At 40.3% G+C, this 144179-nt stretch overlaps 2 long non-coding RNA genes across 4 annotated transcripts; both read right to left on the bottom strand.

The window, feature by feature from the left end:
* Window positions 1-42681: 42681 nt before the first annotated feature.
* Window positions 42682-132777, bottom strand: LOC107967768 (uncharacterized). 3 transcript variants are annotated; one of them, XR_010148336.1, is made up of 7 exons: window positions 132681-132777; window positions 131996-132085; window positions 129705-129923; window positions 100362-100416; window positions 56247-56317; window positions 44713-44789; window positions 42682-42968 (listed from the first exon to the last, which is right to left on the bottom strand). It is a non-coding gene; the product is annotated as an uncharacterized LOC107967768 (long non-coding RNA). The 3 variants fall into 3 exon arrangements; XR_010148335.1 differs by having other exon boundaries at window positions 44713-44797; window positions 131996-132777; XR_010148334.1 differs by having other exon boundaries at window positions 131996-132777.
* LOC134807435 (uncharacterized) lies at window positions 98403-99587 on the bottom strand. The gene is made up of 2 exons (XR_010147901.1): window positions 99428-99587; window positions 98403-98577 (listed from the first exon to the last, which is right to left on the bottom strand). It is a non-coding gene; the product is annotated as an uncharacterized LOC134807435 (long non-coding RNA).
* Window positions 132778-144179: the final 11402 nt, after the last annotated feature.

Genomic DNA, 144179 nt, shown 5'->3' with positions numbered 1-144179 from the left:
GGCTAATGGTAGATCCATTTTCAGTTTGGGCTCTAAGCAGAAGGAAAAATTTTTCCCTAAAGAGATTTCTAAACACCTCTGATTTTCATAGTTTTGGAAGAACATATTGTAACATGAAATATATGAATATACTGCATAAATAACGTTGTTATGATGCCAAAGGAAATTATTCTAAAATAAAGACCAATTTACCCGCAATTATTCTTCGACAAATCAAGCTTTTCTTTTTCCTTTTTCTTTCAGTTTGTGTCCAAATGCATATTTTTACATGTTAACATGATAGCCATATATAATTTTATATCCAGCTTTCATTATACTAAGCTTTTTAAAAGAAATCATTTTAATGGGGGAAAGAAGGATACTTCCAGTGATCATGTCAAAGGAAACTGCATGGCAAAGATGAAAAAGTTGATGAGGCTTGCCTGGAATATGAATGCTTTCTGTACCTAGCAACAAACAAACACAAAGAAAAGAAAACCAACATCATCTAATGTATTATTTCCTTTTACTTAAGCCACAAAATTAGAACCATATCGATACTGAGAGTGAGTGAAGGCCAGCAAGTAAAGCCCAGCAAGCAATCCCTGCTTTTCCTGCCATAAGACCTTTGGCTTATCCAAAGTTAAATGCTAGCCATCTGTGTTAGATTCCCAGCCATCCAAACCCACTAATATTCATAAAATATCCCCAGAGCTGGTCAAGACAGTAGACCAAAATCAAAAGCTTCTGCCAAGTAAAAAAGGTATATCTGTAGACAAGTGTGATGCTGGAAGGACATAAACTTCACTGTTCTTTGATAAACAAAAGTGAATGAGTCCATCAGCCTGCACCGTGTACTTGGAGGAGGCTGGTTTTTCGTTTTTGTGTAGGTTGTGCCTATACAACGTGTAGCCATCTGTCCCTTCCAAGCAAAATAGGAGCTACTTGGGTAAACATTAATATCTACAACACCAAAAAGTGTTTAAAAGTGAGATAACAAAATGTGTGTTAAAACTGGCTGGTGATAATGAAGGAATTCGAAGGGGAGTGAAAAATACCTAGTGTGGGAGCTGCCAGGGCAGCCTGCAACAAGCCATGGGAATTGGTATGAGGTCCAGTCAGAATTTTGACATCTTCACTAACAATCTTGAAAAGCAAGTGAATGGCTCATTAATAAAATGCACAGATGAAGTGCAATGATGGATTGGATACAAAAAAGCAGAGACATTAGTGATGTTAGCAAAATGAGATGCATCTTCGGGAAATGCTCACTCATCTATTTAGACTCAAAATCACCATCTGAAACTCATTTAATGGAAGCAGTCAGTCCAGGGAGCACCACTACCAGTAGAGGCCTGGAGGGAACGCTGGGAAGAAAGTTAGATAGAGATGGGAGGCTGAGCCAGCACAATCAGAGCTTCTGTCCGGAAAAACATCATGACGTTTGGCCAGTGTTCATGAGCTTCCCACAGCTCTGGACACCCAGCCAGAGCTTCCAAAATCCACTCTGCTTCTGCCTGGTGGCCAGCCTGTCCTCCGACTTCTAGCTCTGGTTGGGAAGATGGACCCAGATGGGCTTCCCATCAATGCTCTGCACAAGGAGAAGTTGGTGATATTTAATACTTCACTGCTTTGAGACCAATAACTCAGCCAAGGCTAAAAGTGTGAGTCCAGACCAGGATTGAAGTCCAGACAAGGATTGAAGGCTAGGAGTATTCCTGAATAGCCCAAGGAAATGTGCCATATCTCTGGCTTTTAGCTGATTACAAGTTTTCTGGGGTAAAGTTGGATGTAACCAAGACTCAAATCATTTTTTTCTCCAGTATTTACAGGAAGTAGATCATGGATACTCTGCTGTTCACTACGGTGTATCACTTCCATCAGTTGATAGGCAACTCCTAATGATTCTAAACAAAATTTGCATTTAGATTCACACTTGCCTTACAACCTTAGGCTGACCTTGCTCCCTTAGCTCCCTTCTTAGTGGTCACTCCTGCCAGGATCCTACAATGATGGTTGCTCATTAGTTAAGAAACAGCCATTTTAGTTATGGACTGAGGAAGTTGGGAACAAAACTGCTGGTTCCTCATTACTTTGTATAAATGTTCTCCTCAAAATATCAGTGCACAAAACTCATTATATTTCTTAATTTTTCTAAATCAGGTTAAATCTGCATGCATTAAGAAGAAAGTTGATGTCTTAATTTACAAGAAGCTTGGAGGGCATATTCAATTCAGAAAAATTGAAAGAGGGCTCTTGGTTTGAGTGTATCATGATGGCCACCCAAAGGACCACTTCTATAAGCTCATGTCCTGCCTCAAAGGTGGGTGTCATTGCTGTTCACAGTCCTGCTGCTCATGGTACCCACTGCTTCTACAAACGTGTGGGTTGACCACTGGTCCTGCCGAGGTTTTCAAGGTTGCAGTGCTGTGGATTCATGCACCTAGGTAGTAAGCATAGAACCTAACAGTTTTTCAACCCTTGCCTCCCCTCCATCCCCTTCTAGTAGCCCCCAGTGTCTATTGTTGCCATCTTTATGTCCATGAGTACCCAATATTTAGCTCCCACTTACAAGTGAGAATATGGGGTAGTTGGTTTTCTGTTCCTGCATTAATTTGCTTAGGATAATGGCCTCCAGCTGCATCTATGTTGCTGCAAAGGACATTATTTCATTCCTTTTTATGGCTGCTGAGTATACCATAGTGTATATGCACCACATTTTCTTTATCTAATCCACCATTGATGGGCACCTAGGTTAATTCCATGTCTCTACTGTTATGAATAGTGCCATGATGAACATATAAGTACATGTGTCTTTTTTGTAGAACAAATTATTTTCTTTTGGATATATACCCAGTAATGTAAATGCTGGATTAAATGATAGAATAGTAGTTCTATTTTATTTTATTTTTTTTTTTTTGAGACAGAGTCTTACTCTATTACCCAGGCTGGAGTGCAGTGGCAAGACCTGGCTCACTGCAACCTCCATCTCCCGAGCTGAAGCAGTCCTCCTTGCCTCAGCCTCCCGAGTAACTGAGATTATAGGTGCCTGCCACCACACCCAGCTAATTTTTATATTTTTTGTAGAGATGGGGTTTCATTATGTTGGTCAGGCTGGTCTCAAACTCTTGGCCTCAAGTGATCCGCCCCACTTGGCCTCCCAAAGTGCTCGGATTATAGGCATGAGCCACCATGCCCAGCCCTGTTTTAAATTCTTTAAGAAATCTCCAAACTGCTTTCCACAGTGGCTGAACTAGTTTACATTGCCACCAATGGTGTATAAGCATTCTGTTTTCTCCACAGCATTGCTAGCATCTGTCGTATTTTGACTTTTTAATAATAAGGCTCATGATTTTCAAATCCTGAAAAAAATAGGCCATTTGGGAGCAGGATCCAGTCTATTATTTAAAACCAAATTTCCACTAAAATAAATTACTTCCTCACTATTTTTAAATGTAAGTCAGATAGCTTATTTTAAGTTTATGGCTATTTAACACTTGGAAGAGGTAAGGATTACTGCATGAGCATAAATATAAAATACTACATGCCAAAGTTGAGTTTTCCAGAGAAGAAATGGCAACAGTAGGCAGAATTGACAGTTCTGTGTGTTTTAAATTAGAAGTATCTGATGGGCTGTGGATTTGGATGGGGCAACCTGAATCTGTGCTTCTTCAAGGTTAGGGTTAATTGATTACTGTTCCAAATCTGTCTTGGAGAACCAAGATCACACTGGTCACATTACTTTAGTCCAGATCTCTTTACCCCATAGTTCTCTTTAGGGCACAGAGTCTACCCCTTCCTTCCCTGTGACATAAAAAGACCAGCTTCAAGGTGCAGCCCTCTGAGAATGGAGGGTTGTGGACTACATCCAACATGAATTTTAGACAGTCTGGCCCACCTCTGATGGACCAAGCTTGTTTCATAGCCCATGATGAAGCCAGAAACATCGCTTGTCAAATGTCAACTGGATACCACCATGAAGCATGCAAGAGCAAATATCTGACATTTTCTAACCCCTGCAGCCTTTGCTTCTGTTGTTCCCAACATGAATCCTCCATCTGCTCCACGGGTTTTTTCCCTCTCAGCCATTACAGGGACTGATGCTGAGATTTCATTTAATGTCACCCTTAATTAACCTGAGAGGACAGGATAAAGTCTTTAGTCCCCTCCTGGGACTAAGAGAAAGGAAGAGACTTAGGGTGGGAAACTGAAAAGGCTTTTATGTTCCTGGCTCTTCTGCAGGTAAATCTCTCAGAAAATTGCTGTTTTATTGTTTCCAGGCATTGAGCTCACATTACACCAGCCCAAGCCAGGAAGGCTCTGTCAGCCCATCCATCAGCTTTTATAGGGTGAGGACCTCTGGGAACTCGGAAACCACTCAACAAATTGGAAATGTTAATGACATGGTCCAAGTAAACACCAAATCTTCATGGCTGGACATTTCCTTCCTGTACCTTTCCCCAGCTAAAAATGACATGGCACACTATTGTGAGGGGACCTTTTAAAAAGCGTGGGTGAGTACATGCATGCATAGGTGCATTTGCGTGCTTGAAAGGGAGGACTGACCCAAAGCCATGGGGGATTTCCAAAGGAAATTAACCTTTCTTAGAGAATCAGTCTTTCCTCTCTGGAAATTGGACTATATACAACCCCAAACTATTACAACTTCACTGCAGTAATGAGCTGTCGGATATTTCCCATTGTATAAACGAATCTTATTATTTAATCAGTTAATAGTTTGTGTCTGTTTGTTTGGTTTTGCTTTTGTTTTGAGACGGAGTCTCACTCTGCCACCCAGGCTGGAGTGCAATGACATGATCTCGGCTCACTGCAGCCTCTGACTCCCGGGTTCCAGGGATTTCCCCGCCTCAGCCTCCCAGGTAGCTGGGATTACAGGCATGCGTCACCATGCCTGGGTAATTTTTGTATTTTTAGTAGAGACGGGGTTTCACCATGTTGGCCAGGCTGGTCCCGAACTCCTAATCTCAGGTGATCTGCCTGCCTCGGCCTCCCAAAGTGCTAGGATTACAGGCATGAGCCACCACGCCTGGTCTCAGTTAATAGGTTTTAACCAACATCAGAATAATGTAAGTTGTCTAGAAAACAATGTTGACAATTCAGCTGAAAGATAAATAGGAGCCCTCTACAGTGTTAGACTAACATCTATAGTACTAGTCTAACATCTGTCTAATGTTGGAATATGTTGAGCATTTTTACAAATATTTAATGAGTAATGGACTATTATTTTTCTGAATGACCTTAAACATTACAAGGTAGAGACCAAATTCACCTGCAATGCTCAGGTGTATGTTGCACTGCAGCAGTCCTAAATGCCCTGGCTCACCATGGAGAAATCAAACTGCTCCTTGACAAGTGATCCAATACCTTGCATTGCGTCAAATAATGTAACAGGAAAAAATGTAAAAAGACTGAAAGTGACTATGTTGTCACTGTTCTTCCAGGTTGTCATAGTCAAATCGCTTTTGCTGCTTTTATTCAATAAATACATACTTTATCCTAATTCTGTAATGATGTCCCTAAATATGTTTTGTTCCTCTCTATCCACAACAGAGACAGTGAGCACATGGCAGAACAATATGAGAAGCAAGAATTTCATGCTGACATTTGGAATTGACTCCAGCCATTGTAATTGTGACTAACCACTGGTTATTGGTTTTTAAAAATAACTTGTCTAAATTAAACACTACTGTTTCAGACATTGTTAAGAATGGTAAGTTGTATTTGATTTGATGTGTATATTCACACTTTTCTTGAGAAGTTTTGAGCAGCTTGTCCCTAGACCAAAAAAAATTGTATTTTATTTCCACTCAGAAAGAAAAACATATTTTTGATATTTAAAATTATTATTATTAAAGTCAGATTCTAAGAAGTTTCTCAGAATACTTTATTTGTTGTGGAACATAAGTTCTACCAGATTATGGAACTCTAAATGCTTCTATAGAAATAGTATTCAAAGATATTTCTTTCCAGTTCCAATGATCTCTCAGTAATTTTTAAGGGCAGGGTGGCAGGGCAGAGAGGGACTATAGGAAAGTGAATATATTTGTTGTTTTAAAATGTTCTTCCCATTAAGTTACAAATTTTACTGAAGATACTGACAAAGAACTTCTTTCAAAGAAGAATTCAGGTAATTATAGATAATATCTTCATTTGTTCACTATTAGGTTAAACCTTATGATACTGCCATTTTCTTACATGAAAATTGGTCAAATATAGGAAATTTTTCATATGTTCAACCTAATATTCTATTCTTTCATTTATCATTATGTATTTCCTTGCTGCACGTCAGTATATGATGTGGATTTATAATAAAAGACAGACATAATAAATCCATTAGCACAAAGAGCAAAAGAACAAGGGCTGTGTAACAACAGAGGAGGGAAAATTGTTTTTGGAAAACCAGGCTAAGGATCACTATCATAATTGATCAGAAAATCTAATATAGAATTTCCTAGAATCCATGACAAAACTGGAACAAATGTTACACTGCTTTTACGTAATAATGAGATATATAGATACTTATAGAAGAATGTCAAACTTTTTCTGGCTATTAAGAGAAATATATCAAATAAGCATTCATATTAGAGGGATTTCTAAAATTAACACCTAGTATTTATGGAATGTTGTATAGTTTATCACTTTTCTCTTATGAATGATTCGATTTAAATTAATGTATCAGTTGGAAAAGAGGAACTTAGAATGTTGAAAAGAGGACTTCAGAGAGAATCTGGAAGTAGAGTACATGAAGAAAGGGGTATTTTTCCTAAGGAAGGCTTTTCCCTCTGAGGACCTTCTGATTCACATACTCATCATGCTAATTAGGGCTGTAAGGTATGCTACTTACTGGAAAGTTATTTTACATTGCAAACTATTATATTGATTTTCAGATAAAAAATTAAACTAATGTGTATTAAGCCATTTAAGCTGTTTTTTGTTGTTATTCCCCAAGAACTGGACAAACTGACATCAACTTTCTGGATTTGTTTAGTTGGGAGAACAAACTTGAGAATATAGGAAGATAAAAGGAACCTTGGGAACTTTTGGGGTCGATTTCCTTCTCTAGATATCCTCCCACTCCATTACAATTTCAATATGGATTAAAGAGAATGCTTTCTGAAGTTAATGAAAGACTTCTATAAATCAACACATTTCTCAGTGTGCTTAGACAAATCATTATGCCTCTACGAATCTTTAGGTAGAAAAATAAAAAAACAGTCGTAGTTCTTGTATTATAATCCCTTTAGTTTATGCACTCACCACTGGGCTATATGGTGTTTAAATAGGAAGTGTTGAAAGAATAACCAACCACTGAATGAAACGTGTGGGTGACTCATTAGATAGCTAACTTCCCTTTGGGTTAATAAGAGAAGTTCTAACATACATGATCTAACATGATGAAAGGTCTAACATGTCCAAAGTAGCAGAAGTCTTTAAGCACTAGAACCAATTCTTTCTAATCACTGTCAACAATATTTGCAAAGTATTCTTCCTAAGAGTAACTGATAGAAACCAATCCAAACCTGTTTCTCCCTAGCCAATCAAAATGTTCAAGGGAAAATCTGAAGATAGACACATTTATAAGCAACCATAAATGGTGAAATGCATTTGCAAATATATTTAACACAAACGTAAAACTGGTCAATATCCCCAGGGTAATAATCATTTGCATCTTCATCTAACAAAATTTATTTGTATCTTTATCAATGAGAATTGTTGTATTACTGTAAGTAATCTACAAATTAGAGAATTGTAAAATATCTAAAAGATAACAAAAAACATAAGCCCATAAAGAATCAAATAACCCCAGTAGGAACCCCTAGACAGTGCCCAGCATTCCACTGACAGGACATCCAGTAATTCTTTGCCTGTTTCAAAATCGTTCACCTTTCTTTCTCAGCATTTTAATTCTCAAATTAAAAGACTTCGAAAGCACACATCTGTGGAATATTTTTCAACAAAAACAGGTAACAAGAAACATATTTCTATCTCCATAATGCCCTTTTCTCTTCTCGTCACCACTACTACATTAGGCTAAGTTTGCAGAGTTCTGTTATTTAAATTTTAAATTTAACACAATAACAACCAGGATTATCAGTTTTTAAAAGGATCATGTTTGAATTTTGCATCACCAGAAAGCAATGTATAATTATCCTATTGATAGCCTATGATCTTGAACCAATCTGTACCTCCTTCCAGTGGGTTTTCAACAAAGAAAGTAGAAGTATTACAAGAACCAGTGAAGGACAAATGAGTCTTTTCCTACTAATTCTTCTATTACAGTCCTTATTCTTTCTTTTTTTCCTGGTATCAAAAGGTATTTTGCAATGTTGGCTAAGGCTCAACCCCAATAATCCTAACAATATTGGTAGGTTTTTTTCTCCCATAGGGAATCTGGTACCTCACAGAGTTCTTCAAACTGTGTCTGCTTTAAGCATAAGACACAGGTGCGTCTGTGACCTAATTAGCTCAAATCTGATTATGAACAAAAGAGTCCCCAAGGATTTCAAAGATCATTTAATTTGACAAGTGCATTATAAAATATATATACCTCCTGATTAATTTGATTGGTGTAGCATCACAGAGGAAGAAATCATGTTTCTGAGTCAAAGGACCAAGGGTGACAGTAGTTGGCTGGGTGACAGGGAATATCTGAGGGCTGTAGGGAACACCTACCAAGTGGGTTTGTTGATTTTCAGGGAGAAGGATAAGTATAGCCATAGCTTACTATCAAAAAGTAGCATCTCTATCTGTAAGAAAATTGTAATGTTGGCTCTTAGAAGTTAATGACAATTCTTAAAGAAAGAAAAGTTCGTTTAAAGAAAGAAGAGTTTAGCATTACATTTATTTTTGTTTGTTTAGGTCACAAAATCTTACCTTATTTAGGATCTTTGTTCTAAGAAATCTCTCAAAATTTTGGTGAAATGCTACATATCTGTTAGGGAAGCTATTTCCTAGTTTAGTGTCTATTATTTAATAAATTCCTCTATTTATCAGTTAAGGACTTTCACCAAAAAAAGATAAAAAAAAGATAGAGTGAAGCAAATGTGTCTGCCTGTGGATGTACTCCAGAATGTGACTTTACTTTTTACTGTCTTAGTAGCTGCTTTTGATGAGCACAACTTCTTGATTTTAATGAATCCCAATTTACAATCATTTAAAATTACTGTTTCTGAGTATTTTAAAGCAATATATGCCTATCTAAGGTCATGAAAATAACATTTTACCTTTCAGATGTAAGTCTAAGATCCATCTAAATTGATTTTTCTGTAAGGTGTGAGGTGGGGGTCAAGATTCCTTCCCACTCCTCAACATTCATATCTAATAGACCCAGCATAATTTACTTAAAGGTCTAATCCTTTCCCCATTGCCCATACTGCTGTGGCACCTTTGTAATTAAAGAAAAAAATAAAGAAGAAGAAGAAGAAAGAAAGATAAAACTGTTACAGGAGTAGGTCTGTTTCTGGACCCTTATTTGTTTTATTGTTCTCTTTGTCTATCCATGCACCAACACCACATTGCCTCAATTATTATTCAGGGATGACAAAAAACCGATAACATGGAAATAGAGCTAAGAAGAAGATATATTGCTGTCTTGAATCTCAGGGACTTACACGTTGGACAAACATCATAAATGAGGATGAGTAAGACATGGTAGAGTTTGTAACTTCCTGGTATTAGAGTAGGTAGATAGTCAGAAATAAGCAGGCAAGGGAGCCCCTCAGAAAAGAAGTCCTGGAGATGCCACCCATTTACAGTCAGCAAAAAAACAATGGCTACACTGGCTACTTCTGGCCTTGTGACTGGGCTTCTCCCATCCAGAAGGGGACTTATCAGGCCCTGGCCACTGATAACCATGGTAGGGACTTTCCCTGCTGAGGAGCATGCACACTCCTCCAATAACCCACCCTAGAGTAGCCTTTTCCTCATCGTAATAGTAAAAAACACAGCCCTGCATGGATATTTTAAATGCTAATGAGACATGCAATGTGTGTATTAGCTGTATGACCACAGGGCATGCACACTCAAGGGGACTGCCTAAAACATGATTGTAAGTGACACCCCCTCACATGCCTTCATGAATAATCATGTAAGATTAGAGTTCCCCAGCACTAGCTGCTGCTGGCTGATTCTCTTTTGAGTAGCCCGCTGACTCATCTTTCAGAGTGTACTGTCTATTTAAATAAACTCTGCTATTGTTATTTTTCCAGCCAGACCAGCCTGGAGCTGTTTTCCAGCAGGGTCAACCCATTCCTCTCTTGGAGTATACTCTTATCTCGTTATAAACCTTTGCCTTACATTACTAATTGTCTCTTGGCTAAATCCTTTCTCCCAAGTTAGACAACAACCAAAGATTCCCTGCACCCTTCCTTTTAACACTGGTAACCATTGAAACTCTGCCATCAAACTTTGGTGGGTACAGGTGAAACAGAGATTATGACACACTGAGTCTTGCTCAGGATTAGGACGGATTTGGCCTGGTCAGCAGTTGATCCATGTGGAGTAGTTATAAAACTCAAGATTGAAACTGAAGATTGTAGTGGGCTCTTGGGCAATAATTTCTAAAGAACTATTCATACCAGACAAATCTTTATCAAAATATATGATAAATGTATACTATAACTGTGAGAGTAATTTAATTTCTTGGGATTGATATTTGACTTTTTTTTATATCGCAAAGGAAAATGAAAGGCAACCTAGTCAAGAAAAATGTGACTGGTTGGTTTAATTATGGTTCATCTACATGATGTAGTACTCTACAGCTGGTAGATATCTTGTTATAGCACAATATTTAATTGCATGGAAAACTTATTAAGTTTTAAAGAGCCTTTTATAGAATAGTAGATATAGTGTAATTCAAATTTACATTAAAGATGTATTTATATACATAGATAAAAGAGTAGAATAAACATATCTATGTACTTACAGTGGTAATTTCTGGGTGATATGTCAGGGATATTTTTATTTTCTTTTCACATTCTCCCGAATTTCTTCAAGAACTAGTAATATTTTAATAATAATAATAAAAATAATTCTTTTCTTACACTGTAGATTCTATATTCAGGCTTTCTGCTTTCGTGACACTGGGATAACATATTTACTAGTGATATCGGACATTCCTGAACTATACATATAATTATGCACAAGAAGCACAAAAGGCGGTAATTTAATAAAGTGTTACTAAAACAAATTTCAAATTTTATAAAAACTTGTTCTCATTTTTTTCTCCATTCTAGTTTCTTTCAAGAATTTGGTCCATCCTCATTTGCTTAAGTGACTTAATCTGGATAAGCCTTAAAGAAGCACTTCTGTAGCAATTATGTTTTAAATTGATGTCAGTAGACAAAAGTTGTCTCAGACAGTTATAAAATAGTATTATAATAACAAATGCTTTAAATGTAAACATAGACTAAATAAAAAGGCTTTCGTCTAATTCCTTTGTGGTCTGTTTTTTAGGCACACTAAGTGTCCCTACTTTAAGAGAGGAGAAGACAGCTTGATGGGCTGGCACATTAGTAGATACCTTCTGTAGATACTTTCAGACATCAATATTTTTACACTGTTTTTCTGTAATACAGAAAAGTATTGAATCAGGGAATGATTAAGATTCAAAAAAAGTTTCATATTTCAATATTTGTTGTTTCATCTCTGAGAGGATGTAAGGTATCTTAATATCATAAATTAAGTCAATCCCAAATGCATCACCTGGACCAGACGGAACATAGAGGCCAATGAACCTAGAGGAAAGCTTAATCAAGCACCAAGTGCTCAGAAACCTTGAATCAAGTTGAGTTTCTTTTATGTCTGTCCCTTTTAGCCATTTCTGTGGAGTCCAAGCTCTCTGCCTTGAAGCATTCTTCTCCACTTCTCTCCATTGGCAGGCAAAGCCATGTTGGTTTCCTCTGAAAAAGTAGACAACTCAGGTAAGAAAGGGGTGAAAGGGATGGCTTTGGGGGTGATTTAAGGAAGAAGAAAAGGCCTGCACCCTAGAAAAATATGATGAGGGCCACTCTTTGTGGTTAAGACATTGTCTCCACAAAACTTCTGCAAAAATGTAAGCATGTTTCTTGGAAAGATTAACACACTGACCTGTAACATCTACTAAAATAACAATGTCAGTATTTTAGTTAGCATTTTACACACACACACACACACACACACACCCACACACACACACCAACTTTGAGCATGACTGGTCATCCAGCCCACTCCATTGTGCACTGCATGGCAGATTATTCCCCTAGTACAAGTCTATTAATCTGATGTGCAGAGAAGAGGAGTTACTGCAGTGTTGGTTTCCTGCAAGGAGACAGTGTCCTGTGTGTGGAGACAGACCCAACATCCAAGGAAGAGGTAACGCTGTCACAGGGTAAAATAACTTCGATGAAAAGAGGAAAACATGACAACATGAAATTCATGCTCCACATTTTCAGTTTCATTCTTCAGTCACTAATTTTCAGGTCACCAAAAATGCACCGCACCTGGATGACAATGAAGCTTGTCTTAGACCACCTTTGTTCCAGACGAATGTGTCACTCCACTCATTTAGTATTCCACGACTCAAATATTTTGCCTCTGATTTTTTTGTATGGAATAAATTTGAGTAGTAAAAGGCCAAACGAATGGTGAATTCCACATTAAACATTTTTCTGATTGGATATGTAAAATGTCCCAGGTAACAAATACTATAGCATACAGCAATGGTAATTTACAAGGGGCCTGAAAGAGTTCACAGATTTTCAAACCTCAAAACAAATCAGGTGATTTCCGCACTTTGGGATATCTAATTAGGAGCCAAAGCCAGAAGAAGCCTTACACACTTCTCTGCCTATTGTTAGCAGGAGTATTCAGACTTGTGCAAAAAACAGAAACTAATCATCAGACCCAGTGACCCACTTGGATGAGAAGAAAGAGTAATTTGCTTGGCATCTCCCGGACTGTCTCAATAATTTAAATTAAAAAAAAATTAACTAGTAAGAAATTTTTCAGGAAACAACTTAGCCCCCAGACCCAAACCAAAACTCGAACCTGGGACTTTTTGTAAGTGCTGACCAAGAAATGAGCTGTGAAGTTAAATAGCCGGTGTCGCCTCTGAACACACCCGGGCAGGGCGAGCAGGATGTCCTTGTCCAGGGAGACCCCTTCTCCTGGCTTTGGGGAAGGTGCTCCCTATCCCCGCAGGAGGCTGGGTCTGCAGGACGCAGCACTGGGCGGGTGAGAGAAAGCCTGGGCAGAAGAGCACGGAGCCGGCGACTGGACGCGAGCAAGGGGCGAATGGAGAGCGTCTCCCCTGCGCCAATGCTGTTGTTCCGGGTGCTGAAAAGCCGGGAACTTCCCGGAAAGCAGCGGCACTTTTCTCCCTGGAAGGTGGGTGTGGGGGTTCCAGGCTTCGCACCTGCTAAACCTGCCTCGTCACCTGGGAGGGGTCCGCCAGATGTGCCCCTCCTCAGCCCCATTTTGGGGAGAACGATGGGGGCGGGGGCGTGGGGGTGAGCACAGCCGGGCACCGCAGGCGGGACCCCGGGGTGCCCTTGCCCTCCTCTCCTGGGCAGCCGCGCGCCGGGATCCCTACTCCACCTGCGCGCGAACTTTCGCCATCTGGGACTCAAGCGCCCGCGGCTTGAGCGCTGCGGTAAACAGAAGGCACCCGCGTGGGTTCCCAAGGGTGTTTGTGTGTCGGGTCTGGGGGAGCATGATCGGGGCATTCGCAGTGGGGAGGAAGAGGTGCTGCTGGCCGGGGCGAGCTGCCTGTGCTAAGGCCGCTCTCTGCAGGGCGAGTTCGTGCACGACGACGTGTGGGCGACCGTGAACAACCCCAACGTGCGGCCCGGCGCCCCGCTCCGCTGAGGCATCTTCACCAACGACTTCTTGGGCCAGGGCATGGCCGAGAACACCAGCCACAAGTCCTAGCGTCCCCACCTTCAAGTGCACTCCTGTCTAGGGCTTCCCTTTGACCCAGGGCCGGGTGTAGTTGCGGGACTGGCTTGAAGGGAATTACTATTTCTCATCACGCCTTGGCCTCTCTGCCTCCCTGCCTCTCCCACTCCAGCTGTTCACGCCACCAGGCTCCCAGGCCCTCTCCAGGCTAATCTGAGTTCCTGGGACCAGGCGGGAGGCGCGCGCTGGGGAGTTCCCTTCGAGTTTCCAGAGTTTCCCGAGGTGTCTGCGTTCTAGGCTGTTTGTTTTCTCTGGACAGACCTGGGAACGGGCGGCTGGAGCGGCCACCTCACTCCCCTTCCGCCATCCCCTCTGGGTGAGCAAGAAAACCAGTCCTACAGTTAGCCCCGGAGGTGTGGTGTGTGTGGAAGGGGCGGGGGAAATGCTGTTTTCAGGGCCGTAATTTCTCAGTCTTGTGGGAAGCTTTGCAGGTGGGGAGACTGTGTGAGCCCCCTTGAATGTAGCTAGGATCTGCCAACGCTGGGTGGATTAGTGGGGGAAGCAGAAAAGGTATCAAAAAAGGAAGGATCTGAGATTTCACTCTTCTTACAGCAAACGGTTACCTTGCCAACATTTTATAGATGCTGTCAGAAGACAGGAGAAGCCTGGGCCAGAGACAAAGTACTTGGTTACTTTATTACTCAGGACAGAACAGGCAGCATGGGCTTCAGGTTCAGTTGGTTCTTCTTGCACCCCAAAGTCCTATAGGTGATACAGCAGTGGACACAGATGGATATTTCATCCACACTAGTCTATGTCACAGCAGGTGATCCTCAATCTTTTAAAGGGGTTCTTAGCAAGCAACTGCCCCCAACCCCCACTCCCACCAAACACAAACACACCAAACTGCCTTTCCCCAGAGGATACATTATTATCCTAGTCAGGAAACAAATCTGGCTTCTGCTCCAAGGGGAGACATTATCTCGATCTTCAAAGACCGTTTGCTACACAAACATTCTTGAAAAGTCATCCAGGACAAAAGCTGTAAGAAAAGGTATGGAAATGACATGGAAAATTTCTCCCCAACAGGAGGGAAGTTTGGAGAATTTCTCCCCAACCTCCACCCTTGGCTGCCCCAGGTGCCTCTAACCTGACAAAGCCACCAGCAATCAAAACCCTCCTGGCATCGTGGCTAAGTGGTTTTCCTTGTGTATCCTTGAGATGTTTCTTATGTGAATAGTTTAAAGTGTAAGGGGGAGCCAAAAAGTATTTTAGGATGGAGCGTTCAATTTAAATGATGCCGAGCCTCAGACCTTTTATTTTACAAAGAACATAAAGCGCTGGTCTTTGAAAATTATTTGCAAACCATGTTTTATCTTAGTTACACAGAGAAGAGAAGGAAGGCTACGAATGAAGGAAGGCTGATAACTTAAGCTTTACACTGGATTGTGAAAGTGTAGGGGAATAACAAAGGGTCATAGTCCTGGGCCATGAGAGTTTTGTACATATCATGTAGATGAATCCATGGCTGAAGTCTGGAGACTTCTTATGAAGAAGTTTATTTTAATCAATAAATGTTTTTCTATCTTCTTTTGGAGCTACTTGTATATTTTTCCAACCTTTGAGGATCCTATCATACCAATTTTAAAACGGGGAATGCCTGATCATGTCAAAGTAATGAAATTGTGTGCCTACTGACAGCAGAGGTTTTCTAGCTATTTTTTCAACTTCATCTCCACCTTACTCACTTACTCACTCCAAACCAGCACTTGTTTTTCTTGGTGCACACATTACCCACTGCCACCTTAGGACCTTTGACTTGCTATTCCTCTTTCTGGAAAGCACTTCTTTTTTTTTTTTTTCTGAGATGGAGTCTTGGTCTGTCACCCAGGCTGGAGTGCAATGGCACCATCTCCACTCACTGCAACCTCCGCCTCCAGGGTTCAAGTGATTCTCCTGCCTCAGCCTCCTGAGTAGCTGGGATTACAGGCATGTGCCACCATGCCCAGCTAATTTTTGTATTTTTAGTAGAGACGGGGTTTCACCATGTTGGTCAGGCTGGTCTTGAACTCCTGACCTCGTGATCCACCCGCCTTGGCCTCCCAAAGTGCTGGGATTACAGGCGTGAGCCATCACGCCTGGCCCTGGAAAGCACTTCTTTAAGATGAATATGGCTTGCTCAGGCTTTGCAGAAAGTCACTCCTCAGAGAATCCTTCCCTGTTATCCTAGCTCAAGCAGCAAGCACACCTCCCTGACCTCAACAAAACTCTCTTATTTTGCTTTTTCTTTAATAACACTCATCACTTTCCGGCATTAGCTATTTATTTTTTTATTCTTCCCCAGCCACGGCACAAGCTCCTACCATCTAAAATACCTGCTACACAAAGTAGGTACTCAGGAAATGAATACATTAGGGGAATGGTAAGCAACTTTTCACATAATTTTTAAGATGACGCTTTTAATATGAGAATTACCTCTCTTTGTTCTCATTTCTTGATATCTTACCTTTTTCTGTCTTGCTACAAGAGAAAGCAGAGGCAGCCTGAGTTCCCTGCACTCACGCAGAGAGTGTGGGTGGGTCCTGATTACTGGCAGACTCTGATATTGAGAGCAGCTCTGCTTCTGAGGGTATAGGGAAAAGCAATGTTTTTCCTTTTGTACTCTTACCACTGTTACAGGTGACTTCTGACACCAGAGCTACAGGAAAAACAAACTGTTTTTCTCTATGCACTCTTACAACACTTCTGGTCACCAAAATGTGTAGAGGTTTCTCACACACTAAACAATTCTCCACCTTTTGACAGACACTAACTGGGTGTCCTGCAATTCAATTCTGACAGTAACCCAAGTTTGCATGGACCCCCCGCATACAGGTTAATGGTACAGGGCCACGAGATTGCTCCCGACTTCAGATGCCAATCACAAGCAGTAGGTTCCTGGATTACCTATGACTTCTGTCTGACTTGGCTACAAATCAGACATTCTTGTGACTCCCTGCTCAAATTCAAAATTTACTAAGAGCTGCTCATAGAACTCAGGAAAGCACTTTATTTACTACTACTCATTTATTATAAAAGGAACTCAGGAACATCCAGATGGAATCGATTCATAGGGCAAGATACGGGGAAGGGGCAATAAGTTTCTATGCCTTCTCGGGTTGTGCCACCCTCCATGTACTCAGCAAGCTGGAAACTCTCCAAACCCTGTTACTTAGGGGTTTTTTAATGAAGATTGTATTACATAGTCATGATTGATTAAATCATTGGCCATTCCTGATTAATTCAACCCTTAGTTTCTTTCTCCTTCTCAGAGGTTGAGGTGTAGGGCTGAAGGTTCAAACCCTCTAATCACATGGTTGATTCCTCTGGCAACCAGCCATATCTAGAGGCTATGCAGGAGCCCCCAACCATCACTCACATCATTGATGCAAAAAGACACTTAGCACTTTTGGAGATTCCAACGGTTTTAGGAACTGTGTGCAGAAGACTAGTGATAGACCAAATACATGTATTTCTTATTATTTCACAGTCCACCCTCTGGTCTCTGGCCATGCACTTCTTACGGCAAAACAAAATAGAACTCAATAGATACGGGCACATTACTAGAGTCCCATTGAGTCATTAACAGTTACTCCAAGGCATCATCACATCACATTGCATAAGCATGTCTCCCAGGGCCAGGCCGCTCAGGTTTGCAGGTTTCCGTTCAATCTCCTCAGGGTCCAAAACCAGGATTGGTCTCAGCAAATATGTATATTCACTCCTTCAGGAATCTGGTATTGAGCTAAGAGACAATGTTATCTCTTGCACTCAACCTCTTTCAAGGTATTAATGTAACATTATGTTTCATTTATTGCATAACTCATTTATTTATTCCTTTACCGTAAGCGACAATTCCTCCTTGTCTTTATTTGTAATCAAGCTTTTTCACCTTTGTGAGGGATATTAGGCTTGGCGACTATGCTGGTCTAGATTACAAGGCATAATACCAGTCTAGCAAGAACCTCTCTCTCAGTTCACTCCATTCATATAGGGTAGGGTTACAGAGATACAGAACTAATAAGATATTTTTCACCATCAGACAATACAGTTACATTCACAGCACCAATTTGCCAGATAAGGGGGGGGCGAAACCTGCCCTGTCAGGATTTTAGGGAATTCAAGTATAAAGGTTTTAAAGCATAGTTAGAGTTTCTTGATTGGAGTCACCCTTGCTTCCAGCACTTGCAGTTGCAGCCTTGGTTCTGTATTGAATCACTGACCATTGAATCAGATAGGGAAAAACGATCAAGTCGGGGTGATGTGGGGAAGACAGAAAAAAGTATAGTCATCATTACCAGCATCTTCCCCATCCCCTCTTGACGATAATCTCATATTCATCCCAGCACCCTTCCCCATCCCCTCTTCCTCACATCCACCAGAAAAAGAATCTATCTAATGGGGACACTCCTTTAGTCCCACTCATATTGAGTGTGACCCATACACTGTAAAGGCATGTACGCCAGCCCTTTGTGGCTTTATCTCCCCTTGCTTTAAACAACCAATGTTTCATTTGCCTGTTACACTTCTCTGGCACACTATTATTCTGAGGAGGATGTCTCTGCCCATTGTTAGACATTACGGGCTGTAAAGTCTGTTCCTTGGTCTGAATAAACATGGTTTGTCAGTCCATACTGGTGTAACATCCTCTGTTTGGGTTCTTTAAAGCATTCTGAGCATTTGCACCTATCACGGGGTAAGCAAAGCCAACTCCAGAGTCAGTGTCTAATCCTTTCAAGACCCAGTTGTAGCTCCCCCAGGGCTATCAGCATCAGTTTCACTTGCCAGCTATATTCAGGGCCTTCCCTCCATGGAAATCTCCCCCTTAGCCACTTGCAATCTCTGTCAGTTTTGCTGGCAGACAGATCATTCTTTTTGACATTCTGTGCTTCGGAAGATGCAAGAGGACCATGCCTCGTTTCTGCCATCTCTCTACTGCTGCAGTATTCTCATGTCAACTCATTTCATGGACCCAGTTCCTCTTCCTCTTTTCCCATGCCTTCTCCTTGGAGTTTTCTTTAAAGCTAGGTGATAATGTGCTGCATTAAGCTCAGATCAGAACCATGAACTCTGCTTTCACCTCCAAGTGCACCATCGTGTTTGCATTGGTTCCTGGAATTACATCCTTCGGTACTTCAGATACACTGTGATAATGATTAGCTCATTTGCTCCTGGTATTGGTGAAAATGTGCTAAAGGAGTAACTAAAATGATTAAGACTGAAGGGATTCACCTTAGAGGAAAAACAAGAAGAAGCAGATGTTGTTATTTATTGGCTAAATAATCTAGGAAGACTATAGAAACCACTTACCAGCATTTGAGAGCTGTAATTATGGCAAGAGAGGGGGAAGAAGAAAGACAACTGGCTAGAGAGGAAGGCAGGGGAATGTGCTGTGTATTGGGCTGTGGAAACTCACCAGGAAAGTGTTACAGAACCCAACAGTGGAGACACCAGAAACAGATGATAAAGGAGTATATTTAATTCTTTTTCTCCCTTGGATTTTATCTTAAACTGTTAAGTGAATGTATATTGACTTACCAGAGAGAGCTAGGTTTGGCTGGAAGATGTAGCAGTTGGCCCTCTGCACTCTGCCCTAAAATTTTCCAATCTCTGGGCTCCCTCCGGCTCTAGTAAATTACAATTTCTGGGGAGTAGGTCAGGAAATCTGCACTGGTAACAAGCACACTAGGCAATTCTTTGATACACAAAAGTTGGGAATCACCAGGTGTGGTAATAACTAACATTTATGTAGCATTTACTGTTTTATACATGTAATCATTTTAATCCTCATAACAACCCTAAGAATTAGGTGTTATTATTGCCACTGTTTTGCAAAAAAGAAAACTGCGACAAAGAGAGGTTAAGTGATTGCCCAACCGACACAACTAAGAAGCACCAGTGCCAGGATTTGTCCCTCACCTGACAGTCTGCTCCTAAATCCACATTCTTAAGGCCCACAGGAGGCTGCCTCTTTGCGAAAAGTTAACTTTGAAGTCCTGTTGGCCTCATGGGCTAGAACTACTAGGAGGAAGGGTTCCACCCCTCTTTTATCTAAAATGAAATGATCCCTTATTTTTGTTTTTAAACAGAGGTGAATGAACGATTTAAGGCCCTCTGTGTACATGTGTGAGCGTGTAGTGATTTGAACACCTTAGATTTGTCCTAGATTTGTGCTAACTTGGCCATGGGGCTTATGTCTTTTTGTACTGAGAATAAAAGGCTGGGATATTTAAGTATGAAAGGAGCTTCTGCATTTGAAATAGGGAGATGCTTTCATGAGGAATATTTATTGCTCTTCAAAAATTGAAACTGCCTACCTGAAAAAGGAGTTCAACCCAGGCTTAGCAGACTGGACGCCAAGAAAGCATTTCATAGAAGTCTTTCCAAGTTGGTATTTATTTAATAGTAATTTTTTTTTTTTTGAGACGGAGTCTTGCTCTGTCACCCAGGCTGGAGTGCAGTGGTGCCATCTCAGCTCACTGCAACCTCCACCTCCTGGGTTCACACCATTCTCCTGCCTCAGCCTCCCAAGTAGCTGGGACCACAGGCACCTGCCACCACGCCTGGCTAATTTTTTGTATTTTCAGTACAGACGAGGTTTCACCGTGTCAGCCAGGGTGGTCTCGATCTCCTGACCTCGTGATCCGCCCGCCTCGGCCTCCCAAAGTGCTGGGATTACAGGTGTGAGCCACCGCACCCGGCCTTAATAGTGAATCTTATACCGTAAGTTTTCTGGGTTGGTTTTGGTTTGCTTTGTAGTCTGTTATCCAGGATTCTTCTTTCAGTCTTTGTGTCCATATTTTTCAACTCATATTATATACTATAGAAAACTAATATTCACAATGATGCACTGAGACACTTCTAAAATATCAAAAATAAAGACTTACCCATGGGGAGGTTGTATTCTAGTAGCAAGTGGAGATAAAGAATAAACAAATATAAAAATAAGTTAAACAAGATAAATAAATGGTAATGATAAGCACTATGTAGAGAATTAAAATAGGCTGATATGATGCAACGTCTATTAACATAAGGTGGTCAAGCAAGGCCTCTGTGCAGAGGAGGTGACATTTAAATGAGATCTGAGTGACAAGTGGGAAAGAACATTCCAGGCAAGAAAAGCACCCTGTGTAAGGGCCGTAATATGGTTTGGATTTGTGTCCATGCCCAATGTCTATTAACATAAGGTGGCCAAGCAAGGCCTCTGTGCAGAGGAGGTGACATTTAAATCAGATCTGAGTGACAAGTGGGAAAGAACATTCCAGGCAAGAAAAGCACCCGGTGTAAGGGCCGTGATATGGTTTGGATTTGTGTCCATGCCCAAATCTCATGTTGAACTGGAGGAGGGGGCTGGTGGGAGGTGATTGGATCATGGGGGTGGATTTCACCCTGCTATTCTTGCGATTGTGAGTTCTCACAAGATCTGATGGTTTAAAAGCGTGTGGCACTTCCCCCTTCACTCGCTCTCTCTCCTGACCTTCTGACGCCATGTGAAGAAGGTGCTTGCTTCCCCTTCACTTTCCAACGTGACTTTAAGTTTCTTGAGGCCTCACAGTCACGCTTCCTGGTAAGCCTGTGGAACTGTGAGTCAGTTAAACTTCTTTTCTTGATAAATTACCCAGTCTCAGGTAGTTCTTTATAGTGGTGTGAGAATGGACATTAGACCACAGGCCACAAGGTGAGATCAAGTATGATAGGTTTGGAAATGGAAAGACCAGTGTGGCTGGAGTGCAAACAGGGAGAAAGAGAGTGCTGCAGATGAGGGGGAGAGGTGGGCTGCAGCCAGAAGCAGAGCTCTGTACACCAGGGCAGGGCAGTTTGATTTGCAATGGGAAGCAGATGGAGTGCTTTTAAGCAGAAGAATGGAGTCCTCTAAGTTTTAAATGCTCTCTTTCTGCAAAGTGGACAATGGATTGTAGGTGGCAAAGAAACAGGTGGCTCACGCCTGTAATCCCAGCACTTTGGGAGACCGAGGTGGGCAGATTACCTGAGGCCAGGAGTTCGAGACCAGCCTGGCCAGTATGATGAAACCCCGTCTCTACTAAAAATACAAAAATTAGCCGGGCATGGTGGCGGGCACCTGTAATCCCAGCTACTCAGGGGGCTGAGACAGGAGAATTGCTTGAACTCAGGAGGCAGAGGTTGTAGTGAGCCGAGATCGCGCCATTGCACTCCAGCCTGGGCAACAAGAGCAAAACTCCATTTCAAAAAGAAAAAAAAAAATTACGGGAGGCCATGTTTTTGACTGAACTCCTGCACTAGGCACCAAGAGACCAGACCAAACCACAATGGAGTCACTGATACTAAGTGCCACATAATCAAACTGAAGCATTCAGAAAGCAGATAGATCCCCAAACAGACCAATTTTTCTGACAACAGGAGATTCCGGTCTACCTGCGTCAGCATAATAAATAAGTTTCCTCTGCTTTAACCCTTCCAAAACAAAAAAAGAGAAAGAAATCTGAAGTAACCTGATGTTAACCAATCAGCTTTTTTTTTTTTTCTATTGCTCTGTTTCCTTGTTCCCACCTTATAAAGCCCCCTGTCCTGCCATGCCCTGTGGGAGCTCTTATTCTATTTTATAGAATGGAGGCTGCCCCATTCATGAATGGTGAATAAAAGTCAATTAGGTCGGGTGCCATGGTTCATGCCTATAATCTGAGTACTTTGAGAGGCCAAGGCAGGAGGATTACTTGAGCCCAGGTGTTCAAGACTAGCCTGTGCAACATGGTGAGACCCACCCACCTATACCAGAAAAAAACTTAAAAATTAGCCAGGCATGGGTATTGTGTTGGTCTGGGGTCCCAGCTACTCAGGAGGCTGAGAAGAGGGGATGGCTTGAACCTAGGAGGTCAAGGCTGCTGTGAGCCATGCTCACGCCACTGCCACTGCACTCCAGCCTGGGTGACAGAGTGAGTGAGACCCTGTCTCAAAAATTAAAAACAAATACCATTTAGATCTATAACTAAATTTGTTGTAATTTTGTCTTTGGCAGTCCTTTTTCATCTTAGGATATTACAATATGTTGCACAATGATTGTGATAGTATGTGAAAGTTGTTTTGTTTTACTGTCTTTATTAGGAAAAAAAAATTAAAGGCAACTCATTGTCTTTACCCCAAGTTTTGTTTTTGAAATTGTGCTGATTTGGACTGGAGTCTATTGGCCTACTCTTCTAGACCATGGAGAGAATATACAATATCCTAGAAAACACGGAAAGAAAGAGTGTGCATAGCATGTTTCTTTCTTTCTTTTTTTTTTTTTTTTTTTTGAGACGGAGTCTCACTCTGTCACCCAGGCTGGAGTGCAGTGGTGCCATCTCGGCTCACTGCAAGCTCCGCCTCCCAGGTGCATGCCATTCTCCTGCCTCAGCCTCCCGAGTAGCTGGGACTACAGGCGCCCGCCACCACGCCTGGTTAATTTTTTAGTATTTTTAGTAGAGACGGGGTTTCGCTGTGTTAGCCAGGATGGTCTCGATCTCCTGACCTTGTGATCCGCCCGCCTCAGCCTCCCAAAGTGCTGGGATTACAGGCATGAGCCACCGCATAGCATGTTTCTTGAAATGAATGACTAAACAATGCAACACAGGACAACATAACAACACAGTATAACCTCAGGATGCATTGAATCATTTGGCCCTCACTTGGGAATGCCCTTGGCTTCTTTCTTGGTGTCTTTTATTGAAGCTTCCCAGGAACACACCTGTTCTGCCTCTGATTTGAGCCTTCTTGATTCCCACCCTCAGCAGTGTTCTCTCCCACAACTTGGACAGAGATTCTCTAATCATCCACAAAGGCATTAAAGCTCCACTCAGTTTATATTTATGTCCTTTTCCCTGGAATGGAAAGAAACCTCTGTGTTGATTGGGATCATTAGAAATTCCCCAGAGAGACATGGACTCATTATGTTCTTCCCGTGTGTTAATATGGATTTCCCAGAAGCCCCTGGAGAGCCGTGTGTTTATACGCACAGTTCCTGTTCAAGAAGGGTAACTACCTGCAGTGTTTACAGTGCACAGGCCCTTTGGAAATGGTCTCCAAGTGACTTTAAATAAATTTAAGTGAGTTAGAGGCACTGTTCCTGACACATGCTATTTCTTTTGAGCAGGCTCCCTGGGGAAGGATGAGTTGATGCTGTGTTGAACTCTCCCTGCACAAAGAAGAAAGTTTTCTGAGGAGGAGGAGCCCTGGTGAAGAGTAGGGGAGAGGGTGAGGAGGGAGGCAGAGAGGAAGTCCTCCTTGGCCACTGAATGTGTGGTACTGTGGGGCTTTTACAAACTGTCCTTTTTAAAACCTAAAATTTCAGGCCTGAAATTAAAATTTAAGTACATCAGGATGGTGCAGAACATTAACGTGGAGGGACATTCAGAGTATTTTTATCAGGGCTTCTTAACTCAGTGTAACCACAGAACCAATTCAGTCTGGTTCAGTGTTGTCCATAACAATATGTAACAAAATGATGAGTTGTTTTTCAATTGCAACAGACCCCCCGGGTTGCAAGTCAAGTAATCAGAGCATGCCCAGATGAACCAAGCATGTCAGATTTGAGACTGTGGAGCCAATCTGAAGGAAAAAAAGTCATCCATAAGCAGAACCTAAGTAATCAGATCAAGGGACCAGGCCCAGTTAAGTGAGAGGTACTCTGTTTTGTTGCAGTACGAAATTAAAAGCCAAGGACCCAACACCACGTCTTTGTATCACCCAATCAGATCACGCTTCATTGCATCTTCCTATCTTCCTCATAGCTACTCTCTGCCTAGAAAACCTGCCCCCAGCTCTGGGAGACAAACTTGAGCACTGCTCCCTGTCTCCTGGCCAATTAACTTGCAATAAAGCTTTTTTTCCCCCTTAAAAGCCAGTACCATACTATTTTTTTCTATATGTGTTGAGCAGTGAGCCCAATGCTTGGTAACTCTGGGGTGTGGGGTCTGGTGGTGGTGCTTCAGGGAACCAGAGGTGCAGCGTAGTCTTGAATTCCTTGAAAATACAGGCAAAATGTAGTTAATATAAGTACATATGCATTTTTCCGAGGAGCATATTCTTAGCTGTTATCACACAAAAGAGCCTATAAAAAAACATATTGCTGTTCTCTCATCCCCATAGGAGTGGCTGTTTTTATATTCCCTGGTATAGGTCTGTCTTCCAGGACCACAGTTTTTTTTCTCTACTTAAATGCAAGCTATTTTTCAAAGAGCACTAAAAGAGAAAGATGTGCCATATCCAAAGTGCCTGGCTTCTGAGCGTGTGAAAAGGGCAGTCCATGTCTCCTTTCCCTTGCCTGACTACAGCCTTCCCATGACTTTCTTGCTTTCCCAATTGTGTGCCCCTGAGGCCTCTCCTGGGAAGGGTGCCCTCTCTCAGGGATGGTGATCTCTAGCCCCTGTGACCTCATTACTCCTCCCTTCTCCTGGTCTGTTTTCAAAGGAGCCAAAGGGAGTTTCACCTGGAGCAAAGGTTATTTGCATTCATATTTGCCACAGTCTGGAAGGTTCTCAGCTTAGAAGAGATCATTATTAGGATTATTTCAGAAAAAAATATTGTTTTCTTTTCTTATCACCTGCTTTATTTTTAATGAGAAATGAAGACTAAACCAAATAGAATTAGAGACTCATAGAGCTGACATCATTTTCAACTTCCAACTCAATACAATAAGTATTGATTCATTCAGTGAACTTTCCTTTAAAGCCAACTCTGTGCTGAATGTGGAGGATACAATGATAAGCAAGACAGAGTAAGGAAAAATTGTTCGTGATCTATTAAAAGACAGTTAGGAAGTTTTAAAAATTGGTTAGGTGCTATAATGGAAATATGTTCAGCCTATGAGACCTAAAATTTGTTTTTATTTTTAATTTTTTAAATTTGCATACATTTAAGGAGTACAAGTGCAGTTCTGTTATATCATGGATACGTTACTGGCACCCTGGGTTCTTGTAATCTCCCAGGATAGGAATCAAGAGAGATCACAAGACATACCAGCAAAGAGGACATTTATTTAGCTTGTGCACAAGGAAGCCAGCACTGTGGAAGGAAAACATGGGGGAGGGGTGGGTATTTTCCTGGAGGATAGTATACTTTTATAGGATTTTTCTATAGGGAAGGGTTTTGTCAGGGCACACATAGGAGGGGTTTCTCTAGCATTTGCGCAGTGGCTTGATGTGCTTCTTTAGACATTGAACATAACATTAGCATTTTAAATCTCTACCCCTGGGTGACATTTTTTGCAATAAAATGAGGAAGGGGTAACTATAAGTTGAAGTTTAACTGCTCATATGGGGTCTTGGGGAACTCCTTAGCCCCATAAAGCAGGAACTTGTGGTTAATAGCTTCTTGGGTCTTTTGTAGCTGATTGGTTGGAAGTTAGGTAAGCTGTAGCTTGAGTAAGGGGCTTTTGTGCTTTTTCTCTAGACCACATCAAAACAAAAAGCCAGCCAGCCTGCTTGTCTCAGATATGTTGTGTGGTGGTGAATCTGGGCTTTTAGGGCAACCATTACATGAATAATGTACATGTACCCATTAAATAATTTCTCATCCCTCACCTCCCCACCACCCTTCTGAGTTTCCAAAGTCTGTTATTCCATATGCTATGTCCATGTGTACAGATTATTTAGCTTCCACTTACAAGTGAGAACATGCAGCATTTGACTCTCTGTTTCTGAGTGTTTCACTTAAGATATGGCCTCCGGTTCCATTGGATGGTGTTCCGGATGGACTATTATCAAGCTTTTGCCTGAACATTTCTGACTATTCAGTTCTAAAATACCAGTTCTTTCTTTCACTGAGCTGAAATTGTCTCTTAGTTACTAATATTATATATTAAGTATATATGCCCAAAGGGTCAGGCAAGCTTACTAATTGAGTGAAGTGAGTTGGGTATAAGGTTATATCCATTTGATTCAGGGGCACTTTGCATATTAAACACATGAAAATGCTTTCCTCTTTCAGAGGAGATTTGCTTTCTTCCATTTTTCTTCTTAAAGTGTGCATTTCAGCCTGTGTTTAATATCCCATGTTTAATAGTGATATAGACAAAAAAATCCATTCTTCTCTTTACCATAAGATACACAATAATGCATATATAATGATAAATGACAGCTTCAGTTTGGGAACACAGTGAGGATTGTCAGGGACTATGGCAAATTGTGAACACCTGCCTCATCTAAATGGATGCCTAAATTATCCATGCAGGCTGACCCAGTGTGGCTGATTCCTCTGATATTTCCAGAAAAGCCAACACAAAACTTTCATGTTTGCATATTAAACATGTAACAGCTAATCAAGTAAGTTCACAGACCAATCCTGGCCCACAGCAGTCTATTTACTACATTTGAATAGACAATGGTCTTTGTAACTCCAAAGAGGAAATTTCTTTGGATGTTACTCAGAACAAATGTACTCCTTCAGTATTTCATTCATTCATTCATTCTTTCATCCACCTATCCCTTCTAATATATATTGAGTGCATTTGAGCCAACCATTATGCACTGGGTATAAGCTAAAAATATGATAAAGATCCTGACCTTGAGGAATTTGCCTTCTTTCCATCTCTCATCTTGTCTATGCTGAATCTTTTACGACAAACTTGAGCCTTTGAGATTGGCTGTTTCCTCTTCTCATCACCTAATTTTAAATGAATGACTTGGTCAGGAAGGCTTAGTCTGAAGAAGTGTGAAACTGTGTAAATTTGGCCATCCTGTGGACACTGAGCCTAGATTCTCTTCTCCAAGGACAGAAGCCTTCATGCCCTTCTCTCCAGGTTCTGTCTGATTTTTGATGGATCCTCGGATCAGGAATGCGGAGATTTTAGTTGCTCCTCCCATTAGTCTAATCCAGTCGTCCCCAACCTTTCTGGCACCAGGGACCAGTTTCATGGAAGAAAATTTTCCCATATACCAGGGTGGCAGGGGATGGTTTCGGGATGATTCAAGTGCATTACGTTTATTGTGCACTTTATTTCTATTATTATTACATTGTAATATATAATGAAATAATTATACAACTCACCATAATGTAGAATCAGTGGGAGCCCTGAGCTTGTTTTCCCGCAACTAGACAGTCCCAATTGGGTGGTGATGGGAGATAGTGACAGAGCATCAGGCATTAGATTCTCATAAGGAGCACACAACCTAGATCCCTCGCGTGTGCAGTTCACAATAGGATTCAAGTTCCTATGAGAATCTAATGCTGCTGCTGATCTGACAGGAGATGGAGCTCAGGCAGTAATGTGAGCAATGGGGAGTAGCTGTGAATACAGACGAAGCTTCGCTTGCTCACCCATTGCTTACCTCCTGCTGTGCAGCCTGGTTCCAAACAGGCCACGAACTGGTATTGACCTGTGGCCTGGCGACTGGGGACCTTTGGTCTAGTCCACTGACCTCTCCCCATTTCCTCTGGGTGGGGCATATAGCAATTGGACTATTTCACAAGGTCAAGTCTCACCTCAGAGCACTGGAGTCAGATCCACCCAACATTTCATTTTTCTGCTCTTTGGTGGGAAAAAGATTACTTCAATTTTTTTTTCCAGCAGGAATGTAAATGAAGTGAACAACATCTCTTTCCTGTTCCAATTTGATTTGTCATACTATAGTCTGAGATATTCAGAATTCCATAGGTTCTAAGTTGTGTATATATCAGGTATTTAGAATTAGCCTGTCATCACCAACTTAGAAATCTGCCATAATTATTTCTGAATATTCCAGTGGGAACAAAAAAAAGGAATGATCAGCAAGGTCTGCTTTCTGTTCCTTAGATTGATCTGTCAGAATATAGCTAGAACTGTTTAAAATTCTGTGGTTTATAAATTCTGCATGTAATCAGGTATTGGGAATTCCGTAACATCTATACCAAAATGGTGGCTAATAAGCACATGTGATTTTTTGAGCACTTTAAATGTGGCTAGTCCACACTGAAATATGTAGTAAGTGTAATTTATAAATAAAAAATTTAAAAACAAAAGCAAAAGAATATAAAATCTCTCTGATGATTTTTGAATATTGATTACCAATTGAGAAGATAATATTTTGGATATATTGGCATAATTAAAATATATTATTAAAAATAGTTTCACCTTTTTTTAAAACATGGCTACAAAAATATCTAAAATTACATATGTGGCATGCATTATCTTTCTGTTGTATAGTGCTGGTCTAGACCTTAATTTTCTCAACTGACTTACCAAAGAGGAAGCGTTTGCATAACAAAAGCAAGTTAAGGCACAGGATAAAGACTGGACAAGTGTTTTGGTAAAATACTTTAGTTGTGTAGACATCTGCAGGCAATATCTGTTAGGATGTATGCCCCCCCAACCATGCTCTCTACTCTGTTTTTCCCTATAACAATATTAACTCAATTGGGATTGTTATAACTTCTTAGTCATTTTAAGATAAAGTTTAGAAGGCTGTTTTTTTCTGCATTTCTATCTCAGGAAATATTTAAAGAGATTGAGCAGTATGTTTCTTTTCTTTCTTTTTGGGGGGATTTTTTTTAGTTTAACTATAATAGTCTTATAACACAGAGTATTGGTTGAATGGGAATTTCTGTAAGAGGGCTTTTAGTAAACATTCTAAAAGTTATGCTTTTCCTCATTCTATTTATTTCAGCAGCAGCTGTGAATAAGCTCTCTGATGCCCTGAAGAGTCCCTTGTGAGGTGGTAACCAATGGTGCTTCCAGATGCCCAGTTTGGGAGGTTGGTTCGTGGTGGCACCATGGTGGAGAAAAAACATTCATTCCTGGTTTTTCCCAACTGTGGATATGATCATAAGGGAGATCATCTCTAGCGGCGGGGACTCTTGCCTCCAGCCCTCTGGGACTTGCCTCTGGATCACCATTTGTTCAGGAAAGAGCCCAGCAGCCAGAATGATGTATTTTGGGCTCGGATTGCCTTCTATGTGGAGTGAGGAGACAGATGGGCTTAGCACCTATCTTCTTGTCTTATCCATGACACCAAAATTTTTAAAAATATAATTTTACTATATTTATGGTTATTTAATCATAATTCTGGAAGAAAGAAAAATGATGCAGACTCAAATTTATAGAATAACTGCATGTTGGGACACATTTTTAACTAAGTAATCAAATAGCTTGTCTTTATAAATGACAGATTTTTCTCTTCTTTTCCTCATGCTATTTTAATGGTATCTGTAATCTCTTTGCAACTAATGCAGACACATTACTTTGGGTTTTTTTCCTCCTGGCGGACCATATTTTTGACAGGCATGAACTCGTTCTGTTTCCATTCAGTAAATATAACTGTATACTGACAAGTGACTCTTAAGCTGACGTACACCTGTGACAAAGCTGTCTTTGGGAATCACAGACTTGCTTTTGTTATGAGCTACTTTTTGCTGTGCATCCTGTTCATGCTGAGGACCTAGATGAAGTAATGGACTGAAAATTAAGTACAGTCATGTACTGTATAACTGCATATACACGGGTAGATTTGTAAGATTATATTGGAGATGAAAAATTTATAATGCCTAGTACGTCATAGTTGTTTTAACGTTATCAAGGCGCAATGCATTATGCATGGGTTTGTGGTGATGCTGGTGTAAACAAACCTACTACACTGCCAGTCTTGCAAAATAGAGCACATGTAATAATATATGGTACATGAGACTTGATAATGATAATAAATGACTATGTTAGTGTTTACGTACTTACTATACTTTTTATTGTTATTTTACAGTGTACTCCTTCTAGTTATTAAAAAAAAGTAAAGCTAAGTATAAAACAGCTGCAGGTAGATCTTTCAGGAGATGTCCTAGAAGAAGGCATTGTTACAGGAGGAGACAGCTCCATACATGTTATTGCCCCTGAAGACCTTCCAGCGGGAAAAGATGTGAAGGTGAAAGACATGGATATTAATGATCCTCACCCCACGTAGGCCTAGGCTAATGTGTGGGTTTGTGTCTTGGTTTTTAACAAAAATGTTTGGAATGTAAAAAATTAAAAATTATTTTCAAAATAAAAAATCATTATAGAATGATTATAAGGAGTGAAAATGTTTTTGTACAGTTGTACAGTGTGTTTATGTTTTAAGTAGTTATTACAAAAAAGTAAAAGGTTTGTTAAAAATTTTAAAGTCTATGAAATAAGTAAATTATAATAGATAACGTTAATTTAAAGTCTACAGTAGTGCATAGTAATGTCTTAGGCCTTCACATTCACTCACCACCCACTCACTGACTCACCCAGAGCAACTTCTCATACTGCAAGCTCCATTCATATACTTACCATTGTGTTACAATTGCCTATGGTATTCAGTATAGTAACACACTGTGTAGGTGCCTATGAGCAATAGGCTATTCCCTGTAGGCTAGGTGTGTAATAGCCTATACAATCTAGGTGTGTGTAAGTATACTCTATGATGTTAGCACAACATAACTAAATCACCTAATGACACATTCCTCAGAACACATCCTTGTTATTAAGCGATGCATGACTGTATAAGCTAAATTTTCTTCTCTCTACTTGAATTCAAATAATAGCTGGTGAGCAGGACTTAAAAAGCCATTAACATATTGTCTTCATTTTTATAAAGTGTATACCAACTATCTGCATGACAATTTCCCTTTGTGCATAATCACAACGGACTTTATTGAGCATCCCAGTGAACAGTTTTTTTTTTAATTATTAAACATCATTATCACTATAAATGCAAATAAAGGCCCACAGTCTTTTATTGCAGTAAATTGATACCTAAGGTTTTTCAAGCAGCAAGCATCATGAGGTGTCTATTATCATGCTGACTCTTTATTCTTACTCTAAATGTATAGTTTACCGTTTCCACATCTTGCTTTTTGTGCATATTATTTATGATACAGAACTATGAATGCTTTGAAAGGACTGTATGAAAGTTAGTGTAACATTCTTCAAGTTAGAATGACAGGCTATGTGAAAAATATATATATTTATATATTTACATATGGATATTTATAGATATTTATATATATATACACACACATATATATGTATAAATTATATTCCAAGTTATTTCATAAGAGTCTAGTATCTCCATGGGAACAAAATTAAAGTTATTAATTTATAAGGCAGAGATATCCAGGCTTTGCAGTCCTCTTTTCATGATGCACAGAGTTGGAATTATCCAGTCCCCTGTGCCCCATCACAGTTAACCACAAGCAGTCTACCTGGAGTAGGCACCTGTTTCTCTCAGGCCAGACAAAGGCCTTCAAGGGACACATGGGCACAACATTTTCTTAAAAGCCCAGTTCCCAGAGGCTTAACTTCCATCTGTTTACTTTCCTAAAACAGGTGTGCTTGAGAATGTGCTGTGGCCATGGAACCATGATGATTCTCCTCGCCTCTCTTTCCTGTTCACAGTGAACTTGTCTTTACAAGTCATGATTCTCACTGCTCCAGAATCTTACTAATGCCTTCCTTACACCTCTGTTGTAGAAACCTGAGGTAGTGCAAATGGACGATTGAAGTGCTGGGGTCAAGAAAAATCTCCTTTAATTAAGGCTCCATAAAGCCAAAGTCCACTTCCTAATTTCCCCCAGTCTCTTTCTCTAAAGAGTAAAGCATGGCATTAGAAATAGCATATTTAGATCTCTGTTGAAATGTTCTGAATTCAGAAGGGTTCCCATCAAAATAGGTGCCATCAGTTTATTTGATTTAAAAACATGAAACGATAGTTTCTGATAGAAAGTTAGTCTGATTTGCAGTTGGTTTGATAATGAAAACCAATTTTGCCAATTAAGCTAAATGGTAGACATCTTTCATAAATGGAATGAGTTAAATCTCCCCATTTTAATGAAAATATTTAAAACATATTGTATACAAATATATAATACATGTATTCTATTTTTAAAATTTGATATATTTAAAAATTTTTTTTGCAAATGTGTATTAAAATTAACAGAGTGTTCACTTCATAACCCAGTTCTAACTTTATTGGATTAAGCAAGGTGCCTCTAGCTGAAAGAGTAACAAATATAAATAAAAACTCCTTTAATAAAGGGCCAGCCTTTTGGTGCATTTTTCAGAAAGTAGAGGAGTGAATAAACGACTCTAATGACAGAATTACAAATCACTTTGCATCAGGAGGGTTCCAGTTATTTGCTTTCACAAAGGAATTGAGTTTTCAGTTGCTATGACATTAAAGATAATTTTTGATGATAAATCACTATGTGAATTTTGGCATTCTGAAAGGAATTTATAGAACTGAATCATTCCTATGAGACAACTCTTCCTATTATCATATGAACTATCCATAAAGAAAAAGCTGGGAATACTATTGATGTTGCTCAATGCTTTGTTCTAGCAATAGGTAATATTCAGATACAAGAACAGTAGCCCCCAAAAATGCATTTTTACATTTAACATTTAATTGTCAAAATGTGTTATATATATGTGTGCATATAAATGTATGTATGTATATCTATATATACATATTTGTGTGGTTTGACCAAGTCTGAATTAATAATAAAGGTAATAATGCAAATTTAATTTTTGGCATGTAAAACCATATGATTACAATACATTTAAAAATTTAAATTTGCCCTGACACGGTGGCTCAAGCCTGTAATCCCAACACTTTGGGAGGCTGAGGCAGGCAGATCACAAGGTCAGGAGATTGAGACCATCCTGGCTAACACGGTGAAACCCCATCTCTACTAAAAATACAAAAAATTAGCTGGGCATGGTGGCAGGTGCCTATAGTCCCAGCTACTCAGGAGGCTGAGGCAGGAGAATCACTTGAACCCGGGAGGTGGAGCTTGCAGTGAGCCGAGATCTGGCCACTGTACTCCAACCTGGGTGACAGAGCAAGACTCCATCTCAAAAAACAAAAAAATTTAAATTTATACACATATTTGTGATGTTGAAGGATCAAGCAATTAACAAGAGATTTTGAAGCATAAATATACATTACAGTAAGTTAAAACACTGTGGGTAAAATAGAACAGAAATATTTCTTTCAGGAAGAAAGGAAGGGATGTTGTGGGAAGTCAGGGACCCCAAACGGAGGGACCGGCTGAAGCCATGGCAGAAGAACATGGATTGTGAAGATTTCACGGCCATTTATTAGTTCCCCAAATTAATACTTTTATAATTTCTTATGCCTGCCTTTACTGCAATCTCTAAACATAAATTGTGAAGATTTCATGGACAATTACCACTTCCCCAATCAATACCCTTGTGATTTCCTATGCCTGTCTTTACTTGAATCTCTTAATCCTGTCATCTCATAAACTGAGGAGGATGTATGTCGCCTCAGGACCCTGTGATGATTACATTAACTGCACAAATTGTAGAGCATGTGTGTTTGAACAGTATGAAATCTGGGCACCTTGAAAAAAGAACAAGATAACAGCAATATTCAGGGAAGAAGAGAGATAACCTTAAACTCTGACCGCCAGTGAGCCGGGTGGAACAGAGCCATATTTCTCTTCTTTCAAAAGCAAATGGGAGAAATATTGCTGAATTCTTTTTCTCAGCAAGGAACATCACTGAGACAGAGAATGCGCCCCTGAGGGTGAGCCTCTAAAATGGCCCCCTTGGGTGTGGCTGTCTTCTATGGTTGAGCTGTAGGGATGAAATAAGCCCCAGTCTCCCATAGCACTCCCAGGCTTATTAGGACATGGAAATCCCCACCTAATAAATTTTGGTCAGACTGATTGCTCTCAAACCCTGTCTACTGATAAGATGTTATCCATGACAATGGTGCCCAAAACTTCATTAGCAATTTTAATTTCGCCCCAGTCCTGTGGTCCTGTGATCTCGCCCTGCCTCCATTTGCCTTGTGATATTCTATTACCTTGTGAAGTACATGATCTCTGTGACCCACACCCTATTGGTACACTCCCTCCCCTTTTGAAAATCCCTAATAAAAACTTGCTGGTTTTGTGGCTTGTGGGGCATCACAGAACCTACCGACATGTGATGTCTCCCCCGGATGCCCAGCTTTAAAATTTCTCTCTTTTGTACTCTGTCCCTTTATTTCTCAAACCAGCCAACTCTTAGGGAAAATAGAAAAGAACCTACATGACTATCAGGGGCAGGTTCCCCGATAAAGGATGTAAAATATCTTAGCTTTTAAGGAAGAGTTTCTTCATGTTTTTTATAAATGAAAAATGATGGAGTTTCACATTGCTATGGCATTTAGACTCTACTGGGCACTTTTAAAGCAGTGATATTAAGGTTTTATTTTAAAATGTCAGTATATACAATGAACTGAAAATCTTTTTATTTAAAATTATGATGCAAATTTAAATATTAACCTAAAAGATGAGAGAGGACACAATTTTTAAAAATTCTTTTATGAGGCAAAACGGTAAAATGCCTCTACTGTGAACTCTATAGAATTCTGACAATAGGTCACTGGCAGTGTGTTACATTGCTTTAAATGTCAGCATTATAGTTCTGGTAAGTGATTTTTCTGAGTCTAGTTGAAAATCTGTACTTAAAGTACCTTGGAGACAATGATCAGAAGAAGGAACAAATAAGAAAGGCAGGTAACCATCTTAATTCAATGCTTGCAGAGAGGGAGTACATGAAACTGCAGGTGACCTTGGGCACAGGGATCACAAGCTGATAAAGTTTAGGTTGAATTCTAAGGAAAAAGGAAAGTTCTATTAGTAAAATGACTTTTAAAAAAGTTTCAGCAGGCTTTGATACTAAATGCAAAAAAGCCATGGAAACAAGATTAAAGGGGCAAAGGAGTTTGAAAGCAGATATTCTTTGAGGGAAGGATGTTAAAAAGGGCCATTTGCATTCACAGGATGCTAGGAGATGTATAGGAAGAAGTCGAGAAAATTATTTGGTAAAGCAAATTACCATAGAAAATGAAAAACGAAAAGATTAATTTTAAAAAGAAGACCCCAGTTCAGCTTTCTACAAAGTAAGAGAGAGAAAAAGAAATAGATGTGCTTTGTGCAAAACATAAAGATAAATTATATTTTAAAAAATTAAGATTATGCAGTGACATGGTTTTGCTGCATACCCACAGAAATCTCATCTTGAATTGTAGCTCCCATAATTACCACATGTTGTGGGAGGGGACCTGGTGGGAGATAATTGAATTATGGGGGGAGTTTCCCCCATACTGTTCTTGTGGTAGTGAATAAGTCTCACGAGATCCGATAGTTTTGTAAGGGGTTTCTCCTTTCATTGGGCTCTCATTCCCTCTTGCCTGCCGCCATATAAGACAAGCCTTTTGTCTTCCACCATGATTGTGAGACCTCCCCAGCCACATGGAACTGTGAATCCATTAAACCCCTTTTACTTTATAAATTACCCAGTCCCTGGTATGCCTTTATCAGCAATGTGAGAACAGACTAATACATGCAGACAAAAGGGTAATGAGAATTAGCACACGTTCATTGAATTAGGAACAAAATATAGACCATAACTGATCAAAGAAAGCAAGAAAAACATTTTGAAACTACTTTTTTTTGGCATTAATTGACTTAGAGTATTTCATCTACCATATTGATTACACAATAAATATTTAATAAGCATCTACTGGGCCTAAGGCACTCTGTTGGTACACACAGACACACCTTGGTCCCTGCCCATGAGTTGTTTAGATCTCATGGGAAGTAAAAGAACATAAAAATAAGTACAAGAACTAGTGGTGTGTTGAGATCCAAACAAGAAACTTAGCCAGGAGGAAAATTAATTTTAACTTGGGTAGGCAGAAAATAATTTGTGCGTTTACTCATTCTTTCTACAAATATTCACGTGCATATTTTGTGACAGCATAGAATGCTTGGTGATGTTTCCAGGGAACTCCTGAAAGTGTTGATGGTATCTGAAGTTCCAGCTCCATTCACCTTCCTGGCATGGCAGCCTTCAGTTTGAAGCCAAAATATATGTTGCCTATTTGCATGCACGTTTCATTGACTATGAGTTGACCAAGTCCTTTTTGAATTTCTCAGTATCTCACAGTTTTGCATTTCATTATAACAGAAATAAGTCTGCCCGCCTTAGTGTGATGGTCAAGGCTTTTCATATTCTCATCCCAATTTAACCTCCAGCTTCGTCTTGCCATCGCCCTCCCCAGCCCTTCCATACTTTTATGTGTTCTCCGCTCTTGTGATTTTATGCCTCCTCTGAAAACATTCCATATTGTTTTAGACACCTGTTCTTTCACTCTTTTTGGTTCCCCTGCCTCAAATACACTTTTTCTCTCTGGCTTTGAATGCATTTTTCCTTCACTTTTGCTTCCTGAAATCCTCCTCATCTGTCCTAAAATCTTCATTCACAGGCTGGCTCTTCTGTGCAGCCTTCCCGGACCCTACAATCAAAATCATTCCCTTTCTCTGACTTCTCATGGCAATCATTACTCCTTAGATTAAAAAGATCTCTAATTTGTTTTTCAGGAGCCTGGATCAGGGCTGTGTTGAGGAATGTTTTTCTCCCAGGGTTTCTCTCTTCTTATTGCTGCTCAATTTGTTTCTGGGGACCTGTGTGATGCTGGTGAAACAGACAGGCATCACGGTGTTTGGAGTGTGCTTGGTTTATGGCCTCTTTTACCTTTTCCACAAGCAAGATAAGTCAAAGTCATAGTCATTTTTAAAGTTTCAATATCAAATAGCAGAAAGACTATTCAGAGAAATTTTCTTAAAACACTGGTCTTCAAACTGTCACTTAAAAAAGTAGTAATAGGACTTTTTCTAAGGTGATCTCATATGGCACTCCATCATAATAAATAACATTTACTTTATTAGTATAAATTTATTTTATAAACTAAAACTTTTAACATTTACTTATTATAAAATCAACAAAAAATGTGGAACTGGAAAACACCTGTTGGCTGCAAATTTATATCTACATCCAGTTTATTTCAGTTTTTTGTTTCAGTTGTACAGTTTTGAGAAAATTCTTGATCTGCACAGAAAAGTACTTGCCAAATAATAATAGTGTTTTTATAGCTTATGAATTTCTGAACATTTTTCAATTAAATAGATTCAAAGTTTGTAAAAGTATTAAATAAAAAATTTTTGGTTCAGAGTTGTGTACTTAAAAATAAACAACAACTGTAAACATAAGTAAACATAAATACTACAAGTATTTATAACAGAATACTATTGAAGTGCATCATGCCAATTATTTTGGTTATTGAAAAACTAAATAGGGTTCCTGCAATGCAAACACTCGTGGAGTAGATGTGTCTAGTTTTTGCCTGTTATCCATTGGCATCCAGCACGTGTATGCTGTAGTAATACACTTGCCTGAAAAATTTTATACATACTGACATGGATAGGCTTGAGCTATGAAAAAAAGAAAAACACAGCCAGACTTCCAGCTCTCTCACCAATGACACATTTTCATTTACAGTTTGCATGAGGACACTGAGAGTCTTTGAGGTTAAGTCACTTAAGTTAGACAGTGGCCGTGTATGAGTGAATGTCTGTCATTGGACTTTGAGTCCTAGGTTAATTTTGCCTCTCCATGGTTTCCTCATGTTAATCCTGCTGCTTGTTGATTGGTTGTTTTTCGTGACAGACTCAGTGACTGTTTGACCCTCTTTATGAGCTCCCCCTAAAACTGTTAGCTCTAAAGAAATAGTCATCAGAGTAAACAGACAACCCACAGATTGGTAGAAAATATTTGCAAATGAGATATCCAACAAAGGAGTAATATCCAGAATCTACAAGGAACTCAAACAAATCAGCAAGAAAAAAACAAATAATCCCATCAAAAACTGGGCAAATGACATGAACAGACATTTCTCAAAAGAAGATACACAAATGACCAACAAACATGAAAAAATGCACATTACTAATCATGAGGGAAATGCAAATTAAAACCACAATGAGATACCACCTTACTCCTGCAAGAATGGCCATAATTAAAAAGTCACAAAAACAATAGATGTTGGCATGGACATGGTGAAAAAGGAACACTTATACACTCCTGGTGGGAATGGAAGGAAATTAATGCAACCTCTATGAAAAAAGAGATCTCTTAAAGAACTAAAAGTAGATCTACCATTTAATCCAGAAATCCCACTACTGGGTATCTACCCAAAGGAAAATAAGTAATTATATCAAAAAGATACCTGCACATGTATAATTATTGCAGCACAATTCACAATTGCCAAGATATAAAACCAATCTAAGTCCCCATCAACCTATAAGTAGATAAAGAAAATATGGTATATATACACCATGGAATATATACTACTATGTATACACTAGTCAGTACATATACACTACTCAGCCATAAAAAAGAATGAAACAATGTCCTTTGCAGCAACTTGGATGGAGCTGTAGGCTATGATTCTAAGTGAAGTAACTCAGGAATGGAAAACCAAATACCATGTTCTCACTTACAAGTGGGAGATAAGTTGTGGGTACACAAAGGGATACAGAGTGTTATAACCGACTATGGTAACTCAAAAGGGGGAGGCGGGAGGGAGAAAAAGAAAAAAAAACTACATACTGAGTGCAATGTACACTATTTGAGTGACGAGAGCATTAAAATCTCAGACTTCACCACTATAAAATTCACCCACATAATCAAAAACTACTTGTACCCACAAAGTTCTTGAAATTAAAAAATATATTTTAAAAAAACCTGTTAGCTCTAGAGTGTACAATCTCCTCCGTGTGGTTGCCAGGGAGCCTTGTCTGGGTCTACAGATGTTGGTAAAAGCTGGGTCACACACAGACTAAGGAGAGAGAAGAAAGAGCGAAGCAGTGGAAAAGAGCATTTAGAGCTGGTCCCATTGACAGGAGCAGTGATCTGAGATCATGTGAGGTGGGTAACGACGATACCCCAAGACTACCCAGACTCAGACTGGTGATGCTGGCTCCCAACAGGTGGATATTGTCCCAAGGTCTGTTTTGGTGGTAATTAATCATAAAGATTAAGTGTAATCATATCTTTCAGAGACCCATCTTGTATCCTGTGTGATTTGGTTTTAGGCAAATGACCACAGAACGAAAACTCTTGTGTTCGTCACATGCCATAATCGCATCCATAAATTTTATAGCTGGAGATATAGCAATGAAAAGATATCACACAACCCTTACCCTAGGCTGTTTTTCCCCACTCCTAGGCCTTTGGATTTTCCCATAAACTTACCTACATTTTCTTTTTTTAATTAAATTAAATTGTATCTTTTTATTTATTTTATAAAGTTATATTTTAGTTGACAAATAATAATTGTATATATTTCTGGAAAACAGTGTGGTGTTTTGATAGACGTATACATTTAGGAATGATCAAATCAGGTTAATTAGCATACATATCACCTCAAATGCTTATCATTTTCTTGGGGCAAGAACATTAAAAATCCTCTCTTTTAGCTATTTTGAAATATACAATATACTATTATTAACAGTAGTCATCATGCTGTGCAATAGAACACCAGAACATATTTCTCCTATCTAACTGAAACTTTGGACCCTGATATGGTTTGGCTCTGTGTTCCCACCCAAGTCTCATCTTGTAGCTCCCATAATTCCCATGTGTTATGAGAAGGACACAGGGGAGATGATTTAACCCTGGGGGTCAGTCTTTCCTGTGCTGTTTTCATGATAGTGAATGGGTGTTATGATATACGATGGTTTTAAAAATGGGAGTTTTCCTGCACAAACTATCTTTCCTTGTCTGCCGCCATGTGGGACATGCTTTTTGCCTTCTGCCATGATTGTGAGGCCTCTCCAGCCATATGGAACTGTAAGTCCAATAAGTCTCTTTCTTTTGTAAATTGCCCAGTCTGAGGTATGTCTTTATCAGCAGTGTGAAAATAAACTAATACAGACCCATTCATCAACACCTCCCCTTTCCCATCCACAACCCCCCTCCAGTAGCCTCTGGTAACCACCATTCTACTCTCTGCTTCTATGAGTTTGAAATTTTTAGATTCTGGATATAAATGAGATCATAGCTATTTCCCCAAAGAAAGCAACAGATACATGAAAAAAAATGCTCAAAATCTCTAAGAGAAATGCAAATTTAAACCACAATGAGATATCATCTCACATCTGTTAGGATGGCTATTATCAAAAAGATGAACGGTGGTGTTGGTGAGGATGTGCAGAAAAGGAAACACTTGTACACTGTAGATGATATCATAAATTAGTACAGCCATTTTAAAAAACAGCATGGAGTTTCCTTAAAAAACTAAAAATAAAATTGCTATATAATCCAGCAATGACCTATATTTTCTTTACAGCCTTCTCAAACCCTCCTAGTTCCTCCCAGTGTGGAGCCCCTTGGCAGGTACTTCTGGTCTGACTGCGAAGCAATGAGGCACTTTGTTGTTAATGTTACAGACACCAGTCATTAAGCCTATCAGAATTAATGACACCAGTAATTAAGTCTATTAGAATTCCACAAACCACACAGGAAGATCAGTTGATGATGATCAGTCACATGTTATATTCAAAGAGCTACTTTAGTCACCTATTTTCATGAAATAAGTTGAGCATATGCATTTTTGCCTATAGATTATTAATGGTAAGAATAACTGAAGCATATTAGAAATTCAAGCACATACTGAAATTTTCTTCCTCTATTAAATCCATAAATAGCAGCCGTTTGACATGCAGACTCTTAAGCTTTTAATGGCAGTAATTACAAGGCCCTATCTCTTTTGAACTTTACTTGTCTGTGATTGATTTATTCTCTGCCTTGTCAGATGAAAAAACTTTAACATAAAAAACATGAGGGTTTTTTTTTGTATTTTAAAAAATTCCCTATGCCTTTTTTTTCCTTGATGTGAAGATGATGGGTAGACTATTGAGTGGTAACAAGCTGGGACAAGTCATGACATCCTGATCACCTTCCTGTCTGGGTGTGTGATCCTTGCAGTTTGTCTAATAGCCTGGTGCTCAACTGGCTCTTTGTAAATCCCAGTGTGTGAAACAAAGACAAGGAGTTCACCATCACTTTCACCCAAGCTCAAGTCAGACACATGTTTTACCACAAAGAAACAATAGTGCCCTAAAACCCATGAGCCAGAGGACCTACTCTTGGCTTACATGACGATGAGGATGTCTCTCCTCTCCTTCTTCTCAACCAATTGGAATAACTGCATTTCCCATTTTACTTTCTAGAAACCCATCTATAAATCCCTCTTGCTTCCCACTTTCTTCTTGCATCCTCTTTGCACGTGCCTCCTAACTTATGGTGCTTTACCTTATTGACAACAGAAGGATGTGACAACTGACTGCGGACTCTTCCCTTTGGTTCAATCCAAAAATATTCTTATGTCATCATTGTAGTCATGTCTCCTCTGGCCTCATGACTTTCCAACCCACAGATGCCTACATTCATTTCTTTCCACTTTATCCTGTCACTGTTGAGCCAGGCTTTTCTCAAAGAGGGTAATTGTTTCTTTTATTATCTGAATAATTCTACTTAACCTTCTTCAACAGAAGTTCTATAGGAGGACTGATGCTGCTGACATGTAGCATAGAAACCCCATAATTAATAGTTTCAAATTCTGTGCTTTTAAAAACATTTAGCTCTTACACCCAGAAAATCTCCATACATGAAAGCATTCATTCATTTATTTATTCAATATGTATCCTGTGTGTGGCATTCTACTGGGCCTTAGATATAAAGCCAAGAACGAGATAGATATGATTCCTGCCCTCAAAGTGCTTACAGTCTGATGAAGGAGGCAGATACCACACAGTGGTTAGAGTATAATTGGTTACAATTGTGATAATGCTACAAATGGCAAGTTCAGAATGCCATGAAAATATATAACAGGGAGACTTGCCTGATACAGGACAAACAGGTTTGTATGCCCACTGCACAATAACAGACTCATTACACTGAGACAGCAGGGATGCAGCAGAGAAAGTTTAATGACCACAGGGCACTGAGTGAGGAGTTGGAAGGAGACCCTCAAATCCATCTTCCTGAGGAATTCTGGGCTAGGGTTTTTAAGAGGATCATGGAGGGCAAGGGACTGGAGAATTAGGGTTGTTGATTGGTCAGGGGAAGGGGGGTGAACTCATCAGGATTTAGAAACTGCATTCTTTGATGAGTAGGCTTCTCATGGGGTCCCTCAGATCAGTTGAGTTAGTGGAGTCCTTTGGACCTGCTGATGTAGTAGTTTCATAGTATGCAGAACCTGAAGGAGTATCTCAAGGAAAAAACTTCTTAATGTTTCATAATGTTCAAGTTGTTCTCTACAGAGCAGTTAAGGGGAAGTGTAATCTTATAACATGGTCTACATGATTCTGGGACAACAGATAACAAGCAACGATGAGGAAACAGGTCAGAGAGTGAGCTAACTTCATGATTAATGCTGAATGTGCTACAGGCTGGGTTTATGTTGGTTTCTCCCTCTCCCTGTTTCCTGATTAATTTTGATTAATTTTTTAAAGTTTATATGGGGAGTTTCAGGCCAATGACAATTAATGTTTCTTAAGCACTAACTATGCACCTGCCAAGCCTCACAACAACCCTATGAGAAAGGGGCCATTACTATTTTCATTTTATACAAGAAACTGAGGTCTAAAGAATAACCAGCCCAAACTGAAACAGTTAATAAGGGATGAAGTTGGAATTTGGACCCAAGTTTTTATGATTCCAGAGACTATATCATTAACCTGTGTGCACCCCCACCTACAACAGAGGAACAAAGAACAAGTGCTAGGAGAACTCCTAGCACATCTGCTGCCAAGGCCTGGCTCCCCTTTGTACCATGAACCAGTTGTATTATGTGAAATTAAATAAAGGTGTTGGAACTTAAAGCTATTTTGAGCCTTGAGAGGAATGTGGCTATGTGGCCCAAGTCATGTAGCATGCAGCTGAAGCTTTGTTTTTTCACATAATAATGAGAACAGACTGAAAGATGTTGCCAGAGATAGGACCCCTTGAGATCATTATCCCTCCTGATAAAATGTTAAAGCAATCTTCCTTGGACTATAGCAAGCACTAACCCATCAATTCACTGTAATGTATGTATTAACCTTATATGGCAAATGTTGTAACCCTGCTAAACTTATCTGTCTCTACCATATAAAATCTTAACTTCGGCTGGGCATGGTGGCTCACATGTGTAATCCCAGCACTTTGGGAAGCCAAGGCACATGGATCACTTGAGGTCAGGAGTTCGAGACCATCCTGGCCAAAATGGTGAAACCTCGTCTCTGCTAATAATACAAAAATTAGCCAGGCATGGTGGCACATGTCTGTAATCCCAGCTACTTGGGAGACTGAAGAGGGAGGATTGCTTGAACCTGGGAGGCAGAGGTTGCAGTGAGCCAAGATTGCACCACTGCTCTCCAGCCTGGGTGGCAGAGTGAGACTCTGTCTCAAAAAAAAAAAAAAAGAAAAAGAAGAAAAAAAAAAAAAACACTTAACTTCTCCACTTTGGATCACTGACTCCATTCCTTTGGAGTCTGTGTTTTCCAGGTGGCTGTCCTCAAGCTTTGCCCTCAGATAAACTCTATACTTAATCATGTTTTCTAAATCTCATTATTTAGGGTTGACATTTGTTAGATCAAGGGTTCTTAATGTCTGAAGGGTCATGGGCCCGGTGGCAGATACCCTGTGGCCACAAACACTTAGATATTCCCCTTAGATAGACCCCACAAACACTTAGATAGACCCCATAGAGAGGTGGGGTCTATGTTTCCATCCGTTGAATTCAGACAGCCTCTGTGACTGCTTTGACCAACAGAACCTGACAGGAGTTTCATTGGATTAGTTTCTAGACCCATGCCTTAAGGAACTTGCAACTCCGGTCACTTAGAACACTCATTCTGAGGGAAGCCAACCACTGTGTAAGAAGTCCAACCACCCTGAGACTGCCATACTGTGAGGAAGCTCAAGCTAGCCACGTGGAGAGGCTATGTTGAGATAGATACCTGGCATCTTTAGCTGCTGTGGCCATCATAGTCCAGGTCCCAAGAATGGGTGGAAAAATCATCTTGGTCATTCCAACCTAACAGACTCAACAAGGAGAAAAGTTGAAGAAACAAGTCAACAGCCAAAATCAAGGCCCCAGGCATATGCAGCTATTTGAGCCACACAAGCTGAGATCCCAATCATCATTGGGAAGACACAAGTCATTCCCTCTGTGCCCTGCTTGAATTCCAGACTCAGTGTTGTGAACCTAATTAAATGCTTGTTGTTTTATTCTACTAGATTTTGGATTACTTTGTTCCACAGCAGATCCTTTGAAAATTGGATGGGAGCAATGGATCCTCTTCTCAGAGCAATGCACACAGACACACATACACACATACACATACGTGTGCGTGCACACACACACAAGTTTATACCAAATCTTAGTGTTCACCACTCCCCTTAAATTAATCTGCTGATTCTAGACAAAGCATCTGGCCACCGAACAATTTTAGGCCTTTAGTTTTATAATTCAGGCCAAAGAAAAATAACAACAAAACAAATGCTAGATGCACGTCCACAAGTGAAGATAACTTTATTCCTATGTTAAATTCAGGCTGCAAGATTGGAATGGAATTTCCTTACCAGACTCCTCTCAAGACAAAACATTTGTAATGGAAGCTTTTCTTTTTTTTACTTTAAAATTTTTTTATACATATAACCCATAACATAAAGTGTAGAGAAACCATAATGAATGCCTGTTTTCACCACCCAGCTCTATCAAACCTTGACACTGTACCATATTCACCCCCTTAAAACAAATTATAGGCCAGGAGTGGTGGCTCACACCTGTAATCCCAGCACTTTGGGAGGCTGAGGCGGGCAGATCACCTAAGGTCAGGAGTTTGAGACCAGCCTGGCCAACATGGGGAAACCCCATCTCTACTTAAAAAAAAAATTACAAAAGAGCCAGACATGGTTATGCACACCTGTAATCCCAGCTATTCGAGTGACTGAGGCAGGAGAATCACTTGAATTCAGGAGATGGAGCTTGCAGTGAGCCAAGATTGCACCACTGCACTCCAGCCTGGGCAACAGAGTGAGACTCCATCTCAAAAAAAAAAAAAAAAACACAAATTACAGGCACATTTGAATTCTTTTACCACTTTCTATTTCTCCTCCCTCCTTAGAAGTAACCATGATCCTGAATTTGGAGTTTATCATTCCTATCCTATGTATATTATATACTTATTACTTTGAAAGTATAATGCTATAAATAATAAATGATATTATTTGACTTATTTTCAAACTTTGAATAAATATTATCATTCCATTTATTATTGTGTAGCTTTCTTTCCTAGTCAACATTAGGTTTTTGAGATTTACCTATGTTGATATATGTAGCTAAAGTTCATTAAGCTTAAGTCCTGTGCAAGGTTTCATCTCCTGAATTTGTTCATCCATTCTCCTATGAGTCATTTTGGTTATTTCCACATTTTTGCTGTCACAAACTATGCTACATGAGTGTATAGTGTCTATGTGCATGGAGATGAGAATTTCTCTAAGGTGCATACCTATAATTGGAGTTGCTGAGGTACCATGTGCAGAGAAACTGCTCTTCAGAATGGGTGTGGCAATTCATAGTCATACCAGCAATTAGGCCCCACTATTCTACATCCTCACCAAAATTCAATAGCATCAGATTGTTTAACTGTTGCTAGTCTGATGTGGATAAAGTTGATTCTCAGATGGGTTCAAGAAAGAAAATGTACTCACAGTTCAGTGTGTGGCTCGCCTGTAACCCGTAGTTACCAGGTCATAATAATTGAATACTAAATACTGATTTAACCAAAAATTGTAAGAGAACTCAAAGTATGGAAAGAGTAGCTGTGTGCATTTATGTGTGTGCATAGGGTAACAGTAGTTGTATGGTGATGGGGATAATACTCACTTAAAAAAGATTAAGTCTTATGCTTTTTAGTAAGAAGTTAATAATGTCTATAATTGAAAAATCAGGAAATTTTAATATAATCACATTATCTAGAAACACGGAGGCCAATATCTGAAGGAAAAAAAAGAGCTAAAATATAACAATGGTTGCTTCCTGGGATCAGGACCAGTGGTGGGGCAGGGTACGGCTATTCTTTTTTGGAATCCTTATGTTCTACTTAACTTTGTTTTCTCTCAATTTCATGTGTATTAGGAGCCAGTGAGGCCCTCCATCAGCATAGTCCATAGAAGCCTAGGAGCTCCTGGACCTTCTCACTGCCAGCCACCCTCACTGAGAAAATCAGAAGTAGCAGTTGCTGCACAAACACTTGAAACATCTTCCACTCCTTATTGCCATGGGAACCATGGTCACAGATTCCCGGGTACCCATGAGTCGTGTGTGTGTGTGTGTGTGTGTGTGTGTCCTTGTCCCTGTGTGTTTTCAATGTCTAGCATCACCTAGTGCAGCCTGTGATGCCTGGAGAAGTGAGCTCAGCTTCTTATGACCTCCCTCTCTCTCCCTCTCTTCATCTCTCCTTCCTTTTTTTCTTCCTTCCCTCTATTTCTGCCTTATGTTAGAATAGACAAGAAAAGAGTAGCTAGGAACCAAGCTGAAACCCTGCTGGATGCCATCACTTGGAAGGAAGGTGATGAGCTGTGGGTCTGAGAAGCCTTAAGAAGAACAAACACGTTCCCCTTCCCTGGGGGAAGAGTCCTGTGCACAGAGAAGAGGCACCTTAGGTTTGCTGAGGAGGAGAGTGTTCTCCCCACCTTCTCCCTCCTTAATCTTTGTGTTTGATATAAATACATAACAGGTACGGAAGGGAGCTCAGGGGACACTTTTATCTGAAATGTTTAGAAAGAGGCAAGACAATGCTTTTAAAGCAAGAGATTTTCCAATGCCTTTATAATTTTGCTTTTGTCTTCTTTGACTCAGCTATGAAGCTTAACCTAGATTTACCAGCACAGGGGTTTTGTTCCTAATCACTTCCTCCTGCTCTTCATCTGCGTCTTTCTTTCATTCACTGACTCATTCATTCATCAGCAAATATCTATTGAACATCTACCATTTTCCAGCCACTGTTCCAGGCACCAGGGCTCTCCTGGTGAGTACGAAAGACAAGGCCTTCGCTCCTTGGTAGCTTCCCTTCCAATGAGGAAGACAGATGATGAACCATCAACAACTGAGTGAATGACGTGAGTGCTGTGAAGAGAGTGGGGGACAGCCTCCCTGTGCCAGGGATGTCTGAGCTGAGACCTGATTGATGGTGGGAGCCCTTGCTGCGAGGATCTGGCAGAGGGTTCCAGGTTTGAAGGTGATGAACAAGTGGAGAGAGACAGGGTGAGGGCAGAAAGCAGGCGGGATACAGATAATGAAGGGCAGTGTTGGCTGGGAAGCCAGTATGGATCTTATTCTGAGTGCAATGGAAAGACACTGGAGTCTTCTGGTTTGTTAATTTGTTTTGTTTTATTGTGGTGTGGGAGTGATATGATCAGATTTGCTTTTTTAAAAGTTCAAGCTGGTGGCTGTGTGAAGAAAAGAGCCCTGTTAGGAGGCTGTACAGTGTTCTGTGGGAGGTGGATGGCTCTTGAGGCAAAGCAGTAACCACGGCAATGAAGGGACATGGGCAGTTTGGGGATATATTTTAGAGGTAGAGTCAACAGGACCTGCTGGTAGATGAGATGAAAGAGGAGAGAGGGAATCAAGAGTCTCTGGGTTTTTAGCTTGAACAAGCTCTTTGTTGAGAGAGAAAGATTAGAGAAGAATTGGCTTGGGATAGGGGGTTAGGGAAGGATAAAGACTCAGGAAGGTTTGATGTCCCAAGGGAGAGAGAAAAGAGATTTATGTGTTTCTGTAGAAGGGCAGTAAAGAGAAAAACGTGGAGTTAGGTGAGCCGTGGTGACTTTCGAAGGAAAGATATCAGTAGAACGATGAGTCAGAAGTCACATTTTCAAGAAGATGGTGAACACCAGGAAGGAGGGACAGAGTCAGTTTTCACTCACAGTGTGTCCCCAGTTCCAGTCACTGTGTGTGGCAAACAGCAGGTGCTCCTTAATCATTTGTGAAGTGAACAATGACAGAGCGGAAGGCAAAGAGGTATTGGAACTCAGTGAGGAACACTTTTAGTAAATTTGGGAATGAAAGCATTAAGAGAAAAAGAATGCTAAATGGCAGACATGTCAGATTTTATTTTGTGTGTGTGTGTTAAATTTAATGGATATGAGAGACTTGAATATTTGTAGTCACAGAAGAGATAACTCTAGAGAGGAGAGCTGAAGAAGCTGGCCCAAGAAGGAATAATTGATGACAAAGGTTCTTCGACAGGAGGAGGGAGACTAACATCTGTTATCTATCTATTATGTACCAAGAAGTGGGCTAGGCTTTATAGTTGTTATCTCAACATCACAATAGCCCTTGAGGTAGAGACAAAACACAGGATACTCAATTAAATTTTAATTTTAGATAACAAAATATTTATTTTAACATTATGGCCTCATGTAGTAATTTTGGTGTAAGTATTCCCCATGCAGTATTTGGGACTTACTTATATTTTTAAAAATATTTAATGTTTATACAAAATTCAAATTTAATTGGATCCCCTATATTTTCATCTGGCAACTCCACTTTGGGGTAAATAATATAATTGCTGTTTTACCTGAAGGAAACTGAGCATCTGAGATATTCAATAACATTGCCCTAATTCATGAAGTTAAAAGTGAGAACATCAAGATTGAAACCCAGTCTTTTTGACTTCTGAACCCCACTTTTCTCACTTATGATGTCATGGGAGATTGCAGTCCAGAGTCTCTGGCAGGGGCTAAGCTCAGTGAGAAGGCTCTTGTCCCAATTGTATGCATGCCTGGTCTCCCTGTTAAACTCCCAGGGGTGAGGAACTTCTTGAGATCATTTTTGTGTCCATTAAAAGAGCCATTTACTACATGATTCTTGATGTACTTCGAGGTGGGACATTTTTGCTAACACATTAAGATGAATGACAAACTTTTGAAAGTCACTTTCTGTTTAAATCTCCAACCACTGGGCTAATTTAAAGAGGGAGCCTGGCCAGACAGCACACACCGCACTGCTGAAATCAACCAGATATTTACCAAATTAATGCTTGTGAATGAAGAGGACAGCTTTATTTCTTTTGAGAAGGAATCTATTTTTTTATATAAAAATGAACTCAATATTAAAATTATCTGTGTGAACTATGCTTGTCCCTTTGGCAGGACGTGGGTGAGGTAAGCTTACCCTAACTCCTAAGAGGCGGTATAGTCTATGATGCAAGAGCTCTGACTCTGCAGCCAGAGGGGCAGAACCTTGAGTTTCCTGTTCTCAAAAATTGGGTTGATGATGATAATAATAATAATATAATCCCTACAGAGTAGGTTGGAGGACTAAATGAGATTGCACATGTAATAAACCCTTAACAGGATGGTAGCTACCATCTTCATCAACATTAGTGGTGCATAGGGGTAAATAATGGTAATACGGTAATAATGGTAAACAATGGTGGATCCACATTTTACAAGTTTGGAAGAAGATTGTGTGAGGATTTTGTTACTGTTCAACTTTGAGAGCTGTTTGTAACAAGAACCTCATGTGAATTTTTATGGGGGCATTTGTACCAGGCTGAAATAAATCTGGCTTAAATTCTGACCAGGTAAAATGTTCCTTACATATGTCACCAAACATAAGAAAAAACTAGTTTCCTCTGAATACCATTTCTTTAGTTGCCCAGATTTATATGCCACTTAGTCATTTCTTTAAAGGAAAAAAGTCTACTACATGATGGAAACATTGGATTGAGGATATGCAGTTCTGTCCTGCAATCAGATAAAATTTAAGTTGATTTTGCCTTTCTCATGGCATTATTCCATGTTATATACTCTTACTCATCTAACCCAAAACATTGTTTATACCCGAAGCTTTTCTCTTTCATATTAGAAAGCTCAGTGAATGCTATATGAAATATTATCATATATATGGTCTCAACTGATTTCACTTTCATCAGATAGTGACCAAATACGTACTAAGAAAAATTTTTGATCTAAGGAATTCATGGACATTTTCTCTTTTTTCTGTGGCAGCACCCCCTTCAGGGCCTCTCATGTTCAGACATTTATTCAATAAATATTTACTGAGCACTTTCTACATGCTGAGCACTACCTTAGGTGCTGGGGGACTCAGCAGACTACAAAATAAAGCCCTACGCTCATGGAACTTAGCTGGTGATCACGTTTTTGCTTACTTGTTCTATGTTTTGTGGATGAGACACAAGTTAGACTTTCACTCACTCCCTGGATCTTAGAAGTCTTTGTTCTAATTGCTTCTACACAGCCAAGTAAATCAAGAAGTTAAGGCAGGTTTGGGAGTAGAGAACAGTTTCATATTGCTCCCTGAATTAAAACCACAGAGTATTTAAAATTCAGGGGACTTAAGGAAGCATATCAATACTATGACCTTTGCTGCTGGAATGGATAGCTACTTTTTTTCAGTGTCGTTTTAATGTTTCATTTTCTCAGATCCTTGCACTGCACTGTAATCTTGCAAAGAATCACTGCAACATCTTTCCAGGCTTATTTAAACTCCTAAGATGGACTTTTCTGGGTTTGTGTTGCCCACACATAGAGCCATGAATGGGCAACAGTTATGTCTATGTCAACAACAATGGATTGGGTTTGAGAGAAACTTGCTGAGCCTTTACACATCTTCCCTGTTGACTGGCCCTTAAGCCCTTCTGAGCCTCATTTAACTGCTGCCTTTGATGAAGTGATCAAATGAACTGAGTGTAGAAAAAATGGAACGATGAGTTACAAGAGGAGTTTGTGGGTTCATATTTGTTTAATAGACACCCACCCATCCATTCATCTCCACCATTTCAGTCACCTATTGCTAACCAACAAACCATCCCAGAACTTAGTGGTGTAAAGCAACAATCATTTTGTTATACTCATGGTTTCTGTGGGCAAAGAACTCAGAAAGGGCCAAAGAAGAAAGTTCACTGGGGCACCACTGTGTGACTGAGCCTAGCTAGTGTGACTTGTATGGCCAGGACCAACCAGAGAAGCTGAGACTGTAGGATTCACTTCCAAGATGGCTTCTTCGCTCCCTCCCATGTTCAGTGGGCTAGGATGCTAAAGGACTGGCCCAGATGGACTGCCAAGCAGAATGTCTATATGTGGCTCAAAGCTTCAAGAACAAATGCTCCCAGAGAACAAGGTGGATGCTGCAGCCTCAGAGGTCACACAGCCTCATCTCAGCTATACTGCACTGAAGCAGCCACAAGCTCACTGAGATTCCAGGTAAGGAGACAGAGACTCTGCCTCTCAAGGGAAGGTGCATCAAATAATTCACAGCTTTGTTAAAGCCCCCACAAACCATCATTTTAAATATCCTCATGTAATCTCAAGAATGAATAGATGTCAAAGGACAGGTTGACCAATTATTTGCTACTTTTAACTCCATACTACACTTCATGAAAGTTCATGTAATTTAGTATTTTATTTTCAAGTTTACTTCCAACCTTTGTAAGAGCTCCTCTTCCTGTCTCCACACTTCCTTTAATTCTTTCTCATATGAATTTTCTTTGTCTAATGATGTGGTAGGCCACATATTTGTCATAGAATTCTTCCTCTTCTTGGGTGACAGAAATACTTTGGTCTTTTGTTGCACACCTCACTGTGGCTACAAGACCATTGCAACTTGACTCTTTGGAGCCAAGAAGGTGATGATGTCAGGAATTGAGGAATAGTAACTTTTAAGCAGCATTTAATATCAAACAGACTATGGTATTTATTGTAAAACCACTTATTATTAAAACAATGTTATGTCAGTTTACACCAATGATCCCATCATCTGAATACAATTCAGATTACTTTATGCCCATTTCTGATCTTTAATTCCATATGCATTTAAAGCTATATATCATTTATGTATGTTTAATATAGTAAATTGCATTTTTGTATGTATTTTTTAATACAGTAAAATGACAATGGCCTCTGCCAATGCTTAGTGTTCTTTGGTATTACTGGAATTCAGACATACTTAGTACATGTTAAGGTACTGAAAAATAAGGTGGCAATATTTTACTAGGAAGCAAGGCCAAATGGCCTTATTTTGTGATAGGAGAGACAGAAATGATAGGACTCTTGTAAAACTTTTAAAAAACTGTTTTAGTCTGGTGTTGCTAGTTTCTTTATGATCTGCATTCCTTGGGGGAGCTTCTTTAGAGAACAGGGTTTTGTCCTACAGAGCTCTTCTGACTTTAATGTTAAAAAGTTAATTAATTTGTCCAAGATGGATCCTCAGTTTCCTTTTTTTGCGGATTCCTAGAAATACAAAGATTGCCAGAAATTTATTATTTACTGAATCTAAAAAGAAATACTGTTGGCTTTTTTGTTTTCAAATCATTATTAATATTTCCCAGCTATTAGGAATGTTGGGATCCCTTCTAAGCCAGACTCCAGCATATGTGGTAAATGAGAAATTATCTTGATGCATTTTCTAAACCCTTATTGAAAACTGCTTTGGTGTTGGAACTGAGCTCAACATTAAAATAGATTGTTATAATAAAATGCTTCTTGGCTTCTTTCAGAACTTTGCACTAAAAGCTTTTTCCAGATGAATCACATGCCGAGGAAGAAAATTCCTTTTAATTTATGAATGGCAGTGGGTGGAGTCCCTAGCTGCTGATGTCCTTGGAGTTTGTCTAGTGTGGATTGGAAACTGGCATTGGCAATATTCGGTCCTCTGTGTGAATTTCAGTTAGTGAATGAGTTTTTTTCTTTCTCAAAATAGAGCATCGGTTCTCAAAGTGTAGTCCATCGGAATCCTGGAGGTCTCCAAGATCCTTTCAATGGGTCCATAGGGTCAAAACTATTTTTATTGTAATATTAAGATGTTATTTTTTCACCGTGTTAACATTTGCAGTGGTTGTGCAGAAGCAATGGTGGGTAAAACTGCCTTTTGCCCAAATCAAGGCACTGGCACTATTGTATTTCTTCAGAGTCAGGTACTTGAAGTCTTGATGAAGCAGTAATAAGTATTGATTTTATTGAAACTTCACTTTTTGAGTAAATTCCTTCTTAGAATTTTATGTAGTGAAGTGAGATGTGCACATAAACCACTTATGCTGCATACTAAAGCAAGATGGTTGTTGCAAACAAAAGCACTTGTTTGATGGCTTGGGTTGCAAACTACCTGCTTTCTTCAGCGAATACCCTTTTTACTTGAAAGAATGACTGGAAAACAAACTATGTTTGTTTTAGATATGGGGATTTCAGAGACTTCTCTTGAAAATGAATAAAGTTAGCCAGCACTTTAAGGAAAACAACTAATGGTATTTACTATCAGAGGTAAAAAAATGTGCTTTTGAGTTGTGATGGTTAATATAGGTGTCAATTTGACTGGATTGAGGGATGCCTAGATGAAGCATCATGATTGGGCATTTGAGAGTGTGTATGCAGAGGAGATTGGCATGTGAGTCAGTGAACTGAGAGGAAGACCTGTCATCAGTGCCGACTGGCACCTCCAAAGGGCTAGGAGCAGAAAAAGTAGGCAGAAAAAGTGGGATTCTCATGCTCTCTTTACTCTCTCTCTCCCTTCCAGAGGAGGACACTTTTTCTCCTTCTGCCTTTGGACATAAGACTTCAGGTTCTTTGGCTTTTGAACTCTGGGACTTACTTGAGCACCTCCTGGGGGCTCTAGGGCCTGAGTAGGGGCTGCACTGTTAACTTCCCTGGTGCTGAGGCTCCTGGACTTAGACTAAACCATACTACTAGCTTGAGCCATGCTACCAGCTTCTGTGCTTCTCCAGCTCGCAGATGGCCTACGAAGGGACTTTCCTTCTGTGATCCTGTGAGCAAATTCCCCCTAATAAATCCCCTTCCATGTATTCTACTGCTTCTGTATCTCTGGAGAACCCTGACTGATACACAACTGAAAATGAGAATTTTGAAAAATCTGCACCCAAACCATGAACTTCCTAGTACTTAAAGTCTTTTCTGACAATATAAGTTAGATATTAATGAATACAATTTTTTGATGTCATATAGGGAAATGGCTCATCATTTGGAAGATCTCAATAAACTAAGTGAATCAATAACTTAGAGATAATCAATGCATGATGTAGGAAAATCAGGCTTTAGAAAAGGATCCAATGTTTTAATGTAAACAGACACCAAAAGCTTATTTGATAAGGTTTTAGAGCCCAAATTGCAACTAATCTTCAAGCAATGATCATCTATCCATTTTTGGTGTAACATCAAAGAAAAATATCCACAATTATCTGAAAGAGCAAGAAAATACCCCTCCCATTTCCAACTACATATCTGTGTGAGGCTGGATTTTCTTCGTGTATCTCAACCAAGACAACAAATTACAATAGAATGAATGCAGAACAGATATGAGAATCTGGTTGTCATCAATTAAGCCAGACATTAAAGAAATTTGCAGAACAATGCTCATTGCTCTCTATATTTTTGGTTTGGTCTTGGAAACCATAATTTTTAAAATATAGATATTTGTGTTAATATGTAATGGTTGTATTATTATTTTTAATGAATTAAATATTTTTAAATTTTCTATTAAATCTCTAGTATGGTAAATGTTGCTAGATATGACACAATTTAGAGGTTCTCAATAATTTTGGGGAGTATAAAGGAAACTGAGAGAAAAAGTTTTGGAACTTCTGGTGGTGGCTAATCTGCTTTTCAATTGGAGGCACTGGGGCATATGTTGAAACAGAAAACTAACAACAGATAGATACTTCTCCCCCAGCATGCAAGTCAATTACTGTCATAAATGGTTCTTCAGATAAGATCCCAGGTCTTGAGCTCTTCCATCCACTTAGCAGTCACTGTATGGAATTCCCATGTGGTCAGAATTGAATTCTCAACTTCTGGCTCCTGTGGCAGTCTCTCAAACTTCTTTCATTTCCTCTGCAGAGTACAGCTAGGGCTCTTACGCCAAAGTGTGAAAGTTTACTTTGTAGTTCCTTTGCTTTGTACTTAATGCTGCTAATGTCCATGTTTAGGTTTCTTTTTCTGTTTTCTCTTTCTTCCTTTCTTTTCTTTCTTTCTCTTCTTTTCATTTTTCCTTCATGTCTTTATTTTTATTTTTCTCTTCTTTATAAAAAATGAGGCTCTCAGAGTGGTTGTAGAGTTATAATAGAAGAAATACCTTTATATTGTAAGCATAAGGTTAATATATTAATATTTCTTTCCTGAGAACATCACTCTACACCAGACAGTAAACCCTGTGATCCCAAGTAACTTAGTGAAGTCTCCAACTCTGACAATTATAAGACATATATTTTGAACATTGACTGGTACTATTCTTTGTAGAATGCATGAGGACCAAATCCACAAAATACACATGCTTGAAAATAAATCACTAACAATTTGGAAGCCCATGTCCAATAGAGTGAAAATGAGATTGCACAAGTATAATTTAAAAATTACTTTACAATCCAGTAGCAAATTCATGGTCATAATTAGTATCATGATCACTATTGTGATCATCATAATAGCTAACATGGATAAAAGGAAATTTTCAACTCACAGCCATTCATGCATGGAAGACAGCAAAACTGAAAATCCTGTTGCATCCCAACTGGTTCTGACAAACTGAAGCTGAAAAAAAAAAAAAAGCCATGAATTTTGAGTGACTTAAGATGCCATGCCGCTACTAATTCCATTCAAAAATTCTCCTGATTAATGAACATGGAAACTTGTTTTATCCAATCACATTCAGACTTACAAACTTGTCTCCTCCTTTTCAGGCCACTAGTATTCAATCTTTATTTAAGATAACACCATGAGCTCACACACACACACACACACAAACACACACACACACACACCCTCCTCTGTTTTCTAGCGCTTAATCAGCGTTTTGTCCCTCAGTGCAACTAGTCAATAAATGGCTTCATGGTGTGTTTTCCTTTCCCCGACAGGTTAATAAACTTGGATTGGGTCTCCTTTAATTTCAGTTTTCTTTGTTTTATTCTTTGATAGCTGCTCACTAAGGGCAGGACTTGTTCTTAGTATTTTACATATAGTTTGAAATTTTAATTCTCACAAAAGCCTCTGATGTAGTCAGGTCACATGGTGGTGAAAATCACGAATTCAAACCAGAGTGTTTGAGTTCTGATCTTGCTCCCCTACCTGCAACTGCATGATCTTCTGCAAATGTTTTCACATCTCTGTGCCTATATTTATGTATAAAATGGCAACAATAATAGAACCAAATTCTTGGTTTCTTGAACACAGCAAGGAAGACAACACATAAAGACAATTAGAATGGGCTGGGTGTGGTGGCTCACGCCTGTAATCCCAGCACTTCGGGAGGCTGAGGCGGGTGGATCACAAGGTCAGGAGATTGAGACCATCCTGGCTAACATGGTGAAACCCCGTCTCTATTAAAAACACAAAAAAATTAGCCAGGCTTGGTGGCTGTAATCCCAGCCACTCGGGAGGCTGAGTCAGGAGAATCGCGTGAACCCGGGAGGCGGACGTTGCAGTGAGCCAAGATCGCACCACTGCACTCCAGCCTAGGCGACACAGTGAGACTCCGTCTTAAAGAAAATAAAAATGAAAAAATTATTACAGTGGTGCCTAGCACATAGTAAAGCATTCAATACTAACTATTATGAACTCCATTTACAGATGAAAAATCTGAGACTTCCAGCAATTGAGGAATTTGTTTAAGGTCATAGCTAGTAAATGGTAGATCTTGGGTTTCTTCCAAGATTTATTTTATGGCAAAGCCTGTGCTAAAAAAAATTTTTGTTTATAACCACTTTCTACAATGTTTCCTTTTGCTTTGTTGTATTATTTTTTAAGTGGTGTAGTCTTGCCTTTTCTTGTTTATGTTATTTCAGTCCTTTTTAATAATCTAGATGAAAATATAATTCCTGTATTAACACATCATTCTTCACCAAAGGGTTCAATTATTTAAGTGACAATTACCACCCTCCTTACACATTGTTTGTGCCTTGAAGAAATTTTTTTCTAATGAACATTCTTATTTTTCTGAAACTAAAATTTCACCTCTTTCAAAATATTCCTTTTGATGTATGTAGTTTCTACTGATAAGCATCTATTATTAATAAATAAGCAGTTATGTTGAAAACCAAAAAATGAACATCACTATAATTTCTGATGTTAAGGTAGATGAACTTTGTAATCAGTTAGGAAGATATGTTTCTTGTGATAAGACTTTACAAATTTTTAGGAATTTTTTACATCTACACAAACCATGGTCATTATTTTTGAAAATTTATTATTATTATTATTATTTGAGACAGAGTCTTCCTCTGTCACCCAGGCTGGTATGCAGTGGTGCAATCATAGCTCACTGTACCCTCGATCATCTGGGCTTATGTTATCCTCTCACCTCAGCCTCCAATGTAACTGGCACTACAGGAATACACAAACATGCCCTGCTAATTTTTTTATTTTTTGTAGAGATGGGGTTTCACTATGTTGCCCAGGCTGGTCTTGAACTCCTAGCCTTGAGAGATTCTCCCACCTCAGCCTCCCAAAGTGCTGGGATTACAGGCATCAGCCACCATGCCTGACCTATCATTATTTAAACATAAGTTTAAAAATATCAATTTTGAAATCATGCTAAGAAGCAATTTCCATGAGGAGACTGACATTAGAGATTCCTTCTTAAAGATCGAATCTCCGAATGCACTGGCGAAGTGTTTAAAGGGAATATAAGTATGGATTTTTAAGGAATGGAAGCAATTATTATATCAACGACACATACACAATACATATACCACACATACACACATACCTCCTGTCTTAGTCAGATTAAGGAAAGAATTAATGTGTATATCTTCTATTAAGAGCTACATGTACACTTTTTACCCAATGAACAACTAATATATTTCAATTATAGATTAGTAAATTGTTTGGTTTCTGACTGTTATGTCAGTATCACAGATTTTTATTTTTATACTTTGCATTTTACTTTCATAAGAAATTTTTCTTCATGACATTATAAAAGGAATTATGAGCTATATGGCAATTACAATGGAGAAAACATTTTCATTGAAAAAAGTTGTTTACTTAACTGGACAACAGTAATTTTGGGTTTTAGTAAAGTTAATGAGATATTAGGTATTTTACACAATTAAAATTGTTTCTGTCCAATGATATTTCATAAATCGTGTGATTTATAGCTCTAGATCACAGGCAAACACACTGGGAAACTGAGGCTTTATTTAAACGAAAGATACAGGTGGGATCAAGCTTGATGGCTAAAATAATAGAATGTCTTGAAATTTAAACATATACCAATGTTCCTCATTTCTCTTTTTATAAATCTGAACATTGTCAAGCCATGGATTTGTTTTGCTCTTTTGTTGAAAGCTAGGACATAGAGAATATAGTCCCAAGTTGTGCTAGAGGCAAAGAAAGAGAGGAAACACAGGGTGGAGAAAAGAGCTGTGCCATGAGGTCAGGAAACCTGGGTTCCACTCAGTTCCACCCTGATCCTGACTTGCTATGTGACTTTAGGCGAGTTATTTTATATTACTTGATCTCCATTTTTTTGCCTATAAAATGTGAGTGGATCAATGTCATTGAATACTTTTGAAAATCTATTATATTCCCAAAATTCTGTACAGTTGAACTGCCATTTTTTTTCTTTTTTACACACTCCTGTTTGAATGGCATGTTCATTGAATATGTATAATGCTATAGTTTAAATGTTTGTCCCCTTCAAAACTCATGTTGAAACTTAGCTGCCATTCTAATAGTATAAAGTATAACCTTTAAGAGGTGTTTAGGTCATGAGAGCTCTGCCCTCATGAATGGACTAACGCTGTTATTATAAGAATGGGTTCTTTATCACAATAGTGAGCTCATCCTCTCTTGCTTTCTCTTGCTCTCTCTTTACCCCTCTATCATGTGATGGCTTCTGCCCTATTATGATATGGCAAAAAGGTCTTTGCCAGTTGCTGTCACCTTCATGTTGGACTTCTCAGCCTCCATAGCTGTGAGCTAATAAAATTTTGTTCATTATAAATTACCCAATCACTGTTATAGCAGCACAAAAAGGTTGAAGACATACACACACACACACACACACAGATAAGTGTACACACATATATTTGCTTGTACTATGAGCTGAAAGGGCCTAGAAACAGTAACACCCTAAATCAATGAGCACATTGGTGTCCAGATCTCAGTTTCCAGTGCCATTCTCCAATAAAAGGAACCAGAACTTCTTAGAGAAGTGACTAATTTTAGGACTGATGCAGGAAATATGCAATATCCATCTAGAGCATCTTCTATTACCAAAAAGAAAGAAAATGCTCAAAAACAATTATAGGAACTTTCCAAAGGGATACAGGACCAATATGAAAGGCCTCCTAATAGCCAATGCTAAAAAAATCTGAGCAATTAGTAGTATGCCATTGAATTATAACATGAAATATAAAATAATTATGGTTGGCTCCATACTGATATAAATAAATGTTTGAATAAATAAATAAATGGAGAAAGAGAGACAAATATTCCATAGAGAAGAATTTCAATCAATTTCTGTAGTTAACGACTGAACACATACACAATTGTATACATACATACATAAGTAAATAAGTAGGAAATAATAGAATATCTCCAGTGCAGAAAAATTCTAAATAGTTTACATAGATACTCCCTTTTCAGGAAGTATCCACCACCTCTCTACCATTTAAGCATGGGCTATTCATAGTGATTTTCTTCAGTATGGAGTAAGGTAAAGGGAAGAGTAACTTGATTATTTATTGTGGAGAAACTTGACAAATACTACCCTAGTCAGATGACTAAGATGAGAATCAACAGTGATAAACATATTGATTGCATGTACCCTTCATGTAATACAATAAAAATGGCACTTTACCTCTGTGATCTTTCTCCCCCCAAAACCGTAAATCCAGTCTACTACTGAGAAAAATATCAGACAACTCCCAGTTGAGGGACATTGCACATAATAGCTGACCTGCACCCCTCAAAACAGTCAAGGTCATCAAAAATAAGGAAAGACTGATGAATTATCACAGTCTAGAGAAGCCTAAAAAGGCAGGACAACTCAATGCAATGTGGTATCCTGAATGGTATTCGAAGGAGAAAAATGACATGGTGCAGAAAAGGGAAATCTGAATAAAGTATGAACTTTAATAATAATGTGTCAATATTGATTTATTAGTTGTGACAGATGCACCACACTAATGTAATATATTAGCAATAGAAGAAACCAAGTGTGGACTACGTGGGAAATCTTTTTACTCTCTTTGCAACTTTTTTGTAAATCAAAATATTTTCTAACATAAACATGTATTTTAAACTATCCGGAAAAACAAAAGATCAAGAATAATGAAGGCAATCTTCAAAAAGAAAAACAAAAATGGAAGGATTTATGCTACCTGGCTTCCGCATTTATCATAAAGCTACTATACCTAAAACAGTATAATATTGGCAAAAGGACAAATAGATCAATTAGACAGAATGAGGAGTCTACAAAGAGGCCCAACTTATATAGTCAAGTGATTTTCAACAAGAGCACCAAAGCAGCTTAATGGGGAAAGGAAAATCTCTTCAACAAATATGCTGGAATACTGGATTGAAAACAAACAAACAAACAAACTCTGCCCCTACCTCACATCATACACAAAAAAGTCAATTCAAATTGAACAATATTCCTAAAGGTAATAACCTAAAAAATATAGCTAATGAACAAAAACTTAGAAAAACATATCTTTGCAAATTTGTGTCAGGCAAATATTTCTTAGAAAACCCATAGTTGAATCATAAAATAAAAACCGACAAATAAGACTTCATCAGAATTTAAAACTTTGGCTCTTTGAAATATGCCACCAAATAAATAGACAAGTCATAGATTTTGAGAAATTATGGGCAACACATATATAGGACAAAGGACTTGTTAACATGTGTGGAGAACTCCTTCAACTCCATGATAAAAAAGACAAAAACCCAATTTAAAAAATGGGCAAAAGACTAGAACATACACTATACAAAAAATATAATAAATGGCCAATAAACACATAATAAGACGCTAAATATCATTAGTCATTAGGGGAACTGAAATTAACACCATAATGATAAGCCATTATATAAACACCAAACTGGCTAAAATTTAAAAGACTGACAATTACAAATGTCAAGAGAATTTGAATTTAGTGGAATTTTTATACATATAAACTGGCACAACCAGTTTGTAAAACCATTTGTCAGTTACTTTAAAAGTTAGACATGCACCTACCCTATGACTCAACATTTTCCCACTTAGGTAATTTATCCAAGATAACAGAAAACATGTCTATACAATTTTTGTAAATGAATGATTATGGTAGCTTTATTTATCATAGCCCCAAACTGGAAACAACAAACGTGTCTATAACCTTGTATATTCATACATGAAATACTGTTCACTCATAAAAAGGAGCAAACTACTGCTAAAACAGAATGGGTAAATCTCAAAAACTTTCTGCCAAGGGAAAGAAGTCAAGAACAAAAAAGTTCATACCATGCACTCCCATTTATATGAAATTCTACAAGAGATGAAAACTAATCTATTGCGATAAAAATTACATCATTGGCTGCTTCTTCGGAGGTGCTATCTGAATAGAGGAGAGAGGAGTGATGGAAATGTTCTGTGTCTTAATACACATTTATCAAAACTGATTGAGTGGTACACTTAGATACACATTTCTTGTATGTAAATTATACCTCAATTCTTAAAAGACCCCAGGGATATTTAGGGGTGCTGTACACAATTAGTAATAATAAATAATAGATAAAATTTATTGAGTAATTATAAAGTTCAAACATTGTTCTAAGTGTTTTTCTCATATTAACTCACTTAATCCTCACACTCACTCTTTGGAGTTGAGACTATGAGTAAATTATGAAACTGAAAAATCAAACCTGGCTCCAGAGACCTCGCCTTTAATCAGTTTGTTGTATAGCCCTATGCAGAGAAATGTGCAAACATCAGAATCTTCATCTAAAATGGTATCTCCTTGTAGAACATTAAGGGCTCGTCCCCATTTGAGAGTGTCTAGCCTTCTGAGTAGCCTTCTTTTCTACTGTCATGGGCTTTACTTCTGCTTACCAAATTCAGGCACTTAATTCTGGAATATAATGGGACCACAGTTGTGATATAATTGGTGATTTATTATTCATCATTTTTAATTGCTTTGGATAAATGAATGTTTGTGACAGGAGCCAAATATTGAGTTCAAACAAACCGATCTACCACCTTATGTTCTCTGTTTACACAGAATTGAAATAATCTCAGAATTGAAATAACCTGGGAGTCCCAGGTGAAAAATGATAATGAAAAATTGAAATCATAAAAAGTTGCTAGTGGTAGTTCAACACAAATAGCATGGGGAATGAGGTATATTTTGAAAGATTAATTCATCAGGTAATTCTATAATGTGTTCCATGATACAGGTTTTTTCAGTTGAATATTTACAGTCACCAAGGAAGCTCGTGTTTCTCCTGCCCACTGGTGCAGGTCACCCATCGGGTTACTGAGGCAATCCAAAGGAAAAGCGTGACAAAAATGAGTGAAAGTTGGAAGGACTAATATCCTGGGAAGGGGTCCAGAGTTCGTTCGTACGAAAAATACTCTGCATCTCCTAAAACCCAGGGGAAAATTCAGATCAGGACACTCTTCAGCTCAGCATAGGTGTGTGGCCTTAAAGAGAGGCTGAGCTGGTATTTGAGAAGAATCAAATCATCCCCTTAGGAATCGCACTTCCTCTCTCCTGAAATACAGAAGTCACGTGGAAGAGTAAAAAGATAGAGTGAGACTCTGTCTCAAAAAAAAAGACAAAATGTCATCCTGTTACAGAATGAATCCTGGTTTTAGCAGCTAGCTTTTGGCTGCTCTGTGAGGCAACACGTTTTTCAACATACACAGTAACGCTTATGCACTTAAGCAGAATAAAAGAACAGCAGGCCTTCATGGTATAAAAAAGGCACGAAGACTGGAGCCTGGCTCTCAAAAGAAAGTTGAAAAGGAAATCTATTTTCCCTGGTTAAGTGCTAAATATATGTCATCAAATAAAAATAAATGAGCATCTTCAAGGACCTCAATGTTCTGAGGAAATGGCAATATAAAAGAAAATGCCTGGATTTGTCAAAGAAAAAAAAAGGTGATGAGGGAGGACGTTCCCCAAGACAAACAATGGAGCAAGCAGAGATATATTGAAATAAGTAAAAAAAAAAAAAATCAGGAGGTGTTGAAGACAGAGCAATTACTTTTGGCACCAAAGCAGGGGAGTGCAAATAAGGAGTGAGAGGTCGGCTAGAAAAGTAGCTCATAAGCAGTTCAGCTGATGTGAATATATAATTCTACTATGTAGAACTAGTAATTAGCATTTTATTTTCTTTGTGTGACCTTTATGGATTTGTTACCAAGCAGCATATAATTTATATTGATATTTATCTGACTTTATTCCAACAGATAAGAATAAGAAACATTACCATATCTTTTTAACAGATTTGGTTGCACAAGGAACAGGTATTTTTGAACAGTTCCATGGACTTAAATCTTTTCCTAGGTTTTTGTTGTTGTGGTTTCAAGAATTTAATGCTATTTCCTATTCTTTTGTTATTTTCTTATTTTAAAAAATCCTCTTGGCCAGGTGTGGTGGCTCATGCCTCTAAACCTAGCACTTTGGTAGGCCGAGGCAGGAGGATTACTTGAGGCCAGGAATTCAAGACCAGCCTGGCCAACATGGTGAAACCTCATCTCTACTCAAAATACAAAAAAATTAGACTGGCATGATAGCACATGCCTGTAGTCCCAGCTACTTGGGAGGTTGAGGCAGGAGGATCACTTAAGCCTGGGAGTTCAAGGCTGCATTGAGCCAAGATCACACCACTGCACTCCAGCCTGGGTAACAAAGTGAGATCCTGTCTCAAAAAAAAAAAAAAAAAATCCTTTTGTTAGACTGTTAGGCTATTATCTGACCCCTTTCAGTCTTTATTGAATTAAATGCTCTCTTAGTGCAAACTTAGAGGTTAATCACAGAAAACTATAGAAAGTAGGTTGCTATTAGTTTCTCTGTATTCCTTCCTCCTTTCTCCAAGTGCCAATTCTGATATTCCTCAAGGACATGTAAAATCTACTCTTTCATTTATTACTAACAGAGATGGGCCTTAAGGTCTAGAAATATCCCAAAACTTTTTTCTTTCATCAGTATCTCTCTGTCTTGCTTCCAGATGTTTTTAGAAAGTAGATGTGGCTGTAAATGCTACTCTACCAAGAATAAAGCTGGAAATTAAAAGGAAATCATATTAATAATAAGAAAATGGAAAGTTAATTTATTTAGAAATAATACTAAATCAAATCTGATTATGATTCTGCTCTTTTTAATCCCCCAAGTGAGTAGTGAAGTATTTACTTAACCTTGCCCAAAGACAGGTCTGGCCTCTGCCCTCAGCTGTTGAGGTAATCTCTAAACTCTTGGAATATCATGCCTGATAACAGTGTTTTTGTTTATTAGGGGCTTGGGCCCAGCCAGATAGTTTAACAGTGTGATTTATGGTGAGGGATTTGGGGCCCATGGTACCAGCTTGACCTCTGGAGGGGCTGGAGACTTGGGTTAGCCACATGGAAAGCCAACCATGTCTATGTGATGAACCCCAACAAAACTCTGGACACCAAGACTCAGGTCAGCTTCCTTGGTTGGCAGTACTCCATGTATACCATAACAAATATTACCCAAAAAGTTAGCACTGCCCATGACTCCACTGGGAAGTGTGTGTGTGGATGTTTCTTGAACTCTGCCCTATGCACCTCTTCCCTTGGCTGATTTTAAGCTGTATCTTTTCACTGCAATAAGCTGCAACCAAGATTAACTGTTTTCTGTGAGTTCTGTGAATCCTTCTAGAGAATTATTAAAACTGAAGGTGATCTTGGGAACCCTAACTTGAAGTTGGTATCAGAAGTGAGAGTGGCCTTGAATGTCCCAGAATACACAGTAAACCTATTCATATTTTATCTTTAACATGTTGGAGCCTAAGAACCACTGTTATTACTACTGGCTCTTATAAATATGTGAAATGTATTCTAATTTGAACAGTTAGAGAAAGAGCAGGTAAAAATCTGTGTTAGCCACAAAAAATAATTAAATTACCTTGGTATTGATATCCATCATGCTTTGCTGCAGATGGCAATGTTGTCATGATCTTCTGTTGATATTTCTCAGAGATGGTCTAAGTGTAGAATCTCTGCTTGCTTGTGATAAATCTGAATAATTTTTCTAAAGCATGAGTCAAAGATGGGACGTAGACTCTTTTGGTCTCTTGGCATGAGTATTATTTGATGAAAATTTCAGACAGATGTAAAAAGATGACTTTGCATGGTATTGGGGATCAGAACATTAACTGACACATACTACTGATAAGACATTTAGCTTAACCCATCTGTCTTCTAAGAAATGTGACTATTTTCCATAAAATATCCTTTCTTTCCTAAAAACCAGCTAGGATATTTGTGTAGTTCTTAGGCAGAGGGTGGAAAATTATACTCTTTGCAATAATTTGATCTGATGGAAAAGCTGAAAAAACCCAAATTTCTGTGTCTATTTTTAAGATCCCAAGTTTCCAGGGAAAATATTGTGGGTGTCTTTCAATTTATTCAATAAAAAAGTAGACTTACAATGAAATAAATATAGCTCTTGTTGCTGCTGCACCCTCCTATAAGGCCTGCAGGCACTGGTTTTAGGAATCCTCTCTTGTATGGCTTATTGCCCACCCTCTTCCTACTCCCTTCAGTAATATGTTCTGTATGTTATCAGTAGGCTTTTGCCCACTCCCTGGCAGCACTTCTAATGTATCATTGAATAAGAAAGTTTAATGCAAAGATGAATTTATTTATCCCTTCAGAATAGCACCTATTCTGCCTAGAACCTGGGTCTAAAATGTCAAATGTCAATTCCAATCACACAGGGATTTTCTCTCTCAATCTCTCTCTTTTAGGAACCTAAAATTGTGAGTGATTAACATAGTTTCTGGAATATAATAGACAACAAAAATTGTTATTGAATGAGTGAACAGAGACAAAGAGTCTGGATTAGAATCACAATAAGAAGGAAAAAGTGGCCAAGTGCGGTGGCTCATGTCTGTAATCCCAGCACTTTGGGTGGCCAAGGCAGGTGTGTCATTTGTGCTTAGGAGTTTGAGACTGCCTGGCCAACATGGCAAAACCCTGTCTGTACAAAAAATACAAAAAATTCACATGGTGGGGCGTACCTGTAGTCCTACCTACTTGGGAGGCTGAGGTGGGAGGATTGCTTGAACCCAGGAGGCGGAGGTTGCAGTTAGCTGAGATTGCACCACTGCACTCTGGCCTGGGTAAAACCCTGTCTCAAAAAAAAAAAAAAGAAGGAAAAAGTACTCAAATTAGGTTATTGGAGGGGTCTATTTACAGATGAACTGTTCACGCACATGAATTGGAAGGGGTCATAGATGTAACCCAAGGGATACTGTGGTAACCTCATGCACAGAGTAGCTATTTTCTGTCCTAGGTACAAAGGGAAAAGGTGAGGGAATGGTTACCGCAAGCTGGAAGAAGTTTTTGTTGAGAATGTTGCTTTGGGAGAGACAATGAAGAATCCAGATAGCTGAGGTCCCTTTCAGGGAATGAGCAGAGAAATAAATGCAAATGCCTTGGCATCACATCTCTCTCTTGCTCTAATTTACTCTTAAGATTCCCACTTGGAATCTAACCAAATTCATGAGAACCCGTGGTGAACACCAGAATGGCCAGTCTCTGGGGAAGTATGCAGAGTAACCTAGAGGAGAAAAGGAGATATATCTAGGAGGGAGTTTCCAGTGTGGACAGGGAGATGGGGCATACATAGGCACTTCCATATACAGCTTAATTAGAGCTATTCTGGGGGCAAGGACAGGGTGCTCCTGGATTCAGCAGACAAGATACCTGCATCATCAGGGTCCAGTCAGAGAACAGACACTACACATTATTTTGAATAGAGAAAGGTTAATGTAAAGAATCCTTAACTAATAACAGGCAGGTAGCTAGCTATAAGGTGTTAAGAGAACTCTAAAGAATACAGAAATCACAGACACGGTGGCAAATAGACAGCAGTTTCTACTCCTGGGCTGAAGCAGAGCACCCAAGTCAGGAACGAATGTGGAAGAAAGCCCTCCATCCAAGGCTGAGATTCACACCTCATTGGAGAAGTAAGGCTATAGGGCCACCGATGGCAGAGGAGTTCACTGAAGCACGTGTGGCTGGCTGAAGCTGGAAAACAGGAAAGCACCCATGGAGGTGCTGACAAAACATGCCAGGAATCCACCCATTGGGTGCTGATGTAAAAGCTCCAGAATGAGCTTGGCTAAGTATCTTGCTTATGGTCTAAGTGCAACAGGAGCAAGAAGAAAGGCAAGCACAGGGAAGCATAAAAAGAAGCCCCTTCCTCCTGCAATCTCCCTCCAGTGTCCTCCATTGACAAAGACGAACATCATGCCAGGTGGCAAAAAATATTTACAGGGCCCAGATACAAAAATCACAGGGTGATGAAGAGCACACTTCAAGTTGAGAAGCATCAAATTGATAACTGACACACTATCTAACACAAGAGTAAATGGGTTTATGGAATTAAATGAGGAATTCCTAAATTTTGGATGAATTGGAGTTTTCTAGGTGGATAATTTGAAGAGGGACATTTATGCCGCATGTAAAAACAAGTTGTAGAGTTGCGAGAACATTACATTGAAGGGATTATAAATAATTCTGAAAGATTGTAGTTATCTATGACCATTAGAAGCCCCAAGTATGAGCCCCACCATGTGCAATTATAAATGACATTTTACTTTTACCTAGCTAGCAATTTCTTAGAAAAGGAAAAGAAATAAAAGACATTAAGAGTGGAAAAATCTTATTTTTCAAAACAACACAATACCTACCTGAAAGTGGAAATTAAAATAGCTTTTTCTAGACTTATCCAATTATAAAGTTATGGATAGATTCATTTCGTTGAGCTCTCTCATTTTGTGAGGTGGGCTGGGGAAGGATGGGGCAGGATGGGGCTTGCATTCCTGGTGTTTCAAATGTGTGCTTAGTGGGCTTAATAGGTGATCCAGAACTGTCTGCGTGGGAGAAGATGAGACTGCAGAGATTGATAGGGGCTAGGAAGTTTCTGTTGTTTTCTGGAGACACTATATCATGCCCTAAAAGCATTGCAAAATCTATACCCCCAAGGACAGATATATATATATATATATATATATATCTGTTGAAATTAACTTTCAACGGATAAGTAGTTCTTATAAATTCTAACAAAATATATTAAAAGATAAAAGCTTCACCATTATTTTTAACAGGTTTTCATGAGCTCTAATATTTCAGAGTGCTGACTCTTAAATTAACAGCATGGCAAAGAGGAGGTGGAGCAAGATGGCCAAATAGAAGCTTCCACTAATCATCCTCCCCATAGGAACATCAAATGTCACAACTGTCTACACAAAAATGCACCTTCCTAGGAAGCAAAAATCCAGGTGAGGTGATCACAGTACCTGGTTTTAACTTCGTATTACTGAAAGAGGCACTGAAGAGTCTAGGAAAGACAGTCTTGAATCACTGACACCACCCATCCCCCATCCCCTGACAGTGGCTGCATGGTGCGGAGAGAGAATCTGTATGCTTCGTGGAGGGAGAGCACAGTAACTATAGGACTTTGCATTGGAGCTCAGTGCTAACCTGTCACAGGGGAAAGTAAAACTGGACTGAATTCAGCCAATGCCCACTGAGGGTGCACTTAAGCCAGCCTTAGCCAGATGGAATCACCCATTCCAGCATTCAGAACTTGAGGGTCTACAAGCCTCACCACTCTAAGCTGAAGTACTCTGGGTTCCTAAATAAACTTGAAAGACAGTCTAGTCTAGGCCACAAGGACTTCAAGTCTTAGGCAAATCCTAGTGCTGTGCTGGGCTTGCAGCCAGTGGACTTAGAGGACACATGACCTAGTGAAACACCAGCGGGGCAGTCAAGGGAGCGCTTGTGCCACTCCCCCCTCCAACCTCAGGCAGCACAGCTCACAGCAATGAAAGTGACTCACTGCATCTGCTTGAGAAGAGGAGAAGGAAGAGTAAAAAGGACTTAGTCTTGCATCTTAGATACCAGCTCAGCTACAGGATGATAGGGACCTGTCAGAGTCATGAGGCCCCCAGTTCAGGCACTACCTCCCAGACATTTCTAGACACACACTGGGCCAGAAAGGAAACCAGTGCCTTGAATGGAAGGACCCACTCCTAGCAGAATTCATCATCTGCTGACAAAAGAGCCCGGGGCTCTAAATAATTCGCAGTGATGCCCAGGTAGTATACAGTAGGCTTTGCATAAGACTCTAAGACATGCTGGCTTCAGGTGTGACCCAACACATTTCCGGCTGTGGTGGCTATGGTGAGAGACTTATTCTGTTGAGAAAACAGGGAAAGTAAAAGGGACTTTATCTCACACCTTAGGTGTCAGGTTGGCCACAGTAGGGTACAGCACCAAGCAGGATCTTGGGTCCCTGATTACAGGCTTTGGGCCTCGGATGTTATTTCTGGACATGCCTTGGGCCAGAGGGGAGCCCAATGTCTTGAAAGGTTAGTCCCAGATCTGGCAGCATTCACCACCAGCTAACTAATGAGCCCTTGGGCCTTAAGTGAACATCAGCAGTAGCTGGGCAGTACTCCCAGTGGCTCTTTGTTAGTGGTGGCCTGTGGCAAGAGACTCCTTTGCCTGTGGAAAGGGAAGGGAAGAGTGGGAAGACCTTTGTCTTGTCGTTTGAGTGCCAGCTTAGCAGAAGTAGAATAGAGAACCAGGTAGATTTCTAAGATTTTTACTCCAGTCCCTGGCTTCTAGATGGCATCTCTGGACTTACCTGGGGCCCTGAGGAACTTGCTGGTCTGAAGTGAAATACACAAGCCTGGCTGGAATCACCATCTGTTGATTGTAGAGCCCTGGGGCCTTGATCAAACATAAGTGGTAGCCAGGCAGTGGTTACTGTGGGCCTTGGATGAGACTCAGTGCTATGCTGGTTTTGGGTCTGACCGAGAACAGTCCCAGTTGTCGTGACCACAGGGGAGCTTGTGTCACCTCTCCTCCAGCTCTAGGTGGCTCAGTACAAAGAGAGAGAGAGAGACTCCATTTGTTTGGGAGAAAGTAAGGGAAGAGAACAAGAGTCTCTGCCTGGTAATCCGGAGAATTCTTCTGGCTCTTATCCAAGTCCACCAAGGCCACACCTCTAGGAGTCTGCAAGAAGCATGGCAACACTAGACTTGGGATACCTCCTATTGCAGATATAGCTGAGATCACAGCACCCAAATCCATTTGAATATCTGAAAAGCCTTCCCAAGAAGGACGAGTACAAAGAAGCCCAGATTGCAAAGACTATAATAAATACATAACTCTTTAATGCCCAGACACTGACACATATCCACAAACATCAACATGACCAAAGAAAACACAGCCTTACCAAACGAATTCAATAAGGCACCAGAGACAAATCCTGGAGAAACAGAGATATGTGACCTCTCAGACAATTCGAAATAGCTGTTTTGAGGAAACTCAAAGAAATTCAAGATAACACAGAAAAGGAATTCAGAATCCTATCAGATAATTTTAACAAGGAGATTGAAATAATAAAAAAGAATAAAGCAGAAATTATGGAGTGGAAAAATGCAATTGACATACTGAAGAATGCATCACAGTCTCTTAATAGCAGAATTGATCAAGCAGAAGAAAGAATTGGTGAGCTCGACGGCAGGCTATTAGAAAATACAGTTAGAGGAGACAAAAGAAAAAGGAATAAAAAGGAATGATGCACACCTACAAGATGTAAAAAATAGCCTCAAGGGAGGCAAGGGAGGCAAATCCAAGAGTTATTGACCTTAAAGAAGAGGTAGAGAAAGAGATAAGGGTAGACAGTTTATTCAAAGAGATAATAACAGAGAACTTCCCAAACCCAGTACAAGAAGGCTATAGAACACCAAGCAGATTTAACCCAAAGAAGACTACCTCTAGGCATTCAATAATCAAACTCCCGAAGATCAAGGATAAAGAAAGAATTCCAAAAGCAGGAAGAGAAAATAAACAAATAACATAAATAACATACAATGGAGCTTCAACACATCTGGCAGCAAATTTTTCAGTGAAAACCTTGCAGGCCAGAAGTGAGTGGCATTGAATATTTAAAGTGCTGAAGATAAAACACTTTTACTCTAGAATACCATATCCAGTGAAAATATCCTTCAAACATAAAGGAGAAATAAAGACTTTCCCAGACAAAGAAAAGCTGAGGGATTTCCTCAACACCAATCCTGACTTACAAAAAATATTAAAGGGAGTTTGTCAATCTGAAAGAAAAGGACATTAGTAAGCAACAAGAAATCACCTGAAGATTCAAAACTCACTGATAATAGTAAGTACACAGAAAAACACAGAATATTATAACACTGTAATTGTTGTGTATAAGCTACTCTTAAGTAGAAAGACTAAATGATGAACCAATAAAAATGATAACTACGACAACTTTTCAAGACATAATAAAATAACATATAAATATAACCATGCACAGTGGCTCACAGCTATAATCCCAGCATTTTGAGAGGCTGAGACAGGAGAATTGCTTGAGTTCAGGAGTTGGAGACCAGCATGGGCAACATAGTGAAACGTCATCAAAAAAAAGTAAAAAATTAAAAACAAAATTTCAAATATATGAAAAGAAACAACAATAAGTTAAAAAGCAGAGGATGAAGTTAAAGTGAAGCATTTTGTTTTCTTTTTGCTTGTCTGTTTGTGAAATCAGTGTTAACTTGTCAGCAGTTTAAAATAATGAGTTATAAGAGAGTATTTGCAAGCCTCATGGTAACCTCAAATCAAAAAACAACAGATAAAAAATAATAAAAAGGAAGAAATTAAAACATACCACCATAGAAAATTACCTTCACTAAAAGGAAGACAGGAAGGAAGGAAAGGAGGAAGAAAAGATTACACACACACACATAAAAAAAAAACAACAGAAAACAAATAGCATAGTGAATGGCAAGAGTAGGTCCTTACTTATCAATAATAACATTGGATGTAAATGGACTAAACTCTTCAATAAAATACATAAAGTGGCTGAATGGATTAAAAAAAAAGACCCAACAATATGTTGCCTACAAGAAACACACTTCACCTGTAAAGATACACATAGACTGAAAATAATGAGATGGAAAAAGGTATTTCATGCCAATTAAACCAAAAAAGAGTAGGAGTAGCTATACCTATATAAGACAAAATAGATTTCAAGACAAAAACTACATGAAGAGGCAAAGAAAGTCACTATATAATGATAAAGGGGTCAACTCAGCAAGAGGATATAACAATTGTAAACACATATGCACCCAACTGGAGCATCCAGATATATAAAGCAGATATTGGTTGAGCTAAAGAGAGGGAGAGACCCCAATAAAATAATAGCTAGAGAGAGACTTCAACTTCCAACCATCAGCACTGGACATGTCTCCCAGACAGAAAATCAAAAAAGAAATATTAGACTTAATCTGCACTATAGAACAAATGGGCCTAATATAAATTTACAAAACATTTCATCAAACAGCAACAGATTACACATTCTTTTCCGCAGCACATGGATCATTCTCAAAAATAGACCACATATTATATCATAAAAAAGTGTTAAAACATTCAAAAACTGAAATAATATCAAGCATATTATCTGACGACAGTGTAATAAAACTAGAAATCAATAACGAGAAGAATTTTGGAAACTACACAAATGCATGGAAATTAAATAATATGCTCCTGAATGACTAGTAGGTCAATGAAGAAATTAAGAAGGGAATTGAAAAATGTATTAAAACAAATGATAATTGAAACACAACATACCAAAACCTATGGGATACAGCAAAAACAGTACCAAGAGGGAATTTTATAGCTATAAGTGCCTACATCAAAAAAGAAGAAAAACTTCAAGTAAACAACCTAACAAAGCATCCTAAAGAACTAGGAAAGCAAGAGCATACCAAACCAATAATTGGTAGAAGGAAAGAAATAATAAAGATCAAAACAGAAATGAGTAAAATTGAAACAAAATGATACAAAGATCAATGAAACAGAAAAGTTTTTTTTGAAATATAAACAACATTGACAAATCTTTAGTCAGACTAATTAAGAAAAAAAACAAAAAAATCAGAGATGAGAAAGGAGACATTAAAACCAATGTCACACAAATCAAAGGATCATTTGAGGCTACTATGAGCAACTATGTGCCAATAAAATGGAAAATCTAGAAGAAATGGATCACTTGCTAGATACATATGACCTACCAGATTGAACCAGGAAGAAATCCAAAACCTGAACAGACCAGTAACAAATAATGAGAACAAAGCCATAATAAAATGTCTCCCAGCAAACAAACAAACAAACAAAAGTCTAGGTCCCAATGACTTTACTGCTGAGTTTTACCAGACATTTAATGAAGAACTAATACCAATCCTACTCAAACTCTTCTGAAAAATAGAGGAATAAAGAATATTTCTGCAACTCATTCTATGAGGCCATTAATTTTCTGATACTGAAACCAGACAAGGATACAGCAAAAAAAAAAAAAAAAAAAGAAAACTACAGGCCAATATATCTGATGAATAATGATGCAAAAATCTTCAACAAAATACTATCACACTGAATTCAACAACACATTGAAAAGATCATTCATTATGATGAAGTGAAATTTATCCCTGAGATGCAAGAATAGGCAAATTAATAACTGCTGCATTTCTGACATGGTTTAGTTGTGTCCCCACCCAAATCTCAACTTGAATTGTATCTCCCAGAATCCCCATGGGGTGTGAGAGGGACCCAAAGGGAGGTGATTGAATCACGGGGGCTGGTCTTTCCATGCTATTCTTGTGATAGTGAATAAGTCTCATGAGATCTGATAGGCTTATCACTTTTGCTTTTTCCTCATTTTTCTCTTGCCACCATCATGGAAGTAGTGCCTTTCACCTCCTGCCATGATTCTGAGGCCTCCCCAGCCACGTGGAACTGTAAGTACAATTAAACCTCTTTTACTTCCCAGTCTTGGGTATGTCTTTATCAGCAGTGTGAAAATGGACTAATACAGTAAATTGGTACCAGTAGAATAGGGCATTGCTGAAAAGATACCTGAAAGTGTGGAAGTGACTTTGGAACTGGGTAACAGGCAGAGGCTGTAACAGTTTGGAGGGCTCAGAAGGAGACAGGAAAATGTGGGAAACTTTGGAACTTCCTAGAGACTTGTTGAATGGCTTTGACCAAAATGCTGATAGTGATATGAACAATAAGGTCCAGGCTGAGGTGGTCTCAGATGGAGATGAGAAACTTGTTGGGAACTAGAGCAAAGGTGACACTAGTTATGTTTTAGCAAAAAGACTGGTTACATTTTGCCCCTGCCCTAAAGATTTGTGGAACTTTGGACTTAAGAGAGATGATTTTGGGTATCTGGAAGAAAAAAAATTCTAAGCAGCAAAGCATTCACAAGGTGACTTGGGTGCTGTTAAAGGTATTCAGTTTTATAAGGGAAGCAAATCATAAAGTTTGGAAAATTTGAAGCCTGATTATGTGATCAAAAAGAAAAACCCATTTTTCTGAGAAGAAATTCAAGCTGGCTGTGGAAATTTGCATAAGTAGCAAGGAGCCTAATGTTAATCCCCAACACCATGGGAAAAATGTCTCCAGGCCATGTCAGAGACCTTCACAGCAGGCCCTCCCATCACAGGCCCATAGGCCCAGGAGGAAAAGGTTGTTTCGTGGGCTGGGTCCAGCCTCTCCATGCTGTGTGCAGCCTAGGGATTTGATGCCCTGTGGCCCAGCCACTCCAGCGTCGTGTTGAGCCTGCAGCTACATGGAAGTCAATAATTGAGGCTTGGGAACCTCCACCTAGATTTCAGAAAATGTATGGAAATGCCTAGATACCCAGGTAAAAGTTTGCTACAGGGGCAGTGCCCTCATGGAGAACCTCTACTAGGACAGTGCAGAAGGCAAATGTGGGGTCAGATCCCCCACACAGAATTCCTACTGAAGCACTGCCTAGTGGAGCTGTGAGAAGAGGGCTACCATCTTCCAGACCCCAGAATGGTAATATTCACCGACAGCTTGCACTGTGCACCTGGAAAAGCCGCAGACACTCAATGCCAGCCCATGAAAGCAGCCAGGAGGGAGGCTGTACCCTGCAGAGCCACGGAGGCAGAGCTGCCCAAGACCATGTGAACCCACCTCTTACATCAGCATGACCTGGATGTGAGATCTGGAGTCAAAGGAGATCACTTTGGAGCTTTAAAATTTGATTGACCCACTGGATTTTGGACTTGCTTGGGCCCTGTAACCCTTTTGTTTTGGCCAATTTCTCCCATTTTGAATGGCTGTATTTACCCAATACCTGTACCCCCATTGTATCTAGGAAGTAACTATCTTGCTTTGGATTTTACAGGCTCATAGGTGGAAGGGACTTGCCTTTTCTCAGACAAAACTTTGGACTGTGGACTTTTTGGTTAATGTTGAAATGAGTTAAGACTTTGGGGGACTGTTGGGAATGCATGATTGGTTTTGAAATGTGAGGACATGAGATTTGGAGGGGCCAGGGGTGGAATGCTATGGTTTGGCTGTGTCCCCACCCAGATCTCAACTTAAATTGTATCTCCCAGAATTCCAGGTGTTGGGGAATGGACCCACGGCAAGATAATTGACTCATGGGGGCCAGTCTTTCCCAGGCTATTCTCGTAAATAATTCTCATGAGATCTGATGGGTTTATCGGGGTTTCTGCTTTTGCTTCGCTCTCATTTTCTCTTGCTGCCACCATGTAAGAAGTGCCTTTCACCTCCTTCCATGATTCTGAGGCATCCCCAGCCAGGTGGAACTGTAAGTCCAATTTAAACCTCTTTTTCTTCCCAGTCTCAGGTACATCTTTATCAGCAGCATGAAAAAGGACTAATACAATTTCAAATTAATCAATGTGGTACATCATATCAACAGAATGAAGGTCAAAAATCATGTGCTTATTTCAATTGATGCTGAAAAAGCACTTGATAAAATTCAATACCTTTCATTACAAAAATCATCAAAAAACTGGATATAGGAGGAACACTTCAACATTATAAAAGTTATGTATGACAGACCTGTAGCTAGTATCATACCAAATGGGAAAAACTGAAAGCCTTTCCTCTAAGACCTAGAACAAGATAAGCATGTTCACTGTCACCACTGTTATTCAACATAGTATTGGAAGTCCTAGCTAGAGCAATCAGACAAGAGACAGAAATAATGGGCATCCAAATTGGAAAGGAAAAAGTCAAATTATCCTTGTTTGGAGATGATATAATCTTATATTAAGAAAAACCTGAAGACTCCACCAAAACTCTATTGGAACTGATAAACAAATTCAGTAAAGGTGCAGGATACAAAATCAGCCTACAAAAATCATAGCATTTCTTTATGCCAACAGTGAACAATCTGAAAAAGAATCAAGAAAGTAATCCTATTTACTATAGCCACAAATAAAACTAAGTATATAAGAATTAACTTGACCAAGGAAGCAAAAGCCCCTCTATAAAGAAAAGTATAAAACACTCATGAAAGAAATTAAAGAGGGCACCAAAATATAGAAAGATAGTTCATGTTTATGGATTGGAAGAACTAATGTTGTTAGAATGTCCATATTATCCAAAGCAAACTATAAATTCAATGTAATCCCTATAAAAATACCAATAACTTTCTTTATAGAAAAAGAAAAAACAGCTGGGCATGATGGCTCATGCCTGCAATCCCAGCACTTTGGGAAGCAGAGGCGGACAGATCACCTGAGGTCAGGAGTTTGAGACCAGCCTGGCCAACATGGCGAAACCCCTTCTCTACTAAAAATACAAAAATTAGCCGGGTGTGGTGGTGCACGCCTGTAATCCTAGCTACTGGGAGGCAGAGGCATGAGAATTGCTTGAACCCAGGAGGTGGAGGTTGCAGTGAGCCAGGATCATACCACTGCACTCCAGCCTGGGCAACAGAGCAAGCCTCCATCTCAAAAAAAATAAAGAAAGAAAAAAAAAGGAAATAGAAAAAAAAAATCCAGAAATTTATATAAAACCACAAAGGCCAAGAATAACCAAAGCTTTCCTGAGCAAAAGGAACAACACTAGAGGAATCACATTTTCTGACTTCAAATTATACTGCAGAGCTATAGCAACCAAAACAGCATGGTGTTGGCATAAAAACAGACCCATAGACCAGCAAAACAGAATAGAGAAACCATAAATGAATTCATACATCTACAGTGAACTCATTTTTGACGAATATGCCAAGAACATACATTGGCATACAGTCTTTTCAATAAATTATACTGGGAAAACTGGATATACATATGCAGAAGAATGTAACTAGACCCCTATCTACTGCCACATACAAAAATCAAATCAAAATGGATTTAAAGACTTAAATCTAGGACCTCAAACTATGAAACTACTAAAAGAAAACATTGGGGAAAATCTTCAGGATGTTGGTCTAGGCAAAAATTTCCTGAGTAATATCCCACAAGCACAGGCAACCAAAGCAAAAATGGGCAAATATGATCACATCAAGTTAAAAAGCTTCTGTATAACAAATGAAACAACAATGTGAAGAGACATCCCACAGAATGGGAGAAAATATTGGCACACTACCAATCTGACAAGGTATTTACATCAGAATATATAAGGAGCTCAAAAAATTTCCGAGGGAAAAAAAATCTAGTAATCCAATTAAAAAATGGGCAAAAGATCAGAATACACATTTCTCAAAAGACATACAAATGACAGACAGGCATATGAAAAGGTGCTCAACATCACTAATCATCAGAGAAATTCAGATCAAACCTACAATGTCAGCTCACCCCAGTTAAGATGGCTTTTGTCCAAACACACGTTTACCTATGTAACAAACCTGCACATCCTGCACATGTACCCCGGAGCTTAGTTATTTAATTAATAAATGGCTTTTACCCATATAATAACAAATACTGGCAGGGATGTGGAGAAAAGAGAAGCCTCGTACACTGTTGGTGGGACTGTAAATTAACACAACTGCTATGTACAACAGTTTGGAGGTTCCTCAAAAAACTAAAAATAGAGCTACCATATAATCCATGAATGCCACTGCTAGGTATATACCCAAAATAAAGGAAATCAGTGTATCGAAGAGATATCTGCACTTCCACGTTTATTGAAGCACTATTTAGAATGGCCAAGATTTGGGAGCAATTTTAGTGTCCATCAACAGATGAATGGATAAGAAAAAAAAGTGGTACATATACACAATGGAGTACTACTCAGCCATAAAAAAGAATGAGATTCGGTCATTTGCAACAACATGGTTGGAACTGAAGGTCATTATATTAAGTGAAATAAGCCAGGCACAGCAGGGCAAACTTTGTATGCTTTCACTTATTTGTGGGAGCTAAATATCAAAACAATTGAACTTACGGAGATAGCGAATAGAAAGATGATTACCAGGTACTGGGAAGGGTAGTGGGAGGTTGGGAAAGAAGTAGGGATGATTAATAGGTCCAAAAAAATTAGAAAGAATGAATAAGACCTAGTATTTGATAGCACCACAGGGTGACTATAGTCAATAATAATTAAATTGTATATATAAAAATAACTAAAAGAGTATATTGGATTATTTATAACAAAGGGATAAATACTTCTGGTGATGGATACTCTATTTACCCTGATGTGATTATTACACATTGGATGCTTGTATTAATATATCTCATTTACCTCATAAATATATATACCAATTATGTGCCCACAAAAATAAAAACAGTATGGCATATCGTAACAATAGTTTAGAGCTGCTCGTAAAATTTTCTCACTTTTAAATTTCTTTTTAAATTATTGATTTGTACTCTAGTTTTCTAACACTGCAGTTCCATCAGATAACAAACTCTGGAATAATAATTATCATATGGTAAAATATTTAGATTATAATAATTTTTCAAGTAAAAGAACAGATGACACCAAAATGAATCTATAAAGTGCATATGAGGTAATGTGATTGGCACAATACCATCTTTTCCCCCCAGATTTATTGAAGTATAATAGACAAACAAAAATTGTGTATATTTAAGCTGTATAATGTGATGGTTTGATGTATGTACACACTATGATGTGATTACCACAATCAAGCAAATGAACATAGAAGGCTATTGACTCTGGCAGCTTTTATGGACCTCTACTGAAAGGTGCCTCTCTCCTAGGAAATACCTTCATCATGAATCTCTGAAGGAAACCCAGCACAATCCTTAACCTACCAATGATCTTTGTGGAAAGCCAGCATATTCTAAAATCAAGTTTCCTCACTGCTTCATATGACTGTCATCTTTGGTCTTACAGAACACTGCCAATTTGTTTCCCTTCTCTTTCCCCAACCCTTGGTCTTGAATTTAAGAATGTTTTTAATAAATGCCTGTGGCTTTCTGGCAGGAAGAGAATAACTTATTATCTCCAAGCAACTGTAAAGAATTGAAGAGCGGTCACATTTTTTTTCTTTTTTCTTTTTCCTTTTTTTTTTTTTTTTTTTTTTGAGACAAAGTTTTGCTCTTGTTGCCCAGGCTGGAGAGTGGGTGGCACAATCTTGTCTCACTGCTACCTCTGCCTCCCAGGTTCAGGCGATTCTCCTGCCTCAGCCCCCTAAGTAGCTGGGATTACAGGCGCCCACGACCACACCCAGCTAATTTTTTTTATTTCTAGTAGAGACGGGGTTTCATCATGTTGGCCAGGCTGATCTCGAATTCCTGACCTCAGGTGATCCTTCCGCTTCAGGCCTCCCAAAGTGCAGGGATTACAGGCGTGAGCCGCCAGGCCCAGCTGAGTCGTCACATTTTTATGCTTCGGCCTTACTGGTGAAGACAGCTTCTCTACCACTTTTAAAATTGAAAGCAGTGTTTAAAATCATAATTTGCCTTTCTGCCATTTTCCTTATGTCCCTATAATTAATAATGATATTAAAGGTAATCATTGCTAACCATATAAACTATAACACTATGTGCCCAGTACCACAAAAGCATTTTCCTTACCTTTGCTCATTTAATCCTCACAAGAATTCTATGCGCTAGGTATTATTATTTAACTAAAAGACAGAGAGCTAAGCAACTTAAGGCCTATAACTAACAAGTCAAGGAGTCAGGCCTTCAACCTTTGCAGTTTGCCTCCAGCATCTGTGTTTTGTTGGGCCAGGATGGATTAAAAGTGGGTCTGAAGGATTTGGAGTAAGAAAATCTGTGTCAAAATCCTAGGGATTAGAAAGTCAGTTAATCCCTTTGGTATTTTTTTATCCTGATTTATAAAATGAGTGCGTTGGATGAATTTTAAGGCTCCTTCCCACTCTTCCCAATTTCAGACACGCAGGGTGGGTCTTTTGGCCGTTATTGTTGAGGTTTTCATTGTCTTAACCCTCTCCACCTCCACCTGAACTCACAATGTCTGCTCTATTATCAATTCTTTCCTTCCAAGGCTGAAAAGTCTTTGGGAATCTGCCTCCACCGACTTTTCTCTTCTGGAGTTTTATTGTCTGAGACAGCTTAATAGGGGCTAGATGTAAAAATGCAGCCTGACTTTTAAGTCACTATATTGTGTCATTTTCTTACTGTGTGACCTAGAATTTCAATGAAAAATTATTTTTGTTTCTGTGATGAAGCTTCTAGAATCATTTAAAAGATTTTCTACTCTTAAACTAGGACAAACATACTTAATGCTGACTGTGTGGTCAGACAATACTCTGCTTGCAACTCACTATTTCAATGGAAACTGATAAATGCACTCATAAGATAAGCTTCAAATAAAGCTTTACTCTACACTCCACAAATAGCTAAACTTTGTGCCAAGAGTTGGGAGTTTTGTTTCACTGTAAGCCACAGCTGTACATGCAATATGTAAACTTTCAGACTTTGCATTTCAGGCAATTGGTCTGGGGCCAGTTGGTCAGGCATAACACTGAACTGTTTTTCTCTTTGTCATCTTTTTGTTTTGATCATGCAGGGCCCTTTGTTTTGATCATAACACAAACATATAATGAAGCAGCAAATTTCTTCAGATACAGAGATCCTGTGACATTATGGGTTATGGGTTCCTCACTGTATTTTGATATATCATGCAATTTAATGGCACTTAGCAATAATCCTTGCTTACTGGGAGGAGTACAGCATTGCACCCCTGTGGTGTTTAACAGTGTCTACTGGAAGGTTATACAGAAGATTGCCTGTTGGCCTGTTTTATGTTTACCTAAGTTATTGTCTCCTTAATACATTTGGTAGTAATTATACAAAAGTAGATTTTTGGAAAGGGATAATCCTTTAAGTTTACATTTAATTTCTCAGTAGAAACAAGTTTCCCCTCTTTAAATGTTTCTATGTTGGTGATATTGTCTTAAGTGACTTGGTTTCTAGACCTTTCTGACCTGTTCTGAGGGATCGTTCCTTACATGCTGCCGATGCTCAGAGATTTTTTCAGAATAGCTTGGAACCATTATATGTTGTATGCCCAGCACTTAATCAGGCTGGGATTTTTAGGATTTAGGAGTTAAAGCTTCAATGGTTTCAAAAATCTTTGGGATATTAGTAGTGTGTGCAGAGCAAAGAGAAGGAGGTTTCCAAATGTACCTGAGAGCAGCAAGCATTTATTGTTCTCATGGGGGAACAGCCTTGGCCCATAGCTCTGTTTTTAATTCCTGTCTTGGCTATCTGATTTGCTTCCTTCTTGAGATGACAGGATCAGAAGGAAGTGAAGGGGTTTCATTACACATCTAGGGAGAACATCTCTGGACTTACGTGAAGATAGGGGAGGCAGTAGAATCCCTGTTAGTAACAGAGTAAATAATGTATTTAAATAGCCTCTATGTCTCTGAACGCAGCCTTTATGTTAATTGCTTTTGAATTATAGAAAAAAAATAAAAAATCTATTGAACAGGCAAAATTTAGGGCAGAAATGTGAGCTGATTTCATAAGACAGGTCACATTTCTCCTCCCAAAATCTACCCACCCTTGCTCAGCAGCTCAGAGTGCAGGCAGCTATTCTCCCAGGCTTGCAAGGCTAGGGGTGTCCCTGGAGCAGTGTTAGGCAAACCAGACCACACTGTACAGTTTTTCTCTTTCTTTTGGGCCAATACTTGGCAAGTCAGTCAGGCTGTGGGATCCTGAATCTAGGTAGCTCTCCATATGAAGATTTTGGTATTGGGAAAGGCTAAAAGGCCAGAATACAACTTGTTTCCCTTCACAAGCAAACTATTATTCAGATTCAGATACAGTTCCAGATATCTCTTGCATGTTTGTATACATGCATGAACTGAGCATACATTAGTCTTCAGAGAGAAAGGAATAAGGTTTTGAATTTGAATAGTAAGTGTTTTAAAATGGGACTTTATATGCTGCTTTCCGTCCCTCCGAAGTCATTCCCTATTTACTTCTGATGACTTTGAAAGGTTATGTAGGGAAGATGAATTCTACTTGCACATAACCCAGTAGAATAGCAGAATGTTGTGAAACAGCAGATCAAATGAACATCTTTATGGAAATGTCAAAAAACCTTTATACTACATTGGCTTGCCTCCACAGGGCATTCAATTAATTATGAGCTGATAATAAACAATACTTTTTATAATACCTTGACATTTATCTGGGTGCATTGTTTTATAAACAATATTATTCACTAACAGCCTTCCAGTTCTGCCTTTATTACAAGGTGATCTTATAATTCTAAATGGGAAATTTCTACATTAAGAATTTGGCAGATTTATAATTAAGTTTTATAAAGATTTTGAGGTTGTCATTGATAATAAAAAGTTACATATGCAGCATTCTATCTCACATTCTTTGGTCAACACTTCTATATTCCTTTTGGTACACATTTTTAGTAAATTTTGTGTTAAATATTGTTAGTTCCTTCTCATGCTTCTGCAAAGAAGTACCAGAGACTGGATAATTAATAAAGGAAATTCGTTTAATTGACTCACAGCACTGCATGGCTGAGGGGACCTCAGGAAACTTACAATCATGGCAGAAGGGGAAGCAAAAACATCCTTCTTCACAAGGTGGCAGGAGAGAGAAGTGCTGAGCAAAGGGGGAAAAGCCCTTTATAAAACCTTCAGATCTCAGAGAACTTACTCACTATCATGAGAATAGCATTATAGTAACTGCTCCCATGATTCAATCACCTTTCACTGGATCTCTCCTATGACACATGTGGATTATGGGAACTAAAAGTCAGGGTGAGATTTGACTGAGGACACAAACAATATCATCCCACAGCTGGTCCCTCCCAAATCTCATGTCCTCACATTTGAAAACCAGTCATGCCTTTCCAACAGTCCCCCAAAGTCTTAGCTCATTCCAGAATTAACTCAAGTCCAAAGTCTCATCTGAGACAAGGCAAGTCCCTTCCACCTATGAGCCTGTAAAATCAAAAGCAAGTTAGTTACTTCCTAGATACAATGGGGATACAGGCATTGGGTAAATATAATCATTCCAAATGGGAGAAACTGGCCAAAACAAAGTGGCTACAGGCCACATGCAAGTCCAAAATCCAATAGGGCAGTCATTAAAACTTGAAGTTCCAAAATGATCTCCTTTGATGCCAGGTCTCACATCCATGGCATGCTGATGCAAGAGGTGGGTTCCAATGGTCTTGGGCAGCTCCAACCCTGTGATTTTGCAGGGTGCAGCCCCCTGCTGGCTGCTTTCACATGTTGGCATTGGGTGTCTGTGGCTTTTCCAGGCACACTGTGCAAACTGTCAGTGGATCTACCATTCTGGGGTCTGGAGGATGGTGGCCCTCTTCTCACAGCTCCACTAGGCAGTGCTCCAGTGGTGACTCTGTGTGGGGGCTCCAACCCTGCATTTCCCTTCCACACTACCCTGGCAGAGGTTCAGTATGAGGGCTCCACCCCTGCAGCAGACTTCTGCCTGGACATCCAGGCATTTGCATACATCCTCTGAAATACAGGTGGAGGTTTCCAAACATCAATTATCAACTGCTGTGCACCCACAGCCCCAAGACCACATGTAAGCCACCAAGGCTTGGAGTTTGCACACTCTCAAGCAATGTCCTAAACTGTATGTTGCTCCCTTTTAGCTATATCTTGAGCTGAAACAGCTGGGACAAAGGGCACCATGTCCTGAGGCTACATAGAGCAGGGGTCCCTGTGCCTGGCCCACAAAATCATTTTTCCCTCCTAGGCCTCCAGGATTGGAGGGGCTGCCATGAAGTTCTCTAACATGCCCTGGAGGCATTTTCCCCATTGTCTTTGTGATTAACATTTGATTCCTCATTACTTATGCAAATTTCTACAGCAGGCTTGAATTTCTCCCTAGAAAATGGGTTTTTCTTTTCTACTGCATCATCAGGCTGTAAATTTTCCAGCCTTTTATGTTCCACTTCCTCTTGAATGCTTTGCTGCTTAGAAATTTCTTCTGCCAGATATTCTAAATCATCTCTCTCAAGTTCAAAGTTCTACAGATCCCTAGAACAGGGGCAAACTGCTGCCAGTCTCTTTGCATAGCAAGAGTAGCCTTTACTCCAGTTCCAAACAAGGCCTTCATTCTTGCATAGCAAGAGTGACCTTTAGTCCACTTCCCAACAAGTTCTTTACTTCACACCACCTTAGCCTGGACTTCATTGCCCATATTACTATCAGCATTTTGGCCAAAATCATTTGACATGTCTCTAGGAAGTTCCAAACTTCCCCACATCTTTCTGTCTTCTGAGCCCTCCAAGTCTCTAGGAAGTTCCAAATCATGCCACATTTTTCTATCTTCTTCTGAGCCCTCTAAACTGTTCCAACCTCTCCTGTTACCCAGTTCCAAAGTCACTTCCACATTTTCAGGTATCTTTACAGCAGTGCCCCACTCTATGTGGTACCAATTTATTGTACTATTTCCTTCTCATGCTACTATGAAGAAATACCTGAGACTAGGTAATTTAAACAGGCAAGAGTTTTAATTGACTCATAGTTCCACTTGGCTGAGAAAGCCTTAGGAAACTTACAATCATGGCAGAAGGGGAAGTAAACACATTCTTCTTCACAGGAGAGAGAAGTGCTGTGCAAAGGGGAAAAAGCCCTTATGAAACCATCACATCTTGTGAGAACTCACTATTACAAGGACAGCATGAGGGTAACCATGCCCATGATTCAATTACCTCCCACCAGGGCCCTCCTATAACACATGAGGATTATGGAACTACAATTCAAGGTGAGATTTGGGTGAGGACCCAGCCAAACCATACAAAATATTAAGTGGACAAGAAATAATTTCAGTAGACTATATATAAATATTAAAGACCATATTAAAGAATACAACAGAGTGGACACCTATTAGACTACATTAAAGAATACAATAGAGTGGACACCTTTGTATTATGTCCTTCCCCAATTCTATTCCCTTCTCAAACTCCATGTTTATGATTGTGTTAATTATTTTCTTTCTTGTTTTTATTGTTTACACGTATTTGTGCCTCTAAACATTATACAGTTTCATTATGCATGTTTTTGAGACACATACAGATGAAATCACACTTTGGAAACTTAGTTTTCCCAATCAGCTTTATACCCCTGAGATTCATGTATGTATTTATATAGCTGAAATTTGTTAAATCCTACTTCCTTATGAATGTATTCAACCCATGTTTGACTATATCACTATTTATCCATAATTATTGCTGACTAAAAGGGTCAAACTCTGTAAAATACTGAAGAGCCAAATATGAGAACCATGACCCATGAGTGACACAGCCCCAGGAGATCCTGAGAACATGTGCCCAAGTTGGTCAGGCTGTAGCTTGAGCTTGATTTTATACATTTTAGGGAGACCTAAGATATCAATCAATACATTAAGATGTGCATTCGTTTGGCCAGAAAGGCAGGACACCTTGAAGCTGGTGGGGGGTGGGGCCTCCAGGTCATAGGTAGATTCAAAGATGTTCTGATTGGCAATTGGTTGAAAGAGTTTCACTAAAGACCTGGAATCAGTTGAAGAGAGTGGCTGGGTTGAGATAAGGAGCTGTGGAAACCAAGGTTCTTATGCAGATGAAGCCTTCGGTAGCAGGATATAGAAAGAATAGATTGTAAATGTTTCTTATCAGGCTTAAAGGGTGTCAGACTCTTAGTTAATTCTCTCCTGAAATGGAAAAAAAAACCTGGAAAGGGAAGAGAATACTCCACAGAATGTAGATCTTCCCCACAAAAGAAAGATTTGCAGGGCCATTTCAAAATATGTCAAAGAAATATATTTTGCAGTAAAAAGATGCTTGATTTTTTAGGGCCTGCTATCTGTCATGCTGGTATCTTATTGCTACAAGGAGTCTGTTTTGTCAGTCTTAAGGTCTCTGTGTTAATGTTCATGTTAATGTTAATGTTAATGACTAATATTAATATTAGTCAGCTGTGCCTGAATTTCAAAGAGAGAAAGGTATAATGAAGTATGTCCAACCACCCATTCCCATCATGGCCTGAGCTAGTATTTCAGGTTTACTTTAGAATGCCCTTGACCAGGAAGAAGGGTCCATTCAGCTTATTGGGAGGCTTAGAATTTTACACTTGGCTATAAGTAAATCTTCAGGTTTTCAAATTTTTGTTGTCACAAACACTGCTGTTATGAACAAGATCTACAAGTCTTTAAGGCTTAGGACTTTTTTTTAAGAAATATTTCAAGGAGTGACATTTCAGGGAACAGGGAATGGATTTCTTTATTACTAAGTAAGCCAAATGTTTCCCAAAGCAGTTGCTCCAATATATATTGGATCAGCAGAGTGCGTGATCAAATGGTGTCAAATTTTAAAATATCACCAAGTTGGTGGGTGCAAAATGGAGTCTCACTGTGGTTCTAGTTAATTTTTTTCCTGAATTCTAATGATGCTGAGCATATTTTTCTTTATTATTGGTTATTTAATTTGCACTACATAAAGTGCCTATTTTTCTATTGAACTGTGAAAATTTAAAATTTTTATCGAATGAAATGCCCAGTTTGTATAGTATGATCAATTTTTACCATGCCTACTTCCTTGTAACTCACACATCTACCAATTTAGAAACTATTTCCTTACCTAAAAGTTTCATTGCATTATTTCTCAACAGATTCTTTCACTCCAAAAGTAACCACTGATCTGATTTCTACCATCGCAAATCAATTTTATCTGCTCAAGAATCTCAAATAAGTGGAATCATATGATACATAATTTTTTATGTTTTGCTTCTTCACTTAGCATGATGTTTTTGAGATTCATGAATGTTGACGTGCTTCTTTGAAAATCTTTTTTCATCACTAAGTAGTTCTCTTTGTTCAAATGTATAAACACATAGATTGTTTCTGGTTTTTAGCAATCACGAATAAAGCTGCAAGGGATATTTTTCTACACGTTTTTGGTAGATAAGAACTCTTTCAATATCCTTCTCTGCTAATTCTAACATCTGCGTCAGTTCTAGGTGGATTTTAATTGAGTGATTCTTCTCTGCATTATGAGTTGTGTGTTCTTGCCTCTTTGCCTGCCTGGTAGTCTTTTATTACATGACAGATATTGTTGGGCGATGAAAATTTTTGTATTTCTATAGATTTTCTTGAGCTTTGTTTTACTATACAGTTAAGTTACTTGAAACACTTCACTGTTTTCAGGTCTTACTCTTGTGATTTTTAGGCATTTCTGAAACAGAGCCCAGTCTAAGGTTAATTATTCCTCACTTGTGAGGCAAAATATTCCTGAGAACTTTGCCCACTGCCTTGAGCATTATGTTTTTCCTGTCTGCTTGGTGGGAGCATGCATTTTTTCCAGCCCAGCATCAGCACCATCTCTGTTCCCTCTTTTGATGATTCTTTCCTGGGTAGCTTCCTCATTCATGTGCTGATTCCCATCAGAGTCCCTCTGCAGATCTCTGGAGTTGGCTGTCTGTGCAGCTCTCTCCTCTCTGGAACTCTCCCCTGTGAACTCTCGCTGCCCAGGTCTTCCAGGACCAAGCTTCGTCTCCTCACGTCAGGGAACCCACCTCAGTTCTGCCTCCCGGCACCGCAGCCTAGAAACTCTCTCAAGGCTGTTAGCTGGGGCAGTTGTAGGGCTTATCTTGTTTGTTTCCCATCCCTCAGAGATCACCTGTTGATTAATGTATTTTGCTGTTGTTTCAGGCAGAGAATATATCTGGTCCCTATTACTTTGACCAGATCCACCAATATTTTGAATCATATATTCATATTTTGAATCATAACCTCCCAGGTTTGCCACCCTGGGAGGTTATTTCCCTCCAGGGAAGGGGGTCATTGTTAACTTCAGGATGTAGGAGACATAAGCCCTTCTTTAAAAGAAGAAATTGCTAATGGAGGTAGGTAGTGGAAAGAGCCAGAACGACACCGGGACAGCACCACTCTTCAGGGTGAGGGACATTTCCAGGGGTTCTCTCTTCTCCCTGAGTGTCAGAATCAGGAAGTCATCCTGCTCAGCATCTGCTGGCATGAGCTTTTGTTGTGGTCCCTATTGAGGCTTGAGGGCCTGGAGAAAGTTCTGTTTTTTGTTGTTTTTTGACAGAGTCTCACTCTGTCACCAGGCTGGAGTGCAGTGGTGCGATCTCTGCTCACTTCAACCTCTGCCTCCTGGGTTCAAGTGATTCTCCTGCCTCAGCCTCCTGAGCAGCTGGGACTACAGGAGCGTGCCACCACACCCAGCTAATTTTTGTATTTTTTTAGTAGAGACGGGGTTTCACCATGTTGACCAGGATGGTCTCGATCTCTTGACCTCGTGATCCGCCCACCTCAGCCTCCCAAAGTTCTGGGATTACAGGTGTGAGCCACCACGCCCAGCTGAGAAAGTTCATTCTTAGTAGGAGGAAATGGAGTTGGAAAAAGAGTGTTTCTCTTTAAAGTTGGGGTCATGATAGAGTGAAACATTTGTCTTGAGGTGTTAACCTCTTTGGACACCTTAATATTTTTGCCAGCATTTTTACCTAAGAAGTAGTTTGCACACACAGCACAATAGTATTGGTAGTGGTTTCACCTGGTGTAAGATGAATGATCTGAAATGAATGTGCTGCTTAATCTGGGGGATTTTCTTCCAGATCAAATTTGCTTGAGGGGAAATCCACATTATGTTGGACAGAGGTGTCCTCTCATAAAGGGCCTCCCAGGGATGAACTGCTGATGCAGGGCTGCCCTGTAAAGTGACTCTGGGAACATTTTCCCCAGTGCATTAGAAATTTCAGCATCTCTTTAAAGTCCTGCCTCAGGGACCCAAATCTTTGAATATCTCCCACATCTGCTCCAACAATTCAGTCCTCTTCACTTCATTATAGCAGTGTTAGAAATATAGTCCCATTTGCAGTTTGCAACTTGAATTAAACCAATAATACAAACATCCTAGAACAATGCATTTAAATTTTTGGTATTACAACATGAAATATGCAGACCAGTTTCAGCAAGTTTGAGAGAATAGAAATGTATAGTGTTAATGCAGCCTCTGGAATCAATAAACCTGGTTTTATTTCAATAATCCCTTATAATTTCCCCTTCTAAATCACAGCATGAAACTAGTTGCTTCTCTATCTTGTAAAATACTCACATTTTTATTTCCTACCCTGAAAATAATATTCTAAGGATTCAGGTAGATTATGCCAAGCACATTTGAGATCCAGATTGATAACAAACATTGAGCATTTTCCTCATTTGGTTTTCCAGTCACAGGGTTTCTGAGAGATCCCTGAAATGGGAGCATGGTTCCAATGACTGAAAAGAAAGAGCAGCCTGCAGACTAACTGGCATGCAGCTTGGGCCAAGAACTGCCAAAATGACCTAGAAAGGATCTGCTGTGTCCTGACAGGCCTGGAAATTTCCTGCAGATTCTGGCAAGGTGGTACAGGCTGTGTCTGGAGCTCAATATGAAAACCAGTTAGATTGTGGCAGCTGCTGATTAAAGAACATTGCTCCCTAGAAAGGGTGTGGAAAAATGAGAAGGGTGGAAATCTGCTATAAACTGCTTCACAAAAGAGGGAAAAGAGTATCATTGAACTTTATGTCAGTGAAGGATCTTTCCCGTTTGCAGAAAACTTATCAAAATAACCTCCCTTGGGCTTATCACATCCTACTGTTGACCCTTCTTCTAGCAGCTTAAACTTTTCATGTCTGTTAAAGAGGATTATCTCTCTTTTCATATCATTTTCTTCCTATACATGATGATGGTGAGGCATTTTATACTTTACACATATTTCATGCTTTATGTACATCATATCATTAAAATATCACAGTGATATGGTTTGGCTGTGTCCCTGCACAAATTTCAACTTGAATTTTATCTCCCAGAATTCCCACGTGTTGTGGGAGGGACCCAGGGGGAGGTAATTGAATCACCGGGCCTGGTCTTTCCATGCTATTCTTGTGACAGTGAATAAGTCTCATGAGATCTGATGGGTTTATCAAGGGTTTCCACTTTTGCTTCTTCCTCATTCTCTCCTATTGCCACCATGTATGAAATGCCTTACACCTCCTGCCATGATTCTGATGCCTCCCCCAACCATGTGGAACTGTAAGTCCAATTAAACCTCTTTTTCTTCTCAGTCTAGGGTATGTCTTTATCAACAGCTTGAAAACAGACTAATACAGCAAATTGGTACCAGTAGAGTGGGACATTGCTGAAAAGATACCTGAAAATGTGGAAGCGACTTTGGAACTTGGTAACAGCCAGAAGTTGAAACAGTTTGGAGGGCTCAGAAGAAGAAAGGAAAATGTAGGAAAGTTTGGAATTTCCTGGAGACTTGTTGAATGGCTTTGACCAAAATACTGATGATATGAACAATAAGGTCCAGGTTGAGCTGGTCTTAGATGGAGATGAGGAACTCGTTGGGAACTGGAGTAAAGGTGACTCTGGTTATATTTTAGCGAAGAGACTGGTGACATTTTGCCCCTGCCCTAGAGATTTGCGGAACTTTGAACTTGAGAGATACTATTTAGGGTAACTGGAGGAAGAAATTTCTAAGCAGCAAAGCATTTAAATGTGACATAGGTGCTGTTAAAAGCATTCTGGCCGGGCGCTGTGGCTTACACCTGTAATCCCAGCACTTTGGGAGGCCAAGGCGGGAGGATCATCAGGTCAGGAGATCGAGACCAGCCTGATCAACATGGTGAAACCCTGGTTCTACTAAAAATACAAAAAAAATTTAGCCAGGCATGGTGGTGTGCACCTGTAGTCCCAGCTACTCAGGAGGCTGAGGCAAGAGAATCGCTTGAACCCATGAGGCAGAGGTTGCAGTGAGCCCAGATTGAGCCACTGTATTCCAGCCTGGGCGACAGAGCGACACTGCATCTCAAACAAAACAAACAAACGAACAAAGCATTCCATTTTAAAAGGGAAACAGAGCATAATAGTTCAGAAGATTTGCAGCCTGACGATTCAGTAGAAAAGAAAAACCCATTTTTTTGAAGTAAAATTCAAGCCGGCTGCAGAAATTTACATAAGTAGCAAGGAGCCTAATGTTAATCCCCAAGACCATGGGGAAAATGTCTCCATGCCATGTCAGAGACCTTCATGGCAGGCCCTCCCATCACAGACCCAGAGGCCTGGGAGGAAAATATGGTTTCCCCGGCCAGGCACAGGGTCCCCGTGGTGTGTGCAGCCTAGAGATTTGGTGCCCGGTGTTTCAGCTGCTCCAGCCGTGGCTGAAAGGGGCCAACATAAAGCTCAGGCTGTGGCTTCAGCGGGTGGGAGCCCCAAGCCTTGGCAGCTTCCATGTCATGTTGAGCCTGCGGGTACACAGAAGTCAAGAACTGAGGTTTGGGAACCTCTGCCTAGATTTCAGAAAATGTATGGAAATGCCTGGATGCCCAGGCAAAAGTTTGCTGCAGGTATGGGGCCCTCATGGAGAACCTCTGCTAGGGCAGTGCAGAAGAGAAATATGGGGTTGGAGCCTCCACATAGAGTCCCTACTGGGGCACCATCTAGTGGAGCTGTGAGAAGAGGGTCACCATCCTCCAGACCCTAGAATGGTAGATCCACCAACAGCTTGTACCATGCACCTGGAAAAGTCACAGACACTCAACGCCAGCTCATGAAAGCAGCCAGAAGGGAGGCTGTACCCTGTGAAACCGCAGGAGTGGAGCTGCCCAAGGCCATGGGAACTCACCTCTTGCATCAGTGTGACCTGGGTGTGAGACCTGGAGTCAAAGGAGATCATTTTAGAGCTTTAAAATTTGACTGCCAGCTGGATTTCAGACTTGCCTGGGTCTTGTTAGCCCTTTGTTTTGGCCAGTTACTTCCATTTGGAACATCTGTATTTACCAAATACCTGTACCCCCATTGTATCTAGGAAGTAGAGCTTGCTTTTGATTTTACAGGCTCATAGGCAGAAGAGACTTGCCTTTTCTCAGATGAAACTTTGGACTGTGGACTTTTGGGTTAATGCTGAAATGAGTTAAGACTTTGAGGAACTGTGGGGAAGGCATGATTGGTTTTGAAATGTGAGGACATGGGTTTGGAGGGGCCAGGGGCAGGATGATATGGTTTGCCTGTGTCCCTGCCCATATTTCCACTTGAATTGTATCTCCCAGAATTCCCACAACACGTGGGACCCAGGGGGAGGTAATTGAATCATGGGGGCTGGTCTTTCTCTTGCTAGTCCAGTGACTAATTCTCATGAGATCTGATGGGTTTATCTGGGTTTCTGCTTTTGCTTCTTCCTCATTCTTTCTTGCTGCCGCCATGTAAGAAGTGCCTTTTGCCCCCCACCATGATTATGAGACCTCCCCAGCCATGTGGAACTGTAAGTCAAATTAAACCTTCTTTTTTTCCAGTCTCAGGTATGTCTTTATCAGCAGTGTAAAAATGAATGAATATACATAGCAACACTAAGTAATCTATCTTGCAGGTAAGTGTACAGTAAAGAACTAAAAATTAAGTTATTAAAAGCATGTTTTGAAAAGTAGATCTGAAAAAGTCTTTAAATTTTAAGCACATTTTGGAAAGCAGGTGAATAGCTACAAAAAATGTCACCCATTTGTGATTGGCTCCATTACCATCCAACATTTGAATTTCTCTAAAAGAAAGAACAGAAAAAAGATAGACAGTCTCAGACATTTGGGGGAATTTCTTTGCTTTTTTCCAGGTTTTATTTTTCTCCTTTTTGTTAATGAGTGTGGGGGTGTATCTGTGAAAATTTTTCCCAAAACTTTTCATCCAATGTACTTTATTTTACTTGACTCCAAAGCCTATATCCTTAAAATGGCATATTAAAGTCTGAAATTTCTCTGCAAATATTGAAACTTCTTTTTTTTTACCTTTATACTCACGATTTCTCTTTGTTATAGATGATACAGAGATTATTTTTATTCTCTGTTAGTGAAAAAAAAGAAATAAATGCTATTTTTAAAATATTTTTCTTCTTCTGGGTTTCAACACTTGTTCCATATGCTTTCTTATTACTTTTTCTCTCAGTTGCAGAACTAGATGGAAAGAATATGCTTTTTACAAAAACAGTTATTTGTCTCCATTCCCATGTTTCTGTTTATAACAAAAAGAATCTTAGCTTACTTGCTCATAGGAAAATCAAGATAAATTTTTGCTGGGATATTATTACTGATTTACAGTGTTGATTTGATTTTCAAATATTCAAACATCTTGGATTTGTCTTGCTTTAGATATTTCTCCTATTAGGCATCTCCTGGAAAACAGATACTAGTTTAAGTGCTCAAAACAATCTAACTCTATGCAGGCATTAGAGGTAAAGGCCTTCAGTTCTGGGGACATTGATCATTGACTGGGGCTACACGGCTTTTCATGGGTCCCATTTTGACTGTCTGCAACATTTTTTGTTATCAGAATTCCAAAGGGGTACCTGAAAGGTTATGAGCAAGGGCTTTGGATTTCTTCTAAAATCACTTCCAATCAAATCATTTGCTTCTAAACTGTCATTGCTTACTAATACTCCCTGTACATTTCACATTCCTCTATTCAGTAAATAAATTGCATTAAATTTGTGAGAATTTTCTTGAAATGTTGTCCTTACTCCTTACTCAATTACATGTAAATCCTTACTCTGCTAGGCACTGTGCCAAAGCAATAAACCATGTCCTCTCAGACTAAACCAGGTCACTTCATTGTACATCACTATGGCATCCATACCTTTCTGCTATAACATGCATCAAACTTTGCAGTTATGAGCAGGTTAACACCAGGGTTTAGCTTTCACAAAGCTCGATGGAGAATTAGTCCCACCAGGCTTCCAGTGGGTGGGTGGATCCTCAGGGCATACGTCTAAAGGAGCCTTCTTACTCTTTGACAGATGAGGCTTGGGTCTCTGGCAGAAGTTGGAGCTGACTTGTATCTGGATGGGTCACTTTGGTTCTGGGAATAGACTACCAACTCTACACTTGGGGTTAGCGAACTACAGCCAAGTCCTGTTTTATTAGAATACAGCCATGCTCCATTTATGTATTGTCTATTGTTGCTTCAGCAAGTTGAGTAGTTGCAAAAGAGTATATGGTCTGCAAAACCTAAAACATTTACTCTCTGGTTCTTTATGGAAAAGGTTTGCTGAGCCCCACTCTAAAATAGCAGGCAGCTTTCTTGGAAATAGTTCAGGCCCAGTCTATATGTGCTGAATAGGTTAGGCTAACCTCTGAAGCTGGATCTCCAAAAACTCAATTCCATCTCAGGTCTTGTAAATCTATTAGTCACTAAACTTGTTAACATGTATATGGTTATATGCTATGAACTTGACGGTGTGGTGCCAGGCTTGGATTGGTCTTCCATGAGTGGTCTATGGGCTCTGCCACTTGCTGCTAGAGACCCCTTCCACAGTCAGTCCTAAGAATGTTATTCCTTGCTCTGCAATGTTAAGCAGCTCTCTGTTGCTACCTGATGACATTCACATGCCTTAACCTGACCTTCTCCACATGTGGACCTACTGCACCTTCCCAGCCTTAGTCTCCACCTCTCACCAAATACCTGTTAAATGCTTCAGCCAAACCTGACTACTTAACACCTGTCAAACATACTTTCTCCACCTTGGTAACCAAATCATTTTGGGACCATTTAATCACATTCAGCTTCCTGTTGTTGTTTATTTGGGTTCTTGTCTCATGTACCCTACCAGGTTTTAAACTTTGTGCGAACAAGTTCCGTATCTCCACTCATTTTTATATGCCCAGTAAAGCTGGCTGTTAGGAGGGACTTAGTGATGATTGAGGCCATTGATCGTTAGCACTGTTTCTTGAATTTGTTTGACCCTCAGGAATATTCACCTTTGGATGCTTTCAGTTAATTTAGAGTCTAGTGTGTTAATATTTGTATCCCAGCATCGAATATCTGGCACATAGTAAGTGAATGAAAAATAATGAATAAAAGAAGGAATGATCCCAAGTATTCCTACGAGGTGAGAAGAAAGTGGTCCTATTTACTAGGAGTGCTAGGGAGGCATTTGAGATCGTTGGCTCTGCTGCTGCATGATAGGTTTGGGACTCCGAAGACTGGCATTTCCTCCTTCTAAACTTGGAATTTCAATACATTACTCTGAGGAAGACAAAGGTACATGGGACAGGGCCCTTCATCTAAACAATATACCTCCTTGGGGTGTGATTAATTGAAAGGGACTATAAAAAGCTAAAAACAATGTTTGAGTGCTGTCAGCCATAGTGATAAAGCACTCTATATACATGGTCTTATTTACTACTAACTACAAATGCATGAAGTTGATTTTTAGAAAAACTTTCTGCTATGGAGCACTTTAAACAAGACACTAGTGTGATGTTTTCACATACTCATCACCAGATTCAACATTTATTAACTCATGGCCAATCTTGTTTAATGTATGCTTCCACCCACTTCTCCTCCGCCCTTGTTATTTTGAAGCAAATCTCAGACATCATATAATTTCATCTTTAAATATTTTGATATGCATATATAATAGAAAGAACTCTACTTTTTTCTTTTTAAGACAGGGTCTAACTCTGTCACCCAGGTTGGAGTGCAATGGCGTGATCATAGGTCACTGCAGCATCAATCTCCTGCCAGGGTCAAGCAGTTCTCCTTTCTCAGCCTCCCGACTAGCTAGGACTACACCACACCTGACTAACTTTTTATTTTTATTTTTGTAAAGATGGGGACTTGCTGTTGTGCTCAGGCTGGTCTCAAACTCCTGGCCTCAAGCAATCCTCCCCCACCAACTTGGCCTCCCAAAGTGCTGGAATTTCAGGCATGAGGCACCACACCCAGGGAAAAAAAAAACTAAAAAAAAAAAAACATAATCATAATACCATCATTAAGCCAACCACTCAGCATAACTATTCTTTAATATCAAATATCCTGTTATTGGATCCTGTTATCTCTAAATATCCATTAATTTTATATATTTTTGCTTGCTTGAATCAGGATCCAAATAAAATCCCACTTTATGATTGCTTGTCTTTGAACTTTTTTTGATCTACAGGCTTCTCCTTTCATCTCTTCTTTTTCTCCCTTGCAATTTGTTTATTGAAGAAACCAGGTTGTTTTCCTATATTTTGGATTTTGCTAAATACATCCTCATTATGCCATGTCTCAGAGTTTGGATTTTCCTGACTGTATGCTCATGAAGTTCTTTAACTTTTCCCTCACTTTCTTCTGTTCTCTGTATTTACTATAAATTAATAGTTTGATCCAAAGATTTGATCAAATTCAGGTTGGATTTGAAGAGCAGGGCAAAAAAAAACTGTGCTAGGCTCTTCCATCAGGAGAAATGTAATGTCTAACTGTCTTCTTTTGGTGATGTTAGCATCCATTGATCAATTATGAATTGAAAAATAATGGCATTATTATATCATTCCTTCTTTATTTATTGGCTGTCATACTGTAGATACTGCTTTTTATAAATTATTGTTTTACCCAGTTGTACAATTTATATAGAAAAGACCAGATAGTTGAATTTTTCTTTTCAATATTTTTTCAAAATGATGTCTTGTCTCATTTATATCCTACAATTGCGATGACTTTTATTTTTAAAAAATAATTATTATGAATGCAGAAATTTAAGCATATTTGATGTATTTCTATCCATTCCAATTATTATCCTTATCAATGTATAAAATATCCTATATTTGGTCAGAATGAGTCCCTTTAAATGTCCTCTTGAGACTTGTTGATATCATTCTAACAATCTTTGATAGAGTCCTTGCCATCTAGTGTGACAATGTGTTCTAGGCTTATCTTATGCATTTCTGGCTCAGACCTGAAATCAGCAATTTCTCCAAGAAGTTTTGGGGATTTTTTAGTGGTAGATGGTATTTGGAGACCACAATCTTGGTGCTAGGGATAAATATTATAATTTTAAAACTTTTAAAAAATTAACGGCTTTATTAAGGTATAATTTATATACCATAAAATTCACCCATTTTAAGTGTGCAATTCAATTATTTTTAGTATATTTAATGTGTTTATAGAAGTGTGCAACCATCACCAAAATCTACTTTTAGAACATTCTCCTCATCCCAGAAAGAAAACCTGTGCCCATTGAGTCACTTTTCATTCTCAACTCAGCCCTAGGCAACCACTAATCTATTTTTCTCTGTATATGTATTAGGTGATTCTGTTTCAATATGTGTTCTTTTGTGTCTGACCTCTTTCAAGAAGCATTATGTTTTTGAGGTATATCAATGCTGTGGGGCATGTATCAGAACTTCCTTTTTATTGTAAACAGTATTTTATTGTATAGGTATACTACATGTCTTTCTCCATTCACCAGTTGGTAGGCGTTGGGTTTGTCTCCATCTGTTGGTTCTTGAGAATAGTGCTACTATGAACATTTACCTAAAAGATTTTGGTTGGACATATGTTTTCATTTCCCTTGGGTAGATACCTAGAAGTGAAATTGCTGGGTTTAAGGCAATTCTATATTTAACATTTTGAGAAATTATCATACTATTTTCCAAAAAAGTGGCTACACCATTTTACATTCCCACCAGCAATGTATGAGAGTTTTGATTTTTTCACATCCTCTCCAACACTTGTTATCTTATTGTTGACTTATAGTCAATCTAGTGGGTGTGAAGTGATATTGTGGTTCTGATTTGCATTTTGCTAGTAACAATAGTGTTGAGCATTTTTAAATGTGCTTATTGGTCATATCTTCTTTAGAGAAGTGTCTATTCAAAGTATTTTGCCCATTTTTAAATTGGATTATCTTTTAATATTGGATTGGAAGAGTTCTTCTGGATATGTCACTTATTAGATATCTGACTTATTTCTTCCCTTTTGTGGGTTGTCTTTCACTTCCTGACTGTGTCTTTTGATATGTAAAATTTGTAATTTGGCTTACGTTTAATTTGCTGGGTTGTTTTTCTTTTCTCACTTGTGTTTTGGATGTTGTGTCTAAGAAATCATTGCCTAACCCAAGATCACAAAGATTTACTAGTATGTTTTCTTCTAAGAGGTTTATAGTTTTAGTCCTTACATTCAGGTCTGCGGTCTGTTTTAGCTAATTTTTGTGTATGGTGTTAGGTAGGAACCCAAATTAATTTTTTGCAGATGGATATTCAATTGCCCCAGCACCACCTGTTGAAAATAGAATTTCTTTCCCATTTAATTTTCTTGACACGTTCATCAAAAATCAGTTGACTGAAAATGAAAGGGGTTATTTCTTGGCTTTCAATTATATTCCATTGACCAATACATCTGTCCTTATGCTAGTACCATACTCTCTGTATTACCTTATCTTTGTAGTAAGTTTTGAAATTAGCATAAGTCTTTCAATCCTGTTCTTTTTCAGGATGGCTTTGGTTACTCTGTCTTTTGCATTTCCATATAAATTTTAGGATCAGCTCATCAATTTCTGCAGAAAAGCCAGCTGGGATTTAGACAGGCATTGGATTGAACCTGTAAGAATTTGGGGAGTATTGCCACATTAATAATAGTCTTCTAATCCATAAATGTGGGATGCCTTTCCATTTACTTGTCTTTAATTTCTTTCAGCAATGTTTTGAAGTTCTTAGTATACACACCTTGCTTTTGTTATATTTGTTCCTAATAGTTTATTCTTTTTGATGCTGTTGTGAATGAAATAATTTTCTTAATTTTATTTTCAGAGTCTTCATTGCCGGTGTATATAAATACAATTGATTTTTGTATGTTTATTTTGTGAACTTTCTGAATTCATTTATTAATTCTAGGGCTTTTCTTAAGTGGATTCCTTCAGATTTTCTATATATAAGATCATGTCATTTGTGATTAAGATAATTTTACTTCCTCCTTTCTAATCTGAATCCTTTTATAGATTCATTGCCTAATTGCCCTGACTAGAACCTTAGTATGTGCTGAATAGACTGATAAACATTACCATCTTTATCTTGTTCTCAATCTTAGGGGGATAATATTCAGTCTTTCACCATATGAAATATGTTAGCTGTAGGGTTTTCACAGATTTTTTTTATCATGTTGGTGAAGTTCCCTCCTGTTTCTTATTTGTTGAGGATTTTCTTTTCATGAGTGGATAGATATTGTTTTTATTCTTATTTACCTATAAGGAAACTAGTATTCAGGTGACCTGACTTCAAAGACCAAGTTCTTAATCATTGTGCTATCTCTATAGCACACTCTTCCATTTAATTTTCACTCTACCCCAATCTCTGAATTCGTTTAGCTCACCTTGTTAATGTTGGTGTTCTCCGGGATTTTCAGCTCTTCCTCTGGTTATTCTCTCCTGAAGTGAGAGTATGGCTTCAATCATTCATTTGTAAGCTGATGACTACAAAATCTGTATCTCCTACCCTCACAGAGCTCTAGTACATCTTAAAGCTTCCAAGACTTTTCCACTTAGATATGTAAAGAACTTCCCAATCCATCATGTCCTAAAGTGCTCCATTACCCCCACTCTACTCAACTGGGCTCCACTTTCCAGCCTGAAACCTGGTGTAATCCTATAAGCTTCCCGGTCCTTGGTCCCTCTTCTCACTTTTTCTAATCAATTGCCAAGTTCTGCCTATTTTAACCACCAGAGCAGTCTGGTGGTCTTCACAGTCCATTCTTTTCTCTTCACCTCCACTGCTACTATCTTGCTCCTGCTTCCAGTCTTGTTCCCCCTTAAATTCACCCCCCACATTACCAACAGAATGATTTCTCTGAATTACAGCTACTCTGACACTTAAATTCTTCAGAGATTTCCTATTCCCATAGCACAGCAAGCAAGGCCTTTCTTCAGAAGTTCCATTTTGTACACTAGGATCTTCCACCAAATATTAAAGTCATTGAATGCACATTAAGATATCAATTTTAATAGCTGCATGAGACTTCCATCATTTGGAGATATTATAAATTATGTCACCAGATCTATTTCTACTTTCCTTTGCCTGTCATGTTGACTCATGCCTCAGTGCTTTTTGTTTATTCTGTTGTTTTGAGATGTTCTTTCTCTTTCAACACCATCTGCTCTATTCCTTTACACCCTGAAAAGCCTGACCGACTAGACCCTTCTTTTTGAAACCTTCCCCTAACTCTTTCAGAGCTAATTATGCCTTCCTCTGTATTCTTTTCAGAATATTGCAAAAGCCTATAATATTTCATATATTATCCTATATTATAATTATTGGTCATTTTTTTACTCTCACTCTAAGTTTGAGTACAGCATTTAAACTAGATTTATATAGAGTACTCCCACAATATCCAGCATATAGAAAATACTCAAAAAATTTTTGTTGAACTCTCCTAAATTTGGCTTTATCTATAAACTTCCTTGCTTTTAATAGATCATTTTCTAATTTGTCAAAATTTAAATGCATTTTTAAGAGAACATACTTAAGAAATAATATTTTGAAAATTACAAAGTAACATATGTTTATTTTAGATTGCATGGAATACATAAGCTTGAGGTGAGTATTCCTGTGCAAGTGATTTTTCAAAGGAGCATGCTCAGAAGAAACTGGACTACAGTGAAGGGAGCAGGATAGGAAAGGGGAGAAACTAAGCAAAGATTTGGTCTGATCCCATGGGGAGCTCTGGAGGGAAATTGCACTACAGAACTTCTCCTGCCTTGAGACAAGCAATGGGGGCTCTTGTACCTAACCCCCCTCACACAACTGTCCATTGTTGGCTTCCATGATTGGCATGAGGCACAAAGTGGAGAGAGAGAAATGCAACTTTCAGGCCCCACCAGGCAAGGAGGCCCCAAATAGCTCAGGGAAATGCTTCTGAGAAGGGTGCAGCCAAAGGGAAGGAATATATTAAACATTCTTAAAGAAAAGAATTTTCAACCCAGAATTTAATATCCAGCCAAACTAAGCTTCATAAGTGAAGGAGAAATAAAATCCTTTACAGACAAGCAAATGCTGAGAGATTTTGTCACCACCAGACCTGCCTTACAAGAGCTCCTGAAGGAAGCACTAACATGAAAAGGAACAATCAGTATCAGCCACTGCAAAAACATGACAAATTGTAAAGACCATCGATGCTGGGAAGAAACTGCATCAACTAACAAGCAAAATAACCAGCTAATATCATAATGGCAAGATCAAATTTACACATAACAATATTAACCTTAAATGTAAATGGGCTAAATGCCCCAATTAAAAGACACGGACTGGCAACTTGGGTAGAGTCAAGACCCATCAGTGTGCTGTATTCAGGAGATGCATCTCATGTTCAGAGACATACATAGGCTCCAAATAAAGGGATGGAGGAAGATCTACCAAGCAAATAGAAAACAAAAAAAATCAGGGGTTGCAATCCCAGTCTCTGATAAAGCAGACTTTAAACCAACAAAGATCAAAAGAGACAAAGAAGGCCATTACATAATGGTGAAGGAATCAATTAAACAAGAAGAACTAACTATCCTAAATATATATGCACCCAGTACAGTAGCACCCAGATTCATAAAGCAAGTCCTTAGAGACTACAAAGAGACTTAGACTCCCACACAATAATAATGGGAGACTTTAACACCCCACTGTCAACATTAGACAGATCACTGAGACAGAAAGTTAACAAGGATATCGAGGACTTGAACCCAGCTCTGCACCAAACAGACCTAATAGACATCTACAGAACTCTCCACCCCGAATCAACAGAATATACATTCTTCTCAGCACCACATCGCACTTATTCCAAAATTGACCACATAGTTGGAAGTAAAGCACTCCTCAGCAAATGTAAAAGAACAGAAATCATAACAAACTATCTCTCAGACCACAGTGCAATCAAACTAGAACTCAGGATTCAGAAACTCACTCAAAACCGCTCAACTACATGGAAACTGAACAACCTGCTCCTGAATGACTACTGGGTACATAACGAAATGAAGGCAGAAATAAAGATGTTCTTTGAAACCAATGAGAACAAAGACACAACATATCAGAATCTCTGGGACACATTTAAAGCAGTGTGTAGAGGGAAATTTATAGCACTAAATGCCCACAAGAGAAACCAGGAAAGATCTAAAATCGACACCCTAACATCACAATTAAAAGAACTATAGAGGCAAGAGCAAACACATTCAAAAGCTAGCAGAAGGCAAGAAATAACTAAGATCAGAGCAGAACTGAAGAAGATAGAAACACAAAAAATCAATGAATCCAGGAGCTGGTTTTTTGAAAAGATCAACAAAATTGATAGACCTCTAGCAAGATTAATAAAGAAGGAAAGAGAGAAGAATCAAATAGACACAATAAAAAATGATAAAGGGGATATCACGACCAATCCCACAGAAATACAGACTACCATCAGAGAATACTATAAACACCTCTATGCAAATAATAAAAAATAAATAAATAAAAGAAAGAAAATCTAGAAGAAATGGATAAATTCCTAGACACATACACACTCCCAAGACTAAACCAGGAAGAAGTTGAATTCCTGAATAGACCAATAATAGGCTCTGAAATTGAGGCAATAACTAATCGCCTACTAACCAAAAAAAGTCCAGGACCAGACAGATTCGCACCGAATTCTACCAGAGGTACAAGGAGGAGCTGGTACCATTCCTTCTGAAACTATTCCAATCAATAGAAAAAGAGGGAATCCTCCCTAACTCATTTTATGAGGCCAGCATCAGCCTGATACCAAAGTCTGGCAGAGACACAACCAAAAAAGAGAATTTTAGACCAATATCCCTGATGAACATCGATGCAAAAATCCTCAATAAAATACTGGCAAACCGAATCCAGCAGCACATCAAAAAGCTTATCCACCATGATCAAGTGGGCTTCATCCCTGGGATGCAAGGCTGGGTCAACATATGCAAATCGATAAACATAATCCAGCATATAAACAGAACCAAAGACAAAAACCACATGATTATCTCAATAGATGCAGAAAAGGCCTTTGACAAAATTCAACAACACTTCATGCTAAAAACTCTTAATAAATTAGGTATTGATGGGACATATCTCAAAATAATAAGAGCTATCTATGACAAACCCACAGCCAATATCATACTGAATGGGCAAAAACTGGAAGCATTCCCTTTGAAAACTGGCACAAGACAGGGATGCCCTCTCTCACCACTCCTATTCAACATAGTGTTGGAAGTTCTGGCCAGGGCAATCATGCAGGAGAAGGAAATAAAGGGTATTCAATTAGGAAAAGAGGAAGTCAAATTGTCCCTGTTTGCAGATGACATGATTGTATATTTAGAAAACCTCATTGTCTCAGCCCAAAATCTCCTTAAGCTGATAAGCAACTTCAGCAAAGTCTCAGGATACAAAATCAATGTGCAAAAATCACAAACATTCCTATACACCAATAACAGGCAAAGAGAGAGCCAAATCATGAGTGAACTCCCATTCACAATTGCTTCAAAGAGAATAAAATACCTAGAAATCCAACTTACAAGGGATGGGAAGGACCTCTTCAAGGAGAACTACAAACCACTGCTCAATGAAATAAAAGAGGACACAAGCAAATGGAAGAACATACCATGCTTATGGTTAGGAAGAATCAATATCATGAAAATGGCCATACTGCCCAAGGTAATTCATAAATTCAATGCCATCCCCATCAAGCGACCAATTACTTTCTTCACAGAATTGGAAGAAACTACTTTAAAGTTCATATGGAACCAAAAAAGAGCCCACATTGCCAAGACAATCCTAAGCAAAAAGAACAAAGCTGAAGGCATCACGCTACCTGACTTCAAACTATACTACAAGGCTACAGTAACCAAAACAGCATGGTACTGGTACCAAAACAGAGATATAGACCAATGGAACAGAACAGAGCCCTCAGAAATAATACCACACATCTACAACCATCTGATCTTTGACAAACCTGACAAAAACAAGAAATGGGGAAAGGATTCCCTGTTTAATAAATGGTGCTGGGAAAACTGGCTAGCCATATGTAGAAAGCTAAAACTGGATCCCTTCCTTACACCTCATACAAAAACTAATTCAAGATGGATTAAAGGCTTAAATGTTAGACCTAAAACCATAAAAACCCTAGAAGAAAACCTAAGCTATACCATTCAGGACATAGGCACGGGCAAGGACTTCATGTCTAAAACACCAAAAGCAATGGCAACAAAAGCCAACATTGACAAATGGGATCTAATTAAACTAAAGAGCTTCTGCACAGCAAAAGAAACTACCATCAGAGTAAACAGGCAACCTACAGAATGGGAGAAAATTTTTGCAATCTACCCATCTGACAAAGGGCTAATATCCAGAATCTACAAAGAACTTAAACAATTTACAAGAAAAAATAAAACAATCCCATCAGAAAGTGGGAAAAGAATATGAACAGACACTTCTCAAAAGAAGACATTTATGCAGCCAACAGACACATGAAAAAATGCTCATCATCACTGGCCGTCAGAGAAATGCAAATCAAAACCACAATGAGATACCATCTCACACCAGTTAGAATGGTGATTATTAAAAAGTCAGGAAACAACAGGTGCTGGAGACGATGTGGAGAAATAGGAACACATTTACACTGTTGGTGGGACTGTAAACTAGTTCATCCATTGTGGAAGACAGTGTGGTGATTCCTCAAGGATCTAGAACTAGAAATACCATTTGACCCAGCAATCTCATTACTGAGTATATACCCAAAAGATTATAAATCATGCTACTATAAAGACACATGCATATGTATGTTTACTGCGGCCCTATTCACAATAGCAAAGACTTGGAACCAACCCAAATGTCCATCAGTGACAGACTGGATTAAGAAAATGTGGCACATATACACCACAGAATACTATGCAGCCATAAAAAATGATGAGTTCATGTCCTTTGTAGGTACATGGATGAAGCTGGAAACCATCATTCTGAGCAAACTATCGCAAGGACAGAAAACCAAACATGGCATGTTCTTACTCATAGGTGGGAGTTGAGCAATGAGAACACTTGGACACGGGGTGGGGAACATCACACTCCAGGGCCTGTCATGTGGGTAGGAGAAGGAGGGACGGATAGCCTTAGGAGAAATACCTAATGTAAATGATGAGTTAATGGGTGCAGCACACCAACATGGCACACGTATACCTATGTAAAAAACCTGCACGTTGTGCACATGTACCCTAGAACTTAAAGTATACATAAGAAAGAAAACAAAAACCCAGAAAGAAAGAAACACCAATGTAAAAAACAAAAAACAAAAACAAAAAAATAAACAAAGGGAAGGAATCTGAAACCTCAGGTCTGGACAGGGCACCAAACCACCTGCTAGAGTAGGGTAAAGTGCTCATAGACAGGGATCTTAGGGGTGAGTTGAAAGCAGGTGAGAGATTTATTCCACAACTGGTTCATTTTGTTCGCCTGCTGTGTCACACACTGTGCTAGTCACACTGGTGACAAACAAGGCAGACAGTACTCCTGAGCTTTGCTCCTGAGCTTTCTTCTGGCCACGGATATGGGGCTGTGGGGAGTCAGGAAGTAACCAAACAGATACATCAACAAGATCACCAGTGGATGGCGAGCTAGAGAGGAACCCAAGAAGCAAGGGAAATCTTGTGAGCCATTGTCTGAAAGATCTGGAGTCTGAGTTGTTGAGCTCCTTCTGTTTTCAGCTCTTTAGTATGTGAAGAATGATTCTCTGGAACCTATCCAGTCTTCATTCGATACCACCCTGAAAAAAGTTGTCTCAGATATTAGCGCTCAGTTTACCCTACTTTCTGGCTGAGTTGGATGAGCAGTAGCCTTGTCAAAGCCTCTGGATCAAAGCCCTGGAAAGAAAAAGCACCACTTTTTAAGGTTGTCGAAAAGAAAAAAAAAATCTGGAATTGGCTACAAGACCTTCAAAACTTACTGCACCACTGGCACAATAGGAGGGTGAACATGAACAATGCTCCTCCTTCTGAAAAATAAGGAAGGTATGAACAAGGTCAACCATAAAAGGCACAAGGACCATAACATCTACCTGAAGAAGCTGGGTCTGTCTACAAACCAGTGGTGTGTCACTGTGAATATTTGGAGCTGGCGAAATGACCAGGTCCCCAGAACCACTGGACACCCGGAGTGCTACTCCAGGCTCTGGAGGCCAATCTGCCCTCAGTGTTTATGGAACCCTGAGGTTTGTTGGTCTCCTAATTTCAGAAATATCCTTACGATAAATCCCAACTGCTGAAGGTAACCCTGTGAGAGGGTCTCTGTGGTCCTGAGAGATCCTGACTGATACACAGGCTCTAAATGTGTAGGGGTCTGCAAACGACAGGTCAGGGAGGGCTGGAAGCAGGGTGAGCCACTACACTCCCACTTTTGACTTTTTTTCACTCCAGCCTGCCCTTCTCATTCCTGCCAAAATTACAGATTGCACCAGCCCAGAAGGAAGCCCTGAATTAAGGATTTGGGTCTCCATCCAATTTCAAAGTGCAGTCACTGAAACAGGTACTTCCGTCACTACCACTTGGTTCTCCATGAAGCAGAACAGTTCCTTCTGCTCCCCAAGCCCAGCTCCACTTGCTTCCAGTCTGCAGGAACTCAAGACATGGATCATCATCTCTTCCCTTTCAACTCCCAGGTTCTGCCAAGCATGGCCCTGATGGAAAGCCACGGCAGTGGAGTGGGAGTTGTCTCTTTTAACCAATCCTTTTCAGGAGCAGGTTTGAACTTACATCTTAAAAAAACTCAAAAATATTTATTTTAGAAAGCAGGCTCCATGTCCCAAAGCCTGTGGCAAGTGGGAACTTAAGGTCCCTTGAAATCATCTAAGCGTGGAAGTGGTGATTTAGAGCTAAAGCAATGATCTAAATTCTCCAGGCTGAAGTTTAGCTGAAAGAGGGCCTCAGTTCTCTCCTTCTATCCCTGGGCCTTCTTCCCAAGCCACCCCTAGACACCCTGTCCACAGAAGCTGTGGTTTGTGACGGCACCTCACTCCTGCATTCTGAAAGATGCCATTTCACAATGGTTGCTCCCTTTACAACTGTCGCATGGCCCCCAACCGAACAAACTCCAGCGGACAGATTCATGCCAGCAACAGGTTCACAGCAGACTGTGGAGGTATAAAGCACATGAATCTCCCACTTACTGAGAAAAAAAGTGACAGAGAGCCTAGGGAAAGGAAACAGGGACCCACTCCCTGCTCCCTATTCCCCCCATCCCAGCCCCTCCCATCCATCCCCATTCCTTCCACCTGAGATCAGTGCTGAGCCCCCTAAGAAGCTCATTGAGTCTTTTGGAAATATAACAAAAGTGAGTACAATTGGTGCAATTGCAATGAGCCCCAGATGCCCAGGTTTGACATCCTCTGAATCACCCCCTCTCAAGGGTCTTCCAGGCAGCTGTCCTCACTCTGGCTTAAGTAAATTAAGTTAGATTTTGTGCCTTGCCTCTTGCTTTTAAGTTGACACTGACGCGAATAAATGGCCCATGAGAGGGTTTCCTAAGAGAGGAAGGAGGCTGTCTCAGAAGCAGGAGGAATTCACGTCTGCCGAGGACACAGTTATATCCAGTGAGGTCAGGGGCGGGCTGTTGACAGCTTCCATTAATTCCACTGGGACAGGCAAGCATCAACTGGCAGTTATTGGAGCTGAGGATGCTGGGATAGATTGTAAAGTGAACAGCTGGCCCTTTGATTGTAAGCCTAGCTTAAGGAAACAGAACTGCAGGGAGAGAGGAAAGAGCAGATTTTCATAAGATCTCTTGTTAGGCTTTGGTTTCCATATCCTTCCCTACAGCTTCAGCCCAAGCGCCCAGCAGCCCACCTGTTTGTCTTTTCCCAACTCCGCAAAGGTAGAGGCTCCTGTTGGTAAAGCGACAGCTGAGAAGTGGGAAAGATAAAGGTTACAAACACTGCCCCAGATAATCCACAAAAAGCTTTGCTGGAATCAGGTTATGCATCTCTGAATCTGAGCTAGATGTATTGGGTCAGGGACCATGCTTGCTTATTGGCTCAAGCACTGACTGAGGAGGTGTCTTAAGAAATGCTTGCTGGATGGATAAATAAACAGCTGAGTGTTTATCTGAGCCTGGAAACTGCCTGCACCAGCACAAAAGTAAAGCCCCAACACCCTTAGGCCATACCTGCTGGAAGGCTTCCTATCTGTCAGCCCCAAGAAGATGTAGGCAAGATGAGGCAAGTCCTGACCAACAAAGGAAACTGCCGTCCTTCTTTCCTGGCCTTTCTTCCACTGTGATGCCAAAAATCCCATCAAGTCCAGTTACCCAGACAGTGGGATGTAAGAGGAGTTTCCTGGAAATCTGGCTCTACCATTGCCCCCATGAGTATGATGGTGACAAGCTTGGTCCCTGAAATCAGAAAGCCCGAAGTTTGAAATCTCAGTCTTCTTACTTGCCAGCTGTGAGACTTTGAGCAAATTACTCAATGTTTCTAAACCTTGATTTCCTCAAGGGTAAAATGGGGATAATATTGGGTAACACACTAACCATAATGTCAAGAATAGAGTTAGTGCTCAATAAACGTTTATCTCTATTCCCGTACACCCCATCCTGCTAATTCCCTTCTTTCTCTTCTTCCCCATAACTTCCAATTGCATCATTGCCTATGAACAGAGGGTAGAATAATCACAAAACTGGAAAGTTTGGGACAGCCTAAAAGTTATTTACAAGTCTAAGAGCAACCACTGAGTCCTGCCCAATGGCCTGGCTTTTTAAAAAACACCTAATTAGGAGCCAGTGAGGTCCCTAAGCCCATACAATTTCCTAGAAATGACAGGGGTATGTATTTACAAAATAACTCTTTGCCCTTTAAAAGAGCACAAGTATTTTCTGCTCCCATGATATCTCAAGTGGCACCTAGATTGCTGAAGTTCTGTTATCCAATGAGTAGTGTCACTCAGAGAGGTAGTATGAGTGATTTAGAGTCTAGGTCTGTGAACTGGGATGAGCCATTTCTTCATGTCTTGGTCTCCAATGCATAAAATGAAGAGATTGGAGCAGATGATCACTAGAGAATCTTCCAATGTTAAGACTTAAAGTTTAAATGGTTTTATGATAGAGAGGGATTGTAGAAAAGTAAAACCCACAAAACTTAACCTCCAAGGAGGAAAATTAAAATATTTTAATTGGAAGTAAATGATAACGTGGCACAGTTTGATGTGAATGCAATGGCATAAGGAGGTCGGAGGTCCTGGGTGCCCTCTCACACTCATTCTCAGCACCAGATGTGGGGGCACCTGGAACAGCCTGTAGGGAGGCTAATAAATTCCACCCTCACTCCAGCTCTGAAGAAACCTCCATCGTAGAAAAAAAAACAAAGAGCCCCTGAGTCTCTCTACTGCTTCACTGGCTACTCCTACTTTGGAAAGCAGAGAAGGAGGAAGACCCCAACATCTTCCATCAGTGCTGAAGACACCACCCAATCCCTCCACACCTCTGCTTCAGCTCTTACCTGTGCCCCCACCCCCACACAGCCCTCTGCTAGCCACTAGGTGTTAGCTGCCTTTCACCTGCAAAAGGTCTCCCTTTGCCAATTTTTGTCACAAATTTTTGCATATTGCTTCTATACATTTGCAGATAGGATTCAGTAGGCGCTGATTCCAATATGTAAGAGAAAATGGAATGGCTGCACTTGCTGTCACAGAAGGCTTTCAGGAGAGCACATTGATTGGCTAAAGGGTCCTGGGAGAGGTACTCTAACTATGTTAGACTGAGATGCTCAGACAGGAGCTTCCCCACAATCAAGGAAATCAGGGCTTTTCAGTGTTGACTTGAAATCCTGCCTAATAGTCAGGAAAAAGCTTTTTTCAACCATGAGGGAAGAATGAGGAGGTAAGGATGGAGAGGGGTAGAGTGCCAAACGATTCCATCCAGGTTGGGGCATGGAAGGACAGTGGCGGGCCCAAGTCCGGAGCTGTTCCCTCCAAATAGTGAATGTTTGGCAACCTTACCCAGAAGTTCTGATATTTCTAGTTAGTCAGACCAGGCTCTGATTTCCAAAATAAGGCCAAATCCAGAACAGTTTGGGAAATGAAGGTATCTGGCTGAAAGACAAGAGTTGGAACCATTGCCCTACCATCAGCATCACATTAACAGAAACAAATTCCTCTGCCCATGCAAACTATCCACAAACAATTTAAGCCAAGAAAAAGTCCCAACTAGAAAAGCACGTGGCTGAGCACCAACCCAATGAGGCCCATCATTTTTGAGTGGACACCCTCTGAGCAACTTGGCGAAGAAAGCAGAGCTCAACTTCCCCCCAGGAGGTTTGGGAGAACCTCTCCCGATGGACAGACATGAAGGCGGAGTTCGGTGATAGCACCTGGAAAGGTAGTAACTACTCACTGGCCACAGGGATGACTGAAATGAGACCTATGCCAGGGATAACATAAAGGATAAAAACAGTCTAAAGCAGAGATTGAGTTTATTATTTGCTGAACAAGAGGAGGGTCACATTTCATTAAGAAAGGTCAGGACAGTTCTCTGAATTGAAGGTGAACAGGACAGACACACTGTGAGAAAGAGGAAGTTTTGTCAAAATTTGTGATTGACTCGAAAACAAGAGTAAACTCTCTTGGATTGTTTGCTATTCTACTTTGTGTCACAGAAGCACAAGCACAGTTCTCCGAAAGGTCCTGGATGGATCTGATCTGTGGGGCATGGCCCTGGCAGCCTGGTGTCTGTGCCTCCTCTCATCGAGGTGAAATTTTTCTCTGGCACCCACTTTGGTTAAGAATGAGGAGCCCTGAGCCCCCAGCAGCCTGCAGCATGGCTCTGTGCCTATCACCCAGCTCTCTTCTCCTTACTGCCTAGGATGGATAAAAATGCAGCTTTCCTGGCCACAGGGATGAAATAACCACATGAAAGCAGATGGGTAATTTTGTTAGCACATAACTATTAATATGCTATTTTCTAAACAGGAAAACTGAGGCACTGAGCCCCAAGCCCCAGTAAGTTGGAGGCTACATGATTAAAATGTTGCTGAATAGGGAGAAAAAGGCAAATTGTAAAGAGCTAACCAAAAACTAATAGGGTCTAAATCTGGGTGGTGCGATTGCAGGTGGTTTTTATTTTCTAGCTTTCTATATTGGTGTTCTATATTCTCCAAATTTTCTACTCTGTGTGGTTTTGAAACCTTTTTCTTTTTATTTTGATACAACAAGGATGAAGTCAAGGTCGTGGTAGTTATTGCAATGATGAGTTTAGGCCAGGCTCACACCTGTGAGTTTAGGTGGCTCACATCTGTAATCCTAACCCTCTGGGATGGTAGGAGGTAGGAGGATCACTTGAGGCCAGGAGTTTAAGACCAGCTTGGGCAACATGGTGAGACCCCACCTCTATAAAAAATTTATTAGCCAGGTGTGGTGGTGCAGGCCTGTAGTCCTGGCTACTTAGGAGACTGAGATGGGAAGATTACTTGAGCTCAAAACTTTGAAGTTGCCGTGAACTATGATTATGATGATCATACCACTGCACTCCAGCCTGGACAACAGAGCAAAACCCTGTCTCCAAAAAGAAGAAAAAATATTACATAAGGGTGTGAGGTCAAAAAGTTTACCTACTGATACAGACAACAGGGCACAAAGAGCTCAAAACTAAATAATGCGTTTAACAACCCTGCACATTAGCCACTATAAAAGTAAGAAAAGATCACGCAGGTGTGCCCAAGGACATGTAGTTTTCTTCTCAAGAAAGGAAAGTACCTAGAATAAGATAATGTAAAAGAGTCAGTGCAGGGGTAACCAACGCGCATATATATATGTATATATGTCATTTTTTTTTTTTTTTTTTTTGAGACAGAGTCTCACTCTGTCGCCCAGACTGGAGTGCAGTGGCACGATCTCGGCTCACTGCAACCTCCGCTTCCTGGGTTCAAGTGATTCTCCTACCTCAGCTGGGATTACAGGCGCATGCCACCGCACCTGGCTAATTTTTTCTTTTCTTTTTTTTTTTTTTTTTTGTATTTTTAGTAGAGACGGGGTTTCACCATGTTGGCCAGGGTGGTCTCGATCTCCTGACCTTGCGTTCCACCCACCTCGGCCACCCAAAGTGCTGGGATTGCAGGCGTGAGCCACCGCGCCCGGCCTAACAACTCCAATTTAAGCCTCAGTGTCATGTCAGAGTTTGTGATGGCTGGGAGGAATGTAACCATGTCTGAAATTCACTATTCCCAAAAAGCTTACTTTCTAGGAGAGACACAACTGAATTTTTGGTTGAAATGCAGTTAGGAAGAAGAGAGATACATGCACGGAATATAACAGGTCAATGGGGAGGGGCCTTGGATGTGGGGTGGAATGAGGAAAGGGGAGAAGGGGGACTTCCTGAAAAGATATGTCTGTGCTGAGTCTTGGAGGATGAGTGGGAATTTGGCTGCTGAGTGGGAGAGGCACTGCAGGAGAAGGGAGTGCTCCAGCACTGGGAACAGCATGAGCCCAGGCCCAGAGGTATGAATCAGCATGGTGTATTTGGAGAAGTATGAAAAGGGAGTACAGAAAATGAAAAACAGACTAGAGTGGTCCCCCAACAAAATAAATGTAATGTTCCCAATAAAATTACAAGTTTTACAAACCAAGACTTAGCAGCTCTGATAACAAGTATCTACTCTATTTTAGAAGAGAATAAACTGGTCCATAATTCAGGTGTATGGAAACAAAGTGTCTGTTTTGGAAAACAAAAATGAGCCTCTGCTCTCATATCCTGATACGAAGTGAAATGCTCTGGTCACCCCTTTGCCTTCCGAGTGCTTTCTTGTCTCTGGCTCCCAAGGGCTGCCCAGAGTGGTCATAGTGGCCCCTGGGGGCCAACGAAAGAGGAAACTCCATCCCGTCAGGGCCCATCAGCAAGAATCCCAGGACTTCACCCCACATGGTTCAGAAAGGGGTTGTGTGGCTAGGTCATGCCATGCATGTGAAATTGTTTTTTTCACCAAAGGAGCTAGTCAGGATGGCTGAATGTTTATTTCAGAAGCAGCGGATCAATGCCATTCTGAAAGTTAAATCAAGGTTAGCCTAAAGCTGCCTCCTTATATATTTAAGTTCGGCCTAAAGGTTTTCTGTACATTGGAAACCATAACAAGTGGAGGTGTAAACCGACTGCAGCCCACATCTGTGCCAATCACTGTATTTTGGCCAATCAAATGTAGCCAACTGTTCAAATCATGTTCAAATAAGGCAAATGCCAAGCTGTGACCAATCCAATGTTTCTTCCCTCACTTCTGTTTTCTGTACGTCACTTTCCTTTTGCCGTCCATAAATCATCTTCCATCACGTGGCTGTGCTGAAGTCTCTGAATCTGCTATGATTCTGGGGGCTGCCCAATTCACAAATTGTTCATTGCTCAATTAAACTCCTTTGAATTTAATTTGGCTGAATTTTTTTTTAACAAAAGCTAGTATTCTGTTTTAAATCGCACAGAGGAAGGGGGATACCCTGCTAGTTACATCAAATAAAAGAGGAGAGAAAGGGAACATTTTCTGATAGTAATTCATGGCCCACCTATCCCCACGAACAGCCTTCATCAAAGGTTGAACTGACCCAAAAGATGCTCTGGCATTTACCCAGGTGTCCCTGGGGGGAATCTGGCCTTTCCAACAGGCACTGGTAGGTGGCAGAAGAAGCCTCCTTGACACACAGCTGGGACTCTGCTTCCAGTAGAAATCTGACTGAAACCCCTGGAATTAAAGAGGGTTAGACAATTCTGCAGAGTGTGGACTAGGGTCCCAGAACCTCTCAAGGGCCAGGGCAGGCTGGCGGCAACCAGGCAGGTGTCTGCCCAGAACAGCAGGCAGCTGAGGCAGTGCAGCCAGAGTGAGACTCTGCCGGCAGTCAGGCTTGGGGGCTGAGACAGTGCAGGAAGAGAGCCAGCTCACACTGTCCTGCAGATGGAGGAGATTCGGCAAGCAGGGAAGAAAACTATCAAGAGAAGCAAGAAGTCCCAGGAGAAGGTTGAGATGGGCCTCTCAGAGCAGAGTAGGGACTATCAGTAAAGAAGTAAGGATCTGAATGCAGAGAGAGGAAATTAGCCTGTTCTCAAGCTAAAGTTCAGGGACCGGCAACCTAACATAAAGGATCTCACTCCTATCAATGGAACAGAATAAATAACTCGGAAATAAAGTTACATACATACAACCAACTGATCTTCAACAAAGATGACAAAAATATACACTGGGGAAAGGACTCCCTATTCAACTAACAGTGCTGGGAAAATTGGATAACCATAGGCAGAAGAGCGAAACTGGATCCCTCTCTCACCATATACAACAATTAACTGAAGATGGATTGAACACTTACATGTAAAACCTGAAATTATAAAATTTCTAGAAGAAAAGCTGGGGAAAACTCTACTGAACATTGGTTTAGACAAATAATTTATGACTAAGACCCCAAAAGCAAACACAACAAAAACAAAAATAGACAAATGCGACTTCTTTAAACCAAAAAGTTTCTGCACAGCAAAAGAAATCAACAGAGTAAACGACTTGCAGAATGAGAGACAATATTTGCAAGCTATGCATCTGACAAGGGACTGATATCCAGAATCTAGAAAGAATTTAAACAACTCAATGAGAAAAAAAAAACCCGTCAAAAAGAAGACAAAGGATATAAAGAGACACACTTCACAAGAATACATACAAGTGGCCAAAAAACATATGAAAAAATGCTCAACACTACCAATTATCAGAGAAATGCAAACTAAATTCACAGTGAAATATCATCTTACAGCACTCCAGTTGGGAGCTAAACAATGGTACACAGGGACATACAGAGTATGTTACCTGCACCAAGTGTCCTTCTCCCTGGCCCCCTACCCTTAGAAGTCTGCAGGCCAAAATTGTACAAAAAGCAAGATGACAGAGTCAGAGGGAGATAATGCCAGGTTTAGAGGCATGAAGGCCAGGGCAGCACTGCATGCAGGACGGGGCATTTACTAAGCATCTGGAAATACAACTTTTCTTGATCCAGAACAGTTGGAAAAAAAGCTCCATAGCACATTTGTTTAAAAAAAAAAAAAAAAGGAAATTAACCCAAATCCTTCCCTGGGTTCCAGTCTAAAAGGAAATAGGACAACGAACCTTTCATCACTGGCCATTTCTATACATGCACAGAAATGCCTGAAGACTTTTAGATTGCCTTTTACATAATATATGGAAAGCATAACAGGGAGATGTGATAGAATTGTGGGAGGACCCTTAGATTGGGTGTAAAGAGATGATGTTTATGTGGAACTCAGACAATTAAAAGAAATCCTTTGTCTTTGGTGGCATGCATTGCAGGTGAAAAAGCTAATGCAGGTCTCTAAGGTAGGAACAAACTTGAGGGACAGACACAAAGGCAACCATATCTGAAGTTGGCAACCATGTCTGAAGCATCCAGTGGGGAAGGTGACAGAAGCAAGAGCAGGTGCTGATGAGGTTGGCAGGACTCAAGCCCTGTGCAACCACAAGGGAGAGGGGTCTGGATTCCATTGCAAATCTGATGGAAAGCCCTTGGTAAGTTTTAACCAGGAGGGTGATGTGATCAACTTACATTAAAAAAGATAACTCCAGATGGTCTATGGAAGACACCCAAAGGGGAAGAGAGTACAAACATGAAGGCCAAGCAAGAGGCTTCTGTAGTACTCCAGGCAGGAAATGATGGTAGCTTTGACCAGGCTGGACACAGTGGAGAGGCAGGGAACTGCATCCATTTGGGAAATGCTTCAGAGGTCATCTTGACAAGACATTACAGTGGATTGGATGTGAGTTAGGCAGGAGAAGGGAATTGAAGATGGACCTCTAGGGTTTTGGGCTGAGCAACTCTGGATGGATGGTGGGGCCATTTAGTTAGATGAAGAAGAGAGGCAAAGCTGGTTTGGGGTGGAGGAGTGAATAATTCAGAACTCTGTTTTTGAACATGGTGAATTTGGGTATTAATAGCTTATAAAAAGTAATGCTATCATAGAATCCATAACACTTCCCAGGAACTGTGGCTTTTTCACTGGGGTTTTTAGCTCCACTGGGAAAACCACATGCAGCACCCACAGTGTTAGATGTTGTCCTCAAGGTCAGCAAAGAATGGCTTTGTCCTTGGGTCACTCACTCATTCATCCCTCCCTTAGACACACACGTATGTTCCAGAAGGAAAGTCTGCATGTCCTTCAATCTTTATAATAATCAACTGGTAGAGGCCTTTATGACCTCTAAAGTTCCAGACAGATTCAGAATCTGTCATTTTACTGTTTAAAAATTATCTTTCTTCGTAGATGTAGACACAGAGAAGTACAAATAAGGCCACAGTATGGCCTCTAATCCCCTAGTTCAGGAAATGCAAATGCTGGCCTCAGCCAGCCTCCCCAGCCCCACACCCCCTCCAGGCCCAGCCCCGGTGTCCCATTAACCTTGCAGCCTAGATAGGAAGTTTCTATCCTGTCCCTGGAGACAAGGTGGCTGCACCGGGAAGGGCTGGGTTTTTCACATGGTGGGGGTGACAGGCTGGTAGGGGGAGAGGGATTGACCAGGAGCCCAGGCCAGAGCTAAGAACTGATCTAAGAATTGCATGGTGGAGAAAAGGCAGCGATCAATCCCATTTTTTTTAACAAGGCAACTGGCATGCAGGAATAATCAGCTATCTCCTCTCCTGATTCTGGGCCTGGAATCATTTTACTGAAGGCCTGGTGGTGTCACATGAGGGATGAGAAAGGAGGAGGTTTGGTTGCCTGGAATTGGGGTGGACAGAAGTATGCCAAAAATCATCTGCTGAAAACTTAGAGCTGGTTCCCTTTTCCTTTTGAATGTCAAATAAACAGAAGAGAAAGCAGATTACGTGTGTGCCCTCCTCATTTCCCTAGGGATAAGGTGTGGGTTTTCAGTCTTTGGATGTTTCTTACTAGACTGAGCTAGAGTGAGCTGTGCCCATTGGGAAGACAGGGTGGGATTCTTGCCTGGGCTTTCAGTGTGAGGGATCACAGCCCAGGTCTGTTCAACTCCGCTTCCCTCCTCCCAGGTATTGTGGGCCTTGTGTCAGACATTGTCAGGATTCCTGTGCCAGGAGGCAGTCCAGGAGCTCTACCTACAGCTGCTGCTGGCTGTGCTGTGTCATCGCTGCTGGGCGATTTAGCAAAATGCTCCCCAGAAGATGGTAGAACACAGCAAGGAGGGGCCCCTGGGAAGCAAAAGCAACTCTGACCCCATTAGGTAAGCCTAACCACCAGGGAATAGAGAAAGGAAATGAGGCAATTTCCTGAGGGCCCTGGACAACCAGATGTGGGTCCCTCAGGGAGGCAAGGAAGAGAAGAGTGGACTATAGCATGGGTGCTGCAGCATCGTACACTGGAGTACTCTCGCAGGTGTTCCAATTTCATGAATCCCATTATTCTCCCATCCAAGGACTAACCAGGCCTGACTCTGCTTAGCTTCCAAGATCAGATGAGATCCGGCACGTTCAGGGTGATATGGGCAGTGGACCAATTTCATGAATCCTTGTATTACATGCACTCTTCTACTGACCCACACAATGCTTTTTATCCATGTTCATAACTCTACACATAAGAGATTCGATTAGACGGGGGCAAGGCTGTGTCATTTTCTCCATGCAGTTTTGGCCATTTGAGTCAGCCTTGATGGCCTCTGGCTTAGTTTTGCCATTAGCTGCATCTTCTTATATGAGTTACTGTTAGAATTCCGTTTCCTTATCTGTAAAATGGGAGTCCTAAATAAGTGGTTATCACTCCTTCTTTAAAATTCAGAACATTCGGGACAGGTGCGGTGGCTCACGCCTGTAATCCCAGCACTTTGGTAGGCAGGAGGATCACTTGAGGTCGGAAGTTCCAAGACCAGCCTGACCAACATGGAGAAACCCCATCACTACTAAAAATACAAAAAAATTAAGCAGGCATGGTGGTGCATGCCTGTAATCCTAGCTACTTGGGAAGGCTGAAGCAAAAGAATCACTTGAACCCAGAAGGCAGAGGTTGCAGTGAGCCAAGATTGCACCATTGCACTTCAGCCTGGGCAACAAGAGTGAAACTCTGTCTCAAAAAAAAAAAAAAATTAAGAACATTCAATTTAAACGAAACCTTGTATAAAAATGAAAACAAATGGAACCAATAAATCAGAGACATTCTGATTAGGTGGTTGTGGAAGTGAAGAGAGATTCCAACCCTTTTTCTGTCCCCCAGAGAGAAGAATTTGAAAACCACAGCACTAGAATATCTCCATTGCCCCTTTTAGCCCACTCTGTGGCTGGAAGAGGGGCGGGGTGAAAGGATGAGTGGATGGGTAATTGAAGATGGGTCCCATAGAGCCATGACTTTCTATCAGCAGGACAGCAGAACCCAATCATGAAAGGGCTGAGAACTGTCTCCTAGCTTGCCAGCAGAAGGGTGCAAACCAGGGCATAACATCTGGTCCATCTTTTTGTCCTTTTCACAAACCCAATAGAGGTGGCCTTCAGTTGTGCCCTGGAAGTAGTGAAGATGGTGCTACTGGCAGCTTTGTATGATAAAGTGATGTTCTATGCAACTCAACATCACTGTTGGGAACTTCCATCCATTGCTTCAGCCCAGAAAGGTGGGACATCATGAATTTGGGGAATGTGGTTTTCTAGGTCATAGGCAGATTCCAAGATTTCCTGATTGGCAGTTGGTTGAAAGAGTTAAGCTTTGCCTAAAGAGTTGAAGGCAACAGAAAGAAATCTTTGAGTTAAGATAAAAACTGTTGTGGAAGCCAAGGTTCTTGTTATTTAGATGAAGCCTCTAATTAACAGGCTTCAGAGAGAATAGATCTTGTCTCTTGTCAACTTTAAGTGGTGTCAGACTGTCTGGAAAAGAACTAGTAAAGGAAGGAGATTTTATAAAGAATGCAAATTTCCACCACAAGAGATGGCTTTACAGGGTCATTTCAAAATATGCCAAAGAAAGTATATTTGTGGGTAAAATACTTGATTTTTTCAGGGCCTGCTATCTGTCATGTGAAGCTATACCAGAGTCATGTTGGAGCTGGGTATCTTATTGCTACAAAGAGTCATTTTGTCAGTCTTATTATCTCTATTTTAATGTCAATGCAAGTCAGTTGTGCCTAAACTCCAACAAGAGGAGGGTAGAACGAGTCATGACAAACCCCCACTTCCTGTCATGGCCTGAACTGGTTTCTCAGGTTTCTTTGGGATCCCTTTGGCCAAGAGGGGAGTCCATTCATTGGTTGGAAGGCTTAGAGTTTTATTTGGTTTACAAAGACCAGCCTGGGGACAATGTAGCAAGTAACTATCTCTACAAAATATATAGATTAAAAAATTAGCCAGGCGTGACAGTGAAACAGCAGGGATGGGACTCGGCTCCACTCCTACTATTTTTGTATTTAGTATTTTTGTATTTAGTGAGTATTTTTCCACACATACTCACTAACCACCAGACCTGGCACTACCCCATTGTCACCATACCTGCTGATCACAAGACCTTACAAACTATGTGAGAAAACTAAGATAAGAAGCATTGCACCATAAATCTTACTCAAGGGAATTAACCCTATTGCCCTCATGTATATAAGTCCAGGAAAATGATAGATCTTAATCTCTTGCCTCATTATAATAAAATCCTCACCCCAGGAGGGGCTTTTCTGCCATTATTTGATCTTGTGATGTACATGCTAACGTGACTTCCCACTGCATCTGTGCACCCTGCACTCTGCCCTGCAAATGTAATGATGCTCACATACCTCATGTTTATTCCTGTCACCCTTCCTAAAACACCACAAAGACCTGTCCTCAGAGAGCCAGCCAGAGAACTCTTGCTCCTATGCTGTCTCCCTTGTGCTTGAGCATAAGTCTTAATAAAGCCTTGTCTGGGAAACTTTCTGAGCCTCATGTCAATTTTTACTGCATACAAGCCTAAGAAACAGTGGTTGATTAACAGTAGTGCAGGCCTGGAACTCCAGTGACTCTAGACACTGAGGTGGGAGGATCACTTGAGCCCAGGAATTTAAAGCTACCATGAGTTATAATCCCACCACTGCACTCCAGCCTGGGTGACATAATGAGACCCTGTTTCTTACAAAAAAAAAAAAAAGAAGAAGAAAACAACTGTGATAGACTCCTGTGATTGGTGATTATGCTGTATAGAGGAATATTTTATGGGAAGAAAAAAATTGTTAATCTTATTTTTGTCAAAATAAATTCTGCCTATATTAGGTATTTAAAAAATACCTAATTTATATTTAAAAATATATATTTAAAAAATATATACTACCAGAATAGGTACCAAAATATCAGTGTTGTCTCTGGCAGTGAATGATTTTTCTTCCTTTTCTTAAAAAAATAATTTGTATTTTAAATATTTCATACAATGAAACAAGTATTACTTTTATAGTGTCAAAAATTGTTCTAAATGGAATTCTGCAATAATGACCTGATATGTGGGGTGTTAAAGAATGGGGTTGGGTAGTCAGTCTTTAGGGGGCTGCAGTCTGAGTCGACCCTCTCCTGGTTTTAGCTCTTGAAGGTGTGAAGAATGATTCTCTAGAGCCTATCTCATGTTTGGTCAATACCATCCTGAAAAAAGGTTGACATAGATACTAGCACCTAGTTTGCCCCTACTTCCTGGCTGAGCCAAATGATCAGTAGCTTCCTCAAAGCTCTGGTCTCAAAGCCCCAGAAAGAAAGAAGCGCCTTTTCTTGTTTTTATTATTTTTTTTAGAGACAGGGTCTCACTTTGTTGCCCAGGCTGGAGTACAATGTCATGATCATGGCTCACTGCAGCTTTGAACATCTGGGCTCAGAGAAATACTCCCACCTCAGCCCCCTGAGTAGCTAGGACTACAGGCACACCACCACATTTTTTAGTTTTTGTAGAGATGGGGTCTCACTATGTTGCCCATGCTGTTATCAAACTCCTACGCCTGGTGAGGAGGGGCCAAGATAGCCTATTAGAAGCAGCTGCAGTCCATGGCTCTCATGGAGAGGAATGAAAATAGCAAGTAAATTCAGCACCCTCAACTGAAATATCCAAGTTCTCACATTGGGACTGACTAGGCAAACAACTCAAACCACAGAGAACAAAGAAAAGCAGGGTGGGGTGACAGCCCACCCAGGAGCGGCACAGAGGCAAAGGAACCTCCATCCCAAGCCAAGGGAAGCAGTGAGTGGTTGTGCAACCCCACCCAGGAAACCATGCTTCTCCCATGGATCTTTGCAACCTGTGGATCAGGAGATCCCCTCGTGAGACCGTGTCACCAGGGCCTTGGGTCTGATACACAGAGTTGTGTGGAGTCTCAGCAAAGCAGCTGCACAAGCACACACAGAGACCCAGGAGCTTTATATACTCCAGCCCCAGGAATCTTGGCAAGGTGGGAGATCTGTCCAGACATTCCCCTAGGAAGGGGGCTGAATCCAGGGAGCCAAGCAGTGTCATTCTGCAGGCCCTACTTCCAGGGCACCTCACAAGTTAAAACCCACTGGCTTGGAATTCCAGCCAGCCAGTGGCAACAGGCCAGAGACTACCTAAGATGGGACCAAGTTCCTGTGGGGAGGGGCAGCCACCATATCTGTGGTTTGGTCAACTCAGCCATTACATCCTGCTGGCTCTGGAGAGTCTAGGCCATCAAGATGAGGAAAAGTGCTGCCCAACCCCAATGCAGCACACCTGCTCTACCAAAAAGCAGCCAGACTGCTTCTTTAAGCAGGTCTCTGATCCCATTCCTCCTGACTGGGTTAGACCTCTCAATAGGGTTCTCCAGACACCTCATACAAGAGCATTTGGGCCAGCAACATGTCATACCCTCTGTGACAGAGCTTCCATAGGAAGGTGCAGGTTGCCATTTTTGCTATTTTGCAGCCTTCACTGGTGATAGCTCCAAGTACAAGAAAGGTCTGGAGCAAACCCCCAGAAAACCACAGCAGCCCTAAGGAAGAGTGACCTTCCTGTTAAAAGAAAAACAACAAACAGAAAACAACAACTACTACAATACCAACAAAAGGATCCTACAAAAACCCTATTCAAAGGTCAGCAACCTGAAAGATCAAAGGTAGATAAGCCCACAAAGATGAGAAAGAATCAACACAAAAACTCTGAAAACTCACTGAAAGAGCCAGAGTGCTAGTTCTCCTCCAAATAACTGCAACATCTCTCCAGCAAGAGCATAGAGTTGGTCTGAGGCTGAGATGGCTGAATTGACAGAAGTAGGCTTCAGAAGGTGAGTAATAATGAACTTCAATGAGCTAAAGAAGCATGTTGTAACCCAATGCAAAGAAGCTAAGAATCATGATAAAACAATACCAGATCTGATAATCAGAATAGCCAGTTTAGACAGGAATATAACCAACCTGATGGAGCTTACAAAACACAACAAGAGATCTTCAAGTGTAATCACAAGTATCAATAGCAGAATAGACAAAGCAGAGGAAAGAATATCAGAGTTTAAAGACTATCTATCTAAAATAAGCTAGGCATACAGGATAGAGAAAAAAGAATAAAAAGAAATGAACAAAATCTCCAAGAACTATGGTATTATGTAAAAAGACCCAACCTGTGACTGATTAGGGTATATGAAAGAGATGTGGGGTGGGAAATGGAACCAAATTGGAAAACATACTTCAGGATGTCATCCAAGAGAACTTACTCAGCTAGCAAGACAGGTCAACATTCAAATTCAGGGAATCCAGAGAACTCCAATAAGATACTTCATGAAAATCAACCCCAAGACACATAATCATCAGATTCTTCAAGATGAAAATGAAAGAAAAAATGTTCAGGACAGCCAGAGAGAAGGGCCAGGTCACCTACAAAGGGAATCCCAACAGACTAACAATGGACCTTTCAGAAGAAACCCTACAAGCCAGAAGAAATTGGGAGCCAATAGTCAACATTCTTAAATAAAAGAATTTCCAATCCAGAATATTATATCTGACCAAACTAAGCTTCATAAGTGAAGGAGAAATAAGATGCTTTTCAGACAAGAAAATGCTGAAGGAATTTGTCACCACCAGGCCTGTCTGGCAAGAACTCCTGAAGGAAGCACTAAATATAGAAAGGAAAAACCATTATCAGCCACTAAAGAAACACACTGAATTACACAGACCAGTGACACTATGAAGCAACCACATAAACAAGTCTGCAAAATAACCAGCTAGCATCATGATGACATGATCAAATTCACACGTGACAACAGTAACCTTAAATGTAAATGGACTAAATGCCCCCAAATAAAAGACATAGAACAGCAAGCTGGATAGAGCCAAGACTGATTGGTATGCTGCTCTCAAGAGACCCATCTCACATGCAAAGAGACACATAGGCTCAAAATAAAAAGGTGAAGGAAAATTTATCAAACAAATGGAAAACAGAAAAAAGCAGAGGTCACAATCCTATTTTCTGACAAAACAGACTTTAAACCAACAAAGATCAAAAAAGTCAAAGAAGGGCATTACATAATGGTAAATGGTTCAATTCAACAAGAAGAGCAAACTATCTTAAATATATATGTACCCAACACAGGAACATCCAGATTCATAAAGCAAGTTCTTAGAGATCTACAAAGAGGGTTAGACTCCCACACAACAATAGTAGGAGACATTAATATCCCACTTACAAAATTAGATCATCAAGACAGAAAATTAACAATGATATTCAGGACCTGAACTCAGCTCTGGATCAAGTGGACATGATATACATCTACAGAATTCTCCACCCAAAAACAACAGAATATACATTCTTCTCAGTACCACATGGCACTTACTCTAAAATTGATCACATAATCGGAAGTAAAACACTCCTCAGGAAATGCAAAAGAGCTAAAATCATAACAAACAGTCTCTCAGACTACAGCACAATCAAGATTAAGAAATTCAATCAAAACCACATAACTACATGGAAATTGAACAACCTGCTCATGAATGACTCCTGGGTAAATCATGAAATTAAGACAGAAATCAAGAAGTTCTTTGAAACTAGTGAGAACAAAGAGATAGCATACCAGGATTTCTGGGGCACAGCTAGGGCAATGTTGAGAAATTTATAACACTAAATGCCCACATCAAAAAGCTAGAAATATCTCAAGTTAACATACTAACATTATAACTAAAAGAATTAGAGAATCAAGAGCAAACAAACCCCAAGGCTAGCAGAATACAAGAAATAGCCAATGTCAGAGCAGAACTGAAGGAGATGAAGACACAAAAAAACCCTTCAAAAAAATCAGCAAATCCAGGAGCTGTTTTTTTGGGGGAAAAAAATAGATACAGTGCTTGCTAGACTAATAAAGAAGAAAAGAAAGAAGAATCAAAGAAACACAATCAGAAATGATAAGGGGGATATCACCACCAACCCCACAGAAATACAAACAACCATCAGAGAATACTATAAACACCTCTATGCACATAAACTAGAAAATCTAGAAAAATTGATAAATTCCTGGACACATATACCCTGCCAAGACTGAATCAGGAAGAAATTGAATCCCTGCATAGACCAATAACATGTTCTGAAATTGAGGCAGTAAAAAATAACCTACCAACTACAAAAATCCCAGGACCGGATAAATTTATAGCTGAATTCTACCACAGGTACAAAGAAGAGCTAATACCATTTCTACTGAAACTAGTCCAAAACATTGAAAAGGAGGGATTCTTCCCTAACTCATTTTATGAGGACAGCATCATCCTTATAACAAACCCTGGCAGAGATACAACAAATAAAACTTCAGGCCAATATCCCCGATGAATATCGATGCAAAAATCCTCAATAAAATACTGGCAAACCGAGTCCAGCAGCACATCAAAAAGCTTATCCACCATGATCAACTTGGTTTTCTCCCCATGGTTGGCTCAACATACCCAAATCAGTAAGTATGATTCATCACATGAAACAGAACTAAAGACAAAACCACACAGCTATTTCAATAGATGAAGAAAAGGCCTTTGATAAAGTTCAACATCGCTTCATGTTAAAAACTCTCAATAAACTAGGTATTGAAAGAACATACCTCAAAATAATAAGAGCCATATATGACACACCTACAGTTAATATTATACAGAATGGGCAAAACCTGGAAGCATTCCCCTTGAAAACTGGCACAACACAGGGATCCCTTCTCTCACCACTCCTATTCAACATAGTATTGAATTTCTGGCCAGGGCAATCGGGCAAAAGAAAGAAAGAAAGGGTATTCATATAGGAAGGGAGGAAGTCAAATTATCTTTGTTTGCAGATGACATGACCTTATATCTAGAAAACCCAATCATCTCAGCCCAAAACCTTCTTGAACTGATAAGCAACTTTAGCAAAGTCTCAGGATACAAAATCAATGTGCAAAAACCACTAGCATTCCTATACACCAGTAATAGGCAAATATAGAGCCAAATCATGAACTAATTCCCATTCACAATTGTTACAAAGAGAATAAAATACAGCTAACAAGGGATGTGAAGGACCACTTCAAGGAGAACTACAAACCACTGCTCAAAGAAATCAGAGAGGACACAAACAAATGAAAAACTATTTCATGCCCATGGATAGGAAGAATTAATATTGTGAAAATGTCATACTTTCAAGGAGCCCTTGAAATCACTGGGTTGGTTTTCTAGGGCTCCTGTAATAACACGCCACAAATGGCTGGCTTCATATAACAGAAATTTATTTTCTCAAAGATGTGAACTCTGGAAGTACAAAGTCCAGATGTTAGCAGGATTAGTTTCTACTGGAGGCTTTGAGGGAGATTCTGTTCCATGGCTCTCTCCTGGATCCTGGTGGTTCTTGGCAACCCTTGGTGTCCCTTACCTTGTAGATACACCACTCCAATCTCTGCCTCCACTTTTACATGACACATTCTTCCGTGTGTGTGTGTGTGTGTGTGTGTGTGTGTGTGTGTTTTCTTAAGAACAGCAAACATTGGATTTGGGAGGGCCCACTCTAATCCACTATGAACTTCCCTTAGTTTGGTTACATCTACAAAGACTCTGTTTGCAAACAAGGTCACATTTGAGGTTCTGAGTGGACATGAATTTGTCAACTCAGTTGGGAATGGACCAGTCCGAGGGCAAGATAAGATGTGGAACTAAGCAGGAAGGTTGAGTGCAGAGTTTTGAGAAAAGTGTAGTCAGGGCGAAGATCTAAGCAACATTGTTCTACTCCTTTGGAGGAGAAATTTTTCCTTCTTTTAGCTTCCTTCAGCCACTGTTGTGACCACCTCATCCCAATTCCTCTCTGCTCCTTCATAGTCCTTAAAGGTTAGAAGCATGGGCTCTGCACTTCTGTGTCCTGCATTTCTAGATCCTGGTTCTCTGGTTGGCCATGTGCCCTCAGAGACTTATTTCCCTCTACTTCAGTTTTCTCTGGGAAAAAGGGATGACAACAATACCAGGTTTATACAGCCATTTTGATAACTGAGCAATGTAATGTTTATAAAGTGCTTGTCTCAAAGGAGTAAGGTATGGATTCAGGTAACTTGCCTATTTTTGAGTTGTCTTTTTATTGATTTGACTTACTTTATGCTAATGTCAAGTGATACTTTGGCCTTCTCTTTAATTTCTATATTTTATTTACCCCACTGCCTCTTACAGATGGTACAATGGGTAGAAAGTCCAGATTGTGTCCAGAAACGCAGGCAATCCTGTATATTGAGGAGGGTGAATTGAGTTCCTTGATTTGGTCAGTAGTTGTAGTTTCCCACATGCCAGGACATGGTCCCTAGCAATGCCCCACAATGGTAGCTGCAGCATTCGCTCAAACAAGATGATGATGTCATGACATGAAATGGTCTCTCCTGGCTGTGGTCTAGTGTTTGCAACTGGTATCATCTGGTTCTGGCATTTGTTGCTCACACTAACATATCAATGATAGGCCTATATATCATCCTTTGGTCAAGTGAAGGCCCAGTTGATTCCTGGTCTCATTGGATGGTGCATTACAGGGCATGACACTACATCCAGGACATGCTCAGAGTGGCTTACTACCTGTCGATCTTAGTAAAGTCAAACCCTCTGAGCCTCAGTTTCTTCATCTATAAGTGGGGATGATATCTACCTCTTAAGACTGTGTATTAGGTTGTTCAGGCTGCCAGAACAAAATATCACAGACTAGTAGCTTAAACAACAGTTCTGAAGGCTGGAGGTCTAGGATCAAGGTCCTGTCAGGGTTGGATTCTGGTGAAGGCTCTCTTCCTGGCTTGCATAGGGTTGCCTTATTGCTATGTCTTCTCATGGCCTCTTCTCTGTGCACAGGCAGAAAAAGAGATATCTGGTGCCTCTTCCCCTGTTTGTAAGGACATCATATTAAGACCCAATAGATTAAGCGGCCCTATCAGGTTACGGGCCAATACTTATGACCTCATTTAACCTTTATTACCTCCTTATAGACCCTATCTCAAATAGTCATATTAGAGATTAGGGCTTCAACATGTGAATTTGAAATATATAACAGGCTGGGTGCAATGGCTCATATCTGTAATTCCAGCACTTTGGAAGGCCAAGGCGGGTGGATCACATGAGGTCAGGAGTTCAAGACCAGCCTGACCAATACGGTGAAACTCCATAAAAATACAAAAATTAGCCGGGCATGGTGGCGCATGCCTGTAATCCCAGCTACTCAGGAGGCGGAGGTAAGACAATCACTTGAACCCAGGAGGAGGAGGTTGCAGTGAGCCGAGATCGCGCTATTGCACTCTAGCCTGGCCAATAAGAGCAAAACTCTGTCTCAAAAAACAAACAAACAAACAAAAAACAAAATACATAACACAGTATTTTGAGGACTGCAGAACATAGATCATGCTCTGAAGATGGTAGCACTTTTGATGTGGGTCATAGTGGAGGTCAAGAAGGTTGTAGCAAATCAGGCTGATGAAGGAAAATCTGAACAGACAAGAGGACAAAGGTAAAACCCCTATCTTTGGAGAAGGACTGAACGTCAACACCAGATCCCCTACTTGGCAGCATCCATGTTTTGCTGCACTTCTATTTATACTTGAATTCACTGTTTAATAATTATCTCTGGTTTTCTTTCCTTGATGCCACCTTCTCCCTCCCTTCCTACTTTCAGTCAGCCACCAGATGTGCCTTACCTGCCTTCCCCACTATCTGATTAGTTCAGACCTCCGTCTTTGATGGCTTGGATTTGAACAGTAGCTTCCTGCTTTATCCAGTCCAATCCACTCTCACACTACAGACAGGCTGATTGTGTAAAATGTAGACTAGATCCTGTCACTTTCCTACTTGAAGGGTTTCAGTGACTACCTATGATTAAGACAAACCCAAATTTGCTAACAGGTTCACAGGGCCAACATTGTCTGCTCTAGCTCCTGCATGTCGCTCTGCCTGAGTGCTTGCCAACCCCACCTTTTTATCCTCTGACCCAGATGTCTCTGGGTCTCTGCCCATGCTGCTCTGCCTGCTCCTGTCTGCTCCCACACTCTTATACTTATACAACAAACACTTATTGAGATATACTCTATGCTAGTCACTGAAGATTTAGAGCTAAATGAGTACATACCATTTTTTCACATTTTTTACCATACTTTACATAATCATTTCCTTGAAATTGCTTTTTGAGTTAAACACAAATTGAGCCAGGTGTTTGTCTTTATAGAAATTTTAGCTCTAAAGAATTTATGGTAGATTATAATATGATCTACAGTATCAAACTGTAAAATGTAAAATATCAGGAAATAAAAAGAAATATATCATGAACCTAGTCCAAGACTCACTTTTCAGAGCTCAGGTTCCAAGCCACACAATCTGGAAACCTTTTTTTGGAGGTTGGGTGGGATCTAGCCCGTGTGCTCACAGGTGCCTGTTCCTCCTCTGCTGACAGTTATTCCACTAAGCTGAAGTTGCCTGTAGTCTCCCACATTAGACACTAAGCTCTGGGAGGCAGGGCGGCTGTGTCTGCAGTCTTGTTGTATCCCCAACACCCAGCACAGCACCTGACAAATGGTAGATGTTCAATACATGTTGGCTGAATTAATTATCGTTTTAAAATCATTTTTAATATTTGTGCATGTATGTTCACAACAGGCTTATTTACAATAGCTAAAAGATGGAAACAACCCAAGAGCTCACTGATGGATGAATGGATAAACATAGTGTGCTACGGATATAAGTGAAAATTATTTAGCCTTAAAAAGGAAAGAAACTCTAGCACACACTGCAACATAGAGGAACCTTGAGGATATTATGCTAAGTGAATTAAGCCAGGCACTAAAGGAGAAACACTGTATAATTCCTTTTATATGAGCTTCCTAGACTCATCAAATTCATGGAGATAGAGAGTTAAACAATGTTTGCCAAAGGCTAAGGGGAAGAGAGAATGGGGAGCTCATGTTTAATAGGTAGAGAGTTTCAGTTTGGGAAGGTGAGAATGTTCTAGAGGCATATGGTGGTGAATGCCATAGATCTGTAAACTTAGAAATGGGTAAGATGGTAAATTGTATGTTATGTGTATTTTACCACAATAAAAATGACCACACTGAAAATCTTGCTTATGATATTCCAAGTGAAAAAAATAAAACCTCCAGGTAGTACTGTAGAGAGAGAGAAATGGATCAGTGGGGTGTCTCCTGGTGACTGTGATCAAGATTCAGGAACCCGTGGTGGGCAGATCAGGTAAAGGCTCCCGCCTTAGTCAGGCTCATTGCCTCTGGACAGCCTCAGGTAACCCTCACAATTGCTCCAGACACTGCTGCTCATTTTTTAGTTTATTTCAATTGAGCTATTTAAAATGAACACTTAGGTTTACAGAAAACTCTACCCTTAGAGTATACTCACTAGGCTGTCTGCTAAGCAGGAGTGCATTGAAATAGGTTTCTCTGTAACTTCAGGAATAAAACATCATTAAAGCACCAGCAGCAGACTGTTTCCAAAAATGACAATATCTCCGTCTCCCACCTTGCAGGATTTTTGCAAGGAGAGCTTGTCTTTCCTCCCATCAAGTGGTGGCATCTCTTTCTCTTCCCCTGAGTCTGAGATTACAGAAATGATGTTGTGTAGGCTTCCAAGGCAATGTCATGACAATGTTTGTGCTCTCTAGGGGAGCCAGATGCATGCGATGAAGAAGCTCAACGTAAAAGACTGAATGAAGAGGCAGCACATGCGGTGAGGGAGGCCATGTGGGAGGCTGAACACTTGCTGTGTGAATGGCCTTCCAGCTCAGCCCAGCTGCCGTCCACCACGATTTCATGAGACACCCAGCCTGGTGCCACGTGGGACAGAGCAGGCCAACCAGGTCCTGCCCAGACCCAGAGAATCATTGGGTCATAATAATCATTGTTGTTCTAAGTCATAAGGTTTTGAAATGGCTTGATTTGCAGCAATATATAACCAAAACCATATCTTCTGCCAAATTAAGCATGAAGAGTGTAGAATTGTATTATAGAGAGCTCTAGTGCAGTGCCCCCTCCAGTTTATATTCACTGTAATACTATTAAATAAAAAGGGAAGAAATCCACCTACAGCTGCCTCATCCCAATGATTCACTTATTTTCCTTTTTTCGTTTCTAGCCTGTGGTGGTGGGCATACATAGATAAGCAACGCTGTGGTTATCAAGTACATAGCATTTTGTAGCTTTTCCTCTCAGCTTTATAGCATTTATTTGCACGCTCAACAAACACTTATTGAGATCTACTCTATGCTAGTCACTGAGGGTTTAGAGCTAAATGAGTACATACCATGTTTTCACATTTTTTTACCATACTTTACATAATCATTTCCTTGAAATTCCTTTTTGAGTTAAACACAAATTGAGCCAGGTGTTTGTCTTTGTAGAAATTTTAACTCTAAAGAATTTATGGTAGATTATAATATGATCTATAGTATCAAACCATAAAATGTAAAGTACCAGGAAATAAAAAGAAATATATTATTAACCTAGTCCAATAGAATTACTCTAACTAAATATGAAGCACTGAGATTTCAGCCAAGACAAACATATAGTGAATTATTCTCATTGCTTGATTAAAGCAAGCACATCATTCTCCTAATTGAAATGAAGATTCTTACCTCACCAAATGGGAAGAGTGGAAGGTGACTCCAAGGTGGGGAGGTGGAGGCAGCGCGTGTGGGCAGGTGTCTGCTCTTCAAAGGGCTTGACTGTGAAGAGGACAGAGTGTGTTGTGGATAGGGACGGTCAGAAAGGAGGCACTGTTCGGATGCTGATGGCAAGGTCCCGTTAGAGAGGCAGTGACAGGATTCAGGGAGCAGAGGGGCTAAGCAGTGGGGCAGGGTCTCTGAGACGGCCTGGGGATGGGATCGGGAACTCACAAGGGAAGACTGGCCTCCCCCCATGCGAAGGGTCGCTGCCCTTCTGCCTTGTGACAAGAGGGAAGAAAGATAAACACAGATGAAAATAGGTTAGTGGATTTGGAAGGAAAACGAAGGTGTTTCCTGGCTGCCAATGTCTATTTTTTTCCATTTAAATTAGGAGATGAAGGAGAGTGCGGGACAGAGCGGTTGGAGGTTTGAAAGGGATAGAAAATGTTCCCATGCTCCTTTTGTTGGATCTGCTGATGATCTATGCCGAGTTCAGACGGTTGGAAATCTGAATTCTGGATCGGACTGAAGGAAAAGATAGATTGGGCCATGAGTATCCCCAGGGCCTTGGCCCAATCTTCAGAGCAGGCTCCTGAACCCCAGGAAAAGCTGCCATCTAAACTGCTGTAGACTTGGGCTGCAGGTTCTCCAGCACCTGCTTTTCTGAGACTGGTGATTCATGAAGACCCTGGAGACAGGCAGAGGGCACAGCCAATGGCACCGCTCCAGAAGAGTCTGAGGGATGGAGAGGCAGTGGGCGGGACGAAGATTTCCGTTGTGTGTTTCCTTTGGGCGCGAGGCCTCATGGGATGGGAGGGAACCTGCGAAGCTCAGAACCGTGGCAGTGGGCCGGAGACTCAGCGGGCCAGGCAAGATCCAGTCCCGGAGAAAAGGGACAGCAGGGCTGTGTGGTGTCCAAAGGTGGACAGCCTTCATCAGAGGCTGAAACCTAGAGGGAGGAAGAACCACATCGTGGGAACACAAGGAGGGATATGGAGCTGAGAGCAGTGATGGGTCTAAACTTGAGCAGACTTCTTGGCAGCCATTCTCCCTATCTGACTCCAAATTTTCTGGCTTTCCTTCCCTCCTAGGTGTTGTCACAGTTCTTCTGGTCTGAGTGTGTGACTCTCCTGAGAGTCTGAGGAGATGGCTGCAGGAGCAGTGGCTGGACCCATCCCTGTGCTGTGCTTGGGCGTTGACAAATCTGCTGCTACATTAGTCGGTAGCAGTGGTTTGGCAGTGATTTGGCTTAATTGCCATATGCGGGGCAGTGGTGCATGTGGTCAGCATCCCCCAACTCACATCCATGAAGATTTCCGGTGCCATGGCAACATCCCCTACTGCTTTGAACGTGAAGACCTTCAGCCATTTTCGATTCACCCCAAATCTGAAGATCTTTAGCCATGTCTGGTCCAACTCCCTTGTGTTTGCAAGTCCAAACAACAGGACTCAGCAGGGAGCCCCAAAGAGTGGTAGACCTGGTAGACCTGGGCTGGCTGCAGCATACCTCAAGATAGATGGGTCAGTTCTGGGAGTAAGGCAGGATTCTAAGTACAGTGAAATTTAGTGGTTTGTTTCCACTGAACCTCATCCTCTCCTAGTGGGACTGGCCACACCATCCTCTTCCCATTGGGACTCATCCAGATTTATTTAGTCCTCGCTGGAGACTCAAGTGAGGTGTTAAGACTGAGCCCACACCTAGGAGCTTGGGGAATCCCACAGGGCAGAACCAAGGTAAACCTACCCGGCAAGTCTAGCAAAGAATTTTCCTTTCGAGAAGAATTATCTTCTCTATATTTAGGATTAGTGCTGGAGAAGCCAGAGTACAATTAAATAAATCTCAAGCTCTTAGTTCTAAGATTCTGAAAACTCTTCCAGATTTGAAGATACTGAAGGAAAGCTGAATGTCACAGTCTTCTGGTGAGGACCAAATTACATAGTCTGTGTGAAAGAGCTCTGCAATGTTATCAACAGCATGCCATCCACCCATAGACACTCTTAGCATCACTATATATAGAGAAAACTAGAACAGCAAATGTTTATTTACTTATTTTGAGACAGAGTCTCACTCTGTCACCCAGGCTGCAGTGCAGTGGCGTGATCTCGGCTCACTGCAACCTCTGCCTCTCGGGTTCAAGCAATTCTCCTGCCTCAGCCTCCTGAGTAGCTGGCACTACATGCGCACGCCACCATGCCTAGCAATTTTTTGTATTTTTTAGGAGAGACGGGGTTTCACCATATTGGCCAGACTGGTCTCAAACTCCTGACCTTGTGATCCGCCCACCTCAGCCTCCCAAAGTGCTGGGATTACAGGTGTGAGCCACTATGCCCAGCTGCAAATGTTTATTTTTTAAACAAGAAAACCAACTAAGGTAATCAGGAGTAGGCCCTGTCCCAGAGACAATATTTAGAGGAATACAAACATCATAATGCGAGGGAGAAAAGACTTTAAGAAGGGTGTTGTTCCTCCCAAACTTCAATCAGTTCAAAACTTGAAACTTGAAAGTCCTGTTAACAGGTAATGGTAGATACTGTACATGAAGAAACCTGAGCAGAAGAGGATTGTCACACAGGACAAGGTAAAGAGGGTGTAGACAGACATCTGCTTCCCCATGATTGCCTGTATAAGGCAGAGATAGGGGCTAGGGAAGCCATGGGTGCTGCAGTGGATGCTGGGTTGGCTCACCATAAGCAGGCGCTGAAACAGAAGGAACAGAAACACCCACCAGCTGCCATCCTGCAGGAGGAAGTAAAGGAGGTACAAAAGCAAGAGCATCTGAAAGTTCAGGATGGATTTCTTTGGAAAAGTGATGTGTTCCTGCATCACCACCACGGAGCCACCCTCCTCTTCACCTACTCCCAACTCCACTGACTTCCCCTTGACCTGTTTTTGGTGAAGCTGAGCCATGAAGAATTCCATAAGGAAGAGGAGGCCTATGAAGATAAAGATAAAGAAGTACAAAGTTCCTGTTATAGAATCGTAAAACCTTTTCTTTTTTTTTTCAAAACACACATTTGGAGAGGGGCAAAGATGGGGATTAGAATGACGACATTGCAAAGAAAGTATCATCAGTCACCTCATCCTGTACTATGTATATTCACTCCAAAAGTAATTTAAGTGCCTATCCTGTGCCTGAGGGTTGGGATCCTTCCAGGGATTCAGGGTGAGATGTACAGCAGGGGGCACCCAGGAACCCTGCCTTGCTGGGTACTCTCTGTGCTGCCGAAGTGAACATGATATTCCCAGATCACCTAGTTGAATGTATTTGGGATTTTCCTCTAGTGTAGTCTTGGTCCTGAGGCTGACTGTGCCATAAAGACCACAGGATGGCACCCAGTGATTTTATGCTTCCTGTGTCCATGCCTTTGTCCAATCCTTTCCTTTTGAGTGCAGGCAGAGACTGTGACTTGCTTCTAACCAATAGGATATGGCAAAGGATGTCATTTCTGTGTTCTCAGTATGTTATGTAGAAGTCCACTTAAGCAGACTAGAGCAAAAGACTCTCCGTCGCTGGCTTTGAAGAAGTAAGTTGCCATGTCATGAGAAGGTCAATGGCAAGGAATTTCATGCAGCTTCTTAGAGCTGAGAATTATCACCAGCTAACTGCCAGGAGAAAAATGGGGACCATGTTCATACAAATGCAAAGGAATTGACTTCAGCCAATAACTTTAATGAACTTTGAAGTGAATTCTTCCCCAGTCAAGCCTGCAGATGAGTATACAGCCTAGTGTATACCTTCATTATTGCTTGGTGAAACCATGGACAAAGGACCCATGCTTTGTCTTCCATATCAACTGTGAGATGATATATGAGTTGTTACAAGATGCTAAGTTTTTGGAAATTTGTTACACAGCATTGGAAAATTAATGCACTGACTCTGGAGCCACCACAATGGTACAAGAGTCAAGGGCTGAGTAACCTCAGCATTAGGCATACATGGAGACAATTCTTGGCTTCTTGCAAGATCTGGCCCAACCATATTTTAGGAGGCCTGAGCATGTTTTAGCAGAGAGTGCTTGAGACAGAGACCACTGCTGCTGTGGCTTCTGCCTCTTCTCCCTAGATAAGAAAGCTCCTGCATTCTTAGCCTTGGAAAAATGCTCATGGTTGTGAATAGATCCATCCTGTTTTGGATTTGGGCTCAGCAAGGTGGGACATGAAGTCCCAGAACCATCAATTGTATATGCAATTATAAGTAAGTGACCTGCTGGACTCCACAACCTCAGCAGGCACAAGGCTCAACAGTTGGAATTGCTTGCTGCCACTTCAATGCTCATCCTAGGCTAGGCATCTTTGTGCACTGAGTAAGCTGCACAACTATTTGAAGGGCCCTGGGAGGCCTCTCTTTGAAACTCAGTTGGGTTTGTGGGAAGGCCAATACCCTGTGGGTGAAGTTCTACCCAATGAATGTTTGTAGTTCTGTAGAAGACAGGTTACCTCTCAGAGCTGTGGGACACTTTAGGGGTGAATCAGAGCCAAATATTGCTGTATACCTAATGCCTATAATTAATTTTTGGTACATAGTAGGGACTCAATAAATATTTTTGGGGCACACAGACTGTAACCATAGGCTCTCAGAGAATCTTGATGTTGTTCCTAGGGTTTGTAGGTCATGGTAATGCTATTCTTAGGCAAGTTCACTAAGAGTCAAAACTCAAATGTCTGGTTTACTTCACAAGTAAACCTTTCATGGTCACTCTCCCTGGGTTTATCCTGGTTGCAGGCAATGGTTCCCAGTCATTGAGCCTGTATCATCTTGTTTCAATGGATAGATGGAAGCTACCTCAGATGCTTCAGATTAACCACAAAGGAAGGACAGTTTGGATAGCAAAAGCAGTCAGTCAGCAGCTATATTTGAGCATTTACTTGTCTAGTTGAAGATTGTTCCAGGCAGAGGGAACAACAAGGGCCCTGACCTTGAGATGGTGTATTGATCAGTGTTCAATGGCCCTACAGAACAGAAATCATCTGGTGAGAACAGAAACCTCACCAGTAATTTAAGTAGGGAGAATGTAACACAAAGACTTAACTAGTAAAAAGTAATGACTCAAAGTGGCAAAGAAAGGACTTTAGGGCATCCAGAAGTAGCAACTGCAGGAAGCAGCTTCTATGTCTTGGGCTGAGGAAGGAGCTAAGAATGGCATGGATTCAGACGATTAGGAAACTTGCCAGAATGTGTGAGTTTGAGCAACTTGCCAGAGGGTATAGGTGGGAGGTGGTCCACAAGAACTACTTAGATGAGTGCTATCAAGTCTCCTGCACACCAGAGAACCAACTGCTACACCAAAAAAAAAGTAGCACACTGGAAGGGATTCCCTTGTTTCTACTATTACCTCTTAGTGTCCTTCCAGTATTATCTATTGACAAATTCTAACATCAATCCATCTAACAAAAGAGAAATTTTTACAGGGTCCAGCTCCAGTATCCAAAACAGGGCAAGAAAGGGTAGATTTGGAGCTGAGGCAATACGTTGATAACTGGCACAGCCTACATTTTTGGTCACTCAACTTCCATATATGTCCTTCTACACACATTTGAACAGTCAACAATGAAACAAGCTCCAGCTGTCCTTTGTACAAGTGAAGAAGTTCTCACACTTTCCCCAAAATGGAGACAATCACTCCCCAAAGACATTATTCATTGCTGATTATATTCAGTACCTCCAAGTTTAGTCACAGTCATTCTGAAAATTTGTTACCTGATAACTGAATTATAAAGTTAACCTTCAACAACTTGTGTATAAAATCAGGGAAAGAGGAACAGAGAAGAAAATAGTTACTATATACAAATAAGTATATACACAAAAAGTATACAAATCTACTGCAATCTTTATAATTAGTTATAAGGTCACAGTAGCTATCTTTGCCTTCCTTCTCTACTTCCCATTCATTTTTTTGTCCTCATCCAGAAGCTTAACCAGATGGGGTTCTTATCCTAGTGGGCTGACCCAAACCATCATTTCTGAAGAGTATGACTCCCCAAGAGTCTCGACTTTTTCTTTTTTTTGCTGTAGTTTTCAACTAAACTTTACTATTGGGCATGAAAAGTATGCAGGCTTCTAGATGTAGCTCTCCTTGCCCCCCATTGTGTAGCAGCAACCAAATTTCTCATTGGCAATTGTGATCAATCACTTCAGCCAGTAGAGTAACCCTTTCTTCTTATTGGTTCAGTGGTGTAAGCTACCCCAAATGGTCAAGTGGCAGTCTATCTTCCAAATCAATGGAACCATTGTTATATCCTTTAATTCCCTCTTGGGAACTAAGACCTCCAAACCAGAAGAACTCTAGGTTGCTGAATGGGAAGCAAAAAATTCTGCTAGTGTTTTACTAGGTATAATAGTGTGTTTCTCTCACTTTCACCTTTGATTGCCAGATACATATGTTTTAGTTGTATGGGAGATAGCACCATATAGGGATCTCTGGTTCAAAGCATACACTGCAGCTTGTAAGACAGACAGCATTCTTTCAGGGTGTTATCTCACAATTGACAGCATAGCTGACTTTTCAGTGAGCCAGTCTAGCTTTCAATTAAGCCAGCTGTTCCTGGGTGATGAGGTATTGTGGTAAGATTCCTTGGGCATGGGCCTATTGCTATACTTCCTTTACTGTAAAATTTGCTCCTTGATCAGGCACAGTTAATGAGACATTTCATGAGTCTGCAGAGAGTGGTGCTGACAGAAACATTTAAGGCAGGAAAGCTAAATCCTTATCTAGTAGATGTGTCTATTCTAGTGAGGAAAAATCTCTTATCTCTCAATGGTGGAAGAAGTCCAGAGTAATCAACCTGCCATCAGGTGGCTGGCTGGTCCCCTGGGGAATGGTTCCATATGAGCCTCAGTGTTGGTATCTTCTGTGAGTAGATTAGAACCCATCAGGAGCAATGTCCATATTGTTGAGCTCATGAATAGCCTCCATCTCTCCAACCATGGCCACTGTATTCATGGGTCCCATTGAGCAATCAATGGGGTGGCTGAGGAACATAGCTGACTGACCAACACGGTACACCATTTTGTCCACTTGGTTATTGAGAGCTTCTTTGGTAGTGGATGTCTGATTTGGTGAGCATTTATGTAAGACAAAAATATCTTCACCCTCTGTGCTGGCTCTGAGAGTTCCTTCCACATACCTTTTCTTCAGAGTTCTTTGTCACCAATCATTAAGTCTGGTTCCTTTTAAGTCCCTCACCATCCAGACAAACTGTTAACAACTGCTCATGAGTCATGTAGATATTTAATTCCAGCTATCTCTTAGAATAGCAAACTGGGCAACCAAACATACTGGTCAAAATTTTGCCCACTTGAACAATTTTCCTTCACTATTCCCCCTCCCACCCTGCCAAAGATCATCCCTTAATGGAGTCTTATGCTGCAGCTTTCTACTTCTGTGTGGTCAATATATGATGCAGACCCATCTGTAAACCAGTCTCTAGTTCTTTATTCCTAAGGCAGTTGAGCTAGTGGAACTCTCCATGAGGCCACAGGCCTGAATTGAGGGAGAGGAGTTAATGTAGGAGGTGTTATATCAAAGGAATATAACTTACTTGTATCTGAAATCTCCTTGAGCTCAGATGCTTTTATAGCATTTCCACTTGATGATCGATTTCTGCAGTGTATACCCAACCTTATGACTAACATAACACAAAGTTCATGATGAGAAGCTCAGCCTGCATGGTCACCTAAAATCCTATTGATGGCAGCAGCTGCTGCCATCTTCCCAGCTGTAGGCTGCAGCCAGGAGGCACGGCTGGGGCTGCACACTCCATGGAGCTGGTGGGAGCCCCGTCCCTTCTGAGCTGGGGCAGAAGCTCCTCAGGTGCTGCTGTAGCTGCCCAAGCTGTGGCTGCCAACCCAGGCCCCCAAGTCTATGGAGCAAGTAGGAGCCCTGCCCCCATGGGCAGGGCTATAGCTGCCCAAATTGCAACTGTGGATCCAAGCCTCCCTGTGCTCTTGTTGGGTGTGCCCAGGAGCAGGCAGGATCTGCCCTCCCAAATGCAGCTGCAGCCTCCCAACCCATGGCTGCAGACCTGGACCTCCCACTCCCTGGAGCAGGTAGGAACTGGGGACAAGCAGGAACCCCACCCCTTCTAAGTTGGCTGGGTAGGAGCTCCCTGGGTGCAGCTGCAGCTGCTCTCCCAGGTGCAGGACCTGGGCATCTCTGCAGCTTGCACCCTCGGGGGCCGGAGAAAGTCCCCCATCCCTGCAGGCTCAGGGCTGCCTGGCCTCTCTCCTCTGCTAGTCCTTGCTCTGATATCAAGTGGGGTTGAGGCCAAGCCTGGGGGCCATGAATGGCAGCGGGAGGCAGACAGATTCCTGGAGAGAAGGGGGTGGGTCCCTGGTAAGGCCCCTCCCTCATGCCAGGGAGGGCCTGAAGGCTGGGGGCTGGGCTGCCAGTCCCGAGGACTGGAGTTCGGACTTGTGGTGCCCGCTCCAGGCTGCCCATGGCCATCCATGGACCATGCACTTCCTCCCCTCTGAGGTCCATAAAAGCCCCAGGCTCATCCAGAGTGAGGCAGAGGGCAGAAGACTGAGAGATGATGGGATGACCAGCTGTATAGAGGAGCTGCTCTCTCTGCTGAGAGCTTCAGATACCTGCAGAGACCTCTGAATGACCTACCTGCAGAGAGCAGCCACCTTCCCCAGGGCGTCCTCTCTGCTGAGAGCTGAACACTTGATGGGACAACCTGCCTACAGCGAAAAGATACCCACTACAGGTATCCTCCAACCTGTTCTAACACTAAATAAAGCTCCTCTTCATCTTCTTCACCCTTCAGTTGTCTGCTACTTCATTCTTCCTGGATGCAGGACAAGAACTCAGGCAAAGGCACCACTGGCCACAGAGGTTTCTGGGAAGAAAATCGACACCCCAAAGATCCCATAACACTATGATTAGATGTTTAATCTTTTCCGAGAGCCAGTAGCAAGCCAGAAAGTATTTCTCAAAAAAGAGAATGATTATCTGCAGCAGAGGGCATAGATGTATTTTAAAAATCTGAGATGTCTGCATTGTGATTATTCTATGGGTGCTTGCCAGAGGCTGTAAACACATTATTTTCCACAGACACTTAGAAAATCATTGGATCCACTGGATAATAAGGTAAGTGGAAGAGCAGCTTGCATTGCAGTCTGAACTTGCTACAGAACTTTCCCTTGCTTTGATCCTTCCTCAAAACTGTCAGCCTAATGGGTGACTTAGTTCAAAATCAAGACACATAGTGCTTCCAAAATACAAAGAAGACCACCAAGAATTTTGCTTCTTTCTCTTGTGGTAAGTGGTGCAAGGCTCAGCATCTTGCCTTTCACCTTGGAGGTGATATCTCAACATGCTCCAGAGCATTGGATTACCAGTAACTTCACTAAGCTGGTGGGCTTCCGATTTATGTGGTATTTATCTTTTGCCTTGTGGGTCATGTATATCTTACAAAGTTATTTAAATTATTTGCTACTTCCTGCTTAGCAGATTCAATCAGCGTAATGTTATAAATATAGTAAACCATTGTTATGTTTAGTGGATTGCCAAATGATTGGGATTTCTCTGGGCTGTATTATGATAGAGAGCAAGAAAGTTGATGTAGCCCTGAGACAAGACTGTGAAAGTATACTGTCTTTTTAAAAAAGCAATCTACTTATAGCTATCTTTTGCAAATTGCTGTGGAGGGAAAAAAAAAACAGCACTAACTAGGACCACAGCTGCATACCAAGTGCCAGAGGCTATGTTGATATGCTCCAGTAAATATACCAACCACATCTGGGACAGTGGCTGCAATCAAAGTTTCCATCTGATTAAGTTACAATAATCCAGAGTCATTCCCAAAGATCCATCCAATTTTTGCATGGCCCAACAGGCACGGAGATGAGAAACATATTGCTATTCTTGTTTCAAGTTTTTGATGGTGACACTGATTTCTGCATTTCCACCTGGGATGTGATGTTCCTTCTTGCTTAGTATCTTGATAGAGAAGGGAAGTTCTAGGAGCTTCCACTTAGCTCTTCTTATTCAAATCTCCCTCATCGTATGGGTCAGAGATCTAATGTGGGGATTCTTCCAGTTTCTGAGTACATTGATTCTGATTATACATTTAGGATCTGGGAGAAGAGCCACAGGGTGAGTCTTTGGACCAACCAGATCCACTGCGAGTGGAACTTTGGCCAAGGCCATCTATCACAGGAGCACCATAAGCTCCCACTTTGACTGATGAGATGCAGTGATATCTTGGGTCCTAAGGAATTAGCATCAATTCAGAACCAGTGTCTCATAATCCTTTAGAAGTCTGGGTGATTCTTTTTCTCCAGGGCTTGGTCACTCTAGTCAATGACTACAGATGTCTTCTCTGTAGACATTGTACATGTCTACAGAGGACTTGTCTGTGGAAAATCTTAGAGAGATATTTACTGTATATATTGTGACAATACTGCAGAGTCCAGTTTTATCAACCAAGGGACTCTGGGGCTATAAATTGGCTTAGGTCTGGCAACTGGGTTAGAGGCCATGATTCTCCATTGTGGTGACTCAAACCAGAAGTTTTTCAGTTAACTAGATCAGGAGTAAGCAAATCTTTTCTGTAAAGGCCAGATAGCAAATACTTTAAGGTTTGCAACCCAACTGGTCTCTGTTAACAACTACTCAACTTCCCTGTTGTAGCAGAAGAGCAGCCATAGACAAATGGATGAGTGTGTTTTGTGGTTCAATAAAACTTTATTTACATAATAAAAAGAGGAAGAGATTCCCCTAATCGCCTGAGCCTGTTTATCTTTTCTCTGTCCTTTCTTTAGAGAAACTTAATTGGGAGGTAATGGAGCCAAGTGAATGACACCTTTGTAGCTATTCATCTGCTTTCCAAAATGTGTTTAAAATTTAAAAACTCTATTAGATCTTCTTTTTAAAGAATAATGCTTTTAATAATTTAATTGTTATTATTTGCTGTACACCTACCTGCAAGATAGGTTTCTTAAGGTTGCTATGGTGTTCTAATCATATGATGTACATAAAGCATGAAACACTTGTAAAGTATAAAATGCCTCACCATCATCATGTATAGGAAGAAAATGATATGAAAAGGTAGATAATGCTCTTTAACAGGCATGAAAAGTTTAAGCTGCCAGAAGAAAGGTCAACAGTAGGATATGATCAGCCTAAGGGAGGTTATTTTGATAAGTTTTCTACAAATGGGAAAGGCCCTTCACTGACATCGAGTTCAACGATACTCTTTTCCTATCTTCGGTGAAACAGAGTTTATTGTCATTTTCCACTCTTCTCATTTTTTTCCCATCCTTTCTAGGGAAAAATGTTCTTTAATCAGCAGCTGCCACAATCTAAAAGGCTTTCAGACTGAGCTACTCCAGACACAGCCTGAAGCACTTTGCCGGGGTCTGCAGGAAATATCTAGGCCTATTAGGACACAGTAGATCCCTTGTAAGTCACATTGGCTGCTCTTGCTCCAAGCTACATGCCAATTAGTCTGCAGGCTGCTATTTATTTTCAGTCATTGGAATCATGTCCACTTTGGGGTATCTCTCAAGAACCCCATGACTGGGAAACCAAACGATGCAAATGCCCAATGTTTGTCATCAACCTGGATCTCAAATGTGCTTGGCATAATCTACCTGAACCCTTAGAAGATTATTTTGGTGTTAGGAAATGTGAAAAAAAAAAAAAAGTGAGTATTTTACAAGGTAAGGAAGCAACTAGTCATATGCTGTGATTTAGAAGGAGAAATTATAAAGGATTATTAAAAGAAAACCAGTTTTCTATGAGTTGCAAAGGCTATCACCATGTGTTTCTATTCTCTCAAAGTTGTTGAAACTGCTCTACATTATCTTTCATGTTGTAATACCAAAAATTGAAATGCACTGCTCTAGGATGTTTGTGTCATTGGTTTAACTCAAGCTGCAGACTACAAATGGCACTATATTTCTAACATTGCTATAACAAAACGAGGAGGACTGAATAGTTGGAGCAGATGTGAGAAGTGTTCAGAGATTTGGGGCTCAGAGGCAGAACTTCAAAGAACAGTTGAAATTCTGAATACACTCAGAAAAATGATCGCAAAGGCACTTTTAAAATGCAGCTTCACATCAGCCAGCTCATGAGAGGCTCTTTGTGAGAGGATACCACTCTCTGATATAACACGGACTTTCCTCCAAACAAATTCAACCTG

This window comes from Pan troglodytes, chromosome 10, assembly GCF_028858775.2.
Source record: "Pan troglodytes isolate AG18354 chromosome 10, NHGRI_mPanTro3-v2.0_pri, whole genome shotgun sequence".
NCBI classification, from domain to species: Eukaryota; Metazoa; Chordata; class Mammalia; order Primates; family Hominidae; genus Pan; species Pan troglodytes.
Note: the sequence above shows the minus strand (reverse complement) of the source record. Positions and strands in the feature narration are given on the sequence as shown.